General features: G+C 44.6%; 1 protein-coding gene across 2 annotated transcripts; it reads right to left on the bottom strand.

Moving 5' to 3' along the window:
* Positions 1 to 76,814: 76,814 nt before the first annotated feature.
* On the bottom strand, positions 76,815 to 139,421 carry TNNC2 (troponin C2, fast skeletal type). Of its 2 annotated transcripts, none has more exons than XM_085619386.1 (6): positions 138,844 to 139,421; positions 85,661 to 85,715; positions 81,693 to 81,836; positions 80,902 to 81,016; positions 79,261 to 79,397; positions 76,815 to 77,389 (listed from the first exon to the last, which is right to left on the bottom strand). In XM_085619386.1, exons 1-6 carry the CDS (start codon positions 138,844 to 138,846, stop codon positions 77,358 to 77,360), a joined length of 486 nt encoding a protein of 161 aa, XP_085475512.1. In that variant the 5' UTR covers positions 138,847 to 139,421; the 3' UTR covers positions 76,815 to 77,357. The 2 variants fall into 2 exon arrangements, with proteins under 2 accessions (XP_085475512.1, XP_085475511.1); XM_085619385.1 differs by lacking the exon at positions 138,844 to 139,421 and adding an exon at positions 86,854 to 86,961.
* Positions 139,422 to 144,179: the final 4,758 nt, after the last annotated feature.

Here is a 144,179-nt window from a genome sequence, read left to right as displayed (position 1 = left end):
AGTGAAAACGAATCCTCCTTCGCCTACCAATTCCTCCACCTCTATTTCTATGGAATTGTTGCTGGAAGAAATTCGCTCACTCAAACCTTATATGGCAGAAACTAATTCTCGTCTTCAGAATTTGGAAGATAATTGGTCTCACACTGAACAAAAAGTCAATGAGTTGGAGAGAAAAGTTACCTCAGTTCAAGCTATCACTGATCAAGTCCCCTGCCTTCACAAAGAAGTGCTGAATCTTAAGCAACAGATTGAGAATTTGGAAAACCGTAATAGGCGCAACAACCTACGCATTTACGGACTGGCGGAAGGCCTTGAAGGATTCTAACCCATATCCTTTTTTCAATCTTTTTTGCCCACTCTTCTTGGTCTTTCTACCTCTCCAACCTTGAATATTCAGCCAGCCCACTGCCTAGGTCCATTATCTCATGCAGCTACTTCTTCTTCTACAATGAAACCTAGAGGGGTAATTTTGTATTTTCTAGAATATACAGAACTCCTTAAGGTTCTTCAAGCTGCCAAACAGAAAGGGAAGATCTCCTGGAATGGCTCAAATCTCTTTTTTGCGCAGGACTATGCCAAGGTTACTGCCGATCGTTGAAAGAAATTTCTGGAGATGAGGCCTACTCTTCGAGCCCTGAACGCCCGTTATGGCCTTTTCCATCCTTATCTCTTCAAAGTGACTTATAATAATAAAACAACGAACTATGAAGATCCTGCTCTTCTTCAACAATTCCTGAATTCTTGCAGAGATGCGTCTATGGACACTTCTCAACCTTAACCCCTTTTGCAATATATGCATTATTCGTTGTTGTCTATGTTTTCTCCTTATCCCGGTTGTTTTCTGTTGAGATGCGTGACCTGTTATTTATTTTTCTGTTTTGTTTCCTTCAGAGGCAGTTTTGTGACTCCTTGACTTGGATCTCTTCGTTTATGGCTGGAGGTTGTCTCCTTCTATCGCGTCTTCATGGGGTCCTCGGTCCGGTGTGCTACCTTTGTCATGTGGTTCCACCCACCCCAGTTTCTTTGTTAATCCGTGGTATATCTTTTTGATTTTGTTTTTCATGGTCAATGGTTTGTTTTGTACTGTTTATCTCTTCTGTGTTTTGTTCTTTCTTGCTCTTTATTTTTCCTGTTCTTTCCTCTTCTCTTTTTCTCTTCTTCCTTCTCTTTCCTTGGTTCTATTTTCTTAAAATGCGCTCGCCTTCTTTTCTTAATCTCAATTCTCTTTTTTATTCCTCTTTCCTATATTTGATCTCTTTCTCCGAGTAATAAATTTGTTCTTTCAAATGTTTACTTAACAATTGTGCATTTTCATTTTAACATGTTGGTTTTAGAGTTGTAACTTGGAATGTTAAAGGAGTTAATAACCCCATAAAAAGACAGCGTGTATTAACTCATTTAGCTAGGTTAAATGTTGACATTGTTTTAATTCAAGAGACCCATTTATCAGACTCTGAAGCGGCCAAATTAAAAAGAGGATGGGTGGGAAATGTTTTTACTTCCCCAGCTTTCGGGAAAAAGAATGGTGTCTCCATTTTATGCCATAAAAAGTATCAGATTTCGGTTGTCCATCAGGAAAATGATTTTAAAGGTCGCTGGGTTATTGTTAAATTGCTTTTAGATAGAATACCTTTAGTACTCTTTAATGTTTATGCACCTGTCAATATTAAAAATGCATTTTGGATTCAAATTTCTGATAAACTTCTTATGTTTAATGACGAATATATTATTTTTGGTGGTGACTGTAATCAGGTTTTTGACCCTATATTAGATAGGCATTCTTCTGTTAAATTTTCTAACACCAAGATGCACTCTCAATTCACTTCCACCATCCGTCGTAATGCCTTAGTGGATATCTGGAGACTCTGTAACCCAGATGTTTGTGAATATAGCTTCTATTCCCCCCATCACTCACAATAGGCTATCTCTTTTTTAGTAAACCTTTATCTCAACTTGTTTCACACGCTGAAATTGGTTCTATTCTCATATCAGACCATGCTCCAGTTTTTGTTGATTTTGATTTGATCCCTTGTTCTCCTTCTGCAGGCAGGTGGCGCTTTAATAATGCGCCGTTAGCTGACCCTAATTTTTCAAGCCAGTTCTTTTCCTTTGCCTCTGAATTTTTCTCTTTTAACTCTACCCCTGATTCCTCCCCTGTAATGATTTGGGATTCCTTTAAGGCTGCAGCCAGGAGTTTTGTCATTAAATTTGTTTCACAGAAAAAAAGATTCTTTGAGGCTAAACGTTCTCAATTACTAGCCAAGATCAAACATCTTGAATATTCCTATTATCACTCAAATTCTGAATCTTCATTAAAAAGTCTTATTGCGGCAATATTTACTTTTGATAAATTATCCACTGAAGCTGCTTCCTCTTATCGCTTAAAGAGTAGTGCCCGCTATTATGGAGGCCAAAATAAAATGCGGAAATTACTCGCGAACTATTTAAAGGTACGTCGCAAACGCACTAAAATAGAATCGATCCGTAACAATGCAGGTGACTCACTTTTTAAAGATAATGATATTTTGAATGAGTTTGTTTCATTCTACAAGCAGCTTTACATGCCAGAGCAACAACCATCTTCAGATGCTCTTTCTACTTTCTTTCAATCGATTGCTCCTCCTCCCCCTTACGACACCGATTTCACCACTTTAGAGTCCAATATCACTCTTTCTGAAATCACTCATGCTGTATCGGTGTTAAAAAGAGGGAAAGCTCCAGGTCCGGATGGATTTACCATTGAACTTTACACTCATTTTGCATCTTTGATACTCCCCCAGCTCTTATCACTTTACAATACTTTTATAAAAGAAGGGTCTTCATCAGGAACCTTTCAAGAGGCCATGATCTGTTTAATTCCTAAAGAAAATAAATATCCCTCTTTATACAAGAATTATCGTCCAATTTCCCTAGTTAATTTAGATTATAAAATCTTTGCAAAAATTGTTGCCCTTCGTATTGACCCCATTTTGCCTTCCCTTATTGGCCCGGAACAATCTGGATTTGTTAAAGGCCGTTTATCTTCCGATAATTCTAAAGTCTTTTTTAATAATCTGAGTAAAGCCTCTTCTCTTGACTACCCTCTTGCTGCAATAGCTCTTGACGCTGAAAAAGCGTTTGATAGGATAGGTTGGGATTTTATGTTCCAGGCGCTAAAGTGAATAGGATTTCCTACTAAATTATTTTCTCTTATTTCGTTACTCTATTCTAGTCCTAGAGCATCCATTTTTGTTAATGGTAAAACTTCTGATTATTTTTCTGCTGTTTAGAGGGGTTCGTCAAGGGTGTCCTCTACCTCCGCTTTTATTTATAGTAGCTTTAGAACCCTTTTTAATGAAAATTAGGTTAGATGCTAGGATTACTGGATTTCAGCTGGACACCACTCATGTTAAAATGTCCATGTATGCTGATGACATCCTTTTATATTGGTCGAATCCATCCACTTCTCTTCCTGCTTTTCTATCTCAAGTTGATATTTTCTCCCAATTATCTGGAAATCGTCTCAATTCTGACAAATGTGAAGTTCTTCCCTTAAATATACACTGTCTAAAACAAGATTTTCTTTCGTCTGGTTTTTCTTGGAAAACTACTAAAATAAAGTACTTAGGTTTGTGATTCTCTCCAACCACTCCAGAAACTTTAAAGGAAAATTTTGATTTTATTACTAAATCACTATCTGATTCTATTGACCGTTGGCATCCTCTTTTCCTGTCATGGTGGGGATGGCTAGACTCTATTAAGAGGATGCTTTCTCCTTTGATTCTTTATCTTTTATCTATGATTCCAGTACATATTCCTGGATTTTATTTTAAGAAAATGTATTCTATTCTAAACATATTCCTCTGGAAAAACAAATCTCCTCTAATAGCTCTGTCGACTTTGAAAGCTGACAAGTCTTCTGGAGGTCTTAAATTTCCTGACTTCAAATCATATCACTATGCTTTTTCTCTGAAACAATCCTCACGTTGGCTTACTCTTGATCAGCTCTTACTTTCACTAATAATATTTCTTCATTTCGTCCTCATGTTATCTCTCATACCCGTAAAATACTTTTACCACTTATGCCGTCTTCTTATCCCTCATTTTCCACGTTGGATCAATAACCTATATGGCATAATCGCCTATTATGTATTAAAGGTCGTACCATTTATTGGAAAACTTGGAGACTCAAAGGACTGCTATGGATTTCACAATTAGTATCTGATAAAGTACCTTTATCCTTCTCTGATCTCCGCTCAAAATTTTCTTTGCCCTATTTGTGTAGAGTTAAATATGATTTACTTCGTTCACCTCTCTCACGATATCTTCTTTCCTTACCATCTACGCCCACTCTACCTTCCAGATGTTCCAGTCTTTTTCCTTTATTATCTACTAACCCCTCAGCTTCGTCGCTATATACAAAACTATTTCTTTCTTCTGACAGAGGCAAGGAAAAGGCTGAATTGGCTTGGGAAAAGGATCTGGCAGAATATTGGTCTATCCCCTTTTGGGATAAACTATGGATAAAGATTCATAAAACCTTTAGAGCAGCTAATGCTTCCCAAACACTTTATTTTATTTACAAACGCCTACTTTACACCCCAGTGAAACTAGCCTCCTTTTCTGTAGACTCTTCCTCCACCTGCTGGTCCTGCTCACATCCCTCAGCGGACTTAAAACATATGCTTTTGGATTGCCCCTCCATTACCCGTTTTTGGTTACTAGTTTGGTCTCAAATTAATAACATTTTTAACACTCAATTATCTTTCTCACCTTCTAACATCTTTTTAGGTTCCTTATCACCGTCTTGGCCACACTCTGCTTCCAGTCCCTCGCTAATTGATTTGTTATTAGCAGTCGCCCTCCATTTAATATCTTCCAATTGGAAACAAGCTGACAAGGTTACTTTCAGAGCGTGGTGGAATGCTGTTTGCTTTCATCACAGACTTGATACTAGTCATGTCCAACCCATCTCTTTAGCTATTAAAAGAGAACTTTTATGGCTCCCTCTGTCCTCTTACTTAACCCGCATTGCTTCAACATTAGCTTCTGATGAAGTTAGAAAACCTCCTTGAATGTTCTTGTTGTCTTTATGTCTAGATACAAGTATATTTCTAATGTTACTCCTTTTAATGGTTTGATATCTTTTGGTTATTTTATATTCGCAAACGTCTTTTTATATTGATAGAGATTAAGTTTTAGATATTTCCTCCTTTTTCCATACTTTTATTATAATTTTGTTCTTCCCTTCTCTTCCCCTCCCCTCCCCCTTTTCTTTTTTCCCTCCGTTTTAGTCCTCCCTCCTTATTCCCTTTTTCATTATAAATACCGATTATCTATTTACTGAAGTTTATGTATTCTTTTATATTGTCATTTCTTATATATGCTGTATTTTCTGTATTTTCCTTCATTAAGTTTCAATAAAGATTAAACTTTAAAAAATATATATATATGAGCATCAATATCCCCCATCCTCCCCCATGAAAATTATCAAAACATTTTTTTTTTTTTTTTTTTTGAAACCGTTTATTGCAATCTCAAGAATATACAAGTATGGGCCTACAACCTTCCGGCCGGCCGCTAGAATGACAGGAGCATATGACGTACGTTCAAAAACACTTGGCCTTGCAGAGAAGCAGAATCAGGAGGTATCAACGTCGTGGGCCACATCACTCTGACCCCACAATACGGTTTCATTTTATACAAACAACACGAAAAATCACACCCGCAAGGCAACCCGCAATCGAAAGTAACAGCACGTGCTCCCCGAATGGGGGACCCCAGCCATCCACAGGAGTCTAAAGAGGGGAAGGGGAACAGATCGAGGACTGGGGGAACTCTGTGCCCGGGGCTGGGGAAAGAAGTCAACTAAGGGGACGGGGTTGGTGAGGCAGCAGGCAGCAGTGGTGGCGCGCAGATACCCCCGCGGTAGGCGTTCCAGGGGCCCCATACTTTCACCCATGCCCCAGGCTTACCCCTCACCACATACACCACCTTTTCTCGGAACATGCACCAATCCATGTGTTCTTTCCAGGCCGACACCGCCGGGGGCCTCTGGGATCCCCACAGTTGAGCAATGTCACGCTTAGCAATCATATATCCCAGAGTCACCCATCGCGTCTGCGGAACCGAGTAGTCAGTTGGTTCCCACACATTCAGCAGGCATCTCCTCGCTTCAGGCAGCAGCGCGACATGCGTAACCACTCGCAGGACCTCATGCACACCACGCCAGAATCGCTCCACCTTCGGGCATTCCCACAAAATATGCAAAAAAGTAGCCAAAGCACCACACCCACGCTTACACAACCCATCCTCAGCATAGCCCATACGCAGAAGCCTTGGCCCCGTCATGTAAACCCGGTGGAGTATCTTAAGCTGGACGAAGCGAAGGCGAGCCGGTATGGCCACCTCCTTCGGAGAGGCCACCGCGGAAATCCAGTCCTCGTCGTCCAACTCCAGCCCATCGGCAACCCAAGCCTCGCGGAGGCCAGTCAGCAAGCCCGAGCGGTCATTAATCAATTTTTTGTAAATAAGGGAGATCGTGCTGTCCGGAACGTGGCCGTCCAGCACCCTATCCTCCAGGGGGGAAGACTCCGGGATGGAGGCGACGTCTGGGAAGACGGAGCCCAGTGCGTGACGGACCTGCAAGTACCGAAAGTATTCACTGCCCTGCAGCTGAAACTCCGTCTGCAGCGTCTCGAATGTTTTAAATCCCCCCCTCGTCCAGAGATCCCCCACTTTACTGATGCCTATCGTGTCCCACTTCTCGAAGCCCTTCGAGGTCCACAGGGAGCCCAATCTCTCAGACGCGTACAACGGTGATGCCCGGGTCAAACGGTCCTTCCACCCCATAGCTGCGTTAGCCGCGTGCCATACTCGCACCATGACACGCGTAGGTCCCGTTAGGCGGGGGCCGGGCGCGCCAGAGTAGAGCGCTCGATTATAGTCGCCACCAGGCAGGAGCATCTTGTCCATTTCAAATGCCGGGTTTAAGGCGGGCCCGTAAAGGCCATGGTTAATTGCAGCTAGCTGGGAGGCCCAGTAATACCGTTTAATATCCGGGAGGGCAATCCCCCCGTCGTACCATGGGAGCGTCAACTTCGCCAGGGCAATACGCGGCCTCCCGTCCCAGAACAGGCGGCGCTGTAGACTCTCCACCTCACGGAAATAGCGCGCTGGGACTAAATCCATAGTGTTCTGGAGAGCGTACAGGAAGCGTGGCAACGACATCATCTTAAACAATGCCGCCCGGCCGAGCGGCGAAAGCGTCAGGCGCCGCCAGCGCGCGACGTCCTCCTGCAAGCGCTGGAGGGGGGGAAGCAAATTCCGCTCGTAGCGGGCCTCCGGGTCCAGAGTAATATAAACACCCAGGTACCGAAACCCCTGAGAGGCAATCTGGATCGGACAGCCCCGCGGGAGGACGGGAGCCTCCCCGGAAAGCACATACACACATGATTTAGCCCAGTTGATGACAAGGCCTGAGTTGCGGCCGAATGAGCGCAAAACATCAACCAGGACAATCAGTGATTTACGCGGGGAGGCTAGGTACAAAAGGATATCGTCAGCGTATAGGGACACGCGGTCCTCATACTCGGGGGTCCAACGGAGACCACGGATGGAAGGGTGCCACCGCAGCCACTCCGCCAGGGGTTCCAAGGCCAGCGCGAACAGGAGCGGCGACAAGGGGCAGCCCTGTCGCGTGCCCCGTCCCAGCTCGAATGGGACCGATACTCTTCCATTCACCACCACCTGCGCCAAAGGGCCCGAATACAACAATTTGACCCAGCTGATGAACCCCGGGCCAAATCCAAACTTCGCCAGCATCGCCCAAATGTATGGCCACTCGAGCGTGTCAAACGCCATGGTGGCGTCTAAGGACGCCAATACGGCCGGCTCCCGCACAAACGGGACACGCGCGAGCACCCCGTGCAAGCGCCGCAGATTGAGGGCCGTGTTGCGATGGGGAATAAAGCCGGACTGGTCTTGGTGGACCAGATCGCCCACCACGCCGACCAGCCGGTTGGCTAGCACCTTGGCGAGGATTTTGGGCTCCGCATTCAAGAGCGAGATGGGCCGATAGGATGTAACCCGGTCCCGGGGTCTCCCTTCCTTGTGGATCACCACGATTGTAGCCAGACGCTGGTCCGGCGGGAGGGAGCCCAGCGAGTGGGCCGCCAGGAACATCGCGCGGAGATGGGGTGCCAGTACATCCGGTCGCAGCTTATACAACTCGATAGGGATGCCGTTCGGGCCCATGGCCTTGCCGGATGCGACCGAGCGTATGGCGAGGGCAATTTCGTTGGAGGTGGGAGCGGCATCTAACGACACCCTGTCCTCCACCGAAAGGGAAGGCAGCGCGATATCCCTAAGCAGGGCATGGGAATCCTCCTCCGAGCAGGGAGAAACCGGGGAATACACATCGCGGAAATAATCCGCGAAACAAGAGACAATGTCTTCTGGCTCGGTGACACGCACACCATCCATCCTCTCAATCAGCGGGACCACACGACTCGCTCTCTCCTTCTTATCCAACCACGCAAGCAGTTTACCAGCCTTATCACCCACACCATACAGTCGCCCCTGTTGCTCTCTACTGAGGCCCCTGGCCGCCTCCGTGACGAGGGCCCTGTAGGCCGCCTGCTTAAGTTGTAGGACATGTAGTGCAGCATCCGTCACCCCACCCTCTAGATCACCCTCCAATTCAGCAATTTCGGCCTCCACCCGGGTCACCTCCTCCTGCTCGCGCCTCCGGGCATGGGAGATAAAGGAGAGGGCCTCCCCTCTAAGAACTGTCTTGAAGGCTTCCCACAGGGAGATAGCCGAAGGGACGGACCCCACATTCTCATCAAAATACCGCTGCAAGGATTTAATCAAATCAGCGCGAATGGTGGGGTCGCGCAGGTACCAGGCGTTGATTGGAGCTACCCTGCCCTCCCCCCTCGGGAAGACATCAAAGTGCAACAGGAGCGGGGAGTGATCTGAAATACCCCGCGCCAAATGGCGTACCTCTCCTACCCTCCCCACATAGGCCGCAGGGACAAGGACATAATCAAGCCGAGAGAGGCTACCATGGGCACCCGAGTGGAAAGTGTACTGCAGCTGCGTGGGATGTTTTAAGCGTCAGCAGTCCACCAATCCCAGTGTATCTAGAAAGCCGGACAGCCACGCCTGCGCCCGGGGGAGGTCCCTAGGGGGGTGGCGATCCACGGTCCCAGAAACCACCGCATTGAAGTCCCCCCCCCTACCACCAGAAGCCCCCCCGGAAGGTCAAGAAGGAGGCGCCCCAGGTCTGCAAAAGCGGTAGACTGTAACCCCGGTGGGACGTACACTGATACAAAGACAACTACTTTGCCCTCCATTCTCCCCACTAAGACAGTGTAGCGTCCCCTCTCATCATGGCGCACCTCGTCTATTTCCAACGGGAGCGAGTTCTTCACCATGATGCCCACCCCCCGTGAGCCCGACGTGAAGCCCGAGTGGGCCACCAAACGATAGCCACGCCGATTCATGGCACAAAAGGAATTACCAATAAGGTGTGTCTCCTGCAGAAAGACCACATCTGGCGAAGTTCGTTTCAGATACTGCAGGACCACACCTCGCTTGATCCTATCCCCCAGTCCATTAACGTTCCAAGACAATAAAGTCAGGTCCCTACCCTCCATCACGTACAGAAGCCATCATTCGTCCCCCTGAGAGCACCTTAAAAACACCAATACAATAAAGGGTTTGCCTTGCGGTAAAAACAAACAACACCCCACCCCAACCCACCCATCCCAACAGAACTCCCCCCTCCCTGCACCCCTGCATGAGCCCAAACAGCCCCCCCAAAGTGCAGTGTGCCTGTCGCCCCATAAATGATTAAACTAACTAGTCCCCCAGAGGAGGAGGGAGAGCCCCCAGGAGACCCCGTACTACCTCCACAGGAGGGGAACTTACACGAACAGTCAAAAGTGACGATAATGTTGTCCAGAGCGAGGCCTACTATTAGTCCCTCAGTCCTGATCCGGCGAGCCCTCCCCTCCAACCGCGCCCCCTCCCACCCCCCCGGCCCCGATCCCCGGGCAAAGAGTCCAACCAGTCCCCGGCCGCTTCGGGACGATCAAAAAAGTGCGTGCGGCCATCCACCTCCACCCGCAACTTAGCTGGAAAAAGCATCGCATACTTGAGGTTCAGGTCCCGTAGACGACGTTTAACTCCGAGAAAGCTCAGTCTCTGCTTCTGGACCGCTGGGGTGAAATCAGGATAGAAGTTTACGTCCATATTGTCGAGTCTGACCGGTCCTTGTAGCCGAGAAGTCTGCAGGATAGCGTCTCTGTCCCGAAAGTTGAAAATCCGGGCAATGAGAGGCCTCGGAGGGGCTCCGGCCTTAGGTCTTCCTCCGGGAACCCTGTGGGCACGTTCCACCGCAAAGAATTTACTCAGCCCCCGGGGCTGGAGATGGGTGAGAATCAGGTCCTCCACAAACAGGTCCGCCGCCGCCTCCTCACGTCCCTCCGGCACCCCGACAATGCGGACATTGTTCCTCCGGGCCCGACCCTCGGAATCTTCCAGTCGACGATCCATCAGGGCGCTCGCCTGGCCAAGCCGGCGCACCTCCTTTTGGAGGGCCGCCACGTCCGTTGTGAGGCCCGAGGTGGTGTGGGCCAAAGAATCGACCCGGTCATTGGTCTTGGATAGATCGGCCCTCACCAGGCCAACATCCACGTGGACCGAGTCAATCTTCTGCGCCAGTGTGTCAAAGCGCTGGTCCACCGAGGCCTTCATCTCGGCGATAGCGCCCATGACATCTCGCAGGGTCAGATCCGCGGGCAGAGCAGGAGCATCAGTCGGGCCCTCAGGGGACCTACGCGGCACCTCAGGAGATCCCTTCTGGAGGGTGTAGCGGTCCATGTTGTTGGACTGATGGGCTGCGCCACGGCGGGTCGATTTCACCTTTGCCCGGTCGCCATCTTGCTTTGTGGACATGGTTTCAGTCCCCAAATCGTGCCAATCACCTCGGAAAAGGCCGACAAACCAGTTCACGGGCTCCGGGGGGGGGGGCAACCACAGGTCCGCAGGACGGATCACAGCCGGCGGGCCGGCAGGGCACCCCAACGAGGCCACACCACCGCACACCGCCCCGCAACCCAACCTCGCCTACGCAGCAAGGAGGGTGCAAAAGCGAAAGTGAAAGTGCGGGGTACGCGAGTCGCCCGGCCCTGCCCGCCGCTGTTGATCACTTTGTCTCCGGATCGCCCCACAACTCCAATCCGGGGGGCCGGCGTGGAGAAGGCCGCAAACCTCACTCGGTGCTCCCGCCGGTGTCCGAGGTCCAATTTGGAAGCGGAAAACGGGTGACACCTCAGCTCGGGCTCACCAACACAGTCCCCTCATCTAGGACAGGATATTGTCAGGATTTATGTAGGAGGTCACGGAGGTCCTCGGGAGCCTCGCACCTACGCGGCCATCTTGGTTGCGCGCTAGGCTCCTCCCCTATCAAAACATTTTGAAGCGTAAATTGTAATACTGTTACACAACCAATCCCAAAGAAGATATGTGGAGTGTCGCAAAGGGTAAAACACCACGCGACACCAATCCCAACTGCAAGGGAACTAACAAGATATGGGACAGCGACCCATGGAAACTGTGTAAAGGGCTAGCACCCATAACACACACCCTATTTAGGGTTGTACCTTAGTACAGCGCGCAACATGTAAATGGGGTCTAAACCCATATCCTAACCCTGTGTAAGGGTTATACTCAATTACAATTATGTATGGGAACTAACCCATGGCCCAAACCTCCTGTCGAGGTCACTTACCCCCTGAAGGGGTATATATCTTTGTGCATGTACATGGGAAAAATCCCATAACCCAACCTTGTGTAAGGTAAAAGTCCCAAAAACTGTGTGTAAAGAAACACACCCATATGCCTACCTCCATATAGAGGTCACTAACTGGTACTAAAATCCAACCCCATCCCTGACGTAAGGGATACAACTGCGATGGGACTATTGCCATTGCCCCCAATCCATCCCTCATGTAAGGGATAAAACTGTGATGGTCACACATCAGTAAAGCATAAATTGTGACATCACGACCCCAAACCACTTCTTGACAAAGTAGACAACAACTAAATATAGTGCGTCTTTAGACTAGATTACATGCCGGTGAGCGATCTCTCACCCGAGTTGTGCTGGGTCAGTACTACCCATGGGTAGGTGAGATTATGCTTACAAAATAGGAATGCAAATTATCCCTGGCACAAATTGAGGAAATAATGGCACATCACATATGTATCCTTCAACAATATTCTAAAAGAGTAGTGACTATTACACATAATAAATAGACCGGACCTAGGCAGATTACATGTAAATGTAATTCTGAGGATATAACACTCCCCTTCTGTACATCCTTTTCCAGTCTCTACCTTTCTTCTCATTTCCTTGCTTCCAGTTCCTAGTTTACTGTCTTTCTATTCCTGCTGTCGTGCTTATATTACCTTTTAGGGTTGTTATGTTTCTTCCTGCCAAGTGCACCCTATGATTTCCTTCCTTTCCTGTTAAGCACTCCTATTTGTTAGCTCCTTGTCTATCGTTCTTGTGTTTAGTTCTACCTCCTTGCTGTTACCGCCTTGCGTGTTCCTGTTTGATTGCCAGGATCCGTGGGCACAGCTGACTACCTAGGAGGTGTTTCTTGTCTACTGTGACTATTGTCTTTCAGTTACTTTTATAACATCGCCATAGGTATCAGCTCCGCAGACCATGCCTTGGCATTTAAATCCTATATGTGGGTATTTGCAGTCAGCATCTGTAACAGCAATTGTGGGTGAGGAACTTACTGAGCTTCAGTCTTACCGGGTGGAGCTCCCAAGTGCTTTACCTCACATTACCTTTCAGTTGCGGCCGGCATGACTTGGGGGTTGGGGCGGGTGCGGGATTCGCGCAGGTTCACAGGAGAGGAGTCGAGGGGTTTAATTAAAATTTAAAAAAACTTACCTTACTGGGTCCTGAGCCGCCTCAGCTCCTGACTGGGTCCGGCGTTTTCCCAACAGGAAGCAGCCACAGGCAGCCCCCCTCCCCTAAGCCAATCACAACACTGCAATGGCAGCATTGTGATCGGCGAGGACAGCACCCAGCCGGGCGCCTATGGGGGGGCGATTTTCTCTATGTAGGCAGCATGCAGCCTACATAGAGAAAAGGCAGAGTGACCATGAGTGGGGCCGACCAAACAGTCAGGGCACACAGCATTGGGAAAGCCTCTCCTCCCGACCCGCCTACCTGCCCACTCCCAACCAGGCATACCCTTCTGCTCACTCCTGCCTGACCCGCCCACCTGCCCGCTCCCAACCAGGCATACCCTTCTGCTTTCTCGCAGTACGAGAATCGGAAACATAAAATTGTATTTAAAATACCATTTTATGTTTCTGCTTCTCTCACTGCGAGAAAGCAGTGGGGCGACGCTCTTCTGCCTCAATGGAGGGACCGCCCCTGTTACCTTTAATGGTAATGTTGTTTTATATATATATGTCTTGCACATCTGTCCTGGGTGTAGTTATTCAGAATGCTGATTCACCTCTTGAGTGCCTATCCTTTCTGAGTTCTAGCTATCTTGTTCCTTTGTGCAGACTTCCCCTTTGGATACCCTTTCTCCTCTGACTTCTTGTGTGATCCTGGGCAGTGCTGTGCTCATCTTTCTGCTTACATTTTCTACCAAGTCACTAGTCCTTGCCCAAGTCCCGGACTGTGTCCCAGACAGTCCCGGACAGTCCCTGACAGGTTGGTGGTGTGTGGGGGCTATAGAAGGCTCGCACCTGAGTAGTTTTTAAGGTTGGCATGCTATAGCTGAGTCTACATCTGTGAGGGACGAATCAGTAATGACTTTGAGAACTTAAAGCTTGATTTAGAGTTTAGCAGATGCAGAACATCTGCGAAAAAGCTATGGATGTCCTGTCTGGGTTATTCAGAGTGTATAGATATCTATTTACTCAAAATAGAGCCAAAGGGTCATCTACCATTTTAGTCAGATATCCCACATCTGCCAAACTCTAGATCAGGCCCCTAGTCATCTGCATGACCCATTGGTACCACCTGAAAGATTCAGCTCTGGAGATCCAACAAGCGGAGCTAAGCAGGTTCTAATGGCATGTGCCAAACTGGCTTGCCCATCAGATCCACAAGACTAAGCACCATTAATGTCCCTAGGGGACCACACCTCAACATAAGGCAGAGAAGGCAAACTAAGGCAAAGAAATGAAGGCAGAAAGTTCTGTCCTTAAGAAACTGGTAATGCAAAAGACAAATAAGAGGCTCACAGAACATGGCTTCTGCCAGTCACCATCAGGTTCAAGCCTCAAAGTTATGTGCATGTATTCTAGGATGCATTCTCAAATATGAACCCTGGAATGAATGAGGGCATTCTGGAGTCTATAAAACAGGTCTTTAAGCCTCCTCCTAGATACTCCTTTGAGGATTGCTTGACATCGGATGAGTCCCCAGGTTCATGACCGAGGAATGAAGGGGATCTTTTATAATGAGGTATGTCAAGAGATTCTTATTCTGCATTTAGAAGGATTCCCTTGATGTCAAATCAGCCCAGCTAGCGACTGGGCAGAAACCAAGCATCTTGCACTCTCCATATAGATAGTGAGAAATAACATGATGGTGGTCTACGTTAAAGAGGTCATAATGTGGACAGACTGGGTTGCCTTATAAGAGATGCAGCAGAACATTCTGATATCTGCTATTGGTAGAGGGTAGGGTCGTCATACAAGAGTCTGAAGTCACTCAGGTAAGAGGTAAATTCTTTATTACATGTTATGCCCTTAGATCAATACATAAAAAACTACAGTATCACTGAACCAGTGGCAGACTTGTGTGAGGTGATGGATGTAAAGAACGGTGACGAAACTGAGGTAATTTCATAATGGCAGCCTTTTTCAAGAAATGGGAAGATGAGGATTCAGCTCTTGGCCTGTCCTCTATCTTGACCATGAGTGAGGAAAGCATGAACTCACTCATTATTGAAACTTGGAGAAGGGGTTGTGGTCCTTCAAAATCTGAGTTAGCTGAATGCATCTCTACTAAGTTTACATTGATCCCAGGACCCACCACTTGTGCTGCCCACCTCTACTCCCAGAGATGTTTGCTTGAATGTCACGGGGGCCAAGCTACCTACTCTAATGAAGGCAAAAGACACCTCAAGGGCAACAGGCTTGTACTTTCATCCTATTGGGGTGGGCAGTACCTATCTAAGCCTCTTGTGTGAGAATAACAAGGTTAGGCTCTGCTCTTCAGAGCAAAGTCCTGGCCTCACACAAGCCCTATCTCCAGTATGGACTACTGTGTTGGGTCACAAACTGGTCTGAAGACCAAGATTTCTACTAAATAGGGAGAGGTTGTTGTTCTGTTATTCACCTCCCACCATGTTGCACAGATTGTTCTGGTCCAGTCATCTGATCAGGATAGGGAAACATAGCTAAACCAATTAGAAAACAGGATGGTGACCTGGCTAATGGGCCTAAGCTGTAGTAATGCCAAACCATTGCCCAGTGACCAACCAATTGTTGCTGAATTGACTTATTTTTCAACAGGAGTGAGCCATCATGATATGGAATTTCCCGGACAGAAGTAGATCTCCATCAAAGTCTGATTTGGAAGGATGACAGATCTGTATATTGGTCCAGTGCTCCCGTCACAGCCCTAAGGCCTTGTCAGTTTTGGTCCACATACAGAGCCCTTTTTGATGTCACAGAAATCATAACAGCTTGATGCAACCAAATGTTATAGAATACTAGTAATATTAAAATGTATAATGCCAGAAATCACACATTTTTTCTATGATGCTTTGTGTGGCACAGATTTTTTTATTTTTAGGAATTAAGGGCCAGATGTACTAATATAGTGGTTGCAAAAAGAGGTCATGAATTGCGCACCAGCCCAGCAACTGATTTTGAGAACCACCCTATGTGCTGTTAGTTCCATTCACAAAATCACCATTCCCGGATCGCAGATGACCTCTATAATGAATATTAATCAGACGGGTTGCAATTTGAGACTCCCTGTGATTGCCTACAAATGAAAGGATGGTGGCCTGCAAGGGACAGCAGACCACTATCTGGGTATTTGTATTTCCAATATGATTATTAAAAATGTAAAGCAGTCCTTCTTCCTTTGAGGAATTGGTGCTGCATTAAAAAACATAAACGTTTTCAGTTTAGGAAAACATTAAGGTAGCAGGCCGTGGTCTTCTGGACTACTGGCTACTCTCCCTGAAGTTGCCACCAATATTCCAAAAGGGGAAGGGATCCCAAGGGGACCCCTTCACTTTTGCAAATCAGTTACCACCTCCTTTGACATGTCAGTTGCTACCAGAATTGAGATTGCAAAGCTGTGATACATTGCATACAGGAATCGCAATTTGGAATTAAACCCATTTTACCCTCCTTCCAAATTGCAATTCATTAGGGGTCGCAAATCCAATTTTATTAGTCAGATAAACATTTTGGACTCATGGAATGGTTTCTTTACATTACAAAAAGGAATTTTGCGGTTGCGGAAAATAATGTTAAAATGATTTAACTATTTTGACTTTAATATTAAATAATGACCATTTGTATTAGTGTTTAGAAGTTATGTCATATAAAACAATATACAATTTATATTTCAAAATAAATAAAAATTAACTGACTTAAAAAGAAATGAAACTTTTAAATTATTCTTAAAACATTTAATTATTTCAACGTAATGAAAAATAAATGTAACATTAGAAAATGCTCATTAAATATTAATATACCTAGCAGGGTGTTATTTTTTACATTTCATTTAAAAATAATTATTATAAAATAGATTCATGTATTTTAATTATTGAAATACTTCATAAAGATTTAGCTCAAGGAGTTTATGGACAGTAACATTTTATTGTATAACTCCATGAGTATTAATAATTGTTTTAAATTAATTTACTATTCTATTTTACCTTAAAGACTTTTAATATTTTTAATAAATGAATACACTGTATTAATTTAACCTATACTGTTCCCTATGAAGATCTCCACCAGCGGTGGAGCCCTTCCTGCCTCTGAAAAGTTACTAATAGTACCTTGACACTTGCAAATTTACTCTTTGTAGGTCAAAACATAACTATGGCATTCGATCCAAAAATACAATGTGGTGCGTTATGTGACTGTACACTGACAGCTTCATCATTTAAGAATAGGATGGACGAAGGAGAGAAAGAGAGAGAAGTTTTTTTTTAAAGCTTTCAGACATGGCAGGCTTAAAAAGAAGTATTTTCAGACAAAGTGCAAAGGAAAAATATTTCCCAATTATCTTTGTCTATATTCACTGAACAATGGAACTTTTTTATAATTGACCATACCTTAGAGCAGTGGCCTTAAAAGTGGGGAAAAAAATCATCGGGCCACCTTCAGAATTTTTCACAATTATTTTATTACATTTCCAAAGTTTAAATATGTCTAGACATATTTAAACATTGCAGTTACGATCTGTTACTGTTTTAAAAATGCAATCAAATACATGATTGCCAAATATACAATTCTGGTCAGGCAGGACTTACTAACACATACACGTATCCACAGTGTGACTATTAGAAGTGGGGGTGGAAAGGGTTTGAAAAATATTTGGAGTCACTTCCCTTTTGGCACCTTCTCCCAGTCAGTATATAAGTTACAAAGGATGTTACTGGTGGCCCATTACAGAGCGTCAGCACATTTTTTATTCAGCTTAAAACGAGGCACTGTTATCAGTACAATGCTTCTTTTGGCCAGAGCCTGGCACAACCCCTGTGATCACTTGAGGCCCCCCTAGGCCCCCCCCCCCAGTTTGAAGAACCCTGCCTTAGAGCAAAAGCAATATCATAGAGACACTAGAACTTGAATCCTTATTCTTTAGAGTGAGAGACTAAGGGCCTGATTACAGTGGGGGATTGACTTAAGTCCACCCGCCATCGTCCGGGGGATTGGGACCGGCTGCCTATATGGTGGCGGGTCGGCACATGACATTATAATAGACCGCCACTGCGGCGGCTGCATTGTGCATGTTTACCATTGCGGCAGGTGCTGCTGGCTGCAGAATCCGCTGCAATGGGGAAAATGCATGTTGTGCATTTCCCTGCGCTACGTGGCAGACACAACGCGGTGCCTGCCACCTGGTGCAGGGAACTGTTGGGGGCACCATAGGTGCCCCCAAGTGCAAATTCCACATGCCCCTACACAAGAGGGGCCGCAACGGGCCCCCAAAGTACATACCCACCAGCCTTTCAATGGCGGTTGAACCACCATAGACAGGCTGGTGGGGATGCAGCATCTAAATCTGGCGGGCGGTGCCTGCTAGGCGACGCCACCATTTTGTGGATGCGGGTGGGTCCGACAGGCAATCGTAACGTTTGCCTCTGACGGACCCGTGGCGGACGGGCTTTCCGCACCCCAGGCACACCGCCCGCCATCCTGATCTGGTATTCACAACAAACAAGAGCAACCCATATGTCCCTGTGAACTGGGTATTACTATGAAGTAAGAACAACGTCCACAAGGAACTTATTCACAAACAAATGTTCTAAATTTTGGAGCAAAAGCTAAACTCCTAACTGATTCAATCTATAAGCCAAACAAAAATATCTTGTTACTTTGGAGTATTTATTTATTCAGACTAATAACAATTAATCGTATAATTCACAGAAATATGAAAAAATATATATATGTTTCAGTTTTTAGGCACAAAGCAATAAGTGAAGAAAGTGAAGCTAGAACCCAGTGTGAATAGAAATAGCCTATAAAGTGAGATAGATATAAAAAGGTCTTTCTTTTAAAAACACAATGAGGAGCAAGTTAGCGTGTAACGAGTCTTTTTTGCTCTCAAGAGAGCAAAAAAGACTCGTTACACGCTAACTTGCTCCTCATTGTGTTTTTAAAAGAAAGACCTTTTTATATCTATCTCACTTTATAGGCTATTTCTATTCACACTGGGTTCTAGCTTCACTTTCTTCACTTATTGCTTTGTGCCTAAAAACTGAAACATATATATATTTTTTCATATTTCTGTGAATTATACGATTAATTGTTATTAGTCTGAATAAATAAATACTCCAAAGTAACAAGATATTTTTGTTTGGCTTATAGATTGAATCAGTTAGGAGTTTAACTTTTGCTCCAAAATTTAGAACATTTGTTTGTGAATAAGTTCCTTGTGGACGTTGTTCTTACTTCATCCTGATCTGGTGGTCGGAAAAAGGCCTTACAATGGTGATGAACCCGCCACGTGTTCACCGCCATCGTAATCATGCCCTAAGACCTTAACGATTAAGCCACATGTTGATCTTTACTCTGTTAGACTTAAACACAACTATGACATTCGAACCAAAAATACATGCCACTGTGGTACCATATGTGCTTGTACACTAACAGCTACATCACTTAAAGTGTAAGTTGGAGGAAGGAGAGAGAGCGAGAGAGAGAAAGAAAAAGAGAGTTTTTTTCACTTTGTGGCGTGATATGCTTAAAAAGAGATCATTTTCAGAGAAAGTGAAAAGCAAAATATTTGTCAGTCACTAAGAAATAAATCATCTTTGACGTTATTTAATTAACATTGGAACTCTTTGTAATTGACCAACCTTAGAAAAGATAGTAGGACTCACACCCTAAACCTTCAGAGTGAGAGTTTAAAACCAGCTCCTCGGGAAACCTACCAAACCCACACATTTCTGAAAACTAGACACCCAGGGGTTTCTAGGAAGGTATGACTTGCGTGGATCCCCCAACGTTTACTCGCCCAGAATCACCTGCAAACCTGCAAACCTCAAATTTAGCTGAAAATGTGAGTAACGGATTTAATTTATCAAGCAACTTATGTAGTACGCTTGTTAAACCGCAGACGGGTATTCCCATCCTTGCTTTGGGATACGCATAACATCAACAATTACCACTATTGTTTCGGTAACTTAACAATAAAGTTTTGTTTTTACAAAAAAGTAAACAACTTGTGCAGTACGCGCGCCACGGCAGAAGGATATTCCCATCCTCGCAGTGGCATTTAGGTAACTTTACAACAAAGCCTGGTTTTACAAATAAGAGCTCCTAGCCCGACCCGTAATGGAGAAATTCCTGAATCCTCCTCTTTACTACGGACATGTTACGTGGTGCGTGGTGAGCAATCGACATGGAGCGTGACCAGAAAAGAATCTGCTTCTGCGATCGTACATGGGACTGAGCAGGGCACATGATTACATATCACGGTGCACCTATGCCTACACATATTCATTTAGTCCCGAAACCTCACCTTTCACTGACATATCTTATGGCACTGTAAATCAGCGTATAAACTAATAAGCTAGGTGCCTCTTAGTGACCATAAGCACTTCAAATCAGTGGTGATACTATATAGTATGATGACTTCAAGATATATAAATTCACTATTGACTTTTTCCATATCACTGTGATGAGCCACACTGTTGTCTCCTGCTCCTCGATCACTCCCCTGACAACCTCATACTGTTTGCTTCATTGCTCTCTCTACTGTTTTACATGAACTGTTAGAACGATTGAATTATGCTTAAACCCCCCTCCCCTTTTTTTTGGCACAGTCCTAATTATTGAGGAATCTACACTCATGTACAGCCCACCGAGTACTGTTGATGTCTGGACAATGACTGAATAGGGTGAGTTACGCTTGTGTTTTTGCTGCGTTTAACAGGATTTCCACAATGGTGAGTAGTCACGTTAGCTCACCGTGGGGATCCACCACTATTTGTTTTCAAATACTGATGTATCTCGCTACACATCAGTTATCACCACTTTTGAATTAAGTTAAGAGTGTGAGTCACACTGAAGGCTTCCTTTCCAACCGTTCTGTACAATATATACCCATGGATGTGTTTTGATATACCTTTTTTCATTTCAGGTAGTTCCCGACGCAAACAGGTATTTTGTTTGAAAACAACATCGAGGTTGACAGAAACCCTGACATAAATAGTTTTTTTAAATGTAGATAGATTGTGCTATAGGTCCTGACGAATCGCGAGTATACTTACTCAAAGCGAGAAACATGTTGACCCATTTTCTATAAATACATGACACTCTGATACGAGACATTACACTCTAATAAGTGCCATGTTTGCACGCTTTTAATTAGGGTAGGAGGCCCCCAGAATAAAAGTTAATTCCATCAGGCACTCCTAACCTTATTTTAACTCACTATAATACATCTACATTATCCAGGTCCCACACCCTCCCTTCACCATACGGCAGTTGGATAAAAGATCTCCGCCAAAGTGCCCCTTTTTAAGGGAACCCGTTGGGCATTGCACCGCCGGCCGACGAGGAGCAGCCCATATGATGAAGCATGACACCTGAAAGGGGGTGTGAGGGCAATAAAATCCAACATATGGATTTCCAACCATGAACACATGGTGTATTCAGTTGGATCCAGCCTTCGTGTTGACTTCACCTACTCTATTTCTGAGGAACTGTAGGAACACCTTTTTGTAATCATTGTAATAGGGGCCCCCATTCCTACTGGACCTCCCACTCCTTTGTGAGTGCAAAAAGCCTCTCTTGTCCCTCTTTTTGTATCTCAATCCTTGCACTGGTTTATCCCGTGGGACGTCTTATTGGTGGGTGAGATTTGTTCTATCCCCCGAATACTCTATTCAACACACCACTATATTTGAGTGGTTACCTCTCTCTTGATAATTGATTTTACCACCCTAAACTCAATCCTAACAACCAACTGATGGAAGGTCAAGGTTTGAGTTACGGTGAGGACCATGCAGCAGAAATACTCCGGACCCCCTCGATTCTAGGTTTTGACAATGAGATCGCGACTGGAAGTCAATCAGGAGATTGGCAATCGCTATCTGATATGAGGAGAGAATGGGTCAGGATCACCTTACATTGTGCACTTATGACCGAATACTTTAGGGCCAACATTTCACCCAATGGCCTTATAGTAAAGAACTTTCCTAGAATATTCTGGGAAGATGGCCAATTCAAAATAGAATGGTCACAAATATCTTGGAAGTGTACCAAAGACCTTCTCATCCTAATTGTAAGCACGGCTAAATAATTGGCTGACGAACTACTTGTTCGAATACAAGCCATTGAGAGTACTTTAAAACATAACAACTCTGGCCCTATTTTCAAAACTAAACTTACGGAACTTAATAATGAGATTGCCGAACATAAAGAATATCTGATGAAGCAGAAAGTTGTCAAGCTACAAAAGGACATTAAACGTTTTGATAAAGAGAAGGTATATCCACACCTCAAAGCTGACTATGTCCCAGCAAATACTAAATATCTATCAGATACCAGTACCAATTCCTCAAGGAGAAGCTCATCAAATACCAGCGACTCCAGTACAGAAAATATGAGACCTAATCAATACAGAGGGAAGAGAGGTAGGCAGGGTTACAATACCTACCCACCACCGCTCTACCAGGGACCCCCCTTTTGGCAATACCCACTGTATCCTCAAGGTCCTCCACAGTTCGGCCCTCATTATCCACCCCATTTGCACCCCAGGGCATGAGCCAGCCTTTTTTAGGCAGAGGTTGGGGCAGAGGGCGAGGGCGAAAAAGAGGCATCCAACAGGAGAGAAGAGTATAATGGGAAGAACCTCCCCAAGCAGGAATGGAGACCAGGAGCCATACCAGCAGAAAACAAACCTAGTGGTTAACTTGTCATCCAGACAATTAACTAAGACAGAAGACGACATCCTCCAGAAAGGACTAGGATTTGTTCCTACTCCTCGAGTTGATCTTTTCTCACAAACTTGCGAATTACATCAATTTTTTCGCAAAATCCGCCTCAAATCTTTCTTCGAAGGGAAGGAATATACCTCTGATGAGGATGCTGGTTTACATAACCCTTCCTCCTTCACTCCTCAGAGGGGGATGGTATCCAATGAGGTTTTGACTTATGAACAAGCAGTACTCAAAGATGTGAAAACTATGACGAGAAAAAAACACTACAACAATACCACTAAAAAAGAGATACAGGCAATTGAAGCACTTGCTAATGACACAACTATCACCATTAAACAAGCCGATAAGGGCGGTGCCACAGTCATAATGGCAACTACAGACTACGATACGGAATGCCTAAGACAACTGGGCAATAGGAAGTATTAAACACCCATATCCCGGAATCCAAGTGAACGTCTTAAGAAGACTATCATGGGTATGGTGGACTCTGCAGAGAGTCAAGGTTGGTTGAGCAAGAAGGAGGCCGGCTTCCTCATAAAGAAAGAACCCAGGATCCCCTATTTTTATATTCTTCCAAAAATTCATAAGGGGACCACACCAGTACCAGGGCGCCCGATAGTGTCAGGGATCGACTCCATTCTTGAAGCCCTTTCGCAATTTTCCGATCACTTCCTCCAACATCTATTGAAACTTATACTATCATACATCCAAGACTCCACGGATGTACTACGTTTACTGGATCAGTTCCAAAACACCAATGAAATCAACTTCCTCATCACTCTAGATGTTGTAGCCCTCTACACTAACATCCCCCAGAGGGCTACTCTAGAAGTGATTGAGGAAGTATTGAACACATCTCCCGGGGGGTCATCAACCCCACCCTCATTTTTCATGGAGTGCGCCACACTAGCATTGACCGAGAATTTTTTCGAATTCAAGGGTCACCTGTACCACCAGACGCAAGGTACTTCCATGGGAAGTACCTTCGCTCCCAGTGTGGCTTGCCTCTATATGGCAGCCTTTGAGGAAGAACACATCTTCAATGATACCAACCCCTATCGTAATCACATTCGCCTGAGGAAACGTTTCATTGACGATATTCTGATTTTCTGGAAAGGAGACTGTGACAGCTATGGTAACTTTTTTGGGTGGATTAATAATCTTAATCCTTACCTTAATTTTACTATCACGGTCTCCCCCTCCCAGATAGCTTTCTTGGATTTGACTATCAAAATTACACAGGGTAATCTCACTACCACTATGTTTAGGAAAGCCACTGACCACAACAGTCTGCTTCACTTCAACAGTCACCATCTGAAATCTCTCAAAGAAAATTTGCCCTTCGGACAATTTCTGAGAGTGAGGAGGAACTGTAGTACGCTGGATGAATATAAAAGTGAATCAGCTATTCTTGCCCAAAATCTGATTCAGAGAGAATACCCACAGAGGAGCATTACACTCTCGAAAAAACGAGCACGGAATAATCACAGAGAAGGTCTCTTGGAACATAAAATCAAAAATAGTCCGGATGTACTGACTTGTATAACCACGTTTACACCTGCATCTAACCAGTTGACTAAAGTGTTGAAAAAGCACTGGAACATACTAAACACAGGCTCTATGAACATCGAACTACCCCGATTTGCATACAGACGTTCTAAGAACATCAAAGACATGCTTATTAAAACCAGACCTAAGTCAAAAGAAAAAACCCTACAGACTACACTGTGGCAGTTACCCATGGTGAAAGGACACTATCCATGTGGAGGATGCAGTGCATGTGCTTTTACATCCATACACAAGACCATAACACTCAATACTACCTTTATCTGGGAAATGAGAGCACACACCAACTGTAATACTGCTAACTGTATTTATCTCTTAATTTGCCCCTGTGATCTCTATTATATAGGGATGACAAGACGCCCTATCAAATTACGCATCACAGAACACTGCAGCAATTTTCGTTGCCTCAAGAGTAACACCAAGATATGTACCCATTTCCTCGAATACAAACACTCACCAGACTCAGTTAAATGGTTGATCCTAGAAGCGAATCCCAACACGACCAAACAGAGTCTTTTCGTGAAAGAACAGCGATGGATACATCACTTATCTTCCGATACCAATGGTCTGAACGATGAGATCCCCTGGGGCTCAATCAAGATTTAAACTTTTGATCAATACTGTTCGATACTGATCATACTGTTTATCTGTGAACTGGCCTGAACTATGAGTATCCATTGAGCCCAACAAAGATCCAATCTGCCCGGTGAACAATAGTGGTCGTTATTGATCATATTGATTACCTGTGGAATGGTGACGTCCTTCTTATTCTCCTTTGTTATAAATGACATATATCCCTTACAACCCTCATATTGACCGTGGGTTGACTTCTAACTTTCTATCTAACATTGTCCGAATTACAGACATTAACCATTATCCATATGACGTGATTCTTTCTTCAAACTGATATGACATGGTTTTTTCATTGAACACTCTTGATACAATTCGTTTTGTGAAGCAAATATATTGTGAACTCTATTCCAAGATGTCTGCCATACACACATCTATCAATTAAGGACTTGGCCACATCTTTCATAATCATTTATGTGATACAAATACAAGAAAAAACTTTACACTACGTCGTTTTTCTCATACGAAATACACTCCCCGGTCCAGTAGCGGTGATTTGGTATTTGTGATAATCGTTCTATCTAGAGCCGGTTCTATGGACCAGAGCTTTACAAATCCCTATTCAAAATGGCTGCCATGCAAGTTTGCATTGGTAATGGGTTGGGCCATTAACCCCACCTCTTGTCACATGACATTACGTTTTACATAAGTCCTTCGTTACTCTTCACCACGCTACCTCCCGGACTCGGTGGAGAGGGTAGGTCACAACGAGCTGTATGGGGAAGAAAAATGTGAGTAACGGATTTAATTTATTAAGCAACTTATGTAGTACGCTTGTTAAACGGCAGACGGGTATTCCCATCCTTGCTTTGGGGTCCGCATAACATCAACAATTACCACTATTGTTTCGGTAACTTAACAATAAAGTTTTGTTTTTACAAAAAAGTAAACAACTTGTGCAGTACGCGCGCCACGGCAGAAGGATATTCCCATCCATCCTCGCAGTGGCATTTAGGTAACTTTACAACAAAGCCTGGTTTTACAAATAAGAGCTCCTAGCCGGACCGGTAATGGAGAAATTCCTGAACCCTCCTCTTTACTACGGACATGTTACGTGGTGCGTGGTGAGCAATCGACATGGAACGTGACCAGAAAATAATCTGCTTCTGCGATCGTACATGGGACTGAGCAGGGCACATGATTACATATCACAGTGCACCTATGCCTACACATATTCATTTAGTCCCGAAACCTCACCTTTCACTGACATATCTTATGGCGCTGTAAATCAGCGTATAAACTAATAAGCTAGGTGCCTCTTAGTGACCATAAGGCACTTCAAATCAGTGGTGATACTATATAGTATGATGACTTCAAGATATATAAGTTCACTATTGACTTTTTCCATATCACTGTGATGAGCCACACTGTTGTCTCCTGCTCCTCGATCACTTCCCTGACAACCTCATACTGTTTGCTTCATTGCTCTCTCTACTGTTTTACATGAACTGTTAGAACAGTCTGAACGATTGAATTATGCTTAAACCCCCCCCCCCCTTTTTTTTGGCACAGTCCTAATTATTGAGGAATCTACACTCATGTACAGCCCACCGAGTACTGTTGATGTCTGGACAATGACTGAATAGGGTGAGTTACGCTTGTGTTTTTGCTGCTTTTAACAGGATTTCCACAATGGTGAGTAGTCATGTTAGCTCACCGTGGGAATCCACCACTATTTGTTTTCAAATACTGATGTATCTCGCGACACATCAGTTATCACCACTTTTGAATTAATTTAAGAGTGTGAGTCACACTGAAGGCTTCCTTTCCAACCGTTCAGTACAATATATACCCATGGATGTGTTTTGATATACCTTTTTTCATTTCAGGTAGTTCCCGACGCAAACAGGTATTTTGTTTGAAAACAACATCTAGGTTGACAGAAACCCTAACATAAATAGTTTTTTTAAATGTAGATAGATTGTGCTATAGGTCCTGACGAATCGCGAGTATACTTACTCAAAGCGAGAAACATGTTGACCCATTTTCAATAAATACATGACACTCTGATACGAGACATTACACTCTAATAAGTGCCATGTTTGCACGCTTTTAATTAGGGTAGGAGGCCCCCAGAATAAAACTTAATTCCATCAGGCACTCCTAACCTTATTTTAACTCACTATAATACATCCACATTATCCAGGCCCCACACCCGCACTTCACCATACGGCAGTTGGATAAAAGATCTCCGCCAAAGTGCCCCTTTTTAAGGGAGCTCGTTGGGCATTGCACCGCCGGCCCGACGAGGAGCAGCCCATATGATGAAGCATGACACCTGAAATGGGGTGTGAGGGCATTAAAATCCAACATATGGATTTCCAACCATGAACACATGGTGTATTCAGTTGGATCCAGCCTTCGTGTTGACTTCACCTACTCTATTTCTGAGGAATTGTAGGAACACCTTTTTGTAATCAGTTTAAAACCTTAACCATTAGGCCACAAGTGACTCTTTGCTATGTCAGAGCAAAACATAACTGTGACATTTGACCCTGACAGATGCTGGCTGCGAAATTACACAGAACGATTGGGACATGACAGCCCATGCTGTCATAACCCAAATACACACATGAACCATATATTCTGGGACTGCCAAATGTGGGATGAGGTGTGCACCCTTCTCTCGGCTGCAACTGGCCGCCAAGAGTTAAACAGATTAGAAAGCTATGTCCTGGGGCTGCTCAAGCATCCTAAATCTGGTAGAGCAGTAAGCACATTTTTGAACAGCCCACTCTGGCATCGGGACAGACACTGACTCCCAAAGGGGCAATAGAGTGTTTCTGCTATCCTCCCATAGAGGCATTTAGGAGTTTTTCCCCAATTGTGGTTTACCTGTAGTCTGCCCCTTGTAGGCTGGGTAGAAAGTCCACTAGACACAAGGGATTTTACACTATGGTAAAAACAAAAAAGGGGTTGGGGGCATCCCACAGTTGCACTGGGCCATGGCTCACCCAAAAAGGGGCAAAAAAGTATTTCTGTACCCTCATGGGCAGTTTGTGGGTTTGACCCCAATTTGCCCACCAGGGAGGCAGAGAGCTCACTATACACCACTGAAAAAATAGGCCCAATTGAAAAGAATAGGTGGGGCGATAAAAATACTACCACACTTGTGCGGCTAGGCCTAACACACGTAACAGGAACAGATCAAACTAGGGACAAGACAATAGTTTCTCTGCATGGTCCCTGGTTTGATAAGTTCCCGTTGTGGGTGCTGGGCTCAGCACACAGTGGGGTACTGTTATTAACAGGAGAAGCGTGGGAACGCTGCATGATAGGAATTCTTGGATCCCTGCAGATTCTGGAACTTGTTGGTAAGAAAAGGTAGGAGATTCACGTAAGCTAGACCACCTTGCACTCCTCTGGTGTCTCATTTTCTGAAATGTTTGGGTTTGATAGGCTTCCCTGGGTGGCGGCTGAGACCAGGAATATGCGCTGGTCATACAGGTGTGGGGGGGGGGGGTGCCACAGCACTTCTAAGAAATAACCCTGCTGGATTTCAGAAGGTTAATGAGCAAAAAAGATGCCTTTAACCTTTATATTAATCTTGTCCCATTTGCTGTGGGTTCAGAACAGGTCAAATGTCAGGTTACAGCTTTTGCCAAATTGCTATTTATTTTTTAAGATGGAAGGAGATTGGTGTTTACTCTTCTTTCTCTGACTGTGAATTTAGACAATATTGTGAACTAACTATTTGAAAGTCTTCTAGGGCACAGAGAGTCCGAAAGGAAAGGTTGCAGGATGTCAGTTTTTTCCGATTTAAATACCTGTAAATGAACTGTACAAATATTTCACAATATATCAGCAGTTAGGAAAACGCAAATGAAGCACTTTTGTTTTATTCTGAAGTGTGATGGAAACAAAGAGTTTATTAGGAACAAAATAAATCAAGACACTTTACTTCGTGATGTGCAAATGATAAATGTTTGCTGAAACCTGATTACCACACAATATCATATGTGTTCTATATAGTTTTATCAGTAAAACTGCGTTAGTGCTAATTTTGTGGCCATTTCATTGGAAAATGTGTTGTGTGAGAATGACATTGTTCTACCACACCACGCTTTAGTAATATATTTGTCAGGCACAGATCTTATGCGCCTGCTTCACGGGCCAAAACAGGTGTTCCTGGGTTCACACTACAACTCCCAGAAGTCTTTCACATGGGAGGTGCTGGAGAGTATTTTAGGCCGTTGACGCACGTTAGCGGCGTGCGTAATTCTATGATCTGATCGGGTGTTGGAACAGTGTGGGTGCATTGTTCGGCGACTTTATCCTCTTTTGTTTTCCTGTTTGCTGTGGAATACCTCCAGTCAGTCACCATCAGAGAAGTCCTGCCGGTGTGGGGGATTCCAATTTCCGGCGCACGGCGTCATACTGAAACCGCAGACGGTGGTTTGCAGGCTCTCTCGGTGAGAGCCGTTCTAATACATTGAGACAAGGTAGCTGAAGGCTGCTGGCGGCGCACGCTGGATGAGTGTGTTCCATATTCTTTGGGCAGTTCTGGAGACAGTGTTGCAAGGGATTTCCCGCAGTGTCTTTGCTTCCCGTTGTGGCTCGGGCTCGAGTTACAGGTATTGCAGGAGCGGAGTTTGAAATCCTGCCTTTCCGGGACCCGCATTACATGAGGTACAATTTTGGGTTACAGAGGTAAAGACTTCATTTAGCACTATCTCTGTTAAAACTTATTTTATTTTATCCAGCCCTATACTTATGGGATATCATTTGATCTTGGGACATGGTAACTGGAATCAAGTCTACATATTGGTTCGGAGAGGTTGCAACTCATGCCTGCTTTATGACGAAAGGAGATATACAATCCTGAATTTATATTCATTATTGTGAACTATTGATTATTGACATTCAGTTCATCTACTCAGTAGAAGAGTAATTCTACTTATTTCTTGTTTCCTTTTCTTCTGTTGGATGGGAATGTATGAAGGGTACGTATGATTACTGAGTGACTTATTGTCACCGGTGTGCAAGAGGGAAGAACGTACTAATGGCCTATGTTTTGTTGTTGTAGGTATGTTGCTTTTTCCATGATAAGAGCCGTATCTTTCTTGGATTATAGAGAGGAACACCGCGTCTACTTGGTTCTTGTTATCAGGTACTGGTCACATTAGTGAGACTAACCGAGAGTAGACAGTGTTATTAACATGTAGTAATTTTGTGTGTTTCTGTCTGCAGGTATCCCGTTCCCCGCTGTTCCTACACTAATTCCCATCCCTCGCTTGATCGCCTCAATACTCTGTGTTACAAGGTCAGAGTTGGGGATGTCAAGAGGTGGACCCCTTTGTGCATCGCCCGGATTCTGAGGAGTTCCTGGGACCGTAACAATATTTGCCACAATGTACTCCAAAATGGACCACTAACTACATACCACACCGCTACCACTCTCATGCTAGAAGGGCCTAGCTCATTTGCCAACATTTGTTCTTGGTGTGAATCTTGGGTTTTTCACAGTCCGTATATCTTCAGTGATAAAACAATGATGAAGCAGCACTCCCATTCCAAAAACTTTTCCAGCATCACTGAGCCCAGGTACAAAATCAACAGCTACGCACATTGCAAAACAAAAAGTTTGTTTTTTAGTTTTAACATATAAGATGTTGATGATGTATTTTGGGGGCTTTCCTGTCTCACACAATAGGCCCACCAACACATGTGGTATACCATTTATATCTGGACAAGTGGGGGAACGCTGCATGGTAGGAAATTTGTGTATCCCCATAGATTCTGCAACTTTCTCTCACAGAAATGTGAGGAAAATGTTTTTTTTTGCCCGTTTGATGTTTGAAAGGCATTGTGGGTAAGAAAAAAATAGAGGTATCCATGCTAATCAGACCACCATGTACTCCTTTGTGTGTGGTGTTTTCAGGAATGTCTGTGTTTGGTAGGTTTCCCTGGGTGGTGGCCAAGTCCATGTCTAAAATCAGCAGCTTCCAACATTGCTAAAAAAGGGGCTTTTTTGAGTGGATGAATTTGACATGGTCACCTTGTATTTAAGAGACTTTCCTGCTGCGGGCTCTAGGCCCATTCACACAAGTAGGATATCATTTTTATGAAGATTAATATGTAAATACTGGGTGGTAGGAAATGTGTGGATCCTTACAGATTCCAAAACTTTCTCTCACAAAAATGTAGGAAAAATGTGTGTTTTTGCCAGAGTTTGAGGTCAGATGGACATTGTGGCTAAGAAATGGACATGGCATCCATACAAGTCCGACCACACTAGACACCCCTAGGTGTCTGGTTTTCAGAAATGTCTGTGTTTAGTACGTTTCCTTGAGTAGTGGCTGAGCCCAGGCCCAAAATCCACAGCTATTCAGGTTTTTAAAAAAAGTTGGTTTCAAGTGAAGAAAATTGATGTGTCCATGTTGTGTTTTGGAGCTTTTCCTGTCTGAGCACAAGGCACACCCACAAAAGTGGGATACTGCTTTGATATGGACAAGTGTGGCAACACTGGGTGGTTGGAAATGTATGGATCCCTGCATATTCCAGATATTCTCTCGCATAAAAATGAGAAACAGTGTGATTTTTGCCAATGGTTAAGGTTTGAAAGGCATTATGGGTAAGAACACAGAATGGGATCAATGCGTGGCATGCCACTTTAGACTCCCCTGGATATCTAGTTTTTTTAGAAAAGCCTGGTCTTGGTAGGTTTTCCTGGGTGGCAGATGAGTCCAGACCCAAGATCCACAGCTATCCAAAATATTAAAAAATTGGTTGGTTTTGAGTGGATAAATGTATTCTGTCCATTTTGCGTTTTGGGGCTTTCCTGTCATGTCCTTCCCTACATCACCAAACTGAGCCATTTTTCTATTATTTTTTAATTTTTCCACTTCCTGTTTTGGAGAGTTTTGTGTCGCAGTAGATAGGCCCAGCCACACAAGTGGGGTACCATTTGTATTGAAAAGTGTGTGGGAACACTGGATGGTAGGAATTTGATGAATCTCCACAGCTTCCAGAACTCTCTCTCACAGAACTCTGAGGAAAAAAGGTTTTTTAGCCAAAGTTTGCGGTTTACAAGACCTTCTGGGTAAAACAATATTGTTAGATCCATACAAGTCGCACCACCCTGAATGTCCCCCTAAGTGTCTAGTTTTCAGAAATGTCTGGGTTTGGTAGGTTTTCTTTGGTGGCAGCTAAGCTGTGGGACCCAATTCCGCAGCCCGTCACATTGTAAAGAAAAGATTGATTTTGCTGTGTGAAATGCGATATCTCCAAGTTGCTTTTTGGGATGTTTTGTGACGGTGCCGCTAGCCCCGCCTCGCAAGTGGGGAACCATTTTTATTAGGAACATAGAATACTCAAACAATTGTTACTACCAGTTGGAGTTCTCTGCATTTTTGGTTTCTAAGTGTAAGCCAGTGTGCAAGAAAGACATTTTGCAACATGCCCTCTGAAACCCGATAATATGGGTATCCCCAAATTCAGAGGTGAACAAATAACCACTATTCCTTAACTCAGTATCTTTTGCAATTTTCAGAAATACATAGGTTTCCTTCATACCCATTTTCCATTCATTATATTTTACCATATGAATTGCTATATGGTCAGTACATAAAGAAACAAAAATTATAAGCTACAGCTCAGTATTTGGCTCTAGGTATTGTATGTTTTTCTGAGAACCTACAAACCCTACATTTCTCCGTGGCCAGAAAGGTCTATGGGCTGTGAAAGTATAGTGCTTTTGTAAATCGGCTATTGTGACAAAAAATGACAGGTAAAATGTTATTATTGTCTTTTTCCTATTAGTTTTCAATATTTTTTATTTCAATTATTAGATTGGTTAGGAAACCTTGAATTATCTGCACAAATAATTCTTGTTGAATTCAGAATTGTGTCTACTTTTCAGAAAGGTATACCTTTCCAAGATCACCCAGTGGCTTGACACCTGTTTCTACCACAAACTGCAAGTAGGTTACCACAAAAATTAGGACAATTGACAACGTCTTAGAAAAATGCAAAACTATTGTAAAAAATGTGTTTTGGTACAACTCTCGCTGTTTCTGAAAAAGGAGAAGATGGTAATCCTAGTTCAACAAACATTTTTAAAGAGGAAAGTGAGAGATTTTGAAAAAATAATAGGGAGAATGTATTCCTCCCATAGACTACTAATATGGCTTGCATTAGGTCTATCGGCGTGTTTGGAACTTGCAAGTGGGCTGCTGTAGGATTGGAATCAGAAATTCAAATATACTTTTTTTCCATACCTGTCAGCAGTACAGAGAAATCACTAAACCAGGTGGATGAATATAAATATTTGGCCATCCTACTAGATCACCAATTAACATATAAACATCATTTAGACCTCGGGAAAACAAAATCAAAACAACTACAATTCGCTTTCAAAGCTATACAAAAAAACGAAGTGGAAGCTCAACCGGTTACTTACTAAAGTTTGTAGCAGCAACATTTCTGCACTCAATCACATATGGCTTGGAAATGATGAACACCAAGGACTCTAAAACGCTAAATCTTACCCAATCAAGATTGTTAAAAAAACTGTTCTTAATTCCGCGCCATATTTCCCAAGCGCAAATATGCCTGGAATACGGATTAACTAACCAGATACCGGCCAAACAAGGGGTCCTGGCCAAATATTACTGGCGAATGAGGGCCGCTAAAGACAATACGCTAGCCCATCACTGCTGGGAAGAGGTCGAAAAACAGGCTAGGCAGACCAATTCCACATGTAAGACTCTTAGGCAAGCGCTTCTATCGCTAAACCTGGAAGAAGCTTGGCATTCACCAATGTCATACTTTGCTTTTAAACAAATTACTAACAAAGCCATCAAACAAGCAGCATTGCAAATAGACAAAGCATTAGTGGCTGGCAAAATTCATGCCTGGATTGTAATGCCAACGTATAAACAACTGAAACAACAATCCTATTTACAAGAATGCTTCAGGGATCCCTATAAGAGGAAACTAAGCGTACTGAGATTGGGGTGGTTTCCGATCAAAGACCTTACCCCAAAATGGTTACGGACTTGGCCATCTCTGGATTGTCGCCTCTGTGACAAGGGAGTAGAGCCGTTACTACATGTATTATGTATTTGCCCGGCCTTACACAATCTAAGGAAGATCCTCCTGAGGCCAACCCTGAGAGAAACACAAGTCAGGTCCTGCAGGCCGGCCGTGATAAAATGGCTCAGCGGCTCTTCGATCCAACTTTCCTGCAAAACGATACATTTCCTGACATTTGCAGCTCAAGAGCTCGAAAAAAAGGCAGCAGCAAAACAGGAACTGGGACATATGGACACTTTGTAGCCGGACCCAGATCCTCCTTGATGCACTTTGAAGCCTACTCTCCTCTCTCTTCCCTTTTATTCTAAACACTGCAAGCATTTTATTTGAGACAGGGGGGACAGACACATTTAATTAAACACAAGTCCTAACGTGTGCTGCATCCTTGTTATAACAGTCATTTGTTGGCCCAGTCTTCTAATGAGAGGGCAATTGCCTTATAAAGTGCTACTCCTGTTTTTATTCATCTTGCATATTTAAAAGCGCTCTCCCTGTTTTTACTCATCATGTACATTTGTGCAATGCTGCCCAGCACACGGGGGCATGTTTTACACTATATGTTGTTGTTTACCACATGGTCCACCCTTTTACGATTTTAACTAATCAAACAAAAGTATTTTTCAACCACAATGGAAGGCAGAGAAAGCATGACGAAAATGTTGTGCACTTCTTGCAGGAGCAAGTTACTGGCAGTGCATAATCCGAGTCACACAAGACCAGTCCCTGCCATCTGAAGACCACAGAGGAATCGGGTTTTTGCATGCAGGAATCAGGAGGTGGGAGATTAGCCTTGAAATCGGTAGTCTACTGCCTGCGTCGGGAGGGTTGGCATGTATGCGTTTGTCAATACAGTTTTTAGAAAAAAATAATATGCTTTCTTGCACAGCACTTTTCTCCCATTCCCCTTCCCGCCACAAAAAAATGATATTTTAGCAATTTCCTCAATTTCCTCCAAGGGAATCTATAAACTCTGGGTACCTCTGGAGTCCTCAGGATGTTTGAAGAAAGGATATAATTTTAGCACGGATAGCTTTTGTGGAAAAAAAAGTTATGAAGGTTTGAGCGCGAACTACCCAACGTTAACAAAAAGTATGCTTGGTACCAAGGGAGGAAAGGCCTACCAACTAAGTTCTTAACTGGTACTCTCTGTCAAGATATTACAGTTTTGGGCAAGTTTTACATTGTTTTCTCACAGCACCGACTGCTGAACTATCGTAGCTGCTCTGGATTTATTTTTCCGTGTTATCGGTTAAGGGATAAAAGGTAGGGTGACCAGACATTTGAGTTTGTATTGATTAGCTTCACCCTTTTAAAGGGTTTACTTGGTCCAAGTACACTTTGGTGAATAAGTTACCTTCCCTTTTCCCTCCCTCCCTCTTTTCTTTCCTTTTGCTTTTCAGAGAGTTCATTACATACTCTACATATCGAGGCCTAATGTATGCCCTATGGTTTGGGATTTTTATAAAATAGGAGGTGAGAATAAAAAACATTTACCTGATTTTTGGAAAACTCATGTGATGAGATTTTGTAATTGCATGTACATTGACTTGTCCGTGATGGTACAGTTTGGGATATTGTTGTGCTTTTTGATATCAGGAGTATTGTCAGATATCACTTGCGGACGATATTTTTCACATGGTCTTTCTTATATATGTTGTTGTATTTCGCCTCAATGTTTTTAAAATGTTCTTTATATGTCTTTTATATGTTTGCTTTGTGAAACATGTAGTATGCTCTCTTTCTGAGTCACACATATTTATGTGAAAGATTATTTTGTGAATTGCTTTTTCACCTTTGTTCTATATGGTATTTGTACTATTCCATGTTTTTTTTTTTTTTTAAAGAACTTTCTTCGTTATTGTAGAGTCTTTTGGGTCATCTAACACTATTTATATATGTATATTTGTTTATTTTATTTTGTTATCTTTGTGTAATGTCATATTTATGTTGTACTTTGTCTATAATGTTACAGCCCTGACGAAGTTCCCTCTGGCAAAGAATCGGGAACGAAACGCGTTGGCTGTGTGCCAGTTCTGAGAGATTTATTGAATAAAAGGACTTTAGTATGGAATAACTGCTTACGCTGCCTCATTGACTTCGGAAACGAGTGCATCTTCCAATTTCTTGTTTGATTTTGGCTTTCAATTGACACCCCTGGACGGCGGGTGCGGCAAGAGATTGCACCATCACACGAATTGGTAGTACATATGGACTGGAAGTGCTTGGCCTTGGTTTGCCACTTGTTCTTTCTTCTTTAGGGTGACCAGAAGTCCCGGTTTTCCAGGGACAGTCGCGGTTTTCGACGGACTGTCCCGGTGTCCCGACACTTTTCTCCATTTTAAATACATGTCCCGGATTTTGTGACAAAGGTCAGGTATTTCAGCTAAGAAGGAGTAAAATGTTTGCTCTCCTTTCACAGGTGCCCCTGAAGAATGAAAAAAAAGTAATTTATCTGTTGGCAACACAGGATGAGGTCGGCTGCATGATCCCAGCAGAGGGGAGACAGCGTGAGGAGGGCAGGGGGCTCAGGGTGGAGGTCCTGTCATAACTAATATTAAATGTAGCCTTTTAAATGTGTGTGTGTATATGTATATATATATTCCAACAACAGAGTTGCCCACAAACAGAAGGGCCCACACAGGTGAGTATTGCTGATATCTTTAATGAAGGCTGCCGTGAAGATCACAGAGACATTGCCACACGAATAAAACAAAGTCCAGCCGACGCGTTTCGTGCTGTCGCACTTCTTCCTGGGCTGAGGACTAGAAGCTCTGGGCACGCATTAGCAGTTTTTCCAGCACCTGTGATAAATACTAATCCCTGCCCCAGTGGGCGTGGCCACTCCCATGGCCTGCTGGGATCCGGAGTGCCTTCGTATTCCTCAATGAGTCGCCATGCGTTCCAAAGTCAGAGTTATCTGCAATTAATACCTCAGTGGGTTGTGGTGCAGTCCCCAGACTTAACAACGACATCTTACTGCCTGCATTAACAGCTCCTGTCCCTCATGCTGTTACGCCGGTTGGCGTTACTGCGGGGCTGCTTTGAAGCAGCGGGGCTCCTTCAGCGGCTTGGGCCAGCCGCTAAAATTCCAACAACAGAGTTGCCCACAAACAGAAGGGCCCACACAGGTGAGTATTGCTGATATCTTTAATGAAGGCTGCCGTGAAGATCACAGAGACATTGCCACACGAATAAAACAAAGTCCAGCCGACGCGTTTCGTGCTGTCGCACTTCTTCCTGGGCTGTAGACTAGAAGCTCTGGGCACGCATTAGCAGTTTTTCCAGCACCTGTGATAAATACTAATTCCTGCCCCAGTGGGCGTGGCCACTCCCGTGGCCTGCTGGGATCCGTAGTGCCTTCGTATTCCTCAATGAGTCACCATGCGAAGGGACTACGAATCCCAGCAGGCCATGGGAGTGGCCAAGCCCGCTGGGGCAGGGATTAGTATTTATCACAGGTGCTGGAGAAACTGCTAATGCGAGCCCAGGAAGAAGTGCGACAGCACGAAACGCGTCGGCTGGACTTTGTTTTATTCGTGTGGCATAGTGACCACACCGTCATCCGCTTCAATCAACACGCATGCACAGACGTCACCCAAAGATTACACTGACACTTTCTTTGTGGGTGAAAACTGCTGCAGGTTTATTTCATACAACATAAGTATGACAATAAATGGGTTATCTTACGGGCGATCCAAGGCAAGCAGCCCCTAGCTGCTCCGCCCGCCTGGTGAGCCCGCACACACGGTGGGTCGATGCCCGGCAGTGTGGCACGTATTTATTTTCAGATCATCCACTGGGTCACGTGATCTGTCTCCTACTCCCGCCCCTTCTGACAGGGGCGGAGCGTGTTGTGGCACACCCCCGGTTGGTCAGGCCCCCCAACCGCCCGAAGGACTAACGGGGCGCCGTCGCGGTCTTCCCAGAACCCCCTTTGGCTCCTGGACCTTGGCTCGGGCACCCTTACTGTGCCGGACAGGGGTACCCTTACTGTACCGCCTGTCGCAGAGGTACCCTTACTGTACCCGTCTGCCTCCAGATCGCCCTGTAACTCCGCCTGCAACGCAAAAGAAAACATTAAAACATTCCAATAACGCGCTGTCTCCGTCACGCAGGGTAAGCGGAAAGGGTGGGAATACGCGTGTCCAAGCTGGAGCGGCGCGCGGGAAGCAGAGGAGGAACTGGGCAAGCTGCACGCCTAAGTAGGGGGGCAAACCTCGCCCCCCCGCCAACGGCCCGCCTCCTCCTACACACTACTGGGAGATCTCCTCCCTGGGCGTGGCCTCGCTCGCGAGGCAGAGAAGGGGGAGGGGGAAGGCTGCGATGGGCGGCCACTAGAGAGCTGCCCTGCTGATGTCCCACTGCGTGGGACGCGGGCAGCGGCATAGTGACCACACCGTCATCTGCTTCAATCAACACGCATGCACAGACGTCACCCAAAGATTACACTGACACTTTCTTTGTGGGTGAAAACTGCTGCAGGTTTATTTCATACAACATAAGTATGACAATAAATGGGTTATCTTACGGGCGATCCAAGGCAAGCAGCCCCTAGCTGCTCCGCCCGCCTGGTGAGCCAGCACACACGGTGGGTCGATGCCCGGCAGTGTGGCACGTATTTATTTTCAGATCATCCACTGGGTCACGTGATCTGTCTCCTACTCCCGCCCCTTCTGACAGGGGCGGAGCGTGTTGTGGCACACCCCCGGTTGGTCAGGCCCCCCAACCGCCCGAAGGACTAACGGGGCGCCGTCGCGGTCTTCCCAGAACCCCCTTCGGCTCCTGGACCTTGGCTCGGGCACCCTTACTGTGCCGGACAGGGGTACCCTTACTGTACCGCCTGTCGCAGAGGTACCCTTGCTGTACCCGTCTGCCTCCAGTTCGCCCTGTAACTCCGCCACAGCTCTGGGGAGGCTACCGTCGCTGCCAGAGCACCCCCTCCCTCCCTTCGCTGTTTATAGGTGCCCTGCCCCTGCGAGCCAACTTTTAGTGGGCTAAATTATGGGTCCTGTTCTGTAACCCGTAAATATACGGCATTAATTTGCAACATTACTCAGAAGCCCAGGGCAGACTAACAAAGAATGTCTTTTGGCCCCACTGCCGCTCAGCTTAGACGTGACTGGAGTTCCTAGCTTTCTTAGCGATGCCACTGCAGATCTTTCTAACGTAATTATGGGAAGATCTAGCACCTACATATGGAGCCAGAACTGAACCATAGCTGAATTCGTCAATCCATCGATTCCCTTCATATCCTAGCACAAAGGTGTTAGTTTCCACTTTGTCTACAATGGTGATGTATAGATAGCGTCATGGTTCCTGAATTGCTGCTGTTGCTGCGGGGATTGCATGATTTCTGTAGCAGGACAAAACATTTGTACGTAACTGCTAAATGGACGTATTCTTTTTTCCTGACTCCGGATAAAGCCAATATGACTGACTGAGCTGCCGAAGCTACATCGCTCAGCTCGAGGACCCAAATTGTGTGAACGGTTCCCACCTCCCTGGCTCCAAGGAAAGGCTGGGCGAGAAGAGCAACACCTAAATCTGAGTCTCAGGCTGGAAAATATGGCATCGGTAACAAGGCATTGGTGAAATAGGCGCTTATGGACCTGCAATCCTATTAAGATTTTTCAATTGGCCAAATTAGGTGCCACCTGGCTTGGAATTGTGTTCCCAACAGCTACAGCACAATAAGCAGGGTGAAGGTAACGTGTGAGTTAACCACTTCACCTACGTATATAAACACAAGCTGACATCACGGTTACCTAAATTTGCTTCCTTTCACATCGTATTAGTCTATTGTTTACTACAAACTGACCCATATCTTAGCAATATCTCCTCGTTTTAGCCTCTCTACTTGCAAATTAAGTTACCTTAAATTGGACGATAGTCTTATACTAGTCCCGCTGTTATCCCAATCTTTTCTTACTCTCCACTGGGACAGCGTATCCAATTTCCTTGCTTGTTGAATAGAAGCTAGCTTTGGACTTTTATTGCTGCTGAAAGGAGTTAATAGGTTTGCCTACCGTCCTTGTTATACCGGTGTTGCTGTGCTATAGCTAAGTCGTGGCACCGACATCGTGGCTTGAAAAGGAAACTTCTTATTTAATCAAATAATTTGTTGTGAGCCCCCGTTATGATTTCGTTCATATCCTCATAGTTGGCAGTGTCTCTATCTTGCCAATACCTCGGTCACGTCCGCCTTAAATCATGACAATACATCTGGCTTTTCCGCTAGCCTTGCCCATTAACCTGTCAAATGTCAGTGGAGAGCAGCACAACTCTGGTCATGCTTATTTCAGGAGGTGTTAAGCCCTTTCCATTACTAGACAGTTCAAGTGCAAAATTCAAGAGGTATGGTCGCTCTCTCAATTATTACCATGTAGATGAGGGCATGCCATTCCCGGGTGTCTGGTTGAAGTATGCACAGGTAATTGACACTCATTCTGGGGTGTCTGTTTGAAGTATGCACAGGGCATTGCCACTCTCCCACGTGCAGTGCTGTGAAACGTTTGAAGTAGTTCATCAAATTCAGCCCGCCACCCCCTAGGTGGAGGCTTGCACTCCCAAACTTCTGCTAGTGTAAAACCCGGCTACACCTCCAGTTCAGTGAAATAGTAATTCACGACACTGACAACCCCAGGGGCCAAATACTGGGCTGTGTAAATGCGGCCCAATATCACCATGAACAATTAGCTTGGAGCGGATGGGTGTAACCTAGGCTGGCTGAAGGCAAAAGCTATGGCAATCACTCCTGGCAAGATGTGCCAACGCGGGTAGAATAAAGCGTTATCCAGCCCGCCTTACTTCCTTTCCCAGTTCGACACCGGTCGAAGAAGAATGCCCCTTCCAGAAAGGTCATGGCCTTATCCCTGAAGCCTACCCATACAGCATTCTACCGGAACTGTACAGCAGCTTTGTAAAGCCTTTTCTGGTTCCACAATTAATTGTGGTCGATATGCTCTCCCACCGTTTGAACCAAATCTTAGCTAATCGTACACCTGCCTAATTCCCAGGGCTGGCTGGCTGAATGCTTTACGCCTGGAATTGCCCTACCAAATGTGGCCTTGCACTGAAACTTCACTAGGTTGTCTAAACTTCCCTTTTGGACATATATCTATATATATTTTATATGCATATATATGCGTATATATATATATACATTCCAACAACAGAGTTGCCCACAAACAGAAGGGTCCACACAGGTGAGTATTGCTGATATCTTTAATGAAGGCTGCCGTGAAGATCACAGAGACATTGCCGCTGCCCGCGTCCCACGCAGTGGGACATCAGCAGGGCAGCTCTCTAGTGGCCGCCCGTCGCAGCCTTCCCCCTCCCCCTTCTCTGCCTCGCGAGCGAGGCCACGCCCAGGGAGGAGATCTCCCAGTAGTGTGTAGGAGGAGGCGGGCCGTTGGGGGGGGCGAGGTTTGCCCCCCTACTTAGGCGTGCAGCTTGCCCAGTTCCTCCTCTGCTTCCCGGGAAGCAGAGGAGGAACTGGGCAAGCTGCACGCCTAAGTAGGGGGGCAAACCTCGCCCCTCCCCCCAACGGCCCGCCTCCTCCTACACACTACTGGGAGATCTCCTCCCTGGGCGTGGCCTCGCTCGCGAGGCAGAGAAGGGGGAGGGGGAAGGCTGCGACGGGCGGCCACTAGAGAGCTGCCCTGCTGATGTCCCACTGCGTGGGACGCGGGCAGCGGCAATGTCTCTGTGATCTTCACGGCAGCCTTCATTAAAGATATCAGCAATACTCACCTGTGTGGGCCCTTCTGTTTGTGGGCAACTCTGTTGTTGGAATGTATATATATATATATATATACGCATATATATGCATATAAAATATATATAGATATATGTATAGATATACATACACACACACACATACATTTACAAGGCTACACAAAAACCATGACAGGCCAGATATACAAGTGAGAGTAAAGGCTGTAGTCCTACTTTTATTTCTGTACTATCCCGGCTTTTGGTTCTCAAAATCTGGTAAGCCTAATAAAAGGGACATATTCATTGTTTTATTTCTAGAGTCAGAAAGAAGAAAACGACGTTCAGCTCATTTCGGGCTAGCCACTGACGACGATATAACGTGCTGCTGCTCTCCAATAGAGGGCGCTCCAACATCTACGAAGATATGCTCAGCTCTACCCTACCTAATGATTTTGTAAAGAAAAGCAACATTATTTACGTGAGGCAAGGTTCAGACACCCACATGTATAAGTGCAACTGCACTGACTGGCTCTGCGTTAAGGACAACTACATCTCGTATAACAAAACATGACGCACGCAGTATTGACGTTTTTATTCTTTTTTTTAAGCACCCTCTCCTCCGCAAAACAGTCTTTAATAAGACTACGTGTCGATTGCTAATGACAGCAGGAGACGGCAGTGGGAAATACATTAGCAAGCAATTCCTTGTTTCATCTATATTTTATCAAGTAATAATGTTTGCTCCTTCTCTACCAGCAGGTTTGCCACAAGTCGTGCTTTAATCCCGGAAGTTGCAATGGGGATGGTGTAAGTGACTTGCTCCCTACTAGACTAGGGAAATTTTGGAAGCAACCATCTTCATTTACTTAAGTGACAGAACCCCTCCTTCAGCCCCCCCCCCCCCACCCCGGAAGTATTGTCATTTGAACCTTTAACAAGCATTTACAATGCCAATAGGTCTGGCTTTAAAGGAGTGTTATATGGTAATGTGAAGCATTACAATGTCTTGTCCGTGACCCTGAAAGTTCAAGCCCAGGCAGCTGGATAAATGAGCCAAATAGTCACAGCTTCAATCAATCACTTTTTTGTGGACGCACACAACTACTGCGCAATCAAAACATGTACTCCTGGCTCCCAATGCGTGGGGGAGCAAAAGCCCCTCTCTAGTGATGCTCACATAATTTTCGGAGACAGCTGCACTGTCAAGCCGTACCATCAAAAGGAAACAGCGAAACCTATACAACCTACCATTCATTATCCGGCTGTTAAAGGACAAGGTGTCTATAATACGATACTTTGCATTGGCCTATCGAGGGCCAAGTAGATAAGAGCGGTGAGGCGGTGGGGCCGGCTGGGGTAGATTTCGACAGACAATGATGAGGTAAAATTAAATAAATAATTAATTTTCCCTCATCATCGGCCGTCGAAATCACCGCCCACCCGGCCCCACCGCCTCACTGCTCTTACCTGCACGGGCCGCGGCTGCTATATGGCAATCTCCGTGTTCACTTTACGCAACCATACACTGAGAGCTGACGCGTCACTTCTTCCTTCTGGGGATCCCTTGTTATCAGACATTGACAGCCTCTGAATACAAGTATTGGAAAAGCCATTAGGTTTGGGTTCTATACGACAATATGGCAAAGCAAAGGCATTAAGAAATTAGGTTTCTATGAGATAGCACATTAATGCAGACCTTCTTTATTGTCTTTGCCATTGCTTGTGTGGGGTGGATCTGAAATTGCACAGTACTGGTGAGGTTATAAATATGAATGTAAAATTTACGTTACCATGAGGTAACACGGTGCCAATTAAGAGTTGACGCCCATGGAATGGGGAATTACTGTGTGGAACCGGACTCACCAGTTTTAAAGCCACATGGAATTTCAACTTCCTTGTGCTGTAGCACATATATTTGCCACATGCTCACAGCAGGTGGTAGATGTATCCGGGGGCCTTTGTTTGGGGTGGGGTGGAATAAGAGCATGTGGGGAAGGGGCAGATAAGATATGGCAGTGGGAAACATTAAATTCCCAAAAAACTCAATTTATAAAGGGGTCAAAAAGGGACATTTAGTTTAAAGACTTACACCTCCAAGGCCCTCAGATCAATACGAAAAAACTATCAGAGGGTGCAAAGTCCATTAAGAAGAGAATAGCAAACTACTAACTGCTGCTACCCCTGCCAGAAACAAATTGGAGGATGGAGTTGGCAGCGGGGCCCGTTGGGCATTGCAGCACCGGCCCAATGAGGATCTGCCCAATGATGAAGCATGACACCCCTCAGGGTGTGTGAGGGCCTCTGCTCCTTATTGGAGCTTTGCCTGGACGAACACTCACTACCTTGTCGTGTCTAGCACCTTCTGATAACCCCCATCACTGACGTGGCTTGTCATCCCCTTCCTCCCATCACCTCCCTAGGAACAGCATACTTTTGTCTTTCGCAGAAGAAGCAAGTGGACCGGGAGGAACAGGCAGCGGCGGCTACCCCGCTATGGTGGAGGAGCGTTGCACCCCCCGCCCCCGCCCCCGCCAGCTGCCTCAAAACGTCAGGAAAGGAAAAATAAACTGATATTAAACATCCTTTATTATCATTTGATTTTTCCTTTCCCGGCCGAGTATTTGGGGGCAGAGCCAGGGAGATGGCACTCACTGGAGGGCCATTGGTACGCACTGTTATCAGTGCGCAAGTGGGTTTGGCCTGCCATCTCAGGACGGCCAAACCGACGTGCACTGAAGCTGACTCCAGCCCAAGCTGCACTGCCGGGTTGAAGACAGCAGGCACAGGCTCCCAGTCTCATTGGGAGCACAAATTCAGGGCGCTCTCGCCAATCCTGATGCTACTCTCATGCATGAGAGCAGCGTCAGAATTGGGCACAAGGGAGTCTCTGAGCCTGTGCCTGGAGTGTACTGGAGCAGGAGAGCGTGACGCGGCTGTGTGCGGTGTTTGTGTTTTTTTACATTTATTTTTGTGTTTTGTCATCTGTCGTCCCCCTGAACCTACCCCCCCCCCCCCACCCCACCCTGTCCCACTACTTTTCAAAGACACCAGCCGCTACTGGAAACACAGCCAATACGATCCGGGCCAGGTGAACCATTATAAGGAGGGCCAGCAGGACTAGAGTCAGTAGGACTATGAGCAGTAGGACTAGTGAAATCAGAACAAGGAGAGTCAGGAAAGCCAGGCACAAGAAGATCAGGACGAGAGTGTCAGGACTAGGAACAGAAGATCAGGAAAGTACGGTCAAGGAGGGTCAATGCCAGGGCCAAGGGGATCAAGAGCCATCAATGCCAGGGCAAAGAAAGTCAGAGGACCAGGAGGAACAGGCAGACCAGAACAAGAAGGAGCAGGACGACCAGGAGTCCAGACTAAGGGAAAAACTACCATCTGGAGGAGGAGACGAAGGATGAAAGCCAAGCCGAGGAACAAGAGGAGGAGGTGGGCCAGGAGGAAGAGGCACAGGAAAAGGACCACTAAAAGGAGGGAGCAGTGCAGCTCTAGGCCACACGTAATAGGAGATGCCCTTGGTAAGCAATGGCGCGACTAATATAAACAGTTCGTAGTTGTGCTTTTTAGGCCATACTCTATTTTTGTGACAATGGCACATTTTTCAGCCCATTTAAAACACTGGGATCAGGTGTAGCTGGGGAACTCCTCTTTCTGTCACAAAGTATGAATTACCTTAGCTTTTCTCGACTTTGCTGGCATAGTGTTTCACTTCACCCACGACTCCTTGTATTACCATAATCAAATCCATATCCAAAATGTAATCATTTTGTTCTTCCAACCTCCAGATGTGGGGCCTATAATCTTCATTTCAGTGCATCTTGTGTTTGTGGACAAATCACTGTTCCTTCATGTGCATTACATTTTAAACGTGTTTAACATAACACCACGTGTAACGACTGATTGTACAGCGTGCTATTTAGATTCTGTCTTTTTTGTAATCTGGTTTCATCCTGACCCCATGCACACAATGCTATTCTATGAAAGGCACCCCAAGTTCGAGATCCCCTTCTGACATAAACATGTCCTCGCAAAGCCCTCAGTTGCTTCCTGTATTTAGGTTCATGTCAAACTTTTATTGCCAAATTTTTTAACAAAACACAGAGACTTCAAAGTTTGAATCACTTTGATAGGTTTCAAAAATGTTGTGTGCTTTTTTATTTCGATTATATTGTCCGACCTCCACCACTCTCCACCCCAAGTACTAATCCTTTTTCAACCCTTCAACCCCCCCTTCAATAATTAGCACTTAATAGCCCACTCTTCTTTTTTCCATTATATATTTTAGTTGTAGACACCACAGTCATTGTTGGAAAATCTCAGACACCCCTTCAAGAACTGTTTTGTCACAGGACCCACAAGAACTTCCTGCCATCCCGTGCAGTGTTTGCCAGAGTGACCCGGATGTGATTGGTTTCTGTCAACCAATGGCACTGTAAATGCCACAGTGTTATTCCAAATTGACCCTTGAGGGGAGCATAGTTTACTGGTTTGGTTTGCTGACGCACAAGAACTCGTCAATGATGCTAACTGGAGAATGCCCAACCGGAGCTTAAAATAAAGAGCTCAGGTAAAAAGTCTGTTGTCCATAAAATCCTCATAATTATAATTCTATTTTACTGATGAAAATCCACTCGTCAGCCTGCCAATGGTAGATGAGGAGTGCAATGCTTAATTTGAGCCGGTGGTTTCCAGTGCTCTGCACCTGCACTTAATTGCCGGAAACTGCATTTATGACAACTGCCACATGGTGGTGGTGTTTATTTAACTTAAAGATGAGCAGAGAAACAGTTGTTTGTTAATTTAATGCACATTGAAAACAACGAATACCTGCCACCAAGCCATTCTTAAAGCTTGGGTGGCCTGGAACAGTGTGAATTGTCACACTTCGGTGTGATGGTTAGTAGTTGTGTAAGTTCAGCGGCAATGTGTGGTGCAAACTGCAGTGGCCTCCTGATGAGGGTCCCAGCACTTATTTATCTACAAATTAAGCCAGGCAACAATACTAGAATGAAACCTTCTGGTGCATGATTCGGCCAATGTCCATACATATCACACTTTAGGTCTCCAAGGAGGGTGAAATAGAGGTGTTTTGGAGGGCGAACCAATTGGAAGCAATGGAGAGAACAATGCTTGTTTGGAGTCTGAGTGAAGATGAGTCCAAGGTTGGGGACATCTTCCAATAGAGGGTGATTTGAGAGGTATGGAAGCGTATCACACCCAAATGTGCTTTTTCTCGTGGGGGGAACAGGTCTCAATTTTCATTTTAAATGCTAAGACGCACTGCCCTGTAGGTTGCATGAACTATGGACATTTCTAGAAGGGTTTTAGATCCTAACTAGCGTCACAGCATATTGTATTTTCGGACGTGGGTGGCGGATGCGTCTTTCACTTTTTCTTTATAATTATTCATATTTTCGGGTTTATTTATTGTTGTTGGGGTTTTTTTGTTTTGTTTTTTTGCTTCATTTTTGGCAGGCGGTGAATCTAGAATTCCATGCGTGGTATGAAATGCATTTCATGAGGCACAGGCGACCCATGAGACCATCTTAGATTCGTTGCCGGAACAGCAGAGGAGGCTTGGGCCCTGCAGGCCTCCTTAGTCCGGCGGGCAATCGGTAAAGGAAGAAACAGATGCAGCCACGACTGCGTTTATTCAGGGATCAGTGTGGCTCCCTCCAGCTCCTTGTCCAGCAGCAGCTGAGATATAATCTCGATTCCTCCCTCTGAGGAACCCGAGACCCGACCCAGAATAGCACAGACCTCAAGAAAGACACTCAAGCCTCGCCCCCATCCCCCCTCTGGAGTTCCCCCACCCTGACACATGAGCTCTTCCCCACCCCGGCACATGAGCCCTCCCCTCCCTGGCACACGAGCCCTCCCCACACTGGCACACGAGCCCTCCGCACCCCGGCACATGAGCCCTCCCCACCCCGGCACATGAGCCCTACCCAGCCCGGCACATGAGCCCTCCCCACCCTGGCACATGGGCCCTCCCCACCTCGGAACATGAGCCCTCCCCACACTGGCACACGAGCCCTCCCTACCCTGGCACATGAGCTCGCCATACCCCGGCACATGAGCCCTACCCAGCCCGGCACATGAGCCCTACCCACTCTGGTACATGAGCCCTCCGCACCCAGGCACATGAGCCCTCCGCACCCCGGCACATGAGCCCTCCGCACCCCAGCACACGAGCCCTCCCCACCCGGCACATGGGCCCTCCCCACCCAGCCACATGAGTCCTCCTCATCCCAGCACATTAGCCCTCCCTACCCCGGCACATGAGCTCTCTTCACCCCAGCACATGAGCCCTCTCCACCCCGGCACTTTAGCCCTTCCTACCCCGGCACATGAGCCCTCCCCACACTGGCACACGAGCCCTCCCCACCCCGGCACACAAGCCCTCCCCACCCTGGTACACAAGCCCTCTCCTCCCACGCACATGAGCCCTACCCAGCCCGGCACATGAGTCCTGCCCACTCTGGCACATGAGCCCTCTCCTCCCACGCACATGAGCCCTACCCAGCCCGGCACATGAGCCCTACCCACCCAGGCACACGAGCCCTCTGCATCCCAGCACGTGAGCCGAGCCCTCCCCACCCACGCACATGAACCCTACCCAGCCCGGCACATGAGCCCTACCCACCCCGGCACACGAGCCCTCCCCACCCCGGCACACAAGCCCTCCCCACCCCGGCACACGAGCCCTCCGCACCCAGGCACATGAGCCCTGCCCCCCCCCGGCACAAGAGCCCTCCCCACCACGGCACAAGTGCCCTCCGCACCCAGGCACATGAGCCCTCCACACCCCGGCACGTGAGGCCTCCGCACCCCGGCACGTGAGTTCTCCGCACCCAAGCACATGAGCCCTTCGCCCCCTATCACATGAGCCCTCTCCACTACGGCACATGAGCCCTCCCCGGCCCATGAGCCCTCCCCACCCAGGCACAAGAGCCCTCCCCACCCCTGCACATGAGCACTCCACACCCCTGCACATGAGCCTTCCCCACAGACACATGAGCCCTCTCCGCCCTGGCACTTGAGCCCTCTGTGACCCAGTACAGCCCTCCCCACCCCCGGCACATGAACCCTCGGCACCATCTCACATGAGCCCTCCCTACTCCGGCACATGAGTCCTCCCCACCTAGGCACATGAGCCCTCCGCAACCAGGGACATGAGTCCTCCTCACCTAAGCACATGAGACCTCCGCACCCCAGCACATGAGCCCTCCCCACCCAGGCACAAGAGCCCTCGCCACCCGGCACATGGGCCCCCTTGCACCCAGGCACATGAGTCCTCTGCATCCCAGCACATTAATCCTCCCCACCCCAGCACATGAGCCCTCCCTACCCGGCACATGAGCTCTCCGCACCCCAGCACATGAGCCCTCTCCACCCCGGCACATGAGCCATCCACACCCCGGCACATGAGCCCTCCACACCCCAGCACATTAACCCTCCGCACCCCAGCACATGAGCCCTCCCCACTCTGGCACATGAGCCATCCGCACCCCAGCACATGACCCCTCCCACCCCGGCACACGAGCCCTCCCCACCCCGGCACACAAGCCCTCCCCACCCCGGCACACGAGCCCTCCGCACCCAGGCACATGAGCCCTCCCCCCCCCCCCGGCACAAGAGCCCTCCCCACCCCGGCACAAGAGCCCTCCGCACCCAGGCACATGAGCCCTTCACACCCCGGCACGTGAGGCCTCCGCACCCCGGCACGTGAGCTCTCCGCACCCAAGCACATGAGCCCTTCGCCCCCTATCACATGAGCCCTCTCCACTACGGCACATGAGCCCTCCCCGGCCCATGAGCCCTCCCCACCCAGGCACAAGAGCCCTCCCCACCCCTGCACATGAGCACTCCACACCCCTGCACATGAGCCTTCCCCACAGACACATGAGCCCTCTCCGCCCTGGCACTTGAGCCCTCTGTGACCCAGTACAGCCCTCCCCACCCCCGGCACATGAACCCTCGGCACCATCTCACATGAGCCCTCCCTACTCCGGCACATGAGTCCTCCCCACCTAGGCACATGAGCCCTCCGCAACCAGGGACATGAGTCCTCCTCACCTAAGCACATGAGACCTCCGCACCCCAGCACATGAGCCCTCCCCACCCAGGCACAAGAGCCCTCGCCACCCGGCACATGGGCCCCCTTGCACCCAGGCACATGAGTCCTCCGCATCCCAGCACATTAATCCTCCCCACCCCAGCACATGAGCCCTCCCTACCCGGCACATGAGCTCTCCGCACCCCAGCACATGAGCCCTCTCCACCCCGGCACATGAGCCATCCCCACCCCGGCACATGAGCCCTCCACACCCCAGCACATTAACCCTCCGCACCCCAGCACATGAGCCCTCCCCACTCTGGCACATGAGCCATCCGCACCCCAGCACATGACCCCTCCCACCCTGGCACATGAGCCCTCCCCACCGAGGCACACAAGCACTCCGCACCCCAGCACATGAGCCCTCCCCATCCAGGAGCACGAGCCCTCCCCACCCCGGCACATGAGCTCTGCGGACCCCGACACATGAGCCCTCTCTACCCTGGCACATGAGCGCTCCCCACCCCGGCACATGAGCCCTCCGAACCCCAGCACATGAGCCCTCCTCACCCTGGCACACAAGCCCTCCCCACCCAGGTACACGAGCATTCCCCACCCCAGCACATGAGCCATCCATACCCTAGCACATGAGCCCTCCCCCCAGGGACATCTTGAGGATTTTGAGGACCCAGGGCCGATTGTATTTTGGGGGCCCCTTTTTGGAACAGTTTTGAATTTATGATCTAATTTCAGCTCTTTTATGCCCTCTTTGTCCAGGTCCCTGACAATGACAGGCACGCTCGTCCAAATTCTAAAGTTGTTACATCTAATATTCAAGGATAGCGATGTGTGTTTTCAATATTGTAACACAGCAGCAGCTCACCAATATTACTGCCAATAATCTTTGTGACACCCTCCCATTTCTCATATATGAGGTCCTATTTTGAGCTAAAAGAAACTTTATTTATGGATGTTGCATGAAACATAATCACATTTCTCTGCAAAATGTCTGTAATAGACTTTCACACATCAATAAATAAAGACGAACAGTATTCAAAACAATCTGTTGAAGAATTATTCAAGGTCATCGGGGCAAGATTCTGCAGAACAGACCTGGATCTATCAGGGTGTCCCTTGAAAGGCTGGGGCCCTGGGCCAGAGCCCACTTTGCCCATGCCTTAAAACGTACCCCCATACACAAGCTCTCGGCCCAAACTTATTTTCCATGACCAGCCTTTGGCCCAGAGCAACACAACCACCCCAGCAAAGTTTATTATATTTTCATAGCATATGTAATATATATCGCTCACATTAAACCCTGCCAGTTGAGTGTATTAAGCTTCAAAGATGACTTGAACACAGAAACGCAGCTCTTTTCTGTAGTATTTGAAGTAATGAATAAATTCTGGATAATTGCCTTACTCCTTAAGAAACAGACTGGCACATGCATCAACGTAGGCTTTTGCGATTCCTTAATTGCGATTATTAAGGAATCGCAATTAAGGAATTGCAAAAGCCTCTGCATGTAGGAATCGCTATAAAAATAGCGATTCCTACCCATTCCTTAATTGCGACTCGCAAATTGCTAGTCGCAATTAAGGAATGCCGTCCCATTCATTCCCATGGGCCTCCAGGCCCATAGGAATGAACTGGAGATTGCATGAGCAATTTGCGAGTACCAGTACGTACTCGCAAATAGCTCATACAATTTCAAGGGTGCAAGGGTATCAAAATGACACCCTATTGCAACCCTGAAATTGATCTGTGCACATATGTTGCACACACACATACCCTAAGGGCATGTGTGTGCGCAACATGAAACTTTGAAAAATGCACAAAAGTGCATTTTTCAAAGTTTTTGCAAATTACCATGAAGTTCAACTTCATGGTAATTTGCTCCTCCTATTAGCGAATTCGCAATTTTTTTTTTTACTTTAATGCATTGCATTTAAGGAATCTCAATTTGGGATTCCTTAAATGCAATTGCAATTTAAGTAATCGCAATTGAGAGATTCCTTAAATTGCGATTTTTGCTTTTGGGATGATGCATCCCAAATGCAAAAATACCGGTCGCAAAGGGCCAGATTCTGAGAATCTGCCCGTTTGCGACCGGCTTTTTCTTTGATGCATGTGCCTGAGAGAGCCATGTGTACAAAGAAGTGGCAGAGTGAGGCGTTAGCCATCATGGATTAAATCCTCACTCCGCCACTTCAGAAACCCAATGCTCCGCCATATTTACAAGAATACAGTGCAGCTTTGCGTAACACTGCCTTGTAAATAAGGCGAAGCCCCCATTGCCACCTGAATGTCAGAAAAAGTGGCGTTCCCGTGGCGATAGGGGTTTGTACATATGCCCCAGGGATTGGATCGCATTGCCTGAGACTGACAGCAAATCACAGTTTTGGAGAGAAATTGTATGCCCATCCTTTGCCAAAACTTTGCCCTTCCAGAATCCCCAAACTAACACACAACTCCCCTTTTTAGTCTTGTCTGTCACTGCGAGGGGTATTGTTTGCAATAAAGGGCTTGGAGCCCGCCCAATGCTTACTATTCATTGGCTTCAGTGTCACTCTTCTTTGTTGCCTCCTAATTGGCCAGTGCATGCCAGGTGTCACTTTCTTTTCTTTCTGTAGACCATGGACCAAGCACAGATTGCTTCCTCCTGATTAGTGCCCATCCGCAGCTTGCACTTTAATTGTGGTATCATTTCTTCTTTCACTCCCACTCCCCATTGTCCGTGGTGCTTCTCCTCCCCCACACTCCCCTTCTCCATGTTACTTCTTCCTTTCCCACCCAACCCTTGTTCCTGTTACTGTCCCAATCACCCACCTGTCCATTTGTCGTTGCTTGCCTTTTCCCCCTCCCCTTTCCCCTATCCTTGCTTGCCCGTCATGCCCACCTCTTCCCATCTGAAAAAAAGCCCTATGGCGCGCTGCCAGCGCTGGCACATCATAGCACTTTTGTTGTAATTTTACTTTTAGCAATGCTGCATGGTCAGGCTGCTGTACAACATGGCTAAAGATCATTGGTAAAGCCAACAGCTCTTGCATAGGGTTTAACTATTGACTTGGTCAATTCTTGTTCAAGAGAGTCAAATTCATGTTTTAATTTTGCCTGCCCCTGCATACAGTATAGGGCAATACATAGCCCCACTTCAGTGACTGACTCCCTTTATTTGGAGTGGCTGCACTTGGCTTCTTCACATTGTATACATCCAAAATAGTTCCTTTCTCTTCAATGTTCAGTGGCACGGCTGGTTTGCTACTATTGCCAAAGTTGCTGTTGTGGGATAAAAAGTGTATTTTTATTCATTTCACATAATGACCTTGTACAGATTTCTGCAAGCAGATAACAGAACTCCTGCCTTTAGAATATGAGAACTGCAGCCTGTCTGCTCTCTCCTTCCTCCTGACCTCTTTTTCCCTTATCTTTCGCCTCCTTTCCTTTGTCTTCTCTCATCTTCCTCTTGACACCTCAATGTTTACAACCTCTGAATGCAGTGTTTGTCCTTTGCTGCCCTGAAGCCTCCTATGTGGACTTCACTTCACATACTGCCTCTGTGGTTTCCATTATGGAGCACAAATCACCCTTTCCATTTAGGTTTAGAGTGTGCAGTGTCTGAAATCTGATATATTTAAGAGCATTACACAGCTGCCGCTTTCAACTTTATGCCAGAAATGTGAAATGTGTCTGAACCTTCACTTTAAACTCTGTTAGGTCATGTTTACAAGCCTACCTGCATATTTTATGCAGGTAGGCTGTTGGGCATAAACTGTGGTGTTGGGCATAAACTGCTGTCTCATAAATCCATAAAGTATGGGAGTTGTCCCAGTACGCAATTATTAAACAGAAAACACAATATTCATCAAAACTCGAAAACATAGCAAACAAAAACAGTAAATGTAGTCCACTGTTATTTAATCACAATGAACCCGTAATGACATTATACAAGAATATTTTCCAAGGGGCACAAATAAATCCGAATGTAAACCTAAGTCACTCTGCTAGTGAAGGTGCATAAAAAATAAATGAAATATATAAAGGTACTTAGGCCTCTATGCTTGACCATGGATATATGTCATCAATGTTGTTGGTCAGAAGGCTCTAGACATCATTGTGTACATTCCCACTCAACTGTCCACAGAGTCAATCACCTCTGTCGGTTTCCCTAAAATACCGCTCAGGCTCTTCTGTATGACTCTGGCGGGAGTCTTAGGGTGCTGTCATGGAAGTGACACGCACAGAACTGCTGCAATAGGAGTGATGCTTCAAAGAGGCTGTGATCAGAGGATAATATAACAATGGTTAAATGTGTTAACCTATGTATAATGATTTTTTAAGAAACAAATTCTTTGTAGCAATTAATGCTGATGGTCTAGTGAAATAAACATGCTGCTTAAAGCAATATATGTAAGAAAGTAAAGGGGTGCCATTCGTGGTAGGAGTTTGAGACTGTTTTTACCCAAGTGTTTTTAACTGAGGGGTCTATTGAATGCTGAGGAACGGAGGAGCCGCCTGAACCCCTGTTGGTGACTGTCATCCGAGGAAGCGAGTGTAATGCGGGACTGCGAGGACCAGCAGCCCCGCGATTGAACACAGCTGTGTCCTCTTCCCGTACTCCCGCCCTCCCGCCCTGACGCTATAACACTCCTCACGGCCCCCGCTTCGCGGGAGCCGTTCGTGGTAGGAGTTTGAGACTGTTTTTACCCAAGTGTTTTTAACTGAGGGGTCTATTGAATGCTGAGGAACGGAGGAGCCGCCTGAACCCCTGTTGGTGACTGTCATCCGAGGAAGTGAGTGTAATGCGGGACTGCGAGGACCAGCAGCCCCGCGATTGAACACAGCTGTGTCCTCTTCCCGTACTCCCGCCCTCCCGCCCTGACGCTATAACACTCCTCACGGCCCCCGCTTCGCGGGAGCCGTTCGTGGTAGGAGTTTGAGACTGTTTTTACCCAAGTGTTTTTAACTGAGGGGTCTATTGAATGCTGAGGAACGGAGGAGCCGCCTGAACCCCTGTTGGTGACTGTCATCCGAGGAAGCGAGTGTAATGCGGGACTGCGAGGACCAGCAGCCCCGCGATTGAACACAGCTGTGTCCTCTTCCCGTACTCCCGCCCTCCCGCCCTGACGCTATAACACTCAGCACGGTCCCCGCTTCGCGGGACGCGCGCGGGCGCGCGCCGGGCGAAGCCCGGGCCAAGGGCGGGCCCGTCTGAGCCCGTCCGAGAACGTCAAATAACGGAACGGGACCCTTCTCTAACACCTGTTGCTTGTAGCTTTTGATGCTCGGTAAGTGCAAGCTATTTACTGCACGTTTGCAACTCAGTGGGTCTTTGCCTAAAGACGTTGCAATTAGATGCCAAAAATGGATAAAACGCAGAAAAGGGACGGTCCTATTTTGCAATCGACCGGGGGCGCACTAATGGGAACATTGGATAATTTCTTGGTGAGAGTGCAATCGCCCTTGCTAAGGACATTGAATTAACTGAAAAAAGACTATCATTAGACATTCTCTGTGATAAGAGGTCCTCTTTGGGGAATATGGCTAACTCAAGATCACCTCCCTGTGGCCAGCCCGTAAGGTTGGATTCCTCGAGTCTAGTGTCTCCCGTGATGGAAGAACAAATTAATGAGTCAATGATTTGCCCCGCGTCTCTGATTGAAATATTGGATGATAATGTTGACACTGCAAATATTGGTAATGGGGTCCCCACCCCCAAACCTTTGTCAAATATTAAGACCCGCTCAACCAGCAACTTAAATGCGGCTTCTGGCAAGCAACAACCAGCCATTACTCTGAAAAAAAACTGTAGGGGTAACCAAAAGAAAGCCGCTGTGAAGAACGTTAACACTAAGGCTGGTCAATCCCTTGTCTCTGTTTCAAAGAAGGCTACACCTCCTCACCCCAAGCCCCCAACAACTGAAACAAGGGCACATCCATTACCATCATCGGGGTTGTCAGATGTGGAAGTAACAGATACAGTATTTTTTGGGGATAAAATGGAAAGTATTGTTAAGAAATTATGTGATCCCATCTATGAAAGGTTAGGTTCTATTGAAAGTAGACTTGTATGTATGGAACTTTCACTTGCATCGGGCCATTCTCGGGGTGGCAAACAAGGCCAGAGCTCGTTAAAAGAGCGTTCTGGCACAACAGGTCACCGGATTGAGATTAAATCCACAGCCAGTAAATTGATTAATTCTGCACTAGATAATCGACCTATCCCCCAGGAGTCTAATCCTACTTCAGTAGTGGACACTCGGGTAGTAGTTGAACACCTCTCTCCATACCCGATACCAAGTAGTCCTAGGGAAAGTAGAGCAAGAGTTGACAGGCAGCTCCCAATCATTCAGCCTGTAGCACAGGCCTCTCCAGGCCTTATTGATCTACATTTACCCCCTGAAGCTGCCCCCTATGTGGTGATCTTAACTGGGGTTCCCAATTTGGCGAAGGGAGCAAGGGAATCCTTTTGGGATCTAAAGAATAAATGTACACACTGGCTTAATGCCAAACGACCACTGCCGGCCCATATGCGTGCTGAGATCTTATACGCTAGGCGTGTTAATTGGGTGGGCAGAAGTACTAAGTCATCTAAGGGGGATTGTGTTGTTATCAATTTTAGGGATAGGCGATGTGTGGAATATATCTGTTCTTGGCCCCAAAATGATCCGTCGGCTCTGATATGTACAATGCCACTGTCTTACTTTTATGTACCTAAGTCACAGCCTTTAGGTGGGATTACACGCAGGGCCCCCTTGGTAAATGGAACCTTTCTTGAGGATATAAGATCCATCAACAGATTTGATGTACTCTCTGGGTTAGCGGACTGCGACTGACTGATTGATGGTAGAATACACTCCAATAATGCAAAGCTACATGTGTCCTTAATGACATCAGGCAACTGTGGAAAACCAAATGTGGCTCTAATGGCAGATGAGGGTATGTGTGATAGTGATCCGCCTAATGGTAGAGATGTTAATATATCCCTTGACCAAGTAAATATGACAGGGACTAGAAAACAAGGCACCCACGCTGAATGTCAAAACGAAATTTCAGGCGTTGATCCCATCCCTTCCCTTGGGCAAGATACAGCCCCTTCCCCTATATTTATTGTAGGGAGTATGGAAGGGGGATCTGTCTCTGCAGGTCATGTATTGCTTTTATCTTGGAATGTGGCGGGTATAAACTCTAAACTATCATCTCCCCCTTGGGTAGATTTTATCATCAAGCATGACATCTGTCTTTTCCAAGAGACATGGTCACTTGACCCGGTGTTCATGTTGGGATATTTGAATTTTTTTGTTCCGGCAGAGAAAAAACCCAGGGGCAGGGCATCAGGAGGTCTCATCATCTGGGTTAAACAAAACCTGGAATGTAAAGTTCAAACTACTCATATACAGAACGCTGACATATTGGGAATTAGGCTGACCAGTCCGCAAAACCTTAAAATTGACATTTACAATGTATATGTAAGGGGTTTACCAGGCGGGAAAAAATCTGAGGTGATTTCCGCATTAAATACCATTGTAGAATCAAGCCCCATTGATGTGCTCCCACTTATTGCGGGAGATTTTAACACGACTTTCGAGCCATTAGGCTCCCAAGACATGCTTCTGACAGAGGAAGAGGATGCTAAATGGGGTGTCCCACAGCTTGAGACAAAGGCAGTCGGTAAGTGGACAGAGGCGGCCCTGTACCTGAAAGGGTTCTGCCTGGGCAATCAGCTGAGGGCGGCCAATGGCCGAACCAAATCAGATAGGATGTGTAATAAAACGTATGACAATGGCACTAGGGCAAGTAATATAGATTACCTCTTAGTCCATCTGAGGATGTGGCATACATTAGTGGACATGGTGGTCGAGACACGGATTGAAAGCGACCACAATCCCCTAGTAGCCGGGTTTGATTTGGGAATGGGAGCTAGTAAAGATCAAACTCCTGAAAAGATTGGCCCAGCTGTAGTTCTATCAAATAATGAACGCCACCTCAAATGGCGTAACGTAATAGAACACCCAGATTTGTTAGGTAATATCGAGTCCCATATTGAAGAGGCGCTGTCGTCAATTTCGGCAGTAGGTAATTTAGGACAACCCTTAGTAACATTTGAGGAAATTCATGAAAAATTAGTTGAAAAACTAAAATCATGTTTTTGCAGACCCCCTGTAGTACAGAAAACCTTAAGAAGCAAACAGGAGGGTTGGTATAATGCCTCCTGTAAACAAGCCCGTATCGAGCTGGGACTTGCTCTAATATCAAAAGATCCAAGCAAGATTAAATTTGCTCGTAATACCCATAAAAAAGTCCTATGGAAAGCAAAAAAGGATTGGAATGAATGTGAGTGGCAAGACCTAAAAGCAGCATGTGCTGATAAAGACCAGAAAAAATTCTGGAATATTTTAAAATGGAAAAAGGGCGAAATAGTTGACAGTCCTCACAATCATGTCCCCCAGAGTTCTTGGGTTGACTTTTTTAAGTCTCAGTACTCGATAGGTCCTGAGGAAGCTAGTAAGCCTTATCAGGAGAGGCCGTTTTATGATACCCCTGTGTTTACTGTCGGGGAGGTTGACATTGCGCTTGACAAGGTCACCCAGGGTCGTGCACCCGGCATGGATTGTATTCCGGCCGATGTATTTTTGCATAATAGAGCGAGGTGGTCATTATATATTATGCACCTAGCTAATGCTATAGCTCAGGGAATGGCGATCCCGTACTCTTGGAAAGGTGCAGAAATCATCCCAATATACAAAAAAGGGGATAAATCGTTGGCTTGCAATTATAGACCCATAAGCTTCATAGATGCTTTACAAAAGATTTTGGGTAGGCTGGTCTTGGGCAAAATCCAGACCTGGATGGAATCCAGTAATGTACTGAGCCCATTACAGGCCGGGTTTCGCCCTAAAACCAGCACCATAGACCAGGTCTTCAGGTTCATTGTCCTCTATTGGAGGACAGTGGTTCTAGAAAAAGGGGTTTTGTACGCTGTGTTTGTCGACCTGCGGGCGGCCTTCGATTTGGTCCCACGTGATAAGCTGTGGCAAGTGTTGGAGGATTTGGGGATGGCGCCGGAGTTATTGGCATTGGTCGTCCGCTTACATGAGAGCAACTTTGCTCGGGTCCGGTGGGGAAGGCAGGGCGAGGTAACGGAGTCTTTCCCCGTGGAGCGAGGAGTGCGGCAAGGCTGTGTCTTGGCACCGACCTTGTTCTCACTCTTCGTGAATGGGGTCGCCGAGTTCCTCTCCCGGGTCCCTTCAGATGCTCCGGCAATGTCTGGAACCCGCATTCCTGTTCTCATGTTCGCGGACGACACGCTGCTGATTTCTAAAACTCCGAGTGGCCTACAGCTAACCCTCCGACGCTTTGAAGAATTCTGCTTGCTACGTGGTTTGGAAATAAATGTTTCCAAGACCAAGTTTATGGTTCTGAATGGCCCAAACCCGCGTAGATCGCGCAAACCCTTTAGTAGTGTAATTGTCATGAATGGCTCTCCCCTGGAACAGGTGGATGCTTTCACTTATTTGGGAGTAACATTACAGAAGAATATGCGCTGGAAAAGCCAAATAGACTTTTCTATTATGAAGTTCAAACAACAGACAGGTATCCTTCTAAAAAGATTTAAAAACTCGCAGACCCAGCCTATAGCCCCACTCCTCGAGGTTTATACGATGAAGATACGTAGCTCATCTCTATATGGTTCTGAGCTATGGGGATATGGAAATAACCCACAACGATTGAATGCCATGGAGAGCGAGTTTATTAGGAAAGTTGTTGGCGCACCACAAAGTACTCCCTTGTTACCTCTTTTTTGGGACCTTGGTTTGAAAACCCTACAAGATGCCGCTAATTTGCGACCATTGCTGTATTGGCGTAGGATCTGGTCAACTGAGGAGCTAAAGCATTATGCGCTGGGCCTAAAAGAAATAATGGAGAAAGACCTCTTTCATAGAATAGACTGGTTGAGGTCTATCAAGATGTTACTTTATAGATTGGGACAACCTTTGGGATGATCCTCAAAATGCTGTTTTTCCCCCAAAAGAAATTGTCAAAGCCAAGTACTGGGAATTTATTGCCACGGAATCTGCTGCAAAGGGGTGTACATCCAAGCTAACTGCTAGATATCTAGAGATCAAGGCTTACTCCAGACAGGAACTTTATTGGGATTTGATAGAAGCACCAATTGATCGCAAACTCTATTTCCAGTTTAAGATAGGTACTCTCCCTATCTGCTCATTTACATTTAAATGGACTAAAGGGTCCCCGGATAAATGCCCAAAATGCAGGGACAAGATAGAATCTTTAAGCCATTTTTTTTGTCCTCTTTATGAGCTCCCACGAAAAAAATGGTTATTACCTGTCTGTCGGCTTTTAGGCACCCGAAGGCACGTAGAGGCACTAAGAATCGTGTGTTCAGATCCGAGCCCATTAATTGCAATTGCAATGGCAAAGTATATAAAGTGGGCCTGGATAATACGATCCAGACAGTCAAATATTAAAGCGCCTAATGTAGTGGCGCTTGTCTGAAGTCATGTACCTATTCATTTTCTATTTTCTGATTTACCTGTTTAAATTAAATTAAATTGGAAAGTTTCTTTAATCAATTGTCCTATTAGATATTAATGTTGTTTACTTAAATTGATGATTAGTACAGGAGCAAGTCTGAAAATTGTGTGCCTATGGAACAATGTTATGTTTTTTTTTTTGTTTTTTTTTTTTAATTTATGTTTTAATTCACGTGCATGTTGTTGGCTAATGTATGATACTTTCATGACTTAATTGTCGAATAAAGTTTCAAATCTGTATTTGCATTACAAAAGTACTTTTACATGTAGCCTCCAGTAAAGCTTTATGTGCTCTGAGTGATCACATTGTGACATTGGTACAATTAAAAAAGGTGTGAATATGACAGACTGACATAAGACTAAAGGTAAATGAACAGCTGGGGTGGTTTGCTCAAAGACCTTTCCAAGTGTCCAGTCTAGCCATATAATTCCTAGTCGTACTGTTGTGCAAGTCGACAATGTTTCGACTTAGCAATTCCACAAGGGACATCATCAGGACAAGAGAATTAAATGAAGCAAATTATGAGAGGATCCAAAGGACTTTGGAAGTACGGCCTTCTGAGAGACTGGATTCGAGGTAGTATGGAAGGGCTCAAAGGGCCCAGAGGATAATTAGAGAAAATGATATATGTTGTCAATTGGTAAGCAGGTGGTAAACCCTTAATTGGAATTTGCTCCTCTCTGCCTCAGGAGCAAGTTATTGCTTGAAGCTGCGTGAAGGGCTGGCTTTAGGGTGGTGTGACCAGTGCAGCTGCCCCTGGTGCAGAACTCGGGGTGCTGGTTTTGAAATAACTTATGGTTTTAAAGCCACCTGCTGCAGAGTTCCTTGTGTGTACAGCAGTTTTCAGGCAACAATAAAAAGGTCAAGTTAACTCTGGTGATTAATGTTCCTGCCAGAGAGAGATCGGAGTTTTGTCTAGTGGCAGTTTTGACTCATCATAAAGTAGCACAGAGGGTTAATATTCATGCTGCAAATAACGTGTACCATGTAGATCAGAGAACTGTATTTTATGTGGATAGCTCAAAGGTTTTGTAACAGAGATGCTTTTGTGACTTGCATTTCATAAGCTACAATCGTAATATAGCACAGTGACCTAAGAACTGTCATTAAAGAGCTGCATGCAAACTGCATGGTACAGGTTAGAGTGTTAAGTTTTTTTCCAGTTTCATTATCCTAATGTTACTAAAAAGTGTTAATTTGGGGTAGAAATACATTCGTATTTGTATTTGTGTATTATTAAAGCGCGACATTCATCCCGAGGGACATCACGGCGCTAGCGAACAGAACACTGACTAGAAGTGAGAGGGGAGGGAGGAGCGCTCTGAGAACAGATTAGTGGATTGGGTAAAGATATGTTTTTAGTTTCTTTTTGAACATTGAGTGTTCCTCCGTCAAACGTAGATGCAAAGGAAGCACATTCCGATTTGTAGCTGCTACTTTAGAAAAGGATCTGTCACCCATCTTGGCTTTGGATGTACGTTTGACTGAGGCCAATGCCAAATGACGTGATCGCAAATTACACAAGGGTGCATGGAATTTTAATCTGCCATGCAAAATTTGAGGGGCAGTTTTGTATAAGGTTTTATGAGCAAAACACAAAAGCTTAAAATTAGCTCTTTGATGTACAGGGAGCCAATGTAATTCCCTCATGCAGAGAGAGGCCGAACTGTATCTACTTTTATTACATACCAGTTTGGCAGCAGCATTTTGGACTACTTGCAGTCTATTAAACAAAAAGTCAGCCATACCAACATATAGTGCATTACCGTAATCCAAATTGCTCATCAGTAGTGCCTGGGTCACAGTTCTTCTATAGTTCAAGGGGATCAAAGGGAAAAGCCTTCTGAGGAGTTTTAATATAGCAAAGCTTTTTCCACATATCGATCGAACTTGGTTCTGCATGGACAGGGCATTGTCAAAAATAACGCCCAGATTCTTGGCGGCCTGCCTAGGTTCTGGAGCATTTCCCAAAGCCTGGGGCCACCAGCTATTATCCCAAATTGTCTGGGCTCCTCCAAAGAGTAGAATCTCTGATTTTCCGGCATTAAGGTCCAAAAGGATCTTATTATTGATTATGGATTATTATTAAAACCAACCCCAACCACTGTGGTACGTTTTAAAAACTGAGCTTGTGCTGCTCCAGACTAAACACTTAAAATATACTGCCTACTAGTATGAATGACGTAATTCCTATTGTCTTATATAGAATTTCCTATAGACCGATTTACAAACTTATTATTAATTGTCTCTGTACAATATCTGTGTGATGTATAGTGCCCTGACTCCGTGCACTGGTATGAGTGACGCTATAAAACAAATGAAAAGCACTTGAGAGAGGGGCAACAGAGAGATGAGGGGCACTGTTGGTGGGTGGTGGTGAGCTAATCCGTGCAGAAGGAGGTAATGGGGGGACGGCAAAAAGATTGTTGCACGGGGTGTCACCAGGACTAAAGCCAGCCCTGGCTACGGTACCTTTATTCTATTAGACCATCTGTATTAATCACTATAAAGAAATTGTTTCTTGATGAATCACTATACATACATGTCACCACAGTTAACCATTGATGTTACATTAGAGTGTCCAGGATTCCTGTCTGGGTTACGTGGTGGCTTCTGTTCTTTACACATAACGTGCATTTGTAACCTAACATAAGTAATTGTAAAGCGCACGTTCACCCAAGGGCATCTTGGCATTGAATATCAGATGTTTATTGTTACCCAACTCAATGGTATTCATTTTATCGACCTCAGTGGAATGAAAGGCTGAGTGGACCCAACAGGATTTGAACGTGTGGCCATGAGGTCAAACAAAGGCCCCTACAGTGGACGCATAAGTCCACTAAGCCACCACACCTAGTCACCACTTTAATATAACTGTTTGCCTGCAAGACCTTCTGAGATTGATAACGCTCCATTTCCTTATATCTAGTTTGAGGGTCATTTTCAAAATAAACATAATAAATCAGCATGAACAATAGGTCTATACATATTGCTGTTAGTCGCTGACGCTGATGGTTGCTGTGCTGCACATTTTTCCAAACTCTTTCCTGCTCCTCATACAAACTGGTGCAACCCCATTTTTAGTTACTTGAACAAGAAAAAGGGAGCTGGCACCCATGGGCACCACAAGCCTTTGGTGGGACATGAATCTCCTCAGATGTCTACATTGGGTGCATGACTAGTGAATGACTGCTTTAGGAAATCCCTAAAGTCAAGCACCATGGTGATCCATCCTGTTCAGGCGCTGTGCGCTCTAATCTTGGCTAAAACCGATATTTCAGAATTTTGGGGTGGCTCTATAAATGCGGCCCCAACATTGTTGTTTAATTCTCTTGGTGCGAGAGTTTGTGGCAAAAAAAACTAAGGGGCATATTTAAGAGCTCTGTTGCATCACACTTGCACATTGTAACATGGTGGAAGCATGACGCAACTCAAAAATGAAATTTATGGAGTCACGCCTAAGTGGCTTTATAGATCTGGAGTAACGCAATGCAGCGCAAATCGCTACGTTGCATTACTCTTCCCTGGGAATGAGTTCCATCGGCATTGCATAGGTGTTCCCACGCAACTCCCATGGATTTTAACACATTCCAGGATTTACTAAAAGTGGTAGACCTGAGAATGAGCAAAAAAGATACACCTTCCCAGGGGAGGCATAACAAGAAGAAATATCTTTATTTCTCCTCATTACTTCCTCTTTCTGTGTGTGCTGCATTCTGCAGCTCATATAGATAGATGAATATGCCTCTCAGGATTGTTTTTGTGCAGGAAGGTGCAGATGTCTGTGTGTGTAACCAGTCACAGAAATGAATTCTGGTTGGTGCACTGGGGAATAGTGAATTGAGTATTTATAGTGATACGACGTCCCGTCCTCACACTGAAAGCACTGTGAATATGCAAGTCATTATTAAACAAGCATTGGCATAGCCAATAGGTCTCGCCTTTGGGACCTTATAAGTGTTTAGCCATGCAACAGTTGCATAACTAAATACTTATAAGGTCCCAAAAGTGAGACCTATTGGCTATGCCAAGCGGCCGTGCGGCCACGAAAGTGTTCGCGATCGGGATCAAACATCAAAGAGGCAGCGAAAGTGAGAGTAATCACGATCAAGCGCGTCGCGCGCGCCCGCATACTTGCACTGTCGCTCTAGGCTGACCTGGTAGCACAATAAGTCTCGCCAGACCAGCGCATGCGCTGGGTCAGGCGAGACCTAAAAATGGTATTACACACACTATAAGATAGGCTGCCACAAAAAATGTTAAAAAAATATTTACTAACACTTTGTGACATGTTTGTGCCAATAAAGTGAAGCAAACCTAGTGCAAACTGCTGTGGTGAGATTTACTTTACAATGCAAATCATGATTTGTATTGGAAAAGTGCCTAAAGTAACAGAAAGTAGGCCTATGCACTACTTTGCTTCAAGGGGTTATACTATGGGTGGTATAGCTGTGTTCCCGTGCAATCACTCATGGGTTTTGTCACAAATCTCCATCTACTAACATTGGTAGGCAGGGATTTGTGTAAAAAAAGCATGCCTCCTCAGAAATGTTGCTTCTAATTTTTCTTCCTCGTATGCGGCAACAGAATGGTTGCGTGCACACCTTTCTAGTGTGTGTGCTCAACTGAGTGATCAGATGTCCAACGAGGTAAATTGACGAGCTACCAATTGAAGGTTGTTAACAAGCATTGACAAGGTCAATAGGTCTGGCTTACAAATGTGAGTGCCTCCTCATCCTTGCACTCATGCATCCATTCATCACTGACTCACTCTTACATTCACCCATTTACAGAATCACAATAAAATGCATGCACAAACACAGCAACATATGCAAGATAAATACAAAACATAAAAGTAGAAAAAAGAAAACATGCTATTGCCTACAAATGGCATACCTATGCTTGCAATAAAAAAAGAGGGCCGTCTACAATGGTACTGCACATACTGTATAGTTTTATAGTTCCATCTGACTGCCACATTTAGAACCAACCTGTTGGCCATCTTGCAATGGTAAAAACAACGATACCCTTTGGACAATATCCTTCCATGGTGGTCTGCTGGTTTAGATGCAGCAGCTGTGCATGTTGCGGTACTTTGCAGATGAAGTGAGCGGCAAGCAAGAAGCCAGTTAGCCTGTCTTTGGAGGTACAGCTTGTATTAAACACAAAAACAAGAAGAGGAGATGGAGAGAAATGGAAAGGAACCTGCAACTAGAAAATGGAAAACTAAAGGACTGGCCCACCAGTCTTGGCAGTGAAGTGCATTATTCATCAGGCGGATGTGCACATGTGATCAGACAAATGTCACTCACTGCAACTCACTTCAATAACTTAAGCGGTACATATACCACTGGTATATATGTCAGTGGTATATAGGTTTTTATTACAAGATCCTGGCAGACAACTCAGCCTATCAGACCTTCTGAAAAGATTCTAGGAAGACTTATTACACTGAAAATCGTGTACCCCTAAGATTGGTAGAATGGGTAACAGACACAAAAGTTCTTGCCTTAAAACTAATCTTTGAAATTGCAAGTAACAAAATACATCTGCAGGCTTTAATAGGGTGTAATAAAAATCCACTCTTAAAGGCCTATTGGCTTTAACGGCTGTATTTCATAATAAATTAATCAGGTCTGCTGCCTGTATCATACCTTTTCATAAGAGACAGAACAGACCAATAGCATATGGATTACCTTTTTTCAGAATGACACAACCAGGTCTGTAGCTTTTGTCATTGGCTCATCACTGTACTTAGTGCAGGCCGTCTGTATTAAGCATAAGCTTTCCTACAAGGCAACAATCAATAAAATTGCGAATATACAAAATTACAGTTGTCTAAAAAATAAAAAAGAATCCCCCTTAAGAAGCCCTAACAAGGATCATCATAGTGAAATCTTCTCTCTCCACAGTTTGGCCGAGTCAGTCACCAACACCAAAACTCTTGCCTACTACGGCAATCTGTGAAAAATTCTATGTAAGTAAATGCCTGCCTACAGGCTTTAGCGCAGTATTATAACAATCCCCCTTTATAGGCCTACTGGTTTTAACAAATACGTTTCACAATAATCAAGCCAGGCCTACTGCCTTAATCATAACTTTTTATAAGAAACAGATCAGATGAATAGCATCGGATATAACTTTTCCCAGTGCAATGAATCAGGTCTTTAGTCTTTTCCTTTGGCGTCACACCATAACTGGCACAGGGCGCAAAATCTGAAAACTAGCATGCATAAAGTTATAAAATTACAAATATGAATAAAAACATCTGTTGATTCTCTCTCACAGTTATCAAATGCACTAAAAAATTACAAAGACCGCTGCGAAGGATTCTGGCACTTGCAGTTTTTCTTAGCATTTACAGACTATAAGCAGGGCAACTGGAACATTTGTAGATTTTCGCATTTGCCACATAATCTATCATCTGGTACATAATCTGCAGATTTTAACAAAAGAAATATTTTGTTTCTAGCTGGAACAGTTCATAGGTTACTAAAATCGTGGCCACACATCCTCAGGGCCTGGCTACCCTCACAGGTGATCAGCCGCCCTCTACAAATTCACATTACATAACGTGTTGACACACAGTGGAAGGCCCTTTGCTAAGGTTGACTGCCCCCCTTTCTGTTGCTTATTGCTGTATTTGGGTATTAAGCTAATACTAATGAGGTGATCCCATTGTCCAGATAGTGTTAGCCTGTGCAAAAAGGCCAAAATAAGGAAACAATACTATCACAAAATGTGCCGCATTGTGCAGCAAAACTTGCCTTTCCTTGCCACATAATTTAGTCCACCAGGCCACATCATTTGGTCCTCTCTGGCCACATCATTCCAGTGGTCCTGACTATAAGGAAATAAGAATGTGGTACTCCTCTGTCTAACCTATCCCTTACTTTGGATAGAAGACCCTGAAAAGAGAATTACCTATGTAGTAAAACTGTGAGGATTATTTTTACAGATTTTTGAAACTATGAAAATCTATAGCAGTGAAAATGAGAGTAGTTTTGAATCACACTTTAACTTAGGAGCCACCAGAGGGTACACTGCAGATCTGGGCCCTTGTACCACTGCACCTGCTGCACAATTTCTATCAATGTTGCCCTTTAAAACAAGAGGAGTTTCAGGAGTGTAAATCCACAGCCCTGTCAGCTGGTGAGTTTCAAAACTATCTGCGTCCAGAACTGATGGCCTTAATTTAGTTGTATAGTTTCAGGCTCTGTGATGTCACTGATGGCCGACACCTAAATGATCAATGTGTGCCACAACTTCCAAAGTATGCTAATGTCTGGGGACTGACACAATTCCCGAGGTACTCCGCAGATTGGACTCTTAGCGCCCAGGGCTGGACTGTGAACCAAACCGGGCCCTGGCAAAGAGCTCGGCCGGCCCCCCTGGGAGCGGCCGAGCTGTTTGCCAGGGCCGTTTTCGGCTGATTTTGTTACAGGGGTCGATTTTGCAGCTACGCTGCAAAAACGTCCCTGTAACAAAAACGGCCCCCAGGGGCCCAAAATCGTTCCCCACCCTGGCGGCCCACTGGGGAAATGCCCGGTGCCCGCTACGGCCAGTCCGGCCCTGTTAGCGGCAGTGAAGGCTCTGAGGCTGCTCTCCTACTGCTTCAGGACTGCCTTTCACTGCAGGGGTTTCCACTTCCTTGATTTGCATTTTTAAAGGCAAAATCATTTCTTAAAAAATGCATTTAGCAGGCAGCTTCATCACCACAGAAGCATTACAAAGGCTCCAAATAAGCACTTTTCAAATTCAGAGTTAACCTTTGTGGTGAGTGGTGTTTGTAGATCTCTGCGCAGAGAGAAACCTAAGTGTGCGCGCCTGCTCAGGCGTGCACTTTAGAGGGAACTATCTCCTCAGGGTAGTCGCAACAGTAGAGCAACTTTAAAAAGTCACCACATTTTCCACCTTCGCACATATGCTGCACTGTATAACACGTGGAAAAAGTGGAAAAAGCATTAAAGCATACATTTTGAACTGGAAGAGTCCCTTTCCAGTAAGAAACCTACACTTGTCATCAGATTTTCAACCTTGCCCACGTGGCATTCCATTCTGCCAATTAACAAAACATAATGTGTATTTGTAAAGCACACGTACACCCGTGGGCATCTTGGCACTGAATAACATATGTTTATTGTTACCCTACTCAATGGTACTCATTTTATTGACCTCAGAAGGATGAAAGGCTTTGCGGATCTGCCGGGATTTGAACCAGAGACCATGAGGAAAAACACAGGCCCCTATAGTGGATGGGGTGGCACACTAAGCCACCAGACCCAGCTGTTAATTTAAAGGGGTTAATTAAAAGGGGTCAAGCATTCCTTTACCTGGATTTACTGGGTGTAGGGTCAGTCCACCAAATTTTCCTGGCTGGAAAATCCAGCAGGTAAAATCAGTGTGAGAAAAGACTGCATTGTTGCTCAGACCTCTTCTGGAACCCCTGCCTGAACCTCGGAGAAGGCACGGTGGAGCATTACATGCTCTCCTATACCAGCTAACATTCTCCCCTCCTTCCTTCACTCTCCACACCCATCACACTTATACCACAGCTCCTTGCACACTTTTTAGGTGGGTACTATTTTTAAAGCAACCACTCGCCAAACTACTTTGTATTGAGAACATATGCTCTCAAAGAGGAAGTGTGTTTTCTCAATACAAAACACAAGTGGCTTGACACACAGGGAGATTTCTCCAAGCGTGAGGAGGTTGTTCTACCTTTTCCTTTCTGTACCCACTATTCCTCGAGCAGGGAAAACTAATGATGAAACAGCTGCCCTCAATAGGGTGGGACATCACTGTGACTTAGCAGAACCTAGGCAGATGGGCCGCCAGGTCAGAGGTTGCACGCGGAGAAACAGCAGAGACTCCACCAGAGTAAACATCACCCTTCCGCCAACTCTAGGCAGAGAGGGGAACAGTGAGTCTGGTGGGGCGGAAGCACTGCAAAGTTGTGGTGGTGCTCCGGGTCCAGCAAACTCTAAATTAAGCCCTCAGTTTCACCTATGTTTTTGCTCCTGATGCCTTTGAACCTGCCAGCATTAGGTCCATAGTGGTAAAGAAAATACCAAAAATGGTTTGATAAACAGCAAAGCATCATTCTTTAAAGAGTAGTAGGTAGTTTAGGAGCATCCGGATAAGGTGAGGGGAAGAAAAACAGGGTTGCGACCCCACCAACTTGGGGGCATATTAACAAGCCAGGCGATAAAATTATCGCCGCTTTAACGGCAGAAAACTGCCGCTAAAACGGCGATAATGGGCTTGATAATATGCTTTATGGAATTCCAATTGAAGCTCAGGTTAGAAGTCCTTCACATCTAACATGGGTTTCAATTGGAATTCCATAGAGCATATTATCAAGCCCATTATCGCCGTTTTAGCGGCAGTTTTCTGCTGCTAAAGCGGCGATAATTTTATCGCCTGGCTTGTTAATATGCCCCTTAGTATGTAAAATTTATAGTTTTGCATTTAGCAAAATACAAACTTGTACACACCTACACTTAACTTTGAAAGTACCACATAAATGTCACCAACTCAAGCATTACATATTGTTTCTTAATGCTATGAATGCCTCCTTTATTTTAAAATCTATTTCTCAGGCCTCCAACTCCTCACAGGTTCAATTTCAGGCAGTCTCCAGTCTTACCAATCTGCCCTGTGTCAAATTCACTATTCCCCCTCCCAAGTTGTTTATGATAATTTGGTCTCTTTTTTAGGTCTCGGGACCATCCGGTCTCCCGAAGGCAGAACCGGAAGTCGAGAGATTTAATGACTTGGAGAAGAGAGGCTTGATCCCGCCCCTCTTCTCCCCTGTTCTCCATTGGCTGGCCTCGTAAATGCTGGCCAGCCACTGGAGAAGAGGTGCCGTCACTCCGATCAGGCCCCGTCCTTTTCGGATCGGGGGGCGTGTTTTTTGCAGAAAGTCTCATTCTCTCCTCCAGCCAATGGCTGGAGGAGAGAAAAGACAAACACGCCCCCGAATCCGAAAAGGACGCTGCGTTTCTCCGAGGCATTTCTGCTCTGCCACGGAGAAAGGCAGTGGTGTGCCTTTTGCTCTGCCTTGTTTGTGGAGTGGGAGGGCGTAAGTACACTTTCGATGTGACGTCATGGTTTGGCGCGAGTTAAGTGCTCCTGCTGTAATGCTGTGCCTCTTTTTGCTATGATTTTCTGCTGTGTAGGTGAATTGGAAAATACCCCGTCCCCTCCTTTACCGGCCAACACCCTTCCTCCAGACCCCGTGACCTCTACGGCGGCCGCCGAGTCCTGCAATGGTATTCCGATTCCTAGCACACCGTCTTTGTGTCTCGTGTTCCAGGAAAAGCACGGGTTTCTGTAGCTGTTTTTTACAATCCAGTCCAATGGTTGGAAATTTCACCGTCAGAAAGTTTGGGCAGACTCGATGCTCCGTGATGGTTTAGCTGAATAAAAATAACTTGTGTTTATACCCATAAAGTGAAGGCAGACTGTTTTTGCGCAGTACTTATAAGGTCATTAGTAATCCCGTTTATAAACCAGGTGCTAAAGCACCCTTCCATCAATAGGTTTTGTGTCAGGCCCGGTATGCGTGTAGATTGCCTCCACCGCTCCTTCCCATTTGTTTTATTTGAAAACAACGTTAACCGCACTTCGCCATTGCGCACCAGCACTTACCTAAGTATAGGTCCCTGTGCGCTTGCTTCCTATGCTACAGAGACCAGAACCTCTGTGAGTTTTGTTGTTTAAAGCAACCCTGTGGGGTAAAGTTGTCCCAGACTCGAACAGTCCCATGCATTGTACATATCCCGACCAACTGCGATACCACCTCCAGCTTTGCAGCCCAGCATCCAAGATCACACCGTTTGTCAAATGTGCCAGAGCCCAAGTTAATTAACCCTAAGCCCTCTGCTGTCCGTGTTTGTATTACGGCAACTACGAGCTATAGTGATTTTGGAGAGGGGGGGGGGGGGGGTTAAAGCGTCCCTGTGAATTAGAAGCTGCAATTTTGGCATATAGAAAAATGTGTCAATCATTCAGCACTTAATGCTACAGTTCATTGCCCTTTCTAAGCATTGTAAATCCTATATTTTACAATGACGAAGCTCTGTGTTGCAGGGCTCATTATGCAATGAAAAAACACAAAACACCGGGCCTGCTCTAACCTGAGGTGTGCAGGTGAAGAGGGCTTTCCATGATGCCTAAACAGAATAAACTACGCCGTAGGGCGGTTAATCACAATAGCACAGTAATGCGAGGTGGTCTCTCAAGGCACTGTGGCGGGTTGTTGGTTCACTCGGCTTCACGGCTTCACTCGGCCGTCCTGCCCATGAATGCAGCAGACTCAGCCCGGGGCTGCTTACATTTTTTGTGTTTAAGGCGGTAACCTCACTCAATGGCGCCTCTGATAGTTTCATGATTTGGAATTTTCACCCAAAGGCCATTGAAATCAGGTTAGATTACCCTAATTGGTAAATGGAAGCAAAGGTTACATCACCTCGGATGCCTTTGGTTGTCAGGTGAAAGTCAAAGCATTTTACATTGCAATGGTCTCGGCATTGGTAAAGTTAGAGCTATTGGCATTGCTCAGGACATTAGTTTTGTTTATGTTTTTGTTTTTAAAACATTTAAAGAAACGGCATTGTCATGAGCAATGCCAATAGCTCTAACTTTAACAATGCCGAGACCGTTGCATTGTAAATGCTTGTTTCTATAATGAGAAGAGCAAAAGATCAAGGCCATTCGTGGTTCTATTGTCCAGCTTCTGGTTTCATCCTGTGTCATGCAGCATAATTAAAAGCCTTCTCCCATCTTGTCACTCCAGTATCAGCTCTCCCAATGATTAAGGAAAAGCAGAAGGTTCACCTTTGTTTACCTTCGAGCCTGAACTTTAAAATTGTTACACCTGCTTTTAACTTTATACTATACACCCGTTTTCATCTGTCACAGTCACTAGTGGGTGGAAGAAAGGCGTTTTCAAACCCCTTAAGTGGTCAAACTTGGATCCCATGGTAGAAGCTAACTATAGGCTCATATTTCTCATTAAAATTGGTGCCAAGATCATGCTTTTTTGCAAAAAGAACAATTGATGGACAGAATGCAAAACAATGTCATACATTCACCCCAGTACAGAGATCTGGGCCTAAATCCATAGTTTTATGCTCACCATGCCATTCCAGTTTTGACCCAGCCATATGCATAGCAGTCCTGACCCTGCGCTCTGTCCATCATCTCCTTGTGTGTGCTTTGTTCACCCTAAGTTGGCAGGGTATGCCCAGACGTGGGTCCCTTGCTCACTTTGCCACTGGATTCAAGATAGCCTGGCTGATGAGGGCTGTTAGCCCGAAACCGGTCCCAGGAAGCTTGTTTCCGGTCCAGGAAAGACACGGCTTGCCAGTTCAGGCTGGACTGTTTCCATGAGGCACAGGGTCAAGACTGATTTGCATATAGCTGTGTCTGAACTGGGGTGGCGAAGTGAGCCAAAGAACAATGATGGATTCAACCCAGATCTGTGACTGGGGGTGATTGTCTGAAAAGTTTCAGCGATCGGTCCATCATCTCTTTGTGTTTGCTTTGTTTGCCCTAAGTTGGCAGGGTATGCCCAGACGTGGGTCCCTTGCTCCCTTTGCCACTGGATTCAAGCTAGCCTGGCTTATGAGGGCTGTTAGCCCGAAACCGGTCCCAGGATTCTTGTTTCCGGTCCAGGGAAGCCATGGCTTGGCAGTTCGGGCTGGACTGTTGCCATGAGGAACAGTGTCAAGACTGATTTGCATATAGCTGTGTCTGAACTGGCGTGGTGAAGTGAGCTAAAGAACAATGATGGATTCAACCCAGATCTGTGACTGGGGGTGAGTGTCTGAAAAGTTTCAGCGCTCCGTCCATCATCTCCTTGTGTTTGCTAAGATCTTGCTCACCAGCTTTCTAAACATCTTGAAGAGCAACAGTTACTAGATGCTAGCCAGATGAGTTTGAAGTCTGGTTTAGGCAACTGTATTGAACGCCATCAGACAGGTTTACAATGATGTTTACACCTGTTGCATCCTGCTGTTGCAGTTGTGTTGTCCTGTTACCTCCAAATAAGGCCCTCAAAGAAGAACCTGCTTTTTATTTTGTGCCATGTGAAATCTTGAGGTAATGCTACCATCATTTCTAGATTGGTCAATGCTGGCTACATTGCTCTTCCTGGATCAGCCAATTACGACCTTAAAGTTGTTCAGATGGCAGGATGACTTGCCGCAGAGTTCCTTCTCTTTTGATGCTTTCTCTATTTAGAATGCATCCTGTCTTGGCCTATGCAAAATAGAGGACCCTTTTATTTTTGGGACGGTTCTTAAAATGCATCTATTTGATTGAATATCTTCATTTCTTTTCTGATGTTGTTAGTCAGTTCAGTGCAAAGATGCCTGAGGACATTTGATGCACTTTATAAGAAACAACTCAACGCATATCTTGCAAATGTAGGTTTTGAATGTATTTAGTGGATGCCCTCAGGAACTGCATGCAAAGCTGGTGGCAATTTTAGAAGAAATTGAGCAGAAATTATGGGTTGTGGCTCTGTCCTTTGGTGAACTCCCAGTAATAATATCTGTAATCCAGGCATTCATGTTTCCAGCCAATGCACTCCACTGTTGTTATCACACCCTCTACCCACCTAAAATATCTCTCTTCCACCCTTATACTTAGTGGTCTGATTAGCCACATTTGTGTTGGCCACAAAATATTCCTGATGGATTCATGTCTCGACTTCACCTCACAACACACACTCATACCATTAAATGAACTCATTTTATTCCCTATGCCGATGCTTGGACTGATTTACTGTCCCATGCTACGACTTTGACATGATCTTTATTTTCTTCCACTGAACTGAAACACTATTTTAACTTTAGTCTTAGCTACTTAGGGTACAAGAGTCATATAAAAAAAAAGTGTAGGGCATTTGTGCTCATGAAAAAATAAAGTGTAGGAAAGTAAAGGCCGACATGAAGTAATATTGTGGCCAAGAGATCCTCAGAGGTAAGTCACAAATGGTTCAAGTTCGCTCTATATAAAACTCTGTAAAAAAATAAAAAAAATGTCAGCATGGGACTCACTCCACTTGGCTATGCTTCTCCTTGGCTGAGTTATTCTACCGTATTTTATTGCACTCCATTATCTCTGCACCTACAACATGACCTGCCAGTGTCTCCCAAGGGTCTGTTATTGTTCTCCCCTTCCTTCTACGTGGCTTCTCTTAGAGACTTTATCTACTCTTTCTCCTAATATTACCTTTCTGATTGCACCCAGGTCTTCTTCTCAAAGGCACAGACTCACCCCCCTGCTTGTGTTGCCAAATGACTTGCTGCCATCCAACACTAGATGGACATGTACTGCCCAACCCACAACTATAACATAACACATGTTTTTGTAAAGCGCACGTATCACCCAAGGATATCAAGGCGCTGAATATCAGATATTTATTGTTACCCAACGGTACTCATTTTATCGACCTCAGATGAATGAAAGGCTGAAAGGACCCGCCAGGATTTGAACCTGTGACCATGAGGTAGATCACAGGCACCTACAGTAGACGCATTAGTCCACTAAGCCGCCAGACCTGGCTATACCAAGATATACAACGTGTGCCTCTGCTCTTCCACCGTGTCCCACGTCATTCCATCTCCATAGTTTTCCTTTCAAGACTCATTGCTTTGCTGCAATCACATGGTTTTAATTTTAAAAGCAGATCGGGGCTCTTTACCGTCATCTCCACGATTTCTACCTCAACCCACTGGCAGCTGCTCACTGGTTACAATATCTGCCCTGTCTCTCCTTCTGTTCTGCCCAGACCCTGATCTATGCAGTAGTCACTCGATACATAGGACCACCGCCACAGCTGTCTCGTAGAACTACCCATTACTTCGTCCAACACCCCAAAATGTCCCACATTCAGCTAGCTTCACCACGTCTACAACTTACCCTCATTCAGACATCATGCAGGCAGCTTGGCATTGTACCACACATGCCTATCCTCTTTCTTGTGCCCAAATACATCAATGGATTCGCCCTTTCCCATCCTTCCCTTGCACCTGGCCTCTCACTTCACATCGATGGGCCTTCACTTTAGCTAGGTCATATATTTAAGAGGCCTTACAGTAATCCTGCCATTACTAGTACCCAGGAAACATCCATTACCACGTAGGCATTGCATCGCAATGCCTTTACATCGCGGGTAATACAACGCAAGTCGTTACAACAACTTGCGCTGGATGGCGCTCTAACCTTAGGAATAGTATGATTTACTATTCCAACACCTTCCCTACTATAACTAGACTGGTGTTGCAATAGTAAATCATACTATTCCTAAGTCCAGCGCCCTCCAGCGCAACTCGTTGTAACGACTTGCATTGTAAAAACTGCGATGTAACGTTCCGCGATCATTTTGATCGCGTTGAAACGTCAAATATTCCTAGTACCCACCTTCATACACATTCAGACCTGGCACCTGGTATAAAATATGAAAAGAGAAATGTGGTAGGTGTGCAGCTGTGCTGAGAACGCGGGAACATGGGTACGTACATTTGTGCAGTGTACCTCTGTAATGCCATCTGAGTTTTAATTGAGCAGTTGATCTCTGATAGGTTGAATGCCAGAATATTGTTAGCAAAATAGTGTCTGACCGAAATATCATGTCTCAAATATCACTTACAAAAATATTGTCTCATTGTGTGTAGATTTTCTATCATTAACTCCAATGGGGTTGTAGTTTGGTAAGCAATTTTTAGGCGCAATATTTTTGTTCGAAGATATTTTGGTTATGATATTCTGGTACTGTTGGGTCTGTTGTGAGCAGGGGCGTAACACAGGCCCCCGCATCCCCCGCATTGCGTTGGTCCCCAACGCTCCATGGGGCCCCCTCACGACTGCACTTCGGCCGGGAGCTCCTTATGGAAGTCTGGAGGGGTCCCCTCCACGTACCTTGCAGGGGGGCCTCTCAATTATCGTTACGCCACTTGTTGTGAGGTACTTGTAAAGTTTAAACCTTGCTATAAAGCAACAGCGTACTGTACGTTGTGGGAGGATGTGCAACTCATAGAGCGCAGGTACATGCTGAACGCTGGTAGCTCTTCGGATGTTGTCTAGTATTGAGAGGGCCTGAGGTGTTCATTCTTATGCAGCGTCTCCTGCATCCCCAAGAGCTATCTCAAGAAGTATTTTCTCCTCCCTCTGATGATTGAGGACAATCCCACACACTGATTATATGATTGAACCTAAGAGCAAGAGTACCAGAGAGGATGAGGCCTAATGGCTAGAGCTGTCGAATCCGAAGCTGGGGAACTGGTTTTGAGCCTCTGTCGGGCCCCTCAATATCCAGTGATTCTGGGCAAATCACTTAATCTTCCCTTGCCTAACAAAAAAATGAATGGGTCCATCTGTAAAGCAACTGGTGCTCATATAAAGCGCTCTGATACCTTCGAGTCGAGTTTGCGCTTTATTAAACTCCCCCTCCCCCACAAAAGACTTCTTCGTCTCACTGGGCCACTGGCAGCTGCAGCCGGTGCAACCACACTTCCTTTCCTTTGCAAATAAAATACTAGAAAACAAGCAACTTCTTTAAAATGGTCATCGTTTAATGGGATCTGAATATTATAAATAATGTTACCGAACGTTTCTCGATCGCGAGGTGGGACAGGAGATTGAAACAGACAGTGACATGGCTGCTGAAAGGCAACTTGGTAGCCCCGCTGGATGCTGTGGAGCCATCCGCAATGAGCAGATTCCAGCGGTGGTGTCAACAAGCAGTCGGTGGGCTGCAGCCAGGATGTCCCTCAAGGACAGGCCAGGTCTTCTCTTAGTGTCTTCATGCAACAGGCCATGCTAGGGAGATGGGAGGCACTCAAGAATGGGCTGTGTCTACAGAGAGGGAATTGTCTTCATGGAGCAGGCCGCTGGTGGCAGTCAGGAGGTAACCAGAATGGAGGGGTCTCGAGGACAAGCTGTGTCTACACCAAAGAAGTCCATTCACCGACTGTTTCAAGGAGCGAGAGGAGGCAAGTGGGCGCTTGACAGGGGTTGTGAAAGATGCAGCACGTCTCGAAATGTACAGGGAGGCGACGGCAGCAGCAGGGCCTGGCAGAGGAATGTCTGGTCACTTATTGCACACCTTCCATCATCTTCAGGAACTCTGCAGAAGCAAGAAAGGAGAGAGCAGTCACCACTACAACCAGGGATTCAATGGTGATCAACAGTGTTAACAGCTAATGCTCTTCTCTGGTCAGCTTCTCATTAGCCAGTAATTAGATTTATTTTTAATCATGAGCCTTATACAGTCACAAAAGCACTAGGGGGCATATTTACAAAAGCTTTGTGCCACCGGCGCGTCACTTTTTACAATGCTCCGGTGGCGCAATGCCCTGCTCCATATTTACAATGCAGCGCTAAGCCACTTTGCACGGCTTAACACTGCATTGTAAATTTTGCACCCTTTCATGCCGTTTTCTGTGCAAAGGGGCGTGCAACGGTGTTGCTGTGGGCGTTCCACCACAACACCCATTGCTTTTTGATGCTGCCCCAGATTGCCTTCAAAAGCAGGCATTAGAGTGGTGCAACGAGGAGAAATACTTTTTATTTCTCCTAGTTTTTTGCTCTTTCTGTGTTTTCTGCATTGTGCAGCACATATAGAAGGAGCAAATCGTCTTAAATTATAGTTTTTGTGCAGGAAGGTGTCCCTTCTGGCACATAAACAATCATCCCTGCAACACAGGCGCCCTTGCACCATGGCATAAGGGTGTCTCCATTGGCGCTAGGCAGCTTTTTTAGCACCGACACAAGGGAAAACACAGAGGTGCATCGTATTCTTGTGAATAAAGTGCATCCCTGCATTTTTAAAATGACGTGTCGCTGCACTGCTTAATTGCTTGCAGCACCGCGCTGCGTCATTTCTTTGTAAATATGCCCCTAGATGGGCATTGCTAGACACTTTTGGCAGGTTGGGATGTCTCAGCTTCTGAGGAAGATAGCTTATTGCTTCCCTTGCTTTTCCTACCTTTCACTATGAAACTTTATATGTGTTTCAGAATAGAGAAAAGGGGGTATGGGATACATGACAAAATAAAACAACTACAGGGATAAAACACACATGCCAGTTGCTGAACTGTGTGATGAAAAAAAATACCCATACGCATTCAGGGAAACAACCATTCACCACAGGACAGAAATGTGCCCACTCATCATCTGAGTGTTGTATGTGGACACCAACACATCACATTAAGGAGTCAGACAGAAAAGCCTCTACCCTGACTATGCAGCAAGAACACAACCACAACATGAGAGCAGGGATCCATGGCCTAACTGTTGATGGGAACAACAATCAAACACTTGAAGGAAAAGACACAAACACAATAAGCGCTAACTCGATCAATGGCATTGAACAAAAATGCATCTAGGTATCTTGAAAATGAACAATCCAGTGGGCGAACTGTGTGTTAAGTCTCCCCCACACTGCGTATCTTGGGGAAAGAAGGCGCCATAACTGTGGGATCAAGAACAACCAGATACTCATCTGTTACTCATGGCACAGGAAAGCTCAACACTGAACCGTGGAGGAAAGAACAAGCTCACCCCCTACTACTGTGATAAGTGATCACCCATTATCTCATTGTGTCAGCAATCCGAACCACACCACAAGTGACTAGGGTTGTATGTCAGAATAACATAGACGGAACTACCGCCTGACATAAATATTGTGTCCTAAATATTGTTTACAAAAAAATGTGCCGTAGAGCGTGGATTTTTTAAATTATAATTCCAGTGGGGCAATATTTTTGTAAATGATGTTTAGGGCACGACATTTATGTCTCTCAGTGATAGTCCCATATAATGCTGACTACAGAAAGATTGTCCACTTCTCTCTTGACCAAAGAACAAGGACAGACATATCCATCATCCACCTGTGAGATACTCAACCACCACCGAAGACTGAGATAAAGAAAGCTAACCGCGACTGCTGTTGAGCATGACCATTCGGGGCATGATCACAGGCATGGCTTCCCTTACCATCAAAGTCGATTTTGCCGTCATTGTTTTTGTCTCCATCCTTCATCAGTTCCTCAATCTCCTCTTCCGTGATGTCCTCCCCAGATGACCGCAGGATCTCACCCAGTTCCTCTCCATCAATGTAGCCATCAGCGTTCCTAGGAGAGGGGGCAGGAGGCAGGTTTAAAACGAGAAGAGAGAGAGAAGGAAAAAAGAAAATGAAATAGGAAGAGAGGGAAAGAAAGAGAGAAAGAAAGAGAGAGAGAAAGAAAGAAAGAAAGAAAGAAAGAAAGAAAGAAAGAAAGAAAGAAAGAAAGAAAGAAAGAAAGAAAGAGGAGGCCAGAAAGGCTTGTGAAATGAAAGAAGGGAAGGAGGAAAGGGGAGCATGGAGGAAAGGGGAGCATAGAGGACGGGAATGGGGAGAGACAATGAGTGGAAGGAGGAAAAGGAACTATGGAGAGAGGAAAAATGGCAATCCGTGGTGTCACTGAAATAAGGAGCCCTTTCATCAGCTCTCATCAAAATGTTAAGCATTGTCAGAGCAGGCTCCCTGTATGTTACACATTTTGACGTGTTTGTCCTTAGACAAGAGCTTCATGAAGATCACCTGACTTGAGATTAGGGCATGTGTCCACTGGAACCCACAGGTCACACAGCCACAAAATTAACTTCTTCATAACCAACACCTACACCTTATGAATGCCAACTACCCTGAGGAAAACATGTGCTACTGCAAGTCAAGGGTTAAACTGTGCTATGACAACTTCCTGACTGTAGGCCTCCTTAGATTCACTTTGATTGTCAATTTCAATCACAGCGTGCTCTCCTTCGGTACACAAGAGTCAGGACAGGTTAGTTTAATGTCTACTAGAGATACTATATGTTATGTAGGATTGGTATTGCAACAACACACCAGGCAACAACATACACACACAAACAGAAAATTCACAAAGTCAAATCGTACATAACCCATACACGCGCATGCACAGGGCGCAAACACTCACCACACACACTGCAGGCGCATAATGAAACACTGCACACGTCACTCAACAAAAACTGTACACGTATATAATAATACACAACGTCATGTAGGTCTGACGACATGATGCACGCACTACACAGACATACCACACACAAATTAAATGCATGCAGGCAACATGCAGTGACACTACGTGCACTCACAATGCTGCACACTCACCACGTTCAGCGGGCATAACAAATAGCATAGCTAAACCGTATTGAAACACATCATACAACATAGTACACACATACACAATATATGATCGTCATACAGACATGACAAAGACACACTTCGCCCATACCCTTTCACAAGAGAAAGACAAACCTCTATACATACAAAGAAACCCATACATCCAAAATACACCCCACCAAATATATGCACAAACAGCACACCCAATGGTACTACCCAACACAGCACACCCTTGGATGGCGTGAATCGCTAAGTGGAATGAACAAGAACGTACTCCTTGAAAGTATGTCCAGCCCTGGGAAGTGGGACTCTGAGAAGAAGTGATCACAGAATTACTGCCCAGGGCATTGGAAGTAGTTTGGGTGCCCGGCCCTAGCCGCCAGCAGAGCACAATGGTCAGAGAGGTTGGCATCTGTGACCCGGAAGCTCGGGGATGCGAGGGGGGTACTTACTTGTCGAAGATGCGGAAGCATTCTGCCAACTCTTCCTCACTTTTGCCCTGCGCATCCTCTTTCATCTGGCGCACCATCATGACCAAGAACTCCTCGAAGTCGATGGTACCGCTACCTGGAGGGGGAAGGGCAGGTGGAACTCACATTTTGGACCATTTGCACTTAATAACAAAAAAACACTAGTCCTACGACTTGGAAGCATACAACCTGAATTCAGTCATGGCTCAAGGCTGGAATATGCAAACCAGAGAACACACATCCTTGCAAATTACACAACACTCCCCACCAGCTGTGACTGCACACACACACGCCACGTGTCCACCAGATACCAAGTACTATCAGAGCTAGACATGAACATAGAGAACTAAAGACATCATACATACATTGTGGCCCAATATACAACATTCCGCCCCTAGCAATACACCATGTTAAAGGAGCCCCCACATATCCACCCTGATTCAGAGACTAAGTCTGGAACACACCGCCACGTGCGAATACATACCTGGGAGCTCGCCATGTCCATAAGGTAACAATACACAACACGCATTCAGCCAGCCGCCGCCATATGTAAGGTACTCCGACCCCCACTTCTGCCTACTGTATATCTCTCTTACACACACACGCACAAGTGAACAATACCGAGTGTTACCGCCTTTATTAAGCCACAAAGCCCCATATACAGGACACCTAGATGTGCAATGTAAATCACGTAACCCCAGTGCCAGACTCGGCCACTGTGACTGGTAAGGCAGCGCTCTAGTGTGCCGGTGAGGGAAGGAACAGGCACTCACCATCCTCGTCTACTTCCTCAATGATGGCGTCCAACTCTTCCTTGGTTGGGGTCTGGCCCAGCATCCTCATGACTGTCCCCAACTCCTTGGTGCTGATGTCACCGCCGCCATCTGTGTCGAACATGTCGAAGGCGGCTTTGAACTCTGCAAGAGACATTCACAGATGTAGTTAGAGCGCAGGGACCGCCGCAACAGCCGGGGAGCAAAGGGGCAGTAAACACACCCTGGTTAAAACGGTCAGTGTGCCTTCTCTCTGCTCGGACCTCAGCTCAGTGATTTTGAAGCGCCTTGATGGCCTGCTTCAAAATGCACTTGGGGAGCAGGGGATTTAAAGTAGGATCAGCAATAATGTGACGGTGCTAAGACATAAGAAATCTGGCCTATCATAAAATCTGGAGACGTTCTGAAAGGCTGGAAGGGCTGGGACAGAGTCAGTAACATCATGTTCTCTCTGATATGACTGAGCCTGCTCCGGGCTCTAGGCTGGGGGAAAGCTCAGTGAGCACAGAAATGAACTAAGGGTTAGGGGCCCGGTAAACATTCAGCCGCGTTTACCTTTACTTTAAATTTCACTAGTAGTTAAGCGTTTGTGCGCTGTTTTCTGGTGAGCTTTATCTCCGTAACTGAGCAAAAATGACAGCACAGCCGCCTTCTGATAGCTTTGAATGGGGCAAGAAAGGGCGTTATCCATTCTTATCCGTCACTTTTAACCATCCTTTGAATATGGCCCGTAAGAACCTCAGTTCCCAGCACATCAGCATTCACTCGCCCATCAGCTAGAAGTTAGGCCCATGAAACAAGTGCAGGTGCAAGACCACCTGTGTCCGGCATTATATTTGACAGAAAGGAGTTTTCACACCCTATACACCACCCCAAGCCAGATCTCTAGAACACAACCAGAGTGGAACCAAAGGATTGGACACTCTTCCCTCCTAAAGCACACTTAGGGGCATATTATCAAGCCAGGCGATAAAATTATCGCCGCTTTAGCGTCAGAAAACTGCCGCTAAAACGGCGATAATGGGCTTGATAATATGCTCTATGGAATTCCAATTGAAGCACATGTTAGTCGTCCTTCACATCTAACATGGGCTAAAATTGGAATTCCATAGAGCATATTATCAAGCCCATTATTGCCGTTTTAGCGGCAGTTTTCTGCCGCTAAAGCGGCGATAATTTTTTCGCCTAGCTTGATAATATGCCCCCTAACTGTGCCAAGCATCTTACGCCTGGTTCACAGCATCCCCGAAACTAGGGGGCATATCAGCAAGGCGAGGCAATAAAATTATCGCCACTTTAGCGTCCGTTTTCGGACGAAAAGCGGCGATAATTTTATCGCCCTTTTAGCATGGACACGCTAACGCGTGAATCCATGCCTTAGCACCTGTTTACTGAACACCCAACTTTGCATCTCTAATGAGATGCAAAGTGGGCGTTCCTTCCCGAAATAACTGGAGAAATGTCTCTAACCGACATTTCTCGAATTATCAAGGGAATCGTTAACAAGCATAGCGATAAGAAAAGTAGCGCTAACCACGGTTATCGCTACTTTCCTTACGCCTGCTTGTAATCTGATTTAGCCATGTAATCCAATGGGAGGTGGATTACATGGCTAAGACCACCCTGCCCTATCAGCAAGGTATCGCCGGTCACAGTGCGATTATCGCTGGATTTTCAGCGATAATCACACTGTTTTCCAGCTAACGCTTGCATTACCATCGCTTTGGAGATAAGCGTTGCTGATAGCACGCTATCTCCGCGATAGAAAGCAGCGATAGCCGGCGATAATTATCCTAGCGGTAAGTGCGCTTAGCAATAATTATCGCCGGCCCTTGCTGATGTGCCCCCTAGTCCTTGTGTGCAATACACACATGTAACTCTACTGGGCCATTACCGTATGTGCTGTTACACAGCTAATTTAAATAAAATAAATACTTGCATAGTTGCTCATACTTGAAAAGTTGTAGACAGTGTTTTCAGCTGTGTGGTCACATGCTACCAGCATTAAATAATTGTTATTCAACATCTGAGTGCGTTCCTAATCCTATACCGCAAAACTGTAATATCGGAAATTATGGTTACACCATCATTTTTTCTAACCACCTTTTCTCTGTTGAATAATAGTGGAATTTCAAAACACAAGGCACACTGTACAGCAACATGGACATTATCTTAGAACAGGAGAAAGTATACCAAATATAATTTTTATTGTAATAATCAGTGGAAGCATGTTTCTACATTTTATTATCCGAATTATTGATGACTGTTAATCAGATTAAATTATTCTGAAACCATCTAGTGTAACAAATGGTACAAATAGTTCCTGCACAGTGACTTCACTTTTAGAGATGCCTATGAATGGAATACAGAAGTCGTTCTTGCCAAGATGGCTGCCACATTTGTGCATTCACTTAGAAAGGATTGGCAGTACGCTTGCATTCCAGTACTCTTTCTATTCCTGTAGCCTTGGAGGCTCAGCCTATATAAGGGCAAGTCTATTTTTCTGGCATTGACCTTCTTAAGGAGTGAAGACATACATGTCTTCGGGGGAGGAGGTATGCCCCTTGTGATCCTGGTGCCAACGGTATACGAAACGCATACCTGTCTTTGCAGGCTGAGAGGTGAGAAGCCATGTTATTGGGTTACCTGACATATCTCACATCCTTTGAAATCTCGAATCGGAGAATGTCATACTGCAAGCTACTGTCTGTTGTTTTGTGGGTTAATAATAGGAATGCAAATTATAGGGGTGACCATGTAGCAAGCCATTTTTCCTTACAAATCTTAGAAAAACTTGAGCTTTTGTTTAAGTGGTGCAGCTGTCATGAATCAAATCTACAGTAATGAAGATGCACAGGTGGGTTATAAAACAGGCCCTGAAACATGGTGTCTTCATGCCATAGAATTACCAGGCCGCCCTATATTTAACCATGGATTGCTGGTGAACTGTTCTGAGGGGTTACATCAGAAAATAGAACATTCTTCTTTGTGCACATTAATTGAATGAATGGTGAGAGTAAACTGAGCGCCAAAGCCACCACATGACAGTCAGCAGAGAGCCCAAGAGACAGAAATGGGACAGGCCCCTTGCTCACCCATGGCTTGCCCTGGAGGCAGTGCACATTCAATTGGGATAGGACACAGACTCTGAAACAAGGGTTGTGTGGTGCTATCTTCTGACGAGAAACACAGGGGCCTTGGTGGTTGGATTAAGACATAGTGAGGCAGGACTTGTTCACATGCACAAGGGAGGGTGAGGCCTACATCTGTGTATTCAAAGGGGTGACATTTTTGGCACCTGTCATGTCTAAAAGGACACATCCTTCTCTCTGTAGAGGGCAGGGAGGGAGGGAGGGAATCGCATTAGTCCTGAACGACTGATGTAAACAGGTGCACCCACAGGCTATCATTTCACTGTGAAGGCGACAAATTCCACTACTCTAGGGCGGTGAGCTGAAGGTCACAAGGGGCACAGAGGGCTATTTCTGTGTCGGAATACCCGAGGAGCATAAAATCACGACCCCACAGACAAACCACCCGTTTCATGAGCTCCCTTACTGAGACCCTGGTATATTATTCATGCACTGGACTCTGAACGAGACCATCAGGCCTGGAAAGGGGGGCACGTGTGCATCAAACTCCTGGGACCTTTATTGGGAATGTATGTTCTTCATTTTACCTTAATCTCTCAGTCAAAACGTACATTTTTGTGGCACCCATTTATGCAGCTCAGTGCACTACAAGGGAACTAGTTGGAGCTGCGTTTCATTGTCATTAAAACATTGTCAGGTTTAATACCAAATTAAATCTTTGAAGGATAATCAGTTTGGGAGTCAGTGGGGAAAGACCCCGACCTTCCCCAGAAGGGATAAACTCGCTTCTCATCAGCCACGGCCCCCCATAACACCCCTGTCCATCTCATCTCTGCTGCCCACACTGTAAGTTTGTAAAATAGACTTTTGACTCACCCGCGATCATCTCCTCGCTGAGGAAGGAGCGAGCATCCGCCTGCTGGTCTGTTGGCTGTAGACAGAGAAAAGAGACAAGCAAAACAACGCCAGGTCAACAAAGGTGACTGCAGGAAGTACATATATGTCGAAGGCTTCAATGAGGCAACCCTGCCCAGGTGCTTAACTTCGGGGTAAAGACACTGATGCGACACCAGGGCGACTGGGAGTATATTACATTCTCTCCGCACACTTCAAGAAAATAAAAGCACCCCAGACCGTTAAAAGGAAGTGTGTTGAATATTGCTGAAAAAAACACCAACTCCAGTGTCAACTGTTTTGTCACGTTGATGTTTTTTTTAGGAATATTCATCAATTGATTTCATTTCGCAATTTTGTTTCTTGTAAAGGGGTGGATCGGAAGCAGGAATGATTAGCTAAAATACATTGTATAGTACACATTTGGCCCTTATCCTTGCCCCTTTTATCCTATTCCCCCAGGCCCCCTTGGCTTAGCTGCGGTGAGTTTGCATCATGTGCTTTCACCACCATCCCAGCATTTGTTTGCACTTTTGTTGTGCATACATGTTTGCTAGTCAAAAATGTCTCCTGCAAAATCCCTTGGTTTGGAAGGGGTTAAACACATTAAAAACACACACACACTCACACACGTGGTTAAATTTAAAGTTTTTGTTTTCAATGGTATTGTTAGCAATATTTTCACGAGGCACCATTAAAGGATCTCAGGTAACTTGCAAACTCAGACAGGTTCTGGGAATTTTTCTGCCCTTGCTACCTCCATCCTAGAGATACTACAGGCCAGCACCATATGTTGCATTGCTGTTCGAAGGGATCCCAAAATCTAAAGCAGGACAGGGAAGCCCCACAGTGATCCTGTATGTGACAGGATCCTCCTGCCATAAGAAATCCAAGCACAAAATATAAAATAAAATAAAAACATGAAAGAGTGAGCAGGAGGCAGGGACTTGTCTGAGTCAACCCAGGCTGGTGCTCAAAAATGAAAAACTCTTCAAAGTAAATCCAACAACCAGATGTAGAGAGGGGAGCTTGGACCCCAAGGTAGCCCTCTGTTTGTGCATGCAAGTCCATGGTGGAAGTTCTCAGACATCAAGAAAGGAAGCAAATGCAGTTCGGTTGAAGGAGCCCCATCCATGAGATGAAGTTCATGCCTGGGTCCAGGGCATGGCACTAACCTGACTCATGATGGCGGTTTCCCAAGGCCTGCTGCGCCTTGGACAGTCACACGAAGTCTAACACCAGGCACTGTCTCCCCGCTCCTGTGCCTCAAGATATCTGCCGGTATTCTTAGCAAGGACACCAGGGCTCCTTATAGGGAGACGCGCAAGCCCGGGATTGTGTTACTCCTTGACCAGCAAGACCCCCGACTCTGACTATAGCAGTGATGGGAGTACGCACTGTGTAGTCGAATGACACACGTCTAAATTTACCCAACTGCAGACTGTGCATCCTCTGGGGGGGTCTCTCAGGTTACAGCCTGTGAGTTGCCTAGCACCCATTTTCCTTACTGGTCCCCAAAGGTGAGCTGCATTCTACAGGATGGACCCTACATTTCACCAACTAAGCTTACAGGTAGAAAACTGACGGCATATGATGTCATAAACAGGATAAAAGGGGAATGATGAGAGCACTTTGTCCTGCATTCAACCATTTAAGCCATTATCTGAATATTTTCCATTACATTATGGTTAAAGAAATGCTCAGAGCTGAAGAAATGCCGGTAGAATTATGATGGCTGATCACTAAAGCCCAGCACAGCATCCCTCAAAACACTGCAATTGTCACTGAGAATGCCATCCAAGGTAAAGCTAAAGACAGTCTGTATCCATAAGACTAACTGTTCAATGTCATGCCTATTAGGATGTCCATGATGGTATATACTAGGTATCAGTCTTTAAACACTAACAAACACATAAAACAATAAGAACAGTACTGTAGGGATGCCTTCAGCACAGGCTGCACTACTGAATATCGACCCCCAGGATATTGTGGTACAAGAATAAGTAAGTAAATAAACTTATTGTTTCAATTAATACAAATTGTTACAAAAGGCCATGCGTGGTGTGTCCTTCCACGCACCTTCGTTGGTCGTTTAATACAAGAATATAGAGGGATAAAATATTGAATGGTGAGTGCAAATAGGGAAGTATACGTTTACAACGCCTAACTTCACATCTACGTACCTTGAAGATATATATATCGCCGTGGTATATATATATATCGACTTAGGTATTGAAAATCTGTACTTACCTGTTGATATTTCGGTTTAGATATTATGGCCTCGATATTCTGTGCCTTGAATATACTGTGCACACCTTCAGCACAGGGGCAAACGTCAGACACTTTGGTGCCAATTCAACAAAGGCGTTTAAAGTACATAAAAAGTATTCCTGTAGTCTTCTTTTACATACTCTGTATATTGGCCCCGAAACACATAAAATGGGATGCTCAGGGATTATTCATATACAATTAGTACAAATTGAAAGGACTGTGCACTTTTCTCCCTCTTACTAATGAGGAGTTGGACAATTCTAGCCCAACTCGCAAAAGCATGTAAAAGAGTACTTTTATAGAACTACTTCCTATACTCATAAATGTTTCTGTGAAACCGCATTATTGATTCCATAAATAATTGTTCTCAATTTATGTGCAATCCCAACCACTGTAACGTAATACTATATAAAAAATATATGGCCCAAAATGAACCTGAACAGTATCACACTGACAATAATGAGCAAAATGGCGAACAACATTGCTCCCCTCAGAGGACAGGCATTGAATGTGGGTGAGAACCTGACACCAGCCACCACAGAGGAAAAACACGAAATGAGGAATGGACACTGACAACACCCCCTATTTGGACTGAGACATAATATAGAGAGTCACACTGACATCCCCGTTTGAGGACAGGAATAGAATGAGGGTTTATTATACCCTGGTAATACCCTGCAAGTGTGACAAGAAGAGAGGAGCATGAATTACTTGAAACTATGAAACTATTCTCTTATGAAATTACTCTTTTCAAAGGAGATATTGCTTAGTTGATAAATTATTAATATAAAGTATTTTATATGTTTTCACAAGACACGAGAAATGTTCTGGACATTTGAAATAGGGGAAAAGGAGGTGAAGTGAAAGGTACACAGAGTGATAGGCATGCAATAAATAAAGAATGAAAATTGCAAAACGTGAGGATATGAATTCGGACTCTAACGTTTATAGTAATTGTGGGCTGAAATGCACAGTCACCCAAAACATATTTCAAAAAGCTGTCCTTTGTACTATCCACTAAGAAAGTCCAACATTCGGCTGCAAATAGGAGCTAAAAATGAATTAAGAGTTTACTTATATAAAACAACTTAATCCACCACTAGAAATTGAAAGAAATGCTTCAGTTTCTGCAGAGCACAAGGCTAACTCAACAACCAGTAAATTTACAACAATTATTAATAACCACAGGGTTGTCCACTAGGACTATACAAATACAATTGCAGTACAGTACATTACCCCCTGGTCCCTACGTCCTCGACACCTTCATAACAAGTCATGAAGGTGTCGAGGACTACGGGACCCGGAGTAATGAAGATTACAGGTAAGTAATAGGACATTACCCCCTGGTCCCTACGTCCTCGACACCTTCATGACTTGTTATGAAGGTGTCGAGGACTACGGGACCCGGAGTAATGAAGATTAACGGTAAGTAATAGGACAATACTCACATTCGGTAAAACACAATGGCTAAATCCATCCTAAAATGGGCACAAAGCTTCAATGCTTAATAGGGAAAATTCACTTCGAAAGAGTCTAAATTTGATTGCACTACATTATGCAACATTCAAAAATCATTCTACAGTGACCAATGAACCATCAAAAAATGGCCAGATTTCATTTTCAAACGATCAACAAATGGAGTTTCCACCTGGCTGGTTTTCTACTGGCACCACCGGTGTTTTAGTGTTCTGGTCGGTACAAAAGTAAGCAAAATCCAGCAAAGCCAGTATTTTTATCCCTTACCTATACAGACTTCAAACCGCAAGCATAAATATAAAACACATTTAAATGTGTTCTAGAGCGAATAATTAAAGTAAACGAAGGCAGAAAGTCATGTTACAAAAGAATACATACGATTTTGCTTACAATCCTATTTAGTATCATGTCCAGGCCTTTGCAAAGTCTTAAAATAACAACAAGTGGACGATATATTTCTATTGGATAGGTGGCAACCTTATCAAAAAATCCCTGCAACATGTCAAAATCCATTCCAAAATGGCCGACACACCCCTTTACAACGTCAAAGTCCTCCATGAAATGTATAATATTATGAAGAAGGCAACAGTCAGATGTTCACCAAAAACCGATGTCCACTGTTTGTTTTTTAATTGTGAAACTAGTCATCAACGCTTGTTATTGTCCCACATGGTACCTGTTGTCTCAAGTTCGAGGCGATAGGTCATAAGGGCTAGGTCAGGACAGACGAGGGTTATGGGACAGCTGCAATGCCAGTAATGTTAGTGCGTGAAAATAGGAGTGCAGTCCGCTTTCTACCTCACTTTTTCTCTTCTTTTACTCACCTCTTTGAAACCAATGGTTTGAATTAGGTGTGTTAGGAGAGAATATATAGAGTACCCATATCCAATTACTTACCGCTTTGGTCGAGATGTTGTTTTAAAAGTACAAGCATATCCAAAGCTCACCAGGTGTGGCAGGATGTCTTTATTGTGCTATTTCTAAAAACAACCGCTGGGGGCCCCCATTCTACCGCCCATCGCTCCTACACTGTCATCTTTCCCTTTAGAGGAGGGGCTATGGGGGTTCTGATGAAGGGGACAGATATTCCTACATTTGGAAAGTTGTAAGCAGAGACCCTGACATAATAATAGCATTCACGCCAACAGAACCGATTCAGGTGGGAGACTTCCAATTTTTGAAGCCAAAAAATAGGTTTATTTTAGCTGTCTCCTGCCTGAAATTGCCATAGCTGCCAAGTTATCACCCTATGTGCGACATTTTCATATATTCAGTGGTTATGTGTGACATTTCAATGTTTAAAGTGTCAGAGTATGAGTGACACTTTATCACAAGCGAAGTAAAGCATTTGTGTCCCTGCAAAAAAATGTCAGGATTGATCCCCTTTTATGCAACGCAATTGTCTGGAAATGACCTCAAAACAGCTTCAACATCCAGCTGTGCTAATTTAATGGCACTACAGCCACTTTACTTCCCTTTTCTCATCCTGGATTCCTAAAAGAGGAGTAGTCTGATAAAAATTAAATGGTGTTGTCGAGAGGTCGAGCTTGGTTTTGTGTGGACTCGGGGCAGGCTATAGAGCCGGTGGCGCCTGGTGTGACAATGTTTGTTGGAGCCCCCCAATGACCACCTCCACCACGGATTCCCTCACCACCACCCTTTAACAGTGCCCAAGTCTCCATTGCCACTCTCAGATGTATATATAGCACTCTCTGTCAGATGCATATATAGCGCCTCTCATACCAGTGTAGGGTGTCAGAGCACTTTGCATCACACACACATTACACAGAGACAATCAAACATACGTGTGTAACTCAGCGTATAGGAAATGTTCCATAAGACAGAAGACTACAAGGTGTAGGAGTCACGTCATCAATACTGGTAGGCAGTATAGTTTAATAGTGCTTGGTCTATGGAAGCACCCACTCAGAATTTAAAAAGCAACACCATAGTTGGGTGCTCTCTTTAATAATGAGAATAGATTTCTGCCCAAATTAATCCTTTTTCCAACATTAATCTTTCCTCAAATCTATACTTTTCAGCTTGCATGCAGTTCTTTGATAAAAGTTAATAGATCAGTACAATTACAAAGTGCAAATAATGTAATTGGTCAGTGGGTTACTGCTGTTAAAAGAGACATCATTTTGTTACTTGCAATTTATTTGATCCAATCCTATATTAGGATTTTAACTTAGAAATTGTAAGTAACAAAATTATGTCTCTTTTAAAAGCAGTAACCCACTGACCTATTTACATCATTTGCACTTTGTAATGTGCTCGGTATTTGTTTTCTGCAACAGGCGCATTAACCCTCTGCACTACTTTATAGTGAGTCAAAACACCAATTAAACAAAACTCCAATCTCTCTTCAAGAAGAACATTCATCACAGGATTCATCCCGATATATTTTTGATGCCCGGAAATTGCTGGAGGAAATGAACCCCGCAGCAGGTGCTTTCAATTAATAATAAACTTACAAACACAGTGGCGGCCCCAGGAAAACAGCACCCGGTGCGGTGGCACCGGTCGCACCGCCCTAGAGCCGGCCCTGTGTGGACTGACTTGCATTCTGAAACTTCTTCTGGAACCACTACTGTTGTTGTTGACCAACATTGCAATCTGTCCGGCGAAATCATGTCCATGGACCGGGAGAGTCTGAGCGGGGAGAAGCATGTGATTGCTCATCCTGATGGCAAGACATCCTGCATCCGCCTTCCTGTTGCCTTATCTGACCACCACAGTAGGGTCACTGGCACCACCACTTGTCTGTGGTGCAAACCCCCCGGCGCCCTTGCAAACTTTGCAGTGATTACTGAGTATGTCAGGGGTCGAGGGGTATGCACTGCTGTACATACCCCTCACCTCCCTTACATACTCTGCAGTGAGGGCGCCAAGGGGTATGAACAGCAGTGCATACTCCTCAGCACCATTATATACTCTGCAGTAATTACTACAGAGTTTGTGATGGTACCAAGGGGTATGTACTGTAAGTGCATTTGGTATTTGGCAGTGAAATTTCTTAGCGCAAAATGCATCCTTGCTTCCATTTTTGGACACCAAGGCGCATTTTGCGCAAGGAAAATAGTACCACATGCCCACTCCACTCTGTCGGAGAATTCTGCATAATCTCGCAGAATTTAAATGGAATTCCATGGAATCAAATTCTGTCAATTCCGCCCACCTCTAATGACAATGCACTGACGCTAAGTGTAAGTAAACCTGGGCCTTAGTCTCTGTCTCATTGTTGTGTTTTTTATTCAAACACATTTTTGGGACATTGACTTTTTGGGAGCTGAAGTGTGTGCACATGATATACCACAGGCTCATTTTCACTTGCCATGTCATGGAAGATATTGATGGGGATGATCTGTTTCTATCCCTTTATTTGAAGTTTGGGGATTTCTCACCTTTTTGAAAGGCATGTTTGGATAATATCAATTTCATGACGATATTGATTTACTAGTTGAATAAAAATAATAAGAGGAAACAGAATGTACATTTAAAGAGCACACACCACAAACTAAATTGTCTCTTGAAGGTCAAGTAAGTTATTGCAATCATTTGATTGACTATGGAAGGATGAAAGGCAGAGCTAGCATAGCCGGACTTCAACTGTGTCCCACACAAGTTTGCTTAGCGGAGACAATTATTTTATTCAAATGATTTTTCTAAATTCAAGGAGTTTTCCTGACTCTGCTGGAATCTCCCTGTACGCCCAGACTGAAATCTATCATAGGTTTCAGTGGTGTCCTCGTTTGAATGTTTACATTTTTCAGTTCTTTCCTGTGGCCATGCTGACAGCTTGCTAGGAAAGGAGTAGGGAGTCACATACATTAACCTCAGCCTCCAATGTACACAGCAGTCACAATCTAGTTATAGAAGGCTCAACAGCTGGCATTTACGGCATACCAGCAAAAGTGGTAGTGTGCCATAGTCCCTTGTCTGCCAACTGGAACGTGTCTGCAGTCATACGTGGGTAATAGGATCACAGTACACATTTAACACCATGTGTTCAGATTCTGCCAGCAACACAGCACTTTTATCAGCACTGATAGTGCAGTGGGAAGCACTGTATGAGGCGTGGGAAACGTCAGTCTCCCTAAAGCATGTTATCTTCTATTTTAATAGTACCGGAACAGTATAAAGTCACACTTTGCCAGAATTAAGAAAATTACCTCAGTTGCTGCTTGTAATAATTAATTATAAGATTATCAGTATTAATAAACAGCCACCTTCACTTCAGAAATCATTAAGTGGGCTTGAGTGGTGCAGTCTGACAGGGCCGGCTTTAGCACTGGTGGCACCCAGTGCGACAACGTTTTTTGGCGCCCCCAATGGTCACCTCCGCCATCGATTCCCTCTCTACCACCCTTTAACAGTCACCATAACCTCTCTCTCAGATGCATTTAATTAATTTTATAGTGTCACTCATAAAAGTGAAGAGTGACCGAGCACTTTACATAACACACACATTACATAGAGAAAATCAATCATAGGTGTGTAAATAAGTGTATAGGAAATGTTACATAGGACAGAGTACAAGGGGTGGATTCACATGTCATCCATACAGGTAGGCAGTAGAGTTGAAGAGTACTTGGTCTGGAGATGCACAAACTCTGAATTTAAAAGGTAACAAAATGGATTGGGGCTCTCTTTAAAAAAAAAACTGATTTGTACCCAAATGAACCCTTTTTGCAACATTAGAATAATGGAAGGCTGGGGAAAAAAATCCATGGCTCCAATGAATACCTTGAAGTCTGCACGCAGTTCTTTGATGACAGTTAATAGCTCGCTGTAAACTGCAACTAACAAAAGGAAGTCTCTGACAAAAGCAGTAACCCACTGACATGTTTACATTATATTTACTTTGTGATCTGCATGGTACACATTCACTGCAGTAGGCATATTAACCCTCTGCGCTACCTTACCATGAATCAAAACTTCCACTAGTCAAAACTTCTATTAGACAAAACTCCGATCTCACCAGGAAGAACATTAATCACCAGAGTTTTCTTGACATTTTAATTGTTTCCTGAAAGTTTCTGGAAGCCAGGAACCTGGCAGCAGGTGCTTTTAAGCACAATATAAACTAGCAAACAGGCGCCCACATGCGGAGTCAGCACCCGGTGCAGTGGCACCGGTCACACCGCCCTAGAGCCGGCCCTGGGTGCAAGGAAACACAATATTGTGTGTCAGTGTATCTGAAAAACATTGTTTATGCTTCTGGATATCAGCGAGAAAGTGTTTGAGGTCCCCACCACTGTTCCTTGCAATACCTGATAGCAAACAGCCTGTAGGGGGCGAGCTTGCTCACACGTGGATCGGGGAAAATTGACAGTTTAGAAATGGAGAAAAGCCAACACCCAAAAACATGTTTGAAAAACGTAAGAAAAATAAAAAAAAATTAGAAAATCAGGTTGAAATGGGTAAAATAGTGTTTTCAAAAGCTAAACCACCAACATATTATAAGGAATAAACTACCTCCTTTCGCACGAGTCATCTCTATGGAAAGCTCACCCCACTGCCCCTTTCTCTAGAGGAAGGCTGTGGAAAGAACAGGAAAGATCTAAAACCCACCTCTTGTGCCTTGCAGCACATAGTCCAGGCCTTTCTTAATTTGTGACATTTTCATTCTTGTGCCCACCCCCCCTTGTGTACAGTGGCGTAGCTAGGGGGGGGCGGTAGGGGCGGTCCGCCCCAGGCGGCACTATTTTGGGGGGGACAAAGGCATTCAGATAAGGCTCGGCTTGCTTTCGTGAACGTTCCGAGAAGGAATAGGACTCGGGCAATGTCTTCTTCTTTTTTTGTGCTGGCAGCTGTCCCCCCCCCCACCTCTTCCTATGATTTCCTCTCTTTCTGTCTTGCTCCTTACTTACTGAAACCCGTGACTTGAAGAAACGGTTCACAACCTCTCTTTCCTTCTTTCATTTAGTTGCTTCCCTGTGAAATGTATCCGAAAAAGAAAAACACTCTTGCGGGAAATGCCCTTTTTCTGACATTTTTTCTATTCCAAAGTGCAGCGGGATGGAGAGAAATAGAAGGTTTTAAATATGAAAAATAAATACATACCTAAATAAAGCAAGACAGTTGCAAAGTGGCCAGATTGGTTTTATTCACATCCAAATACATCAACCTCACTTTACAGACTTTGCAGTGAAGCGCTACTTTTGTTTTCTAGTCTTTCTTTGAACAGCATTGTTGTCCCCAGGTGGGAAAGTGTACCATTCCTGGAGGGACTCCAATACCTGGTTCATGGGTGGATTGGAAAACAAAATGTGTACCATGGCTCTGTGTTTATGGATGTGGTCTTTTTAAACCATACTGCTTACGTTTTGTAAGGATATAAGCAATGGACTTTGAAACGGTTCCCTTCAGGGCCCTGTAGTCATGTCCTTAACCTTTCAGGTAAAACCACTCGCTGATTTCTGAATAGTGAGTGAGAAATCGTTAAGGTAACCATGTTGTTTCTGCTTACATTTCACATGCTTTACTTATTCTTGCATTCCCTATGAGTGTTTGCATTGACTTTTTTTTTTAGGCAGCATATTACTCTTATCAAGTGCATAGTTTGAATTGAGCCACATCCAAGTGTTTATAGCGGGCACAATTAGGTTGTAGTTGAAGGCAGTGCGAGTTTCTCTCAGTGGGGCAGTATGGTGTTCAGTGGGGGAGAGGATGTGGCACTATGGCCAGAGCTGTCGAATTTGGAACTGGGGAACTGGGTTCAGCCTTCATGACCAATCCACCAGACCACTCTACTGAGGGAGCATATTCCCATGCTAGACCTTAGAAGGCCCCACTAGACCTTAGAAGGCTTGATGTCTTAGCACAAGCAGGTGTAGCCTAGTGGTGTCAATTGTGAGTTAACCTTGAAGGCCTGTCCACCACAATCCATACAGAAGTTCATCTCCAGTCTTGCAGGGAGACCTACGAAGCAGCACACCCTAGAGCAACAGTGATCCAGTCACTGTGACTCTGTCACTGAGGTCACATGAACCTTGAGCAGGTTAGGCCGGTGCGAACGGTGTGACCGCACTGGGTACCTATTTCGGGTGGGTGCGTAGTGTTTGCAAGTATATTATGGTTTAAAAAAAACTTGCTGCCTCCTTCCTGGCCTCCAGCAATTTTCAGAAACAATACAAATTTCATGATAACTTCGGTGATTAATGTTCTTCCTAGAGAGAGATCCCAGTTTTGTCTAGTGGAAGGGTTAACTCCTGGAAAGGTAGCTCAGACGGTTAATGTGCCTGCTGCAAAGAACATGTACCATGCAGATCACAAAGTGCACTGCTTTAATGGGTGGACCATGATGATTGGTCATTTAATGTCAGCTGTAGATGATGGATCCCTGAACAGTGTCATGTATGTGCATGTTTGCATTGTGCTGAGGGGATTACCAGGTAATTGTTCACGCAGCTCTCTGATGGATGTCACATGGGGTTTTTCTGAGTCCCCAGATAGATCTGTGTGTTCTCTTTTGCACTGCCAGTCACTGCCAGTCACCGGTGTATTCAACTGTGTAGCCTTGGACCGTGTCATGTATGTGCATGTAACTTGCATGATCGAGGTAACTATTAGCGGCGATACTACGTGTCACTCGGTCCTCTTTCAAGTGCTTGCTGTCCTTTTTCCCCAGCAACCCCCCCTCCCAGGGGCGGCAATCTGAGGGATAGCGCTGGGCGCCACAAGCTCTAGCTACGCCTCTGCTTGTGTAAACACCCCCTTGCACTCTGAAGCGATCAATAGGCTGCCTACGCACTATACAATAGAAACAAATGAAACTAGTGGTGACAGTCAATTATTCTGAACATTGAAAAACACACAAACATACACACATGCTCGCACACACGGAATTACAGGTGGAGCACATGCAGCCGAATTGCTAACTTATCTCACATTCTTATTGTAATGATGATTTTACACATATGATTTGTAAAACATTACCACATAATACATTCTAAATCATTATAAAATGTCACCATTTTTGTGTATGTATGTATTCATTTTGGCGGTTCTGGGTGGAACTACGCTATATATCACCTGCAAATACAGACGATGCTATGAAAGGTATTTGGCACCTCTGTTCTGCATGAGCAGAACTCAGTGAGAACAGTCACTTGCCAGTTGTCCTCGTTTCCACAAAGATCACAATTTTCTTTTGCGGTTCCAATAATCTAACAAGTGTGTGCCCCCCAAATTTTAGTTTACATGACATGGCGTCCTTCATGAGGCAGCAAGTCACTGGCAGACTCTGGCTTCTTTGGGTTTCCTGAAGGTGATGATAATTATAATAAAAATGATAATAGCAACATTAATACATTATTTTTAAAGTGCTTTCTACGAGTGACTTTCTACCAATGACTGCACTTTGTAGTAACTTACAGTTTTGTAGCTACATACATATGTAACTTACACTTTTGTAATAAGATCTCTGCCCCGAATGTGGAGTCACCCTTTTGTGAAGTATAGGGAACATTTAAAAAGTTTATTCAACTTGAAAATAGAAATAAAAATATTTTTATGTTAAATATTAAAGTAAATTCATTGTATGCATTTAGTTTAAATGTAGAAGAATTATTGCTGCAGCACTATTAAATTAATTTTGAATTAGAACTTACATTAATTGAAATATAAAACATTGGAAGTTTATTTTAAGAAAGAATTTCCCATCTGATGAAAAAATATTTGTAAATGCATTACTAATTAATAAAAGAGATGTATAGAATTCATTAAAATGTATATAATTCTTTTCAAGAAATGTAATGTTATATTGTTTTAAATAAAAACAATTGGTTATTAAATATATTATAATTAAATGATAAATATGTACTATGTTCATATATGTTTTAAAATTAATTTAAATGTTAAAATATTTTTATAATCTAATTTAACATTATTTCCTAAGAGATTTTATTTTAATTTCCTACCATTATGTTCTGTGGAAAGGTGCTGTAGGAGCATTAGTTGGCCTTGTGTAGTGGTGGACTTTCTAAAAAAGTGTAGGTAACTACAAAAATGTGTAAGTTATATGTTTAATTACTGCAAAAGTGTAGGTTTCTACAAAAATGTAAATAACTACAAAAGGGCAGTTTATGAATACAGAAAAATTGTAAACTTACTTAAATGTGTAAAATTACTCAAAAGTGTAAGTTAGCTTTGTAAATCATACCCTCTAAGGGAAATAGTGTGCATGTGTGTGAGTATGAGAGGGTTCACAACATAGATGTTTACAAAAAACTGAAATAGGAACGTGCCGTAGTACGCTAAGTGAGAAATAATAAGGGGGCCTTCCCGAATTATACATGAGAGCTGTGGTTCTTCTGCAAACAAGACAAGAAAGACCAAATGTGTTTGAAAAACCTTTCAAAAGGGGTGGGCCCTATTAAAAATAAATGAAACAAACATTGTGAAAGAAAATAAATCTTGCTTTGTTGACCTATTGGCTTTGCCAATACTTTCAGCTGGTGCTATGCAGCAGCGGCAAAAAAAATGAAAGGCACAATGACAGCACTGCTACTGGCGGCCATGTCATTTCATAGGCGCATGCATGGGTCATCAAGCATGGAGTGTGCCTCTGGAATAACTCAGTTGCCATAATCTTTTTTTTATTTACTGAACCAAAATGGAAAGTGCCGCTTGGATCAGTAAATAAACAAAAATTAAATGTTATTCGTATGAAATCTCTTTTTACATGGGGGTCAGCCCAACAACAAATGGCAGGTGCCAGGCCCGGCAAAAAAAAAAAATCATAAAAAAAATTATTTAAAGAACCGCAAAACTTGGGGGGTAGTGGGTGAAGAAACGGTGGGGATGGAGGGCGAGGAAGCTATAGAGATCTGCAAAAGCTTACTTTGAACTCCCAAAACATTGAAAACAAGCATTGGCATAGCCAATAGGTCTCACCTTTGGGACCTTATAAGTGTTTAGTTATCCAGCACAATATCCTTGGTGCAACAACATCAACTGTTGCATGGCTAAACACTTATAAGGTCCAAAAGGCGAGACCTTTTGGCTATGCCAATGCTTGTTTTTTTACCTCTGGCGCAGTAGGTGCCAAATTCCTGCCCATCCTGATGCCATGAATATGAAGAGAGTGACCATAAAAAAAGAGAAAACAGGATGCCCACAAAACATAGTGCAGTCACACCGGTGTGAACTGTAAAAATAACGAGAACTATCAACGTAAGTGGACTCTGTATACAACAGATACACACCTTAGTGCAGCCAGACTTGCCACAACCCGGTCTGAAGATTGGTGTACAAGAAAACAATAAAGCACAAATAACGAAGTGCATGCCTGAACAGGAGCAAGTGTGATATGCACCAAAACCAATCAGCAAAATGAACCGTTTTGGAAGCACTACTTTTGGTGAGAGAAAATATTTTTTGTAAAATCTGAACTAGTTAAACTCGAGCGAGAACTTGCAGGCTGAACAAATCATATTGACAGATGTTTTGTTAACATGTCTTGTCTGTAATCCTACCACCAAGTGTAACATATTTTGCAACAGCATCATTCTTATGTTAAAATCTAAAGACTTCCGAAAAAAGTAAACAAAACTTAAATCCTTCACTCTGCTCTACATATCTTAGTGAGAAAGAAAAGTGCATTTATCGCCAACTCACTTCAGCACATTCTGACAGCACGCACGCATTTTAATGCTTTCTACCAAAGACTTGAAGGTAAGCGCTATAAAGACTAGTCTGCAAAAGGTTGCCATTGGTGATACTTCGTTACTAAAGACTTATTACACAAGCATTTGCAATGCAATAGGTCTTGCATTTGCGAGAGTTTAAGCTACTGGCATTGTAAATGACAAAGCCTTTTATTTATGTTTTAAAAACCAACACGCTAATAAAAGGTATTGCCATTTACAATACCAATAGCTTAAACTCTCACATCTACGAGGCCTATTGCATTGCAAATGCTTGTTTAATACCCTTCCTGACCCACATATATATTAAGGCCAAAGAATGTACTTACGCACAGCCAACAGGCCATAAAAAGCCATATTAGGTACAATGAAAAAAAAAGATATTACACATGCTCCCCATTTAAAGAATGTATATTCCGCTTGAACAACTCTCACCGTACCATAGGTAATTGTGATTGATTTGCTAATAGCCTTTGTGAAGCGCACACCGCCCAATCTGTTGGCGCTTGCAGTGACTTTTCTTACTCGGCCACTATAATAACCCGATAAAACACAAAATATTACTACTGCGGAAAGGCGCATATTATAGTTCATATTTGTATTGTCATAGCGCTCAAAAGAATCAAACAAGTATGTCAAAGCGCTTCACGTGACTGTAGGAAACAGTCAAGATAGGATGGTAGACAAAAACTCGCAAATAAGAACACAACATGGTGTATGGTAAGGTTGAATAAACCAAGTCGAGGCTCGGAAATCTAAATGTCAGAAAGCATGAATGTGTTTTTATAGACATTGCGTCGTGGCGCTATACAAACATTTTAGCCCGCACTAAATAACCCCCAACCGATCACATGACTCCAGATAACAGATGCACAGGAAGTTATTTTTGCGAAGCATTTAGACACAGTTTTCCTAAAAAAGCACTGAAGTTATGTATTTCAAGACTTTTACCGAGTTCTTCGGTGTTTTAGTCTACCCAGATTGTAAAAGTAATTCTCATACTCGAATACATTAAAATATTTTACCAAACTTTGCCAGTATCTTCTTTAACTTTCCCTGTTTGCTTCAGAGCATGAAATAGATCCGTTTGCAAGAAAAATTCGTTCTTACTCAACAGGAGAAACATCTTCACAACACAGTCAAAGGGTGTATTGAATCGGCAGGGATACCCAAACAGGATATTTTGCGCTTGCGGTAACACACTGCTGAGAAAAGTAGGATAATGTTTTTTAACGTGTGTATAAGCATATTCAACATGAAATATTTACCCGTGCGCATATAATACGTAATGGCTCTGCATGCGTAAAGTAGGGTTTGATAAGTATTCAAGTCATCCAAATAGTTTACGATAGTTGCGAAAATGCGTCATCCATTAAACATTTTAGTCTGGCAGGTCATTCTTAAAAAATGATCACATACTGGAATGGCATGTATAAACAAAGACCGCGAAAGCAAGAAACGCCGCAGGACCATTCAAAGCAAAACGATATTAAAAAGCGGATGCTGGAACGATTCTTCAACAAGAGAAGCTGCGAAAGCAAGAAACGCCGCGGGACCATTCAAGGCAAAACAAGCGGCCTGCACTTTTCAAGCACTCGTGCAAGAGCAAGTAGCGGCACGGCCACGTTAATTACAAACATACGGCCCAAGCGCGCCGCTGCTCGCTCCCGCAAGGTGGATGCCGCCACAAGCATGAGTGCTTGAAAAATGAAGACCGATTGCTAAAGGCTCTCTCCTAGAGCAACGCATGCGCTCTGCCTAGGCGAGACCTAAAGAGCATTTTCTTAAAGGACTACGAGGGGAAGGAAGTAACGGGGGAGCAAAGGAGGAACAAGTGAAGAGCTGGTGAAGGGGAAGCAACAGGGGGGTGGGGAAAGCAGCACACAAGGGAAAGCACGAAACATGCACTTTCACGAGGAAGTTAAAAAAATTAAAAAACAGCTCCTAAATATGATCAGTGGAAGGATACAAGTCAAACGGATGAAAAGAGGCTCTGCTCCAGGAGAGGGACAAACACAAGAAGAGGAACCCCATCCATCAAATAGGAAGCAAGCAAATGATAGTGACTATAAAGTCAACCAATTGTAAGCAATGAGTGGGCTCTAAGCCCAATGTAAGTTTTTGGTATGGTCCGCAAAAGGCCTTTCATTTATACGTGGTCCATGTGGCGAAACTTAAAAATGAGCATGGATGATTGTAGTTACTAAGTCTTTTCAAGAGGAAAGGATATGAGAATGAGATGGACTAAGATGGAGAAGGGGTGAAGTGGATTGTGAGAAAGTAGGATAAAAAGATAGAGCGTGAGGCAAAGAAGGTCATTGGGGCAGATGTGTCTGACATGGGTTATAGACAGAGGTGTGGTGAACTGTGGGAGGAAACAAAGGTGGGCATGAAAGGAGAGTGTGAGAGAGAAAAGTGAGTGTATAAGGCGAGGGAGCAAGAAAAGGGTGTGATACAAAATTGTGAAAAAAGAGGTTGTGAAAAAGAAGGGGCAAGGAGAGAGGATCTGGAAGGTAGAAATGGAGGAAACAATGAAAAGACAGAGGACTTCTAAGGGGATCTCAAGGCAAGACAGAGAGAAAGAGGTGAGTGCAAGGGAGAGGAAGGAGACACCAGAATGGTGCGAGGGGAAGACACATGAACAGAGAGATGAGATAGGCAAAGGTCAAAAGGATAAGATAGAGATGGGGAATAATTCAATTAGGGAGAAAGGTGAAAGTTTAAACAAAAGAAGGGGTGATCAAGAGGTGAAGGTGAAATAGCAAGAGCAAAGAGGATGAATGGACCAGAATGGTGGGAAAAGGGTGTAGATAGGACGAAGAGGTGAGGAAGGAGCAGGATGAAGGGAGAAGTGACATGAACAAGATGTGGAGAGCGAGAGAAGATAAAGACCCAGACATGGTCGTATAAATGGTGCATCTGGTCAAGTGCACCAAGGTCAGAGGGCTGTGTGGCCCAGCCTGTCCTTCTCCGGCTGCAGCTTACTTATAAAGCTGCTCCCATAAATTAGTTTTTTTTTCTCAAAGTGCTTGCCTGGGGCCTAGCTGCTCAGTGTTTACTCTGGGAAGGGACCGATTTCTGTCTGTCTGTCTGTCTGTCTCTGTCCGTCCGTCCGTCCGCCTGTCTGTCTACCTGTCTATCTATCTAGTTATATACATAGCTATCTATGTATATTTATGTATATCCAACTATCTAGCTTGACTATACCTATCTATCTGCACCCATCTTTCAATCTCTGTATATCTAACCATCTTTGTAGACTACACCCACCCACCACACACAAACGCATATAAAAAAACCCTTTCAGGCTTAGAGTGCCACATAAATTATGCAAGACAGAGCAGGGATCCCTGAGTAGTTCCCATGTTTCAGGAGGAAAGCAGCTCTTTTATATGTAACACTCTACAACACCACCAACACTCCAAATCTGCTCACCTCAAAAGTCTGTTTTTCTAGCAGAGTTTTTAACCATAGGATTAGCATGGTGCCATCCATGCCGAGCTAGAAACGGACATAGTCTTTTGCCCTTTTTTTAGAGCAAAGGTTTTAAGCATAGGATTAGCAAGTATCATCCATGAAGAGCTGAAAAATAACAAAAGCTTTTTGCCATTCCAAGCACAGTATTACAGATTTGTAATGGAAAAATGCCATCCAAGCCAGCCTGAAATAAATAAAACAAACCCCGAACACACGTTTTGGTCTTATTAGAGCTCATCAAAGAGGAGTAGCTTTGTCCTGACACAAGGGAGCAACCAGTATAAGTCAAAACAATCCCCTTTCAGGTCTAGAGTGCCGCATAAATTATGCGACAAAAAAAGAGCAAAGTATATATGTACCAAGGTTATGGCATCAGTGTGAGTGGCAGGGATATTGATGATGGTATCACTGTGAGGTGATAGAAAACTGGGTACTTGTGCCATATAAGATAAGAACCTTGGCACTTGTGTCATAGAGCAGAGAAACTCAGCAAAGTAGGTAGGAATTTTGAGCTAGAGGTATTATAGTAAGGGGAAACTTGGTGATGAAGTAACCGAGAAGGAATGGAAGGTCAGACGCTGATGGTGGTACAATTGGAAGTGAGTGGGGAGTGCCCTTTGAGGAACCACAGAGCTGTTCACTGTAAGAAGAATGAGTGTTTCTTGTTCATAGCATTATAAGAAAAGCTTAAATACTCAGTGCTTTTAACAGCAAGGGACAGACATTACCAGAAACAGCACTCTCACGTTTCTTAGGTCCGTATGAGTCTAGATCGTCCAGTACAGGCTTTGCTATGCATTCTGGGACTTGTAGTCCTGATTTTATAACACATCAACAAGAATACATGTTCAAGAATGCAAAGTAAAAACCTGACCTAGATGAGTCAGCATTGACTTTGGAAACTTGAGAGAGCCAAAATTGCTTCTGGATCAGCTTTTATTTTTTGGTGGCCTCTTTGGAGCACATTTAACTATTTATGAATTCTGATAATTATGAGAGTCACAGCTTCAAAAAAGTCTTTGAAGCCCACATTTATCATTTTATTGTTCAGTGACTAAGGCCCAGGGGCAGAGTTATAATAAAGGCAGGCTAAGCTGTGTTGCGTGACAGGGAGAGAGCAGGAATGCACCATATCTACTGGGAAATGACGCATTCCTGCTCTAGCCCTGCACTGCGCACCAAGTGCTACCAACCACTGTCGCAGGCACTCTTGTGCCATGATGCAAGGGTGACTGCATTACAGCCAAGATTTTTGTTGTTTTGCAGGAAGGAACACCATCCTTCACAAAAACAATCCATAGAGGCATTTTCTTCTTTCTACTTGTGCTACAGAATGCAGCACATGGAGAAAGGAGAAGAAATGAAGATATTTCCCTTTATTATGCCTCTTTTGGGAAGGCATACCATTTTGACATGATCCCAGGTTACCTACCCTTAGTAAATCTGGGATCACATCAAAATCACAATCCCAGTGCAGTTTTGCAAGGCAGCGATTTGCGTTACCTTGAGTTACCCTGGAGTTACTAAACCATGCAGAGCCTTGCAAGGTGGATTTGCGTAATTTAGTAAACATCACTTAAGCCCTTGCTTCGCATTATGTGGCACAAGGGCTTTGTAAATCTTCCCCCAGTGTATGAAACAACAGTCATTGAGAAGTAAGACAAAACGAAAGGAAGTGGAGAGGAGTGATCCAGGGAAAAGTGGCAAAACTCAGAGGTGACTAGAGGTATTGGAATGGAGATTAGACAAATATATAGAAGAGAAGGGAGAGAGTGAATGGTTTGGTATGGAGAAATACAGGGGTAAGAAAATAGGAAGCAATGTAAAGATGGAGGGGAGAAAAAGAGAGGAAAGAGGAAAGGAGATAAAGTGGAGATCAAAGTGATACTGAGTAGTGGACAGATAATGAAGGGGATAAGAGATGCAGGGGATAAGGAAAAGGGGAGGATAGAGAGATGTAGAGCATAATAGAGAGCTACACGGGAGAGTGGAGAAAAACAAGGTAAAGTGGAAAGCAAATCACAGGGGTGGAGAGTCAGGAGAAAGTGAGTAGAGCATAGATAAGGGGGAGACTGGAGAGATACAGGGGACAGCAAATGAAAGTAGGGAGAGATACAGGGTTTAATGAAAGGATTGGAGGGTGGAGAAATACAAGGGACAATCAAGAGATGCAGGAGAGCCGTGGGAAGGAAAGAGATAGTGGATGGGAGAAATATAGGATCAAAGCAGAGGTAGGCGGGAAACAACAAAAAGAAAGCTGGAGGAGAGAAAGGGAAACCACAAAAAGAAAGCTGGAGGAGAGAATTATGAAATAGGAAGAAGACTGGAGAGGTGCAAGGAGAGTGGAGATGGGATGAAATGTGGGAAGTAGGGATATAGAGCTTGAGTAAGAGGTGTAGACTGTGGATATGTACAATGAAGGGGGTAGATATACATGAAGACTGATAAGCCAGGCTCGAGAGTCTAGAGATATGGGGAGTGAAAGGTTTATGGGAGAGATCCAGGAGATAATGGGGACAAGCATACGAGAATGTAAATGTCAATGTAAAGGTCAAGATAGATTCAAGTGATGAAGAAGACAAAAGACAGGGAAAGGGCTAAATACTGAGTTTAACAGTTGCATCGGTGGAAAATAGAGCGAGGGAGAGAGAAAAGTGGAGAAATAAAGGTGCGAGTTTGGGGAGAGTGAGAAGTGGAAAGTATTGAGATACAGAAGAAACGAGAAGAGTGTTGCGTGGAGATATACAAGGAACAATGGAGATATAGGGGGAAAGATGGAGAACAGTATGGCAAATTAAATATATATAGGACAGAGGAAGAAGCATGAAAGAGGCAAGAGAGAAATGAGAGTGAAGGCCAGGTAGAAACATCTGTGAAGAATGGAGAGGGAAAGGGAAGTGGAGAGATAGAAGGGGACTATGGAAGAGTGAAAAGTGGAAGGTGGATTGATAAGGAGGAAAACAAGAGAGGAAGGGGTTAAAGATCTTCAGGAAGAATGCACGGAAATGATGGTGAAGCAGAACAAAGAAACAGACACATAGCTATCATCAGAACAGCAAGTGCAGCAACACTGGTGCACTGGGATGTGAGGGGCCCACTGCTACTCAATCCAGGCAGATGGCTGTGTTTTATCACTTAACCAGGGTGGCAGGGGCCTACTTCCTTCATCTGCTTTAGGGCCATCATGTATCACTCATTGGACCCAAGGAGGGACCAGCGAAGTGAGCGGAAAGGGTAGAGAGGACAGGGTGTTCAGTCGGCAGGGTGAGAAGTATGAGAGAAGTGAGAGACATGGAGGGTAAAGAGGAAGAGAGGAGAGAGATCAGGAAAGTGAGGGGGGCAACAGAATAAAACATGGTAACCAGGGGCATTATAGAGAGGAGGGATAAACCAGGAGGGTAAAAGTGGAGGGTGCGGGGGCAAAAGGAAAGGAAAGCCTGAGAAGGCAAAGCGATGAAAACAGAGGGGCTGAGTAGAAAGAAATGCGTCGTTTACGAGCCTCTTGTATACAGAAAAGGGCTTGGAGCCCATCCATTGCTCATGTTTTCTTTTGATTTTGATTGTAGGCGCTGTTCTCAAAAGATGAGGCTTATTTTATCGCAAAGTGACATTGTTTCTTTCTTATGTGTAATTTCTGAAATTATGCTTTAAAACATAACCGTGCAGTACACCCCAATTCACCCCCATTCCAATCCACGCCAATCCACCCCACCTCACCCCAGACTAATCCAACAGACTTACTCTATTCCAAACCACTCACCCCAATCCAATCCACTCTAATCCACCACACGCCAATCCTCCCACCCTACTCCAATCCAAAACAATCAGCCCCCCTCCAATCTGCCTCACTCCAATCCAAAACAACCTGCCCCACTCCATTCTGCCCACTCCAATCCAAAATAGTCTACCCCACTCTAATCTGCCCCACTCCAATCCAAAATAATCTGCCAACTCCAATCCGCCCACTCCAATGTACCCCCCTCCAACCTCCCAAACTCCAAATCACCCCAATCCAATCCACCTCACCCTAATCCACACACTCCATCCCAATTCCCGCACTCCAAGCCACCACAATCCATCCCACTCCAAACCAATTTACCTCCCACCAATCCAATCCACCCCAATCCAATTTACTCCACTTCTTCCCCCATTCACCCGACTCCAATCCAATCCACCACAATCCACCCCACTCTAATTCAAAACAATCTGCCCCACTCCAATTGAAAAAATCTGCCCAACTCAATACAAAACAATCCGCCTCACTCTGCAACACTATAATCCAAAACAATCTGCCCCACTCCAATCTGCCCTACTCCAATCCAAAACAATGTGCCCCACTCATGTCTGTCCTTCTCTAATCCAAGCAATTTGCCCCACTCCAATCCAAAACAATATGCCCACTCCAATCAGCCCCACTCCGATCTAAAACTATATGCCCCACTCCAATATGCCCCATCCCACACCAATCCAATCCACCTCAATCCAATCCAATCCACACCACTGAAATCCAATCTACTCCACTCCAATCCACCCCACTCCACCCCAATCCAACCCACCCTACTCAAATTCACCCCAATCCATTCCACCCCACTCCATTACACCCCAGTCCAGGCCCAGACTGGGAACCCAAACCAGCCCTGGCAGGTTTCTCAGACCAGCCCCTACCAGTCCCCAGAGGCTGGAAATGCTTGCTTGCTGCTTTAGTTACTGGGGCCCGATATTGCATCACAGCTGCAAAACCAGCCCCCAGTAACAAAACCAACCCCCACCACTGAGAATCTGGCCCCTACCCTTCCGGCCTCCCGGGGAAATATCCGATTGACGGTACGGCCAGTCCAGCCCTGCTCCAGTCCAGGACACACCAGTCCACCCCACTCCAATTCAATCCACCCCACTCCACTCTAGCCCATCCCAATCCAGTCCACCCTATTTCATTCCACCCCACTCCAATCTAATCCACCCCGTCCAGCCAACCCCACTCCAATCTGCGCCACTCCAATGCAGTTCAGTCTACCCCACTCTACTCCAGTCCACCCCACTCTACCCCAATCCAATTCACCCCACCCCAGTTCAGTCCACCCCACTCCAATCAAATCCATCCCTCACAATCCAATAGAATCCACCCCACTCCAGTCCAATACACCCCACTCCAATACAATCCACCCAATCCAATCCACCCCCTCCAGTCCAGTCCAATCCACCCCTCCACTCCACTCTAATTCACCCCACTCCAACCCACTCTACCCCAATCCTATACACCCCAATCTACTCCAGTCCAAGCCACCCCACTACCACAATCCACTCCAATCCACTCCATCCTATTCCACTCCACTCCACTCTACGCCATTCCACCCTACACCACTGCTCTCTACGCCACTCTCTGCCACTGACCCACTGAACTCTACTCCCCTCTATGAAACTCTACTCCTCCAACTCCACTCCATTCAAACAAATCCAGTCTATAACACTCTACTCCCCCCGGTCCACTCTAGGACACTCCACGCCACTACCTTTTAGTTACGCTGAATAGCAGCCAAGCTGGTGTACAACATAGCAAAACCAAATTGCCAAAGCCAATGTCTCTTTTATAGGCGTGGGGAAACAACTTTTACAACCTTTACAACGATGACTGAACCTCGCATGCCATTACCATACAGGCTTTACAATACATGTGTCTTTACCACAAATGTCTTTACCACACACAAGCCAGGCGGTTAAACTTACACCCAAGACAATAGGAACAAAAGCAACCAGTGTGGAAAAGAAGAAATAAATGGGGCAGGAAATGAAAAGAAAAATAAGCCGTTCACCAAAGAGCAGAAGTGGACACAGAAGTAAACATCACCAATACCATAATAAATGTAACGGATACTACACTAACAGAGAAAGAAATTAGTATTCTATCATTGTGACTTTCATATCGTCCAGAATCAAACTTGGACTACATGCAAACGAGAATAGATTTATTCAGATTCATCAGATCATTAAAAATCAGAAAGTAATATGGGATGCAACCAAAGTTTAAGAAAAAGCATGTGGCCAAAAATGAGGGAAAACAAATCCAACTAAGAGTTGCTGATGTAGATCTCATGAAAGAGCTCCAGGAGTTGGAGAATGAGATAAAACGGGTACCACATTCTGTGGCCGAAGCAGATGTACATGACTGAAGCATTGGACGATATTTCATGCTATGTTAGAATACCTAACCTTATCCACAATAAAAGCTGAATATAATGAACAACTTAGAGAATGGTACAATGTGGAATTGTTAAAACCCCATCAGTATTTGCGTGCAGATCATCCTAGAACTCCAATATTATACTGAAACCCTAAAATTCATAAAAATACAATGAATGGGTGGTAAGGGTGTACCACCACCTCCAGAAGCTTTAAATGAGTTGGGAGGGGAGGCTAGCGGCCCCCCTCCAGGAGCCCTCTAAGGCCCTGGGGACCACCACCCCCAAGGGCCGGCTCCAGCAATGTCCTGGGGTGCCCACCTCCAGGACATTGCAGTTTGCAGTGGCAGGGGCGGGAGCACTGCTCCCACCCTGCCATTGCAAACTCTGCTTCGCCTCATGGAAGCGAGAGCAGAAAATCTGCTCTCGCTTCCATAAAGCGAAGCAGATTGCTTTTGGACAAGGGGAGCTGCATGTCAGATATATATATATATTTATATATATATTCACTGAAAAAACCATAGGTTTCACACACGTTATAGTTAGGAATTAGCATTTAAAAAACCTTGCAAATTCACTTAAAAAACCATAGGTTTCACACATGTTATAGTTAGGTGGATATTTCACTCGTAAAAAACCAATGAAATTCCCCCGTTATAGTTAGTTCAGATAACTATAACTCGCGCGCCCGCAATCCACTGCTCATGACGTCAAATATTACATCACTCATGACATGGTCAGTGGCATCACTCATGACATCACTGATGACATCATCCTTGTGATAGAGTGGCGGTCGCGCGAGTTATAGTTATCTGAACTAACTATTACGGGGGAATTTCATTCGTTTTTTACGAGTGAAATATCCACCTAACTATAACATGTGTGAAACCTATGGTTTTTTAAGTGAATTTACAAGGTTTTTTAAATGCTAATTCCTAACTATAACGTGTGTGAAACCTATGGTTTTTTCAGTGAATTTGTACGGTTTTTTAAATGCTAATTTATTTATGTATCATTATTTTTGTAATATATTTATTTTACAATAAACTACGTATTACATTTTTTTTTTTTTGGGTTTTTCACCGTGCGCGCACGGTGCGCGCACCCCCGCGATTTAAAAAAAAAAAATTCTGCCTTCGGGGTCCTTCAGGGACCCCCTGACAAAGGCTAGGGGGTCAGGAACTCTCTACCCTGCCCCCTTTTCACATTCGCCACCTTCCTTTTTCACTCTCGCACTGAAAATAAACAAAATGGCGGCCGACACTTCCTGATTTCGACCGATTCGAACGTTGACTAACATGTAACCACCAATCAGAATTACGCTCGTGCACGTTAGGGTGCTCGCACGGTGCGCGCTTATAGATATTTATATGCTTTTAAATGCTATTTTCTCAGGAACAACTGAACAGATTGACACCAGACCTGCAAAAGGCACTTCCCTGACCTGAGGACTACCTCTCTGCCAAATTTCAAGTAATTCTGTTCAGCCGTTCGGGCTGTACCTTCGACTAAAGGTCCTATGGAAAAATGCATGGGGAAAATGCGTTTTGGGACCCCCCTTTTTTCTCGGCCCCCGCTTAACGAATCACCCCGAGACTTTTAGGGTAGGAGCTGAACGGAGCGCCCCATTAGTTTTGAAAATTTCGCGAGGATTCGTCAACCGGTGCCAAAGTTATTCAAAATAGAATTTTCAGATTTCCTATGGAAACTCGGTCCTAACTATAACTATCTACTGGCGACCGCCAGTAGATAATATATATATATATATATATATATATATATATATATATATATATATATATTCACTGAAGAAACCATAGGTTTCAGGGGTGTTATAGTTAGCTGGACATTTCACTCGTACAAAACCATTGAAATTCCTCCGTTATATTTAGTTCTACTAACTGTAACTCGCGCGCCCGCAATCCACTGCTGATGACGTTACATATTATATCTACTAGATGATGTCATCAGTGATGTCATCAGTGATGTCATTTGAGATGTCATCAGTGATGTCATCAGTGATGTCACTGACCATGTCATGAATGATTTAATATGTGACATCATCAGCAGTGGATTGCGGGCGTGCGACTCATAGTTAGTAGAACTAACCATAACGGATGAATTTCAATGGTTTTGTACGAATGAAATGTCCAGCTAACTTAACATCCCTGAAACCTATGGTTTTTTCAGTGAATTTCTAAGGTTTTTTAAATGCTAATTCCTAACTATAACATGTCTGAAACCTATGGTTTTTTCAGTGAATTTCTAAGGTTTTTTAAATGCTAATTCCTAACTATAACATGTCTGAAACCTATGTTTTTTTCAGTGAATTTCAAAGATTTCTTAAATGACAGTTTTTAATTTAATAATAGTTATATTTATTTTTTTTGATACTGATTTTCTACTTTTTTTAACCATTTATTTTTACATATTTTATTTTTTCAATTACATTCTATATTTTTAATATAAATGAATTTTTTTTTCAAATATTGAAACTCTGGTTTTTTTTTGTTTAATATATTTTTTTTAATATATTTATATTATTTTCTTTATTGGTTTTTTTTCAAATTTTTTTGGGGAGTCATGCACCCAAAGCGTACCTTTCTCGATCGCTGCTCGGAACCTAACCGCCAATTTAGGATTGTTGTGTAGGATCCGCGTAGGATGTGCGATGGGTGCGTATTTTCCTGCACGATTGCTATGCAATCAGTACGCGACTCCAGGCACATATGCGACACATACGTATTACTTTACGCGACGCTCGCGCGCTTGCGCATGACATCATATATGTGTTCAACGCGTTAGGAGTCGCGCACCCAACGCGTGCACACCAGGGAGCCGTGCTGAGCGCGGCGCTGAGTGCGCGACTCCTGATTTGCCCGTAAAAAAAAATTAGCACCTATCACTAATTTCTTTTCTCCCCGGGGACCCCATCCCCCAGGGGTCTATATACAACGTTGGGGACTGTTTTGCACACTTTTGTCATTGGGCTACATGTGGGCTACATCTGGGTGATATTTGTGCTACATTTGGGCTCTTTTGTCTCTGGTGTCCATCTTGGGAGACTTATTTGTTATGAAGTTTTCTTTCTGCAGCACTAATCATACTTTCTATAGCAAAATGAACAATCTCATTTTGCTACTTTTTAAATTAAATGTTTTAAGAGTTACCACTTTATTCCAATCAAGATGGCTTCAGGTGTGCAATACGTTTGTCATAAGTAGGACTGTTAGCGCTCTAGTTCTTAAGAACACTCTGGGAAATTCTGTCATTGGGCTATACTTGGGCTACATCTGGGTGATATTTGTGCTACATTTGGGCTCTTTTGTCTCTGGTGGCCATCTTGGGAGACTTATTTGTTATGAAGTTTCCTAATTTCCTCATTTACTGTAGTCTCCTCAGTAGGAAATACTTTCAGTTTTTTACTTTGATTCCATCAGAAGGCATTCAGATGTGTCGCACATTTGCCATAAATTCAGAATGTTAGCACTCTAGTTGCTCATTAGGTCACTGTAGTAAAGCTGCTGCTCACCAGGGAAGTCTGCTGCTGGTATTGAAAGTGCATGTTTCAGTCTGCATGTCAGAATTTTTTTATGAAATGGAAGAGGATTTCAGAAGTCACTCAAAATGTGCCCTAATGTTTCTTTCTGCAGCACTGATCATACTTTCTATGGCAAAATAAACCCTCTCACTTTGTTCCTTTTTAAATTAAATGTTTTAAGAGTTACCACTTTATTCCAATCAAGATGACTTCAGGTGTGCAATACGTTTGTCATAGGTAAGACTGTTAGCGCTCTCGTTGTTCTTAAGAACACTTTGGGACATTCTGTCATTGGGCTATACTTGGGCTACCTCTGGGTGATATTTGTGCCACATTTGGGCTCTTTTGTCTCTGAGGGCCATCTTGGGAGACTTATTTGTTATGAAGTTTCCTAATTTCCTCATTTACTACAGTATCCTCAGTAGGAAATACTTTAAGCTTTTTACTTTGATTCTATCAAGAAGGCATTTAGATGCGTCACACATTTGCCATAAATTCAGAATGTTAGCACTCTAGTTGCTCATTAGGTCACTGTAGTAAAGCTGCTGCTCACCAGGGAAGTCTGCTGCTGGTATTGAAAGTGCATGTTTCAGTCTGCATGTCAGAATTTTTTAATGAAATGGAAGAGGATTTGAGAAGTCACTCAAAATGTGCCCTAATGTTTCTTTCTGCAGCACTAATCATACTTTCTATGGAAAAATAAACCCCCTCATTTTGTTCCTTTTTAAATTAAATTTTTTAAGAGTTACCACTTTATTCCAATCAAGATGGCTTCAGGTGTGCAATACGTTTGTCATAAGTAAGACTGTTAGCGCTCTGGTTGTTCTTTAGAACACTCTGGGACATTCTGTCATTGGGCTATACTTGAGCTACCTCTGGGTGATATTTGTGCTACATTTGGTCTCTTTTGTCTCTGGTGGCCATCTTGGGAGACTTATTTGTTATGAAGTTTCCTAATTTCCTCATTTACTACAGTATCCTCCGTAGGAAATACTTTCAGTGTTTTACTTTGATTCTATCAAGAAGGCATTTAGATGTGTCACACATTTGCCATAAATTCAGAATGTTAGCACTCTAGTTGCTCATTAGGTCACTGTAGTCAAGCTGCTGCTCAGGAGGGAAGTCTGGTGCTGGTATTGAAAGTGCATGTTTCAGTCTGCATGTCAGAATTTTTTAATGAAATGGAAGAGGATTTGAGAAGTCACTCAAAGTGTGCCCTAATGTTTCTTTCTGCAGCACTAATCATACTTTCTATGGAAAAATAAACCCCCTCATTTTGTTCCTTTTTAAATTAAATGTTTTAAGAGTTACCACTTTATTCCAATCAAGATGACTTCAGGTGTGAAATACGTTTGTCATAGGTAAGACTGTTAGCGCTCTAGTTGTTCTTAAGAACACTCTGGGACATTCTATCATTGGGCTATACTTGGGCTACATCTGAGTGATATTTGTGCTACATTTGGGCTCTTTTGTCTCTTGTGGCCATCTTGGGAGACTTATTTGTTATGAAGTTTCCTAATTTCCTCATTTACTGCAGTCTCCTCAGTAGGAAATACTTTCAGTTTTTTGCTTTGATTCCATCGAGAAGGCATTCAGATGTGTCACACATTTGCCATAAATTCAGAATGTTAGCACTCTAGTTGCTCATTAGGTCACTGTAGTAAAGCTGCTGCTCACCAGGGAAGTCTGCTGCTGGTATTGAAAGTGCATGTTTCAGTCTGCATGTCAGAATTTTTTAATGAAATAGAAGAGGATTTGAGAAGTCACTCAAAATGTGCACTAATGTTTCTTTCTGCAGCACTGATCATACTTTCTATGGCAAAATAAACCCCCTCGTTTTGTTCCTTTTTAAATTAAATGTTTTAAGAGTTACCACTATATTCCAATCAAGATGGCTTCAGGTGTGCAATACGTTTGTCATAAGTAAGACTGTTAGCGCTCTAGTTGTTCTTTAGAACACTCTGGGACATTCTGTCGTTGGGCTATACTTGGGCTACCTCTCGGTGATATTTGTGCTACATTTGGGCTCTTTTGTCTCTGGTGGCCCTCTTAGGAGACTTATTTGTTATGAAGTTTCCTAATTTCCTCATTTACTACAGTATCCTCAGTAGGAAATACTTTCAGTTTTTTACTTTGATTCCATCAAGAAGGCATTCAGAAGTGTCACACATTTGCCATAAATTCAGAATGTTAGCACTCTAGTTGCTCATTAGATCACTGTAGTAAAGCTACTACTCACCAGGGAAGTCTGCTGCTGGTATTGAAAGTGCATGTTTCAGTCTGCATGTCAGAATGTTTTAATGTAATAGAAGAGGATTTGAGAAGTCACTCAAAATGTGCCCTAATTTTTCTTTCTGCAGCACTAATCATAATTTCTATGGCAAAATGAACCCCTTCATTTTGTTCCTTTGCAAATTAAATGTTTTAAGTGTTACCACTTTATTCCAATCAAGATGGGTTCAGGTGTGCCATACTTTAGTCATAAGTAAGACTGTTAGCGCTCTAGTTGTTCTTTAGAACACTCTGGGACATTCTGTCATTGGGCTATACTTGGGCTTCATCTGGGTGATATTTATGCTACATTTGGGATCTTTTGTCTCTGGTGGCCATCTTGGGAGACTTATTTGTTATGAAGTTTCCTAATTTCCTCATTTACTACAGTCTCCTCAGTGGGAAATACTTTCAGTTTTTTACTTTGATTCCATCAAGAAGGCATTCAGATGTGTCACACATTTGCCATAAATTCAGAATGTTAGCACTCTAGTTGTTCTTTAGAACACTCTGGGAAGCTGCAGTAGAACACAAAGGAATCAACTGACAGTCTCTGCCCTTGTTGGATGTGCATGTTTTACTGAGTACTGAGAATGTCAGACTTCATTCTCACATGACTGAGAAAGATAATGTGAATTTACAGAAAATATGCTCTCAGTTTAGCTTATAGATCACCTTCCAAACCTCTGTGGGAAAAGCATGAGAAAATAGTTTTCTCTCAAATATGATTCATGATATCCCAGCAGAAGGCTTTTTTACATGGTAAAATCACCTTAGATCACACCACAATTCCTAAAATGAGTATGGTACCATCAACAAATGATTTATAATGTAACTGAAGTCTTAAAACCTTCTATTAACAGCAATGCTTTTTAATGAGGTGCTATCATGTATATTGGTCCCAAGATGGCTGCCAACACTTCTTTGATTAAGTGCTGACAGCCAATCAGATCTCATGATGAGATGTGTGGTTAGGCTCCGCCCAGATATATATATATGATTTTAGTTTTGATTTTCTCAGGAACTACTGAACGAATTTACGCCATTTAACCAAAAGGCACAAGTGTGAACCAAGGGCTACCTCTTTGCCAAATTTGGTGTAATTCCGTTCAGCAGTTTGGGCTGTGGCTGCGATTAAAGGTTCCTATGGAAAATTGCATGGGGAAAACATGTTTTGGGACCTCCCTTTTTTCTCAGCCCCGCTTGACGAATCACCCCGAGACTTTCAGGATAGGAGCGGACCGGAGCACCCCACCAGTTTTGAACATTTCATGAAGATTCGTCAACCGGCGCCAAAGTTATTCCAAATAGAATGTTGCGGATTTCCTATGGATAATAGGTCCTAACTATAACTACTTACTGGCGACCGCCAGTAGGTAATATATAGATATATATATCTATACATATATAGATATATATATAGAGAGATAGATAGATAGATAGATAGATAGATAGATAGATAGATAGATAGATAGATAGATAGATAGATAGATAGATAGATAGATAGATAGATAGATAGATAGATAGATAGATAGATAGATAGATAGATAGATAGATAGATAGATAGATAGATAGATAGATAGATAGATAGATAGATAGATAGATTGATTACCAACTGGAGGTTGTTATAGTTAGGACCTCATTTCTATTCAAAAAGCGTTTTTTGTTTTCCCTGCTCTCCTTAAAAAAATAAAACTGACACGGTACCACTAGGAATCCGTGGCGCACAGGAACATTTTGAGCTGGCCTGGCCCAGTGGAAACAGTGGATTTTGCTTTGTGGTCCAGAATGTTTGGTCTTGGATCAATATTGGAGTTAGGTCGTTATGAAGTGTGTGTGTTGTTGCTTTCTCCACACAAGAGCGACAAGCACCACTACGATAAATGTTCCAGGGGCCGCTTGTGACATTTTTGACTTTCCTGTCTGAGAAACCGAGCCACGGTCTCCACGCCTATATCTTGTGCTTTTCAACTTCCTGTTCTCATTGTTATCGCACAATGAGGCACCCTAAGCCGTGAGCACAGCTTCTACATCAGAGCCCTTACAAGCTGCTCCAAGCCTCTCTCTCTTGCATATAACCCACACCTCCGAATGTTACTAAGAGATGTATGACTGTGGGACACTTCAGGAATAAAACACGGATAAACGACACAGAACAAACACATAAAAATAGGGTAGACCATCTGTGCCACCTTACCTGTGAAATTGCTTCCCTCTCCTGGTTACAGACATTGCTTTTATCCTCTCTCTACTCTGCCCATTTGTTTGCTCATTTCACGGTGTGACAAGTGAAAGTGCTCCAAAGCTGCCATCTGAGACCAGCATAAATATTGCAATAGGTCTTGCCTTTCATCAAGTTAAAGCCATTTGCTTTGCTATACAATACCATTAGCAAAGCAAATGGCTTTAACTTAATCAAAGGCGAGACCTATTGCATTTTCAATGCTTGTTGTTAAATGGTGTACATCTGTTCAGTAGTTGCTGAGAAAGAAAGAAATTATTGATATATCTGAGCACCAAGGAGAGTTCACGAACCCTCCCGGGCACGAGCTTCACTCTGATTGGCTGCCAACACTCCAAACCAGGAAGTGTTGGCAGTCATCTTGTGACTCGGTAGAACCGAGTCACAAGAAAACAGTGAAAAAGAGGCTAAAAAAGAAGAAAAGGGGGCAGGGTAGAAACACCCTGACCCCCTAGGCCTACTCAGGGGTCCCACAAGGACCCCCAGGGCCCAAAAAAGCATTAAAATAAAAAAATCGGCCGAATTTGTGCTGGGGTCGCGAATCCGGCCGAGAAAAAAAAAATGAAGCGCGCGGTCTTCCACGCTTCATTATTTTTAAGCCCCCGGGTGAGCCAAGTCCCATGGGCAATGCCAAATTGTATATTGGGGGCCCCCGCAGCCCCGGGGACCACTACCTCCCCGGGGCTTCTTTCATTATTTGAGGCCTGGGGACCACCACCTCCCCAGGGGTTTGCAACAAAAATATGGGGGGCACGCAGCCCCCCCCCCCACTGCTCCGGGGACCACCACCTCCCCGGGGCTCTATTTTTTTTCAAACATTTTTCTGCACACTTGTCACATCAGACCCTGCCCCCTCCCTTCACCATTGTGAAACGTGCACAGTGGCGCGTTTTAAATTGGGGGATTAATTCCCCTTGAATCCTGAGGCACTCTGGGGTCCAACTAACCCAACAGGTACCTCTAGTAACCGCCACAGAGCTGCATTGCAGAGAGGTGTAAAAGGGGCGTGGCCTTGGACCACCTCTCTGCAACACAGCTCTGTGGCGCTTACTGGAGGTACCTGGTGGGCTAGTTGGCCCCCAGGGACCCTCAGGATTCAAGGAGACTTAATCGTTGTAAAGGCATGCGTGGTAAAGGCATATTTGTGGTAAAGACTTGCATAGTAAAGGCATACGTGGTAAAGATACATGCTTTGTACTGACGGCATGGTAAAGGCAACCATAGATGAGACCTGGTGGCTTTGCCAGTGCTTCTTTTTTTCTTGAAACTACACTAGACACACAGTCCTATGGAATCTTTGATGGGGGTGATTCATTTGGTGTTGCAGCACTTTCAGCGCGTGGCAGTAGTGGCAACGGACGATTTTTCGTAAAGGATTTTAAGATGTGCATTGATCAGTTGTGTGTGGGGAGGAGGGGCTGCAGTCTACAAACCAGAACCAGATAGCATTTGGACACCTGCAATAATAGTTTAAAGAAAAATTGGTGTGTCACACTTAAAAATGCATCACATCAAATACAAAACAGTAATGTGAAAAAGCTTAGGTGGAATAAAAACAAAACTAATGTATTTCAACACACAAAGGAAAAATCAGAAAGGGAAAGTTGAGGACATCTGGGAACACTTTTGAAGACAAATGAAAGTAATTCATTCTGGGCATTGTATCAGACAAGATCAATAAATATGCTTTGTTAGGACTGTACAAAAAGGGCGAAGGCTTGATGCTGTGATTTTATAGTACTTTTAAAATATTTGAGCGTCTCTATTTCAGTTCTGTCCTACATCTTAGAAATAATGATAATTCGCTTTTCCCTCCAGGGCCTCTGGAGGGGATAAGGGGCCAAATTCTAATCAATGTATGGAGCCCCCTGGATATATCTGGGCCTACTTCCGGTTGCAGACATGCAATAAGCAAATACCAATAAAAATATATAACATTAAAATAAATAAATACCCCGCCCCGGCTTTGAATATTGATTCATTCCCAGATGATGGCTGTGAAAGTCAATGTACTTGTATTGCTATATTCGCTGATGTGCTTCATAACATGAATTAAAAATGAGGTTGTTAAAAAAAAGAAATACTCCAAAAGAGAGAATAATAGAATAAACAAACGATAAATTACTAGCACAGTGTGAACATCTTGGACGTAGAATAAAGTGTACTATGAATGCCTTTGTCTGAAGCTAGTGATTGACAAGCTCGTTCCAGCATGGAAGAGATCCCTCATGGAGATGGGGTCAGCCAGTGAGCTGTGGCCCCCAAGTGGGCTGGGGTCCCCGAGTGAGCTGGGGTCCCTAAGTGAGCTTGGGCTTCTTTCAATTGAAAGGGATGAAATGCTCTGATGCTGCCACTTCTTCCCGCAACCAACAATGATACCTTCTCTAGATTTGGTCCATGCATCAATTTATACCCTCCCTGGCCTTTTCAAAGTCACTGGGGCCGTTTTATCTTCGAGCCATGAAAGGATCTTATTATTTAGCGGCTGCCATTGCTCATGGCACATTTTTAGGATGTTCGCAATGACATTTTGCCACTTGTGGTAGGTGAGGTCTTGGTCTTCCTGGCTTTCCCTGTTGGTATCTGCATTTCTGATTTGACAGTGAAGCACTTTTGGCTCCATGGTTTAATCGCCTCTTGATTAGGTTCCAAAATGTCTGCTTCTGCCTGCAATAGACTGTTGACTTCAGTTGTTCTTCTTGGTAGCGTAGACCGTGCAGAGGCCTCTTTTTTGTATTTTTGTTGGTGTGTGGCCTTTGCTGTGGCAGAAGTACACAAAGAGCGCACAATGCTCCTTTGACTGAGTAGTCCCAGAAAACAAAGGGTGATGCATCTGGACTGGAGAACCACAAACAGCACACTTTGTGGTGTACCAGTACTGCTGGTGTGTACTGGGGTTGTAGCACTCACAGAACACACAATAATGTGTGATTGTAAATGCATTTGTATAGCGCCTCAGACCTGAATCAGGCTCCGCAGGAGCTTATCAGATTAGGAGAAGCTAGATGGTGCTGGAGTGCTTGGTTAGAAGTGTACTGAACTTTCAATGATGCCTAAGTGGGAAGAGGGTTGGTGGTGAGTGTGAGTGGCCAGAGTGGTGTTCTTTTCCTGTCTTGTGTCACAGCGTCCAACAGTGTGATGGAGGAAAAATGAGTGAAAGATAGAGTGTTCACTATTTAGTTTTGTCAGAGCACACTGTACAGTCTGTCAATGCTGGCGTAGGAAACTCGCACACATTGTGAAATACCAGTGCTCGTGTATACACTGAGAAGACATTAAATTGTACCAGTCTTCGAGTACCCACAAAGTGCACAGTATTGGGCACCAATGCTAGAGTACTCTCAGAGCACAACATGTGGCATATCAGGACTCGAGAACTAAGGGAACACATGGTGCGGTGCACCAGGACTGTCTGGAGTATTCCTAGAGCACACAGTGCTGTGCACCTGGGCCGAAGCACTTCCACTGTACTAGGCGCAGAGCATTTGGGATGTAGTACACAGTACTGATTCCCATCAGAACAGATGGTGTGGTGTACCAGTGATGGAGAGCCTCCAGAGCGCTAAGTAATCCAGGACATGAGTAATCCAGGAGTATACAATGCAGTGCTCCAGTGCAGGAGTACTCCCTGAGCAGAAAATGTAGCACCAGAGGGTTGGGTTACTCCACAAGCAGACAATGTGGTGTAGAAGGGCTGAGTTAATCCTAGAGGACATGGGGGGGGGGGCACAAGAGCTGGAGTACTCCTAGAGTACACAAACAATCACGCATAGTGACACTGCCGAACTAAGCATATTGTGCAGTACACCAGGGCTTCGGTACTTCCAAAACACACAGGCCCGATTCACAAACTGTATTTTGTATTATTTAAAGCAGTACTAATTACTTACTACAAGATGCAATTCGTAAACATATGATGGAAAACTCCATCTCCTATCTTTTCTATGGGAAGGTCTCCCCACATGTAAGTTTACTACCTTGTAGTACATGTGGGCGAGACCAGTAGGAGTAGATGGAACATGGATAATATAGATTAATAAGTGGGATGGGTTTAAGAATGAGTAAGTAGCAGTTTAGGGAAGTCTAAGGAGGGGTTTAGGAAGGGACAGACACCCACCCAAACGCAACTTCTAATGTTACAGCAAGCACATAGGACTCAGAATAGTACTAAATTTACTCTAGCACCACACATGGCGACCCACTGGTACTACAACACCCTCCCAGAGAAAGTAATGGAGGCTGGGACTTAAAATAGAATCCAAAATATAACGTTAAAATAAATCAATTTATTGTGCCTTGTTAAAAAAAGTATATAAATGTAATGTTTAGAAAATTATGTAAAAATAAAAATAAATATTATGTTATTATAAAGTATTGTAATAACCTTTTGCATTTTAAAAATACATGCAACTTTATTTTAAAACAATAAATTAAATTAAAATAATTCCATTCTTATTGTTTTGTAATTTTTTTAAATAAATACAGACTATTTACTTTATATGGACATTTTGTTTTAATCTTATTTTTTTAAAGTTACACAAAGTAATATATTTAAATTAATTAAATATTTATTTCAAAAGTAAGTTGATAGTGCTGAAGTATTTTTGTTTTTGCTTACATTTAAAATAAATATATATGAATGAATTTAAATTAACATTTAGCATAAAATATTTTTTGAAGATTTTTTTATAGTTTAGTAATCTTTCGAAAATGTTCCTGTTCTTTACCAGAGGGAGATCTCCGCATTGGTGTCAAGACCTACGCCTACATGTGAAATGTTACTGGCAGTAACTTAAAACATTCGTAAATTTGGCTCCACCTCCAGTTTCAAGTGGTGGAGACCTGCAAGTCTACACTGTGTAGTAACTTTACACTTGAAATGGTGAATAACTAAAAGTAGTACATTTACTAAAGGATGTAAATTTACATGTGCACATGTACTCATGTGTAAATTCACTTTTGTGAACAGGCCCAATAGTGTGGGAAAGAGGAACTGGGGAACTTACAGAGCACAAAGCACAGTGCACAAGGCTTCAGTACTTCCTGCTTGCTCTTCCTACCACCTATAGCACTTGTGAGAGAGAATATTGTTGGTCAGTAGTAGGTAGATGCTTGGAGTTGACTCTGAACCATCTGTTTTAGGGGTTGATTGATCTGGGCTGGCTCTGCAGATCCTTGTTTTTGCAAGCACTGTGCTCCTTGTGTTTTTTAGTAATACAAATAAGGTGCATACTTGTTATTGCTCTTTCCAATTGTCCTCACACCCCACCCATGACGATTCAGGTAATGGTGAATTCTCTTTCAGACGTATGGCCCTCAGTGTGAATAGCCTCTTAAACCCGCTTTTTGGCAAAAGCATGAGTTATTGTCCCCAAAACAGGTTTACATGTCCTGCAGTATTATTAAATGCTGTATTATTGCATAGTGGAATGCCGCATAATTTTCTAGGCACAAATATCCAGGTCAAAACTAAAGGTCTTAATCCCACTGCAAAGTCTTGGAATTACAGGTTCACATGCGGAAAACGGTTTAGTTTAACTGAGTTCTGGATGTTTTACCCCATTTCAAATAGACCATAGGTGATTAACTTTTAATTCCCCAGTGATATTGCTCCGCAGTTTTAGTCATACCTTCAATAATGGTCATAATGTGCCTTATTACCACATAGGAAACAGCAAGTGCTTCATAATGGAAGCCTTGTGTGTGCATGATTGTTAGTAACGAAGGGGCATATTTACAATAGAAGTGACAGAGCACGGCGTTAGCCTTCTTGGCTTAACGCTGAAACGCAGGACTGCAACATATTTACAACAATATTGTGCAGCCCTTCCCCCCCCTGTGTAGGCGCTATATTTAGCTACCTAATGCCAACGCAGGCACCCTTGCACTATATCTTCCTGCACATAAATAATCAATGGTGTTTTGCTGTTTCCATGTGTGCGGCACAACGCAGTGCACATGGATACAGCAAAAAGGAGGAGAAATTAATAATTTCTTCTCGTTGTGCCAGGGTATGACCAGATTTGGTGCTACCCCATATTTATGACACCCTTATAAATATGGGGCAGCGTCAAAATCAATGGGTATTGCGGTGGTATAGCCCACCCTTTTAACGCTAAGTATAGCATGAAAGGGTGCCTTATTTACAAGTCAGCTTTAAACCACGTTAAGTGGCTTAATACTGCCTTGCAAATGAGGTAAAGCCCCTATCGCCACCACAACATCGTGAAAACCGACGTTGTGGTGGCAATAGGGGCTTGTGAATATGCACCAAAGTGTTACAATTCTTAATGCCAGTTTGAGAACGTCTGGTGTTTTCAGCTTCGCTTAGTGTCTTTTGATTTGGTAGGTTTGTTGTAACTGTGTAGACTAGAGCTCACTAGGTGTGTCTTTTTCTTTCGCACTTCATTGTAATGGGAAAAGCGCAGTGTTGAGGGTAAGTTTCAGATCTGGCAGTATTTAAAGTCTCACTTTAACCCAGTGGTGTTTATACGCTACAAATTGAAGCCCAATTTAGTGGCTCTCACTTTGCCTATTTTGGGATGAAGCAAAATCTACATCACTCATGATGTGAGGTAGCACACAAATATATAATATCGATGAGTCACTTATTTGTAACCTGTGCCCAGCGCCGGGCCACTCCTTGGAGTAGCTGTGCGTGATACAAGTCACTTTCATTATCATCATCAATGCTTTAAATGGGGAGGCACTGTCCGGTACTGAGTACCTGCACCTCTTTAATGTGACAGGGAGAGTACCTGCACTTCTCAGCACTGCTGCAATACATTTAATGAAAGAGTACTGGCAATTCTCAGGTAAAAACAAGTACTCTATTTGGTGAGTACCAGCAATTCTGTATTTACATTTAAAGCACTGATCATCATCATTTGATGTTTTTCTCTGCTTTTGGAGTGTTCAAATTTGGGAAGAGGGACACGAGACATTAGAAAAGACACAGGAAAGGAAGAAGAGGGACTGGGAGAAATATGAGTGTTGTGGACAAGGAAAGTGACAGACATGGAACCTACGAAATTGAGAGGAGACAGAGTGCAACAATACGTTACGTAGACTGTGGGATGGAGATGGATACGATAATCAAGAGGAGTAGTGAGGGAGAATGACAGAGTGAATAGGGGAAAAAACAGAAAGAAACCGAAAAGAGAGACAGGATGGACAAATGTGAGAGACGACCAGTGTTTAATTTGCTCTGGTGGGTGCAGGTGGTGGGCACCAACATTCATTTTTTATGACAGGGCGTATGTTTTAATCATCTGGCATTGACCCAGAGTTAAAGACAGCAAAGGGTGAGAGAAGGAGGAAGAGAAATATAGGAAAACAGAAACAAAGAGGGAAGCAGAACCTGGAAGAGTGAGATAAAGGTGCAGGAAGGGTTGGGTGGTGGAACAGAGAAGCATTAGTGGAACCAAGTCTAAGCAGTCTGATCTGATTACATGGGATCTGACCAGTGGCGTAACACAACATGATACGCCCCTGCAAATGTGACACTGGACAATCGGGGCCTCCCCTGAAGGGTGCCCCTCCCCACCCCCTGAAGTGTGGGCCCCACTGAACCTCATAGCCTCACTTCACCTGTGTTACGCCCCAGCATCTGACCACAGGAGACAGCGGAGAGCCCTGTGATGACAAAGATAGGATGACCAAACTTCCTGGATCTGCCGGACCGTCATGGTTTTGTGAAGACTGCCCCGTGCAGCAACGCTTTTCTTAATGCATGTCCTAGTTTTTGGGACAAAGGTCAAGTCATCCTGCAATGCAGAATTGAATGTATGCTTTCCTTTCCACAGACTCCTCTAAAGTCTGAAATCACTTAAGCGATTTATATTTTTCTTTCAAGCAGCGCAGGAGGAAATTGACTGCATGAAAGAGTGCGAGGAGGGCATGGGGGCTCAGGGTAGAGGTGTTGCCATAGCTAATGTTATGTAATCGTAGCTTTGTAAATGTGTGCATATACATATATATTTACACGGCTACGCCAAAACCGGGACAAGCCAGACACAGCAGTAAGAAAGTAAGAATTAAGGCTCTAGTCCTACTTTTATTTCTGGACTAAAGCCAGTTTTTGCTTCTCAAAATCTGGCCACGCTAGACAAGGAGGATGCAAAGATATAGCAAAAGCAAGGAGTAAACGAGGGGAAGTAGCACAGCACCCTTTCCTCGTACCTACTTCTGGTCCTACAGTGTCCTCGAATCCCGTGCATTGCCCCTTCCAGAGCTGGCAATGACAGTACCAACATAACACCTAAACATTGCACACCTACAAGTGAAAATTCACACTATTTCAGGCCATACAAATCTATAATAATGGCACGAGAGTCTGGTATTATTCATTTTCAATGCCATGTGACTTAATAAACACATTGTTGTGCATATCTCAGACAGCACCACCATGTGGTGGACAGTCACCACAGCCGGTGCTGACAATTAAGTGCCGGTGCCGAGCACCAGAAACCACCGGCTCAAATTAAGCATTGATCTCAATCCCAATGCCCTGCCCGCCCCCTTCCTGCCCTGACAGCGGCTGCTTGAGAATGCGGTCTGCTCCTCCCGCAGTAAAGCTGGCAGCTGTCCCTGGCTATGAATAGAGCTGAGATTCCAGGACCCAAGGCCACCACCTGACCACCATCTTCCAAGCATTGCCCCCAGCATCCCTCCTCCCTCCGAATCACCCACTGTACCCCTTCAGATCTTTCCCGCCTCATGTCTTGTTCCCGCCAGGACCCGAGGTCACCACCTGACCACCATCTTCATAGCAGTCCCTCAGAACTTCCCTCCTCCCTCCGGAGAATCCACTCTCCTCCTTCAGATCTTCGCCGCCTCATGTTTCGCTTCCCCTGGGATTCACTCAGGCAGCAGTATCATGACCAGTACCCAATCCTCCACCTGTAATTGTACCGCAATCTCCACGTTCCCTACTAGTAATTATTTAATTAGCACCGTTATTCCTTCTCCTCTGAATCTCCCCAAACAGCATTTCCAGTGTTCACTCTCCTCTCACTCGCCCTATCCGCAATCTCTGTCATTCACTCGGTTCGGTTCTTAAACTTTTTTCGGCTAATTGAAAACAGCCATAAAAGTACATTTAAATAAAATAGTAATCCCAATAAAATGACATCTCTATAAAATCGATCATTTAAATCCATACAAAAGACAATTTAAAATCAAAGGCAACCTGATACGAACAGTCTTTTCCTTATATAGATGAGATTCAGAATAAAAAGGGCCACATAGTAACACACAAAGGGTTCACGTAGTGCGATCAAATATTTCATAGCATTTTTGTATGATCGGATGTTGAGTCTAGCAAAGATAAGTTTAAGATAAAAACTCCTTAGATTCTGATACAATTTACAAAACAATAAAAGGTGCATCGTACTTTCCTTACTTCGTCCATCACATGGACATGGAGTCTGATCAGAAGGGCAGGACTACTATTATGATTCACTCTCTTTTCCCTCTCTCAATCCACCATCTCCAGTATTTCCTGTCTCCTTACTTTCCTATTCACGCTTTCCAGTATTCACTGCCCCCTACTTTCCTATCCACACTTTCCAGTATTCCCTGCCCCCTACTTTCCTATCCACGCTTTCCAGTATTCCCTGCCCCCTACTTTCCTATCCACACTTTCCAGTATTCCCTGCCCCCTACTTTCCTATCCACGCTTTCCAGTATTCCCTGCCCCCTACTTTCCTATCCACGCTTTCCATTATTCCCTGCCCCTACTTTCCTATCCTCCATCTTCAGTATTCCCTGCCCCCCTTCTTTCCTATCCACGATCTCCAGTATTCCCTGTCCTCCTCCTTTCCTATCCACCATCTCCAGTATTCCATCTCCCTTCTTTCCTATCCTCCATCTCCAGTATTCCCTGCCCCCTAATTTCCTATCCACCATCTCCAGTATTCACTGTCTCCCTTCTTTCCTATCCTCCATCTCCAGTATTCCCTGCCCCCTACTTTTCTATCCACCATCTCTAGTATTCCTTGTCCCCCTACTTTCCTATCCACCATCTCCAGTATTCCCCACCCCCTTCTTTCCTATCCACCATCTCCAGTATTCTTAGTTCCCTTACTTTCCTATCCACCATCTGTTATTCCCCATCCCCCTACTTTCCTATCCGTCATCTCCAGTATTACCTGTCCCCTTACTTTCCTATCCACCATCTCCAGTATTCCCTGCCCCCCCGACTTTCCTATCCACCATCTCCAGTATTTCCCGCCCCCTTCTTTCCTATCCACAATCTCCATTATTTCCCATCCCCCTACTTTCCTTTTCACCATCTCCAGTATTCCCTGTCCCACTACTTTCCTATCCACCATCTCCGTTATTCCCCATCCCCCTACTTTCCTATCCGTCATCTCCAGTATTCCCTGCCCCCTTCTTTCCTATCCATGATCTCCAGTATTCCCTGTCCCACTACTTTCCTATCCACCATCTCCGTTATTCCCCATCCCCCTACTTTCCTATCCGTCATCTCCAGTATTCCCTGCCCCCTTCTTTCCTATCCATGATCTCCAGTATTTCCTGTCCCCTTACTTTCCTATCCACATTCTCCGTTATTCCCCATCCCCCTACTTTCCTTTTCACCATCTCCAGTATTCCCTGTCCTCCTACTTTCCTATCCACCATCTACGTTATTCCCCATCCCCCTACTTTGCTATCCACTGTCTCCAGTATTGCCTCTTCCCACTGCTCAATTTGTAAAAGAATAAGTCCTGATACCCAAGGTTTTGCGGAGAAGACCGCAGCCTGTAATGCCGAATGTCAGGTGCCAAATACCAAGGCTGTGTAGTCTTGATTCCACCTCGTGCCTCTTTCATCCACCACCAAACACACCCTGCCTCTTTAACTCAATCTTGCAGGTTCTTTTTAGTCTCTGCTTTCTCACTGTTTCTCTGTATTTCTCTTTCACCTTCTTCCCTCCTTTTGTGTTTTGCTCTCTCTTGCTTTGGATCAAAGTCTCTGAAGAAAAAACGAGCACTGGATTTCCCAAAAATTAGTGCAGTTGGACCGACATGCAGCCACCGGCTCAAATTAAGGACTGCTTCTACCCCACTTTTCCACCTAGTATCAACAGCATTCCCTCCTCCCTACTTTCCCCATCCACCATCTCCAATATGCCCCTTCTTCTCCCTCTCCCCATCCACCATCTCCGATTTTCTCTCCCCCACAATCCTCAAACACCTTATCCAGAATCCCCCACTTCTCCCTATCCACCACTCCACTCTTCCCTCTACCCCTGACCCCCTTCCATGGCCCCAACCACCCCTGTATTGCTTATCCTGGGGTTGTGCCCTCACACTCCAGAAAGCCCCCCCTCACTAGTGCAGTCCTACTTCTGATTTTTCTCTTGTTTGACCCTTTCCTGCCCCCCTCCCATCTCACAATCATGCTTATGTTTAGGTGTTATGCTCATAGCGCCTAGCGAGGGTCTCCAGGGGCCGAAGCACACTGGAGTGCACCCTTGAGTGTGTTGATCCTGAGACTGGACGGGGGCCCGCAGGCATCTCTGCACCTTCCTAGTAAAGCGCAACATTGTGTAGATTTTGGGGGGTGTTGCTCAGCAGAATGGAAGGTACAATAGGTGTGTGCGAGGTTGCAGCGTTTTCTTCCGCACCTTTGCAAAGCCCACGGATAAACTTCTTAACTTCTCAAAGTTTTGCTTCCTGCCATGTAGGAGGGAGACCCATAATTTATGTGACACCGCATGTCAAGCATAGCCTTATATAATATTGTCAAATTACCCAAAAGATAGACTTTGCTGAAATCTGATAGGCGCTCCTTGTAAACCCAGGATCGTATGATCGCACTCTTCCCAGCTTCAAGATGTGTGTTTGCCTCCATTCTGAGGTTCGAAAACCAGGATCGGTGCAATTTTTCTTCGCACAAATTCCAGCAGGTTTTACAAAGTATAAAACGACTGGGGGGGAAACACGCAGGCCCATTGATTACTGCAAATCTGGGGATTCTGATTCAATCGCAAACTCTCAGCTCTAACCAGATTGGGATGCCCATGGGGAGTGTAAAGAGGACCCCAGTCAGTGGCGTAGCTTCTTTTGGTGCAGCAGGTGCAGTGGCACCGGGGCATATAGTCCTGAGGGGCGCACAGAGCACTGATTATTGATGTATTTTACAATTTAGACAATAGCCAGGGGGTGTGGGGGGGGCAATTTCCTTCGTTGCACTACGCCCCACGACATACTGGCTACGCCGAGAGAAGTTTTCTAAGTATGGGCAAAGTGGGCAATTACCTTTGTCGATGTTTCTTATCGGCACCTCTCTACATCTATTTTTGACTCTGTCTCTCTTTTTTTAGGTTCCCATATACAGATAAGATAGATAGATAGATAGATAGATAGATAGATAGATAGATAGATAGATAGATAGATAGATAGATAGATAGATAGATAGATAGATAGATAGATAGATAGATAGATAGATAGATAGATAGATAGATAGATAGATAGATAGATAGATAGATAGATAGATCAGTTTTAAAGTAGCAGAAAATAGGCAGTTATTCAAAGCTGCTCGGAACAGCAGACCACAGAATATGTCCGTCTCGGGCACTCAAAAATTCTTACAATGACACTGGCTACCCCACTGACCCTAGTTTGCTTTCCCTGTGAATTGACAAACGATTGCATCGTGCGCTGGAAAGCTTCACAAAGAAAAACTTTCAGAGAAATATTTTACAGGGAAAAAACTCAGCTGAACCAGGCGAGGGCAAACTGGAAAAGTTTGCAACATTTTAAGAGGACGAACATTAGCAAAACTACCCAAAAAAGTCTTAGCTCATCCCTAGGCTCAAGTACACATACTTAGCATTGTTCAGCTTTAAAACTACAATTGGCAAGGTAGCCCAGGCTAGCGGTGACTAGTTATAGGTAGAGGAGAATCATTCTTGATTGGTTTTAGGTGTAAATTAAAATCGGACAACTCTCTGGAGCACCCGTGGAGCAAAGGGTAACAGCAGGAGTCAGCGAAGACCCCCTAAATTCTGCAGGACACCAGCTTCTCAAAATGTCTTCTCTGGGAATGTGGGTGGAACGAGCATTGTGGACACAGGATGACAGCCTGTTGAGGGGTGTGGGAACCCTATAGAACGGAGGACACCAGACCCCGCCCTGGAGATGCTGACCTCTAGAGTCTTAAAAGTGCTTTATAAATTGAGGCTGGTAGAATAACTCTTGGCAACCTACACTTTACAATGTTCACCTAACATATAATTTAACGTGGGTATTTGGTAAAGCGCTGCATTCGCCCAGAAGGGTATCTTGGCACTGAAATAACAGATGTTTATTTCTAAATCATGAGCTTGAAGGTGGGATGGTTTATTATGAAGTTTCAACCACAAGAGGATGAGAAGCACTACTAACTAGATTTTTGCTGTACAAGGAGCCCTAAATAGATCAGGTCCAGTGGAATTATGCAGGAGGGCAGGACCAAATTCTGTGTCAGAGTTGACTAAATTATGTGGCATGAGAAGTCAAATTATGTGGCATAATGCTGTACATTTTGTGATAGTATTACTTCATTATTTTGTAATTTTTACATGTTAAAAATATCAGACCAAAGGTTTCATCTCATTAGTGTCAGTTTAACTTCAAATACAGTGATAAACCACAGAAAGGCGACCGGTCAAACTTTGCAAAGGGTCTTCTACTGCGCTGCTACAAGCTTTGCAGAGTTTTTAGTAACTTTTGATCTGTTTGAGCTAGAAACAATGTTTTTGTTAAACTCTGCCGATTATGGATTATGTGGCAAATATATAATTATGTAGAAAACAATACAGCTGTAAAATTGCATACATCCAGTTGACCTGACATAGATACCATACATAGTATGCTGCCTGCGGGTGTAGTAGCTGAAAAGCAAGCTTTTGATATAGACCTCACAGCTATCAACTCCACAATATCAATTTGCTCTTCGTCCACGAGGGAAATTAGATATTAACTTAAAATAGTGCATCTATACTTCCCCATGCTTACCATGATGATATGGCGTATTTTGGAATCGGAGAATAATGAAAACTGCCAATAATGTCGAACAGCTCCTTTGTAAGCAGTAAGGGATGTGCCAGTGGTCAGCGTTGGAATCCCACTCAACAAATGTCCAACAGCTGACAATGGCCATCCTCCCCTATATTGCCTTTCATATCACACCAGTTGATGGAGGGCAGTGGGGAGGTCAGCTGAGCGAAGGGCTCTAAGACTCTACTGGAGAGCAGGGGTGGAATGCACAGGAATTTAGGCGAGAGAGGTTAACAACTTGGGAAACTGAACCTTTTGTCAGATGATAGTACCAGTCAAAGATCAGGAGAGAGAGTTTATGGGAGAACAGTTCACATCCCCAAAAGAGCAGGCAGCCACATAGGGGACAGTAGGAGGCAGAGCCACATTGTTCAGACAAGCACCAAAATGTTCCTCTCTGCAGTTTTCCTGTGATGCTGTGGTCCATTCAGTTCCAGGTTACCAAATAGATAAAGTAGGCACCTGCCTATGGCCCCCACTCCTTTTAGGGGCTAACAACAACGGATCAAAATAGATCTTGAAAGAAAATTACAATCAAGCAATCTTAAGTTGTTTTCAAAATATAGAAAAAAATGAATCAACTCAAAGAAACTAAAACTTGACCACTGAATACGACATCTTGCAAAAGGAAGACCACCACAAACAAATTGAGGAAAGTGAACATTGAAAGTTGTGTTGGTTTATTTAAAAAAATGTTTTTTTTAAATATTTTATAACATTAATTGTTTGTGTTTAGTCTTGTGTTATAAAATTGATTAGAGTTGTTCAGACACGTTGTCTTGAACTGGAAAATAAATTAATTAAAAAACCATTGATTTATTGAAATTGTTGGTTGGTAAAATTAAAAACGTACTAGGAGATAATTTGCGAGGGAGACCCACAATGTTGACTGGCTAGGGGCCTCCACGGGGTTTAATCCAGCACTGGGTCCAATAGCCCTCTTTGCCTACACAGTGCTCATTGGTATGCAGGTTCATGAATACGCGCCGTGTTCACGCCATGCACCATGTACACTGCTCTGCTGCCTTCTTGGCTAGATGTGCGCTACAGAAATACCATATACATACATAAGTACATGTGCAAATTTCATGCCACCTTTAGGGAAGACAGCCGAAGTCTATTGCCCAAATTATCGAGGGTTGGTATTAGAATACTGATTTATCTCAATGGGAAACAGACGGTGGCTGCCGTTGGATAATCTCATATTCTCATGGATTTTTGGAACTCTTCATTCTATTGCTGGGGAGGCAGGCAGGAACAGGAGATAGAAACATCTGGAACTTGTTTTCCTGCAGACGCAAAGTATTGCCACACAAATTGTGGTCTATATCCTAGCGCCAGCCCCAGGGATTCCCAAAGAAAGCTCCACTCCCGGGGAGTCTGAGTGGTGCCCACTGTCTATTCTGATCCCTCGCTGGCACCGGTAACTCTTGCTGCTTCACCACTCTCATTTCTAGGCAGACCTTTGAAGGTCACTGAGATCCCCATCCTAGACCAAGGCCTTGTCGCCATGGCTGGCTGGTCTTCCATAGCAGAGGAGCAATGAACGGGGCCTGTGCTTGGAGTCCCAGCATCTTGCAAATAAAAGAGAGACACGGATAAAGGCGTTGTCTCTGGTAGCATTTGTAGCATACATTTGGAATGATCTCACCTGCGAATTGGAACTTGAACAGAATTGTTTTTTGGGGTTTTAAAGTTCTTAAACTTGTCTGTAGCAGTATGAGGCAATTCTATATCTTTTCTTTGCATTGGTTTATTAATACACACAGTAAAATTCAGATGCAGGGAGCAAGGAAAGACACCTGATCTGACTGTATGAATACCAAGGCACAATTAGACAATACAAAAAAGATCGCTACCACTAGCAGCTACCTAAGTGACTCCAGGACTGGGGTGTCCCCGTGCACCCCGGCACCAGACCTATACGAGCACTTGCTAGCGTAGAGGAGAGTGGTCAGACAATCTCAACTTCTCCTGGATTGTACTACTGAATATCGAGGACATGAATATCGTGATACAAGAATATTGTGGGATGAGGATCAAAATTTTGGAAGGTATGTGCATATATAGGAAGTATAGACTTACTATTCCCATCTCCATATCTACGTTCCTTGAAGAGATATGTGTGTTTGTGCGCACACGCATTTGTGTGTGTGTACATAAGCATATATATATTGTCAAGATACATATATGTGGAGTTAGGTATAGAAAATCTATATTAAATGCCCTTTCGATACTTTCGTTTCGATATTTTGTCCTCGATATTCTTATCCCATGATTTCCCATCATCGATATTCAGGGGCCGCACCCTCCTGAAAGACTCCATGACTATGAGCCACAGTCTTAAAAACTGCCCATCAAACTTTGCAGCTGCAACTGTTTTACGATGAGACCAGAACATAGAACAATATCATGTTTCTATTCATTAACGAAACAATCATATTTGTACTGAAAAGGTTTTGCGAATTCCAAGCATAAATGAGGCTCAACAAATAACATTTTTATATAAGCATCAATGTTCGAAATCTGCTAATACATAAAACACCAAAGCCCTGATGTTTGGCCCGATCCCTGAAGCTCCCAAAAGCAGACACGACAAAACAAATAAAATGAAGGAACCCACAGGACAATACAATGGTAGGAGGGTGCCCTCTCTCACTATAGCATTCAACCAAAAACAGAGATTTAATCTAAGCGTCAAACATGATCCTTCTCAAATGTTTTCGGAGCTGTATCAGATCTACGTGACAAATGTCTCCCTTTTTCATCGTTTCTTTCACATCTATGTTATATCAAAAAAACTTTACAAAATCTTTCGATGTAGGTTTATGCATGGATATCTGCTTTGTGTGTCATTCTCTTGGTCACAGTCAAAGTTTATAGAGTAAAGGCATATAGAGTAGAGACCGTCACACAATCTATCAAGAGACCCTTAACAGTGGGAAACTGACAAACAAGGAAACGCCCTAGGCTGAGTGTAAGATATGAACTGAAGTACTTTTAAATATCTCATTCCAATTCATTACTACTTGGATGCACAACTCTTCAATAAGATGTGGTAGATAATCTAATATTTTGACCAAATTGGTGTGTAATATTTCCAAAAAATAACCTTTTGCACAGAGAGTCTCAGAGTCGGAGCTAGGAAGTGCAAGCTAGACTCTTTCATAACTCAAGTTCAGAATTGCAATTTGTCAGGTCTTCTGGCCTGATACCCCGGAAGGGAACCATCATGAACCAAGACAGGTAAGATCAATACTTTGTTCAACGTTGATGCAGGAATCACACTACCCCATAAAAGTAAGGGCACGGGGAAAACATCCAAAGGTACCCCTTTAACCAGGCACGCCGCTGCTCGGAGAGCTTCACATGACAACAACTGAGAAAACATTGTAATGCAGATGGGGCAGTGCTTTGAGGGTGAAAAGGGGAACATGACAACACTACTGCCAAATATGCTTCTCCCAGACTAAAAGTGGTACTAGCCCAAGATCTCCAAAACAGTGGTAAGCCTGACATTTGGATTGACCATAATGAGGAATCAGATATGTCCCTTTGACAGTCCCAGGTCTTGTCAACCCTGCCACAAACAGGAAGTATTATTGCTGCTTTACAATGTACTAATCTATCGAAATGGTCCATGGTCAGGTCTTTAGTGAATGGAAAAGCTGCCTGATGATTTATCGTCCAACGGGGTCTCCAGGCTGGACCTAGTAAGCCACCTCAGCTAGCGATGGAGCATACAGCATAGATGCTGGACTCCAAAAGTTCAAACTTCTACAGTGCCCGTTAGAACCATGGATTTTTCTTTCCACCTCAGAGATGATAAACACTAAAGAGCTGATTTTTTTTTTTTGTAATAGATGTATATGTATGCGCAAACAAATTGCCTGAACACAGACAGGGCAAATACTTTCGGTACATTTATTTTGGCCACAGATCCAGTATCTCTCCACACCGGCCAGCACAACCTTCCTTTCAACTCAAGAACATCTGCGGAGAGTTAGCCTGAGCCACTCTCCGCACTTCTCGTTCAATTTTTATTCTCCATATTTTATTGACACGCAAACTCCACTCTGTGGCCAGGAAGGAAACAGCATTGAGAATCCGTTGTTTGTGAGTACCTTAGGTTTCTACCATGCCCACCATAATCACCGACTAGATCCAATTTAAAATCTGGAGATCCTTCTGGATTCTAAACAAAAGAACACAAGACAGAATCCTACATTCTGGATCCCCGTTCCAATGGTATGGGCATTGGTTCAGCCCGTTCCGTACAGGACACCCGCTTCCAGGGCAGCCAGCCTCGGTGATGTGCCGGGTCCTGGCTTTACTCCACCAGGTGAGGTGGTCTTCCCTTCCTCAGGTGAGAGGTGAGGTCCCTGCTCGCCTCTGTATATGAAATAGCCCTGGTCACTCAAGACACCAGGCTGTATCCACAAGATCTAGAGAACAGTGAGAGAATCAATACGCACACGCACTTGTTGCTCACATAAACACTTGCTCGTACACAACCTCTTTCACATGGACACTCTCACACACATAGACATTCAAACATCACCCATAGTCTTTCTCTCAGGAGCACACTCAGAGATATAATATTGCGCTGTCTGGCACACACTTCCAAGCGCATCACATACACATAAAAATGTGCCTAAAGGCCAGACAGTGCTTAATTTGAGCCGGTGCTTTAGCTCTTAATCATCAACACTGGTGCTTTTCATGAGCACCAGTTAAGGACACGTTAATTTACAGAGAGATTCAGAGATTTTCCCAGAATCATAGGATGTTCAGCCAACGCCCAGACTCGAACCTGGTTCCCTAGCTCCATTGGCAGCTCTGGACATTAGCCACATCCTGTGCCCAATTTCATGGTTAATAGTTTGTTCTGTTTTAGGCGGTTAACAGGAGAAATTGGATGGTGCAAGCTGCCTCCTGACTAGAGCCCCAGCACTTATTTTTTTTAATACAAATTAACCACTGCCTATATGCACTCTCACGCACTCTCAGCTATTATGACGTGTACACTACCTCGCAATCACACGTACGCACACACACAGACTCTTGCACTCTCTCTCAGATGCACAACCTCAGTGATCTACACGCTAATACACACGCACTATAAATCAGACACCTTTCCCGCGCTTTCGCACAAATGCACGACGTTTAACTCACAGACACGCGCATCCTCCTTCATACTCACACTTTCTGACACAGGCTCTCTCCCGTACACGTACGCCGACTCCCACATGTTCTCCGCACTTTTTCTGACGAGCCTGTACTTTATGCGCACCACCTTATATAAATCCTCATACACCGTTACTCAAGCTGTTACTCTGCACTTGTGCACCGTGTTCGCAGCAGCAACATATTCTCTAGATATGTACAGTTCCACTCTGGTTTTCAAACCCTCGCGGCCACAATATATCCAACCACCTCTGAGCAGACTCGTCTCACTGCCGTGCACCCGTGGTTGCACTGCGTGTCCCCTCACTCCGAGAGATACCTCACTCCGGTGCCTCACTGTCGCTGCACCTCACCGGCCCTTCCAGCTGCACCCTGATCCAGCCCCCCCCCCCCCCTTCGTTCTGTCCCCCACTTGACCTCTTTCCTGGTTGTGGCAAGCAGCCCTCACTCCAAGACTGAGCGCCAACAACTCCGCTCTCTCAGGTGTGTGGCTTCAATTGGTGCAGCAGGTGCAGTGGCGCCGGAGGCCTGAGGGGGACACTGAGCTCTGTTTATTGCTGAATCTTATAATTCATACAGCTGTCAGGGGTGCGGGAGCATTTCCCCCCTTACACTAGAAGCAGAGACACAGCGACTGCCCTGCTGAGCTCTCTGGGTGAGTAGCGCACCCCTGGGGTGTGGGGGCCCCGCATTCCTGTCCCTGTTTCCTATTAAATATATCCTGACGGCCACAGTCCGCGCAAGTCTGAGGGCGCCCCTCGGGGCCTCGAACCATTCCGTCTGTGAGCATCACACTCTCCATGACACCAGAGCATGTTCTGACCTCACACTACTGCACGCGATAGTGAACTCACACTACACTCCAGGGATGCGCGCGAAATGTGAGTCTGCGCGCTTGCTACTGTTCCAATCTGGAGATGGAAAGGTACCTGACGAGAAGGTAGGTGTTCACGAACCCGACCCTCGACAGCTCTTTCGGTAGAGTGCCAGCTGCTGCCACTGTATGCGGTCAAAAAGCAGAAAGTGGGTTCTAGGCTGAGCGAGGCCAACTTGAGTCTTTCATTCTTCCGAAGTCGAAAAAACGGGTGACATTGACGTGAACGCAGAGAAATAGCTGATGTGTATAGCGCTTCGAAGCTGCGATCGGGTGCAGTACGGGCATGCAAACACGAGGTCGTTGTTGTGATTTGTTTCCCAGACAGCCTCATGCACCTCACCACAGGTCATTCGGAGAATTCAAATATTGGGGTGTCATCCCCTTTAACCCCTACAACAACATGGGTCCACTCCTGACACGCGTCCTCTGTCTGATAGGTTTCTTACCGCGACCATCCATGAATGTTCTGTTTCCTGAGCCTGGAAACCAGAAAGATAGTCGAGTGTGTTTATGCACCTCCTGCGGAAACTGGCGTCAATTCTGAGAGAAACGTTCGGAAAATCAAAAGCAGTGATTGGTGTTACTGAAAAGATCTGTCTATGGCAAAAGGGGTGCGACCCTGAAGCAGTCGCCCTTCACTTATAGCTCTACTGTGCGCAAGAAACACCCCGGTGCGAGTCATAGGTGTGGCTCACTGGAGAGACGACTCAGCCTTTCATCCTCCTTGACGCAGATAACAAGAGGACCACCGATTTTGGGGAACAACAATGGAGTATGAAGGGTCTATGTACGATGGGCTAACTTTGCTAATCATGTTTCAGACACAGCCGAATAACTACCATTCAGCCGGATAACAGTGCTGTCTGCTATCATAGCGCTTAGAAGTCTACAGTTATTTAGCGCTACAGAAGCACTCCTTCAGTGTGCTTGATCTCGCCCCTTACCATTGTGATAGTGTTGCCCGCACGTCAGCGGGGAATGATGGAGATGTGACGGGGTATCCTCCGGAGCTCTCCTCTGCCTGGCACACCACACCACTTCCTTGTCCAGTGGCCCCCCTCAAATTTGTACTGTCCCTGCCCTAGCAGCTGCCCCGGACAACCCCCCAGGATTGGGCGCCCTCGGACACAATGCTCTGAGTGGCCAGGCCGCCCCCTGGAGGCACCCTGATTGGCGGCAGAGTCATTTTACCAAATTTAGCTTCAGGGATTTATGGGGAGCCTGTGTGTGCGTGATGCTGGAAGAAACGATCAGGTAGGACAGCGGGGGTGGGGGTGTTAATTATAAACTCCCCGGAGGAGCAGCTGATGGGGGCGACACATGGCCGGAGTACTGCCCCTGGAACAAACAGTTAAAATAAAGCACGCGTCGAAGCCAGCAGCCCCATAAAATGAGCCCAGCCCGGACCCATAGCTGTAGAATTTACAGGCACCGGGGACGGGGGAGGGGGCGGTGGTGGGGGGTGCGGGGTATCGTGTGAACCATTTCTTCGCTGCTCCTTCATCACCCCCTCCCACTCCCCCCTTCCCCAAGACACAAGTTGGTCTGAAATAGCGCCGCATAAACGTGCCGAAGGGCTCGTGACGTGCCCAGGTCCCCGGGAAGAGAATCTGTGGTATGAGCTGTGCCCTGGCACATGCGAGGGGTGGCACTTGTCCGAGACGCTGGGCGAGGATGCTGCTGCCCTGTGTAGGGGAGGCTGTCTCTGACTGGTGGCAGGAGGGTGCTGATGCGGGAAGACGTTTCTTTCCTGAGTGGTGGAGGCAGGGCTTTAAGTGGACCGGGTCCTGCCGGTGCTCAGCTCTGGTAGTTCTAAAAAGCAGTTGCTAATGAGACGGGTCTCTATCGGGCTCTCCAATTTTGCCCTCATCCTCAGGGTGAAAAAAAAAATCTAAAATCTGCATCAGTACCACTCCACTGTCTTTGAGGTAATTTCAAAGAGACGTGTTCTAGTTCTTTCATTGTCTCATCGTGTCAGAACTGATGCATTTTCAAAGTTATATACAACAAAGCCAGAATTGATGCTTATTTAGCTTATTAAACTAACAACCATTGACAAAGCCAATAGTCCTGGCTTGTTGTATGTGTATTTGTTACTTGTATTATATATCTGAATGGAATGACAGAAGCAGCAAAATTCCAGTTGGGCTGCACACTATGCTAAGCACAGATTTTTAGATTATGTGTTTTAAGTCACGCCCATAAGTACATCGGTCACGCCCCTTTGAGAGACCCTCCCAGTTCTTTTCATTCCACTTAAAGCCCTGGGTGGAGGATCGGTGATAGCTAAGTTGGAGATATCATGGCGCTCTCTTTCTAGGGTGGAATAAGGTGATGTCTCTGACTTGGGTGGTTACTTTCTTGAGTGGGGCTTTCTCTGGGTTGGGTGGAGTGTGGTGTTTGGGTGGGGTAGATGGTTTGATGCTTTGGGCGTGGTCACTTCACTTGATTAGAGGGCAGATCAATCTGCCCTGTGTGGACCGGGTGCCATTTCTCTTCTGGGCCGGGTAAACGTAGGTGATCCATAGACCTTGTCTGATCTCCTTTTATTTTGGTGTGGATCGCAGTTTGTTGGGGCGGAGTGGTTTCCGAGTTTGGTGTCCAAAGAAATTAATCCGCGATTGACATTTGTGGGTTAGGTTGGCAGGGTGCCCCTCTTTAATTTGGACTCAGAATGGCATCCCTCTGGTTTCGATTAGCTGGGTGATCTTCATGCGGCTGGTTCGATAGGGTGATCTCCCTGGGTTAGAAGATTTGTAGCAATCTATCTAAATGTGGTGGTGCAAGGTGAGCTCCCTGAGTTTGGTAAGAGGGACTGAACTCTCTGAGTTTGGAAGAAAGGGATGACATTTCTGAATCTGACTAGAGATGATGCCATTGAATTTGGTTAGAAGGGAAGGTCTGTCCTAGCGGGTTTCGATAAGGGGAAGTGTCTGGCTTTTCTTGGGTAGGGTGACCTCACTCACTAAGTTCACCTGATGGAAAGGGCATTCAGTATCTGAAGGGACACATATGTCTCTCTGAGATTTATGGGTCAGGGTGAGGTCTCTGGGTTGGGTGACAAGCTGTGAACATTCTGGGTTAGCCCTGGGGTAATCCCTCTTGGTTGAGATTGGTATGGCGATGTCTCTGGGTTGGTTTGAGTTGGGTGATACTGGGGGTTTGGGTTGTCTAGAGTGATATCTTTTGGCTGGGTGGGCAATAGCGCTCGGTTGACCATGCTAATATCTCTGGGTTTGTATTAATATCTCTTGGTTGGGTTCGCTATGGTGATTTCTCTGGTTTGGGTAGTGTGATATCTCTTGTTGAGTGAGTGATATTTTTGGAGTAGGACAGATAAGGTTGAAAGCCAGCTTCTGTAACGGGAGGCAATGCATAACAAGTGTTAGGTCAGGTTCCACATTTACATGGGATTTTTTGGGGTGATATTTCTGAATAGGGCGAGGCATGACGATATTTCTGGGTGGAGATTGGCTATGGTGATAAGTGCGAGTTTAGTTGGTTGATATCTGTGTGTTGGATATGGTGATATCCCCGCGCTGAGTTCAGTGATCTAACATCCATATGGTTGGGTTAGGTGGTGCCATATCCATTGCTTCGTGGAGTAATACATTTGGGTTGGGTGATGTACGATTTAAAGTCCGCCTCCGTAATACGCTGTATGAATAGCCAGCACTAGGTCAGGACTTCGACCTCTGAGTAGGTTTGGGTGTGGTGACAATTTGAAGTCGGGTGAGATGGGGTGATTTCTCTGAGTTGAGATTGGTGGGGGTGTTACCTCTGAGTTGCGTTGGCTGATAACTCTGGGTTTAGTGATGTGATATTTCTGAGTTAGGTTAGATGTGGACATATCTCTTTTTGGTTGGGGTGATATCTATGACTTGGGTGGTTTAAGGTTGAAACCCAGCCTTCAATAATGGGAGATTTGCTCTACAAGTAGCAAGCATTAGGTCAAGTCTCCCACCTCTGAGCTGTGTTGGATGAGGTGATATCTTTGGGATGGGCAGGGAAGGTATAGATCTTTAGGTTAGCTGGGGTTGATGACCTGGGGTTAAAAAGCATAATATTCATGCTTTGGTTTTGGTTGAATGATTAATATCTATGGGTTGGATAGAGAGATTTCTCTGGATTGATTAGGGTGATATTCTAGGGTTGGGTTAGGTAGGGTGATATCTCTAGGTTAGGTAGGGTGATATTTGTGGGTTGAGTAGAGCGATATTCTTGGGTTGAGCTAGGTAGGGTGATATCTCAGGTTTGGGAGGTGCAAGGTTAAAAGTCAGCTTTCCTTAATAGAAGGGTGATCTAATGGATAGCAAGCACCAGCTTTCATTGAAGCGGACAAAGGAGAGACCCGTGTTTGTGACAACAGGAATTGCACAAACCAAAAGACGGATACTTTGCTGCACCTGTAGCAATGCTTTTGGAACTGCCTACACAAGTCTCGTCCTAGGCTAACTCTTGATTCCCGCACACAGAGGAACCTCTGTTAGAGCCTGAAGCACCATCAGAATCCCCTGGACTAGTGACACTAGTCCCCTGCAAACTGCAGGTAAAACAACGCTCCAGATCCAAAGAATTGCTGGCCATCGGGCCCTCTGAGGGATTGCCCAAATCCAGATGGCCTAGTGCACTGTAGGAAGTGTAGTTCTGTCTTCTACAAAGTTTCAGGCAGCTACCATGTTCCCCGGGACCACCGGACGTCGAAGTAACCATCTGCTGTGCTTACAGCTGCCAAGACTTGTTGGTTGCCAGTCCGGAAATGGACCCCTGCACTTGCCCTGCACCTAGGGCGAACTCCATTTGACTTTTTTCTGACATCAGCAGTGACCCGCTGTGTTTTTGCATCTTGTTCCCCGCAGCACAGTGTAAGCGGTAAAAGGCAGCTCCCCTGCGGCTCCCATTCAGCACCAAGGACAGCCAGCACAACTCTCCACCCGGGCTCCACGGGCCAGTTAAAATTGAACTGACAGTCGTGGCCTGGTCCTGGAACTCGCATCAACTTTACCCTAACTGGGTTCCACACAACTTGACCTGCAAGTGACCGATTGTCACTACCACTTTTTCCCATTGACCGCAGTGCAAAAGTTCTGCAGTACTGAATTGCTATGATTGATGATTTATGTTTTCTTCTAAAATCCATAACTCTGGTGATATGTATCTGATCATGTTCGTTTTGGTGTCTAAATTGAGATAAAAAGACACTTTATTTTTATAAATTGGTGTTGGAGTTCTATTGAGTCGTGTCAATTTCTTATCATCCATGTTGGTGCTCTACAAATGCTTAACACATGTTCCTCTAGTAAAGCCTGACTGCTCTTTGCCACTCTACCAGAACTGAGCTAAGGACTTATTATTGTGAATCCAAGGTCTGTGAGAGTATTGCATGGTGAAGCCTAACCAGAATCACCACATAATATTCCGCCTTCTTGCAGTCTGGTCTCTCACCTGTGAGTTTGGTTGGGTGAGGTGCTCTGCCTGGTTTGAGTAGGGTGATATCCACATGTTGGGTTGGGTTGGATATGGTGATATCTCTGGGTTGGAAGGGGTGACATCCCTGGGTTGGGTATTGTATGGTGATATTTCTGGGTTGAGTGGGGTGATCTCTGGGATAGATTGGTTGATATCCCAAGGTTGGGTATGGTAGGGTGAGATCTCTGGGTTGGGTGTGGTGATATCCCTGAGTTGGGTCTGGTAGGCTGATATGTCTGGGTTGGGTATGGGGAAATTCCTGGGTTTTTTATGGAACGGTGATATGTCTAGGTTGAGTGGTGTGGAAATGTGGATTTTCCTGGTCAGTTATGTCCCCTATCTTGGACCCCAACGGTTCTATATGCATGTTACAAGTACATGTATGTTCCCTCCAGTTCCAGTTTCTAAGACGCAAACATATGTGTGTCTACCGTCAACATGTTCTCTGTCAGATCCGCCATCAATGGGCTGGATATTCGATTCCTAAGTATAAAAGGCCACCGACTTTATATGGCCAAGTTACTCCATTTTTACAGTTCAGGCGAGTAGGCCCGATTCTGTCCTCAAAGCCTTTCCCTGCTCTCTGTCTCTGACAGCTTCAGCTTGAGCTCGCATCTGTATCCATGAACTTTGTCCTACTCCCTGTGCAGCTAACGGTGCCTGCCTCGGCTAGTTTTCGCCTGTCTGCCAAGAAGTTGTATTTCACCTTCGAATTATCTATTTTGCTCTTCAGCCGATGCATTCTTGCCTAGTAGTTTAAGTAAACATTCCTCCAGTTACCAAGCAAAAGGCCAGGCTTCTCTGTCTTCAT

The sequence above is a fragment of the Triturus cristatus genome, chromosome 7 (assembly GCF_964204655.1).
Source record: "Triturus cristatus chromosome 7, aTriCri1.1, whole genome shotgun sequence".
In the NCBI taxonomy this organism is placed as follows: Eukaryota; Metazoa; Chordata; class Amphibia; order Caudata; family Salamandridae; genus Triturus; species Triturus cristatus.
This window is presented reverse-complemented; position numbering and strand designations above follow the sequence as displayed.

Bases quoted from the DNA above. Each gene is read 5' to 3' on its own strand.
- TNNC2 (XM_085619385.1), bottom strand. The intron at 81,017-81,692 runs GTGAGTGCCTGT...TTCCCCCTCCAG, and splicing joins TGAGGAAGTAGACGAGGATG to GTAGCGGTACCATCGACTTC. The intron at 77,390-79,260 runs GTAAGGGAAGCC...TTGCTTCTGCAG, and splicing joins CGGCAAAATCGACTTTGATG to AGTTCCTGAAGATGATGGAA.